Source organism: Centropristis striata, chromosome 18, assembly GCF_030273125.1.
Source record: "Centropristis striata isolate RG_2023a ecotype Rhode Island chromosome 18, C.striata_1.0, whole genome shotgun sequence".
Lineage (NCBI taxonomy): Eukaryota > Metazoa > Chordata > Actinopteri > Perciformes > Serranidae > Centropristis > Centropristis striata.
In genome coordinates this window covers 4,895,612-5,039,790 of record NC_081534.1, presented here as the reverse complement: position 1 = coordinate 5,039,790, position 144,179 = coordinate 4,895,612, and the positions used below count along the sequence as shown (strand labels likewise).

General features: G+C 39.6%; 5 protein-coding genes and 1 non-coding gene across 10 annotated transcripts in view; 2 read left to right on the top strand and 4 right to left on the bottom strand.

Moving 5' to 3' along the window:
• The first annotated feature begins 37,557 nt into the window (after positions 1-37,557).
• LOC131991567 (galectin-3-like) lies at positions 37,558-42,338 on the top strand. The gene is made up of 6 exons (XM_059357031.1): positions 37,558-37,590; positions 37,820-38,152; positions 38,354-38,584; positions 38,745-38,833; positions 40,234-40,405; positions 42,180-42,338. Exons 1-6 carry the CDS (start codon positions 37,558-37,560, stop codon positions 42,336-42,338), a joined length of 1,017 nt encoding a protein of 338 aa, XP_059213014.1.
• A 502-nt stretch (positions 42,339-42,840) lies between these two features.
• Positions 42,841-74,494, bottom strand: LOC131991059 (mitogen-activated protein kinase-binding protein 1-like). Its single transcript, XM_059356352.1, has 33 exons — positions 74,393-74,494; positions 71,971-72,062; positions 69,373-69,435; positions 69,202-69,259; positions 67,493-67,663; positions 66,378-66,515; positions 65,666-65,848; positions 63,621-63,781; positions 62,963-63,152; positions 61,915-62,052; positions 61,612-61,799; positions 61,435-61,526; positions 61,220-61,345; positions 60,365-60,435; positions 58,531-58,652; positions 58,362-58,437; positions 58,158-58,269; positions 57,944-58,007; positions 57,492-57,602; positions 57,204-57,361; positions 56,074-56,111; positions 55,005-55,196; positions 54,761-54,900; positions 54,469-54,608; positions 52,888-53,079; positions 51,770-51,836; positions 50,473-50,628; positions 49,804-49,973; positions 48,913-49,500; positions 48,180-48,267; positions 48,009-48,097; positions 46,411-46,496; positions 42,841-44,649 (listed from the first exon to the last, which is right to left on the bottom strand). The coding sequence occupies exons 1-33, from the start codon at positions 74,492-74,494 to the stop codon at positions 44,410-44,412; spliced, it is 4,602 nt and encodes a 1,533-aa protein (XP_059212335.1). The 3' UTR covers positions 42,841-44,409.
• Positions 74,495-75,973: 1,479 nt separating this feature from the next.
• On the bottom strand, positions 75,974-99,288 carry magl (MAX dimerization protein MGA-like). 5 transcript variants are annotated; one of them, XM_059356347.1, is made up of 22 exons: positions 99,176-99,288; positions 94,618-95,801; positions 91,859-92,309; positions 91,559-91,655; positions 91,294-91,407; positions 91,057-91,182; positions 88,224-88,337; positions 87,681-88,047; positions 86,280-86,472; positions 85,270-85,507; positions 84,951-85,129; positions 84,547-84,766; positions 84,129-84,358; positions 83,142-83,384; positions 82,742-83,003; positions 81,713-82,347; positions 81,084-81,181; positions 80,934-80,964; positions 80,656-80,817; positions 79,178-79,289; positions 78,234-78,830; positions 75,974-77,681 (listed from the first exon to the last, which is right to left on the bottom strand). In XM_059356347.1, the coding sequence occupies exons 2-22, from the start codon at positions 95,769-95,771 to the stop codon at positions 76,804-76,806; spliced, it is 6,501 nt and encodes a 2,166-aa protein (XP_059212330.1). In that variant the 5' UTR covers positions 95,772-95,801; positions 99,176-99,288; the 3' UTR covers positions 75,974-76,803. The 5 variants fall into 5 exon arrangements, with proteins under 5 accessions (XP_059212330.1, XP_059212334.1, XP_059212331.1 ...); XM_059356351.1 differs by having other exon boundaries at positions 84,129-84,355; XM_059356348.1 differs by lacking the exon at positions 99,176-99,288 and adding an exon at positions 98,769-98,980.
• Positions 99,289-105,132: 5,844 nt separating this feature from the next.
• On the bottom strand, positions 105,133-106,084 carry LOC131991457 (gonadotropin-releasing hormone receptor). The gene has a single exon (XM_059356913.1). It carries the CDS (start codon positions 106,082-106,084, stop codon positions 105,149-105,151), a length of 936 nt encoding a protein of 311 aa, XP_059212896.1. The 3' UTR covers positions 105,133-105,148.
• A 22,046-nt stretch (positions 106,085-128,130) lies between these two features.
• The window catches only part of LOC131991288 (bromo adjacent homology domain-containing 1 protein-like), a 16,932-nt gene continuing 883 nt past the window's right edge, over positions 128,131-144,179 (top strand). Inside the window, exons 1-7 of the mRNA XM_059356638.1 lie at positions 128,131-128,141; positions 134,667-136,448; positions 138,943-139,304; positions 139,616-139,775; positions 139,936-140,015; positions 141,627-141,718; positions 142,053-144,179. The exon at positions 142,053-144,179 is cut by the window's right edge and continues 883 nt beyond it. Coding sequence (XP_059212621.1) covers positions 134,687-136,448; positions 138,943-139,304; positions 139,616-139,775; positions 139,936-140,015; positions 141,627-141,718; positions 142,053-142,242 — 2,646 coding nt within the window. The 5' untranslated portion in view covers positions 128,131-128,141; positions 134,667-134,686 and the 3' untranslated portion in view covers positions 142,243-144,179. The remainder of the gene's footprint in view (positions 128,142-134,666; positions 136,449-138,942; positions 139,305-139,615; positions 139,776-139,935; positions 140,016-141,626; positions 141,719-142,052) is intronic.
• trnae-uuc (transfer RNA glutamic acid (anticodon UUC)) lies at positions 132,193-132,264 on the bottom strand. The gene has a single exon. It is a non-coding gene; the product is annotated as a tRNA-Glu (tRNA).

Below are 144,179 nucleotides of genomic sequence, written 5' to 3'. Positions count from 1 at the left end.
GGAGAGAATGTGTTTGATGGTTAAAAGACTTGAGCAGCAGACACACCCCTCCACAAGTACTGCTGGCTATAAATACACATGCCACCTTCAAGGGTCTTATCCAGGCAGTCAGCCTCTCTCGCTCTCCCTCTCTGCCAAACACAAACACACATGCAGAGGGAAATGTAAGAGCTCTGAAGGTGGGGAGCTGCAGGGGCAGCTGCAGACTAAATAGAGAGAGGGACAACTAGAATTATGGCAGTTGACGCTGATTTGGCTATGCTAAGTACCCCACTCTTTAAAAGCATCAATATGGCACCCTCCACATGGCTAATGGGTGGCTACATCATAACTGTCACAAGACGAATGCTTGTTACTGAGATAAATGTTAATTCCTGCAAAGTATTTTAGTGCAAAGTACAGGCTGTTATTTGTTGGTGGTGCAATGTTTAACAACATCAGAATCACTGCAAGAGACAGCCAAGAGAATTTGAGATATCCAGTTCAGACACCGTCTTCAAGTCTCTCGCTGATCTTTCACTATCGGGTGAAAGGATCAGCTAAAGTTGTTGCTATCTCCTCATGTGGTAACATAATGGATGAATACAGCAGGGAAGGGCGACTCTGGGAGGTACTGAGAGATCAGGAGAGTTATCTAAATGAGATCTCTGCAGTCCTGAGGACAGAAGAGAGTGTGTCACTGTCTGAGAAAGAGTGTGTGCACATGTGTGACCGTGTGTATCTGTGTGTCCCAACTTTAAAAGCACATTAAAAGCACACTCAAGCTTAATCTCTAATAGTGACTTCTATTCAATATGTGTATCTAAGATGAAATCTCAGTGAAAGTTCCTCAGTGTTTTAGTATTTCTACCCTACAAGGAACCATGCACGGCACAAAGCAGAGGCTGGTTTTTTCACATATCCTCTGAGAGACCAGGATTTTGTTAAATGGGGAATGGCTGACCAATGGTGTCTGTCCATTTTCCGCCACTTATTCTGGTCCTGGTCCTCTGCTGCTGGACACTTACTAGATTAGTTCAGACATCCTTTTCCCCAGCCACATCCTCCAGCTCCTCCTGAGGCGTTCCCAGGCTAGATGGAATATGTTATCCCTTCAGCATGTTCTGGGTCTGCTTCCAGTTAATAGTGCCTGAAATACCATCACAGGCCTCCCCGTCTCCTTTCAACTTGAAGGAGCAACATGTTCACTCCCAGATATCCCAGCTCCTAACCCTTTCACTATGGTTAAGCACCATCACATTTTTAGCTGCTTGTATGAAGAATCGTTCTCTACCATGTCCATAGGTAGGGTTGAAACATAGACTGCCAAGTCTATCAAGAATCTCACATTTGATAACCTACTTCACAACACAAATCCACCTCTTCATCTCACCCCTGAACAAGTTTAAAGTTTAAATCTCTTTTTCAATGTCAGTCAAAATCAAACTGATGGGGGGCAGCATGTGCAACCACATGCCCCGTCATTGAAGCAGCTGATTGGAGAGCTTAAATTTTAAGCTCTTTTTTCTGCTGAGTGAGTGAGTGGCTCTCACAACAAACTGCTGAACAGAGCTCACATTGAAGAGTTATGTGACCTATGCCACTATATTGATGGGGGCTGATGGTTTAAATCAGCTGTCCTACTAACACAGAATATGCTTTGCAGACACACAGCTGACAACCTCTCAGCTAAACTTGCCGTGATGACTTGGGGACGTTGCTGTCATCATCCAAATTATAATTTCCATTTAATTCTTTGCTGGAACTGCACAATTGAAATAACTCAAAATCAATAAAAAACATGACTTTGATACTGAAGAAAAGAAAAAAAAACTTGCTGGTGGTTTTTAGGTAAGTTCTGGAATCAAAACAAGCATTATTTATTTTCAATTTCAAAGCAGATTTATGGGCATTTATTTATGCATTATTGGGAAGTGTAAGTCACACTGAATATAGAAATATATGCATAGGGGCTCCCAATTAGCACAACGGCTGAGTCCTCTGCCATGGCGGTCCAAGTTTGATTCCGACCCACTGCCCTGTGTTGCATGTTCATCCTTAGTCTCTCCCACCTTTCCTCTCTATCTGGGCCATCTAATAAAGGCCTAAAACAAGATCTAGACATTTTACTGAAACACAACACAGCTGAAGGAATGTTTTAGTGAAAGATTGCGTTTTTCAATTCTTTCCCTGCACCCACCTCCTGGTCAGAGCCCAGGCTTTGAAAAATGCAGCTTTCCAAAACATTCATTCAGAAAGAATTTGCAGGGTTTGAGATGTGGAATAATAACACAATGTCAACACAGAAACAATAACCTCCACAGTGGACCAAAATATGGAAAAAGAAGAAAATAAAGAAAAAAGAACAGCAAGAAATATTTTTTATGAAAGGGAATGCAACCAGTGGTAGATGGTATGTACGGTGGTATATCTTGCCTGCTGTGCACCTGTCAGACCTGCTGTTTCAAGTTATTACTTGTTCACACACAGCATGCAAAATAATACTCTGGAAGTCCACCATTGTTTATGCCTTAGCCAACATGCAAAAGAAGACAAAGCCACGTTTCTATTCTGCACAAGAGAACCTTTAAACTGATAAAGCAGGCAGAAATAACCATTTGTCATTCCTGCTATCAACACTATTAAGCACGTGAATTGAAGTTTCTGCCATATGGTATTAGTTTCAGTGCTCCAGGGCTAACATCTGTATGCAGACAGCATCCACATCCAGACTGAAGAGACAAATGTTTCTTTTTTTCTTAAGTGAGAGCAGTCTTTTCATAGACTTGCCATTTCAATGAGAAGCAGTCAGACATAAAGAGAATGACTGGCAACGCTGCAGGGCCCTCTGTGACTATTTGTTTATGTTAGCATCTGCCTGTGTGTGTGTGTGTGTGTGTGTGTGTGTGTGTGTGTGTGTGTGTGTGTCTGTATGCAGATATTTGTAATGGTCAGCTATTGATGCCCAGTGAGCCACAGCTGTAGTACATAACTGTCTATAATGTCTAATAAATCTATTAGAATGTGTTAATAATGATGGAGCAGTCCCTGTTATTACCTGCCTGCAGTGTACATATTTACTCACGCTGCAAAAGTGTCCAGCACACTCTGTTACACACTCACTTTATTACCACTGCTGATTTGCTCCAGCGCTTATTGTTATGAAGTATTCAAATGGTGATAAGAGCAATAAACTACAGCCAGATACTGTATACACCTGTGATGGATGGATATTAATTTTATTTTATTTTTTTGCACTTTTGAGCCCATTCACACCTCCCTCACATACTCACAAGGTCCTTAAAGCTACTTTATGAATATATATATAAGTGATGCGTGGGTCAGGTTTTTTTACCATGCACCCACCTGATTCATTATGAGAGCCAATCTGCAAAAATATGCATTAATCAACCACAACAGCTGAACCACAAACCACCAGCAGCAACTGTAGTAGCCAGGTAGGAGTCAGGACTGAGGACTGAGACAGGGGGGCTTTTAAATCACAATGTTGGGCTCAGTGGTCGATGACTGTCAGCCACTGGCCCAACACTAGTTTCATCCTAGACACTTATAATGTAGAAATGACAAATCTTAACTCACTGGGTATCAAAAAGTGCATCCATAGTAGGAGAAAAGGAAGAAGAAAGGAGAGAAGGAATAAGGAAGATCTGAGGAAAAAAGGAAAGATGCCCTGGGCAGTTATGAGGCATAGAGGGGCTCTTTGTGCATACATTCCTTAATATGTACTGTACTTATTACCTGTAATCAATAAATAAATGATTATACATAAATATGATAGAGGGTACAAAATGTTTTTTTTATTTTATAGTATATAGTAATTTAAAAGAGTACTGTACATTAGCATTAATGATTACAATTTTAAATAAGCCATTAAACAATCAGCGGCAGACGATGCTTGAAAGGTCTAACCCACAGCCTGCAGGTTGTGACCATTAAAAACTGTGTTTCCTGCTGGTGGTTTTCTGTGCTAAAAGCACTCTGTTCTTTGAAAGCCTCCTCCCTCCTCCACCCCATTATCTACACAAGCATGTTAAACCCTCGACTTAATCGTTTATTATTGATAGCTCGGCATGAAGCCTTCCCTCCCGGTGTTATGGGAAAATGGTTAAGGCTGAGATGTAAAAGATGTAGGTTAAGGATTTGTGGAGCCAGCCACTGCACAGTGTGGCAGCCTTTCACTGGGAAGAGCTGCGTGAGTCTTTATGTTATGCGTGGGACGTATTGTTGTGTATGAATGTTCACCAGCTGAAAACTGCTGGGCAAAGGTCTGCATTAAAGTCAACGACCCAGCATGTTTCCTGCATGTATGCGAGTGAGTGGATAATGAAGTGTGTATATGTGTGTTTTACAGTAGTATGATAGTATGGTGCTTGTAGAGCAGGAGAAAGAAAGCTATGATGAGATCAAAACTAAATTAATATGAAAAGATCTTTTACAGTTGACTATTTAAGCCCCATCCCCCTTAGTTAACAGTGTTACAACTGTCTAGTATTCCATTCTCCCATAGCATGCTGTTTACAGTGGTAATAGTGGCATGTTTACCAATAGAAATAATTAATCTTTGATTTCAGGCAGTGGTGGACAACCAAAGGCTTCACGTTATATATGTTACATGCACAGTACATTTCTAACAGACTAAAGCTAGCAGCATGCCCCGGGCAAAAAGTCAGCATCCTCATCATGATCCATGAAGAAGACATAGAATAAAAAAACACATTCCAGCACTGCAGTGTAGCGCTAATTAGTCTTGGTACAAAAATAAGGGAAAAAATGTAATGCTGTGTTCAAATGCAGAGGGAATTTTCGCATTGTGTTTGATTGTGGGATCATTGTGTTCATTCACATTACTTGTGCAAGATGCACTGGTGCAGTTACCAATAACGTTTCTTTCCACCATTTCGTTCCGTTGTCAACAACAGTCAAATACCGCTATGGCACTTTTGTACCTGTTGTGGAGGTCCCACATACATTTAGTTGCAATAAACTGATCAATATTATCCCAAAAATAATTACAGATTTTGCCAGGATTTTTCAGGTCAAAATGTTTCAGAGTTCAGATCGATCAGAGCATTGCTATACAGGAGAATCTTTTTTTAATTTTTTTTTTAAGATTATTTTTTAGGCATTTTTATGCTTTATTGACAGTGACAGAGTGAAAGGGGGTGACAGAGGCTGGATTCGCAAGGCAGCAAGGCCTCAGCCTACATGGCAAGCGCTCTACCAGTGTGAGCCACCGGGACGCCGCATACAGGAGAATCTTAACGCTAATAGGCTTTTGCAGCACAGAATCACCACAATTTCACATGTGCATCATTCACGTTATGTTATTTGACTCATTCATGTCTAAAAATGTGGTGATGGTAAATGGACCTGCACTTACATAGCACTTTTCTTGTCACTTTGTGACCACTCAAAGCACTTTACACTACAGACTGAGCTCATTCACCCATTCACACACACATTCATACTGGTAGCTGAGGTGCCACCTGCCACCATTCATTCACACACCGATGAACGCAGCATCAGGAGCAATTTAGGGTTCAGTATCTTGCTCAAGGATACTTCGACATGTAGGCTGCCATGGTCAGGGATCGAACCACTGACCCTCCAATCAGTGGGTGACCACTCTGCCAACTGAGCCACAGCCGCCCATGTGCTTCTATTAACGTCTTTACATTGACTTTGTAAGGAACTGTTCCACACAAAGGGTTCGGTTTGCATTTAGTGTGAACACAGCATAAGCTCTGACTCGTGTTTCACTCTGACATAACACTGTTAACTTCTTAGCTTACTTGGACAAGTAAGACAAAGGTTATATGTTTGTCTTATATAAGTTTGGATAGGGCTGCTGAAAAATAAACTGAGCGAGTCACTATTACTCACATTCTGATACAGTAATATCTAGGACTGCCTTCCATACAGTGGTGAAATACTAAACATTCAATGTGCTATTGTGAATAAGGCTTTTTTTTTTTTTTTAATAACTCATAACCACACAAAATGTAGCAAGCTACTGAAATGTTCCTGGTCGCCTTAGAAGTGCAGCAAGGTTACAGTTGGTAGTAAGCTAATTGGCCATACATGCTAATGTTTACGGCTCAAAGAGCAGCCAAACACACTGTTTTTTGCTTTTCTGTTTTTGGTCTTTGAAAGGCTTTGAAAGACAGCACCTTCCAAACTCTTTAAGAGCAGAGTATTGCTTACACTACAGTCCAAGCACACACCACTTCAACATGTGAGGAAATCCAAAGCTTGACAGGCCTGCCATACATAGTTACAGTTGCTAAGCTATGATCTGAAAATTGGTATTCAGGAGAGGGGTGTAGCGAATGGTCAATTGATAAGCAAGACATCTCTTCATTCAACAAGCATTTGACAGCTTTTCTGTCAACTGAGACCTGTGAAGAAAGCAGGACAGGTTCTATGTGTGGGACTGGTATATTAGGGGTCATGCCTCTGTAAAAGCTGTGGCAAGGCCTGCTGTTTATGAGCTGGATAACATGGCTCTGACAGCGTATCAATCCCTCACATTCCAGCCAAGGACGCCAAGAAAAACGTCAGCTTTGACAGATGATGCAGCTTGGGATTTTCACCATAACAGCAGAGGACTATCCAGTTTACACCACTGCTTCGAGCCACTTCTAGTGTGACTATTAATCCTCAGAAAGCCGCACAAATGCAGCGGAGAGGCACCACTGTGACCTCGTTTTAAAGAGCGAAAGGTCATGTGACCGTGTACTTGTGGACAGAAAGGAGAAGATAAAGAACATGAGCAAACAGTGGAATAATGATGAGATAATGTGCAGCAACCAAGCGAGCGAATCATGACATCTTGATTTTGATTTTGCAACAGTGAACAGCTCCGTATGTTGTTTTTGAATTATTACACTTCTGCATTCAAAGTAAATCAACTAATAGTGTAAAATGTTGCAATAAAACAATCTACATAAGAGCTTCAGTTATTTGCAACCTTATGAGAAGAAACAGAAAGCATCAGTAAACACATCTGTTTCTGTGCTACACCACAGCACCACTGCAACCATAGCAACCTAAACAAATCTGGCAAGATTGCTGTTAAGCCTGAAATTTCATAAATTAAATGGTTTCATTCTCTCCAAATTAAACGTAATGTTGGTTAATTGTATTGCTGGATAATTGTATTGGAAAAACAACACACACACACACACACACACACACACACACACACACACACACACACACAATACATGGAGTTATCTCCACAACACAGCCCAGTATGACTCACATCTCCACCATTAGCCCACACATGGGAGAGGAAAGATAAGTCTAACCTACAAACAGAGAAGTGATACTTATATAAAACATTAATCAGACCACCACTACAGTCTGCAGACCAATCATTTGCCTTGAATCCCTCTCTATCTCTCCCCCCTCTGCTATCCATGCTCTCTGTATGATGCTTACATCCCACTGCCTCCTCTTCCACCCCACTTGTCTTTAGCTGCAAATGGTAAATGGGAGCGTATACCTGTTGACCTACATTACTGCTGTCTTTCCAGGCTTGAACGGAGGAGGAAGCTGCTTCTATCCTATCACGAGCACAGTAATGTATAGGAGACACTTTCACTGGACTACCTGGGTTCAATCAAGAACATGTTGTATGACAGCAAGCAGACAGTCCTGTTTTGTTCAGAGAGGCAGAAGCAATGAGAAATGAAAGAACAGCAGAATGTCAGGTGCTGCACATAGATTAGAAGCTTCTTAACAGTCGCTTATTGCATTTTTGTTTCTCCTGTTTTTCTTTCTGTTGCCATTTTTGAAGCAAGAGACATAAAACTGCACACACTCAAAGTTACAAGTGAGATTATCGTGATGGATAACTTTGCCAAAAACATTGACTCAGACCTGCTGGGTTCATTTTGTGGGTTCCCTTTTAAGATATTAAGCGCGTTTTGTTTTTTTGTTTTTTTTATCGTTTGAATTACGCTTGCTGACTGACTATCAAGACTGTGTTCAGTTGCTAGGGGCAAAATGCACCATTAAGTCCCTCTCATATAATATAACAAATCAAAGAGGAAAAGTGGTGTGTATAAACTATTAGCCTTCTTCAAGCAGGTACAATTGACACTGAAGGGGATGAATGAATTGAGAGTGAGAGTCAGGCAGGATTACTACATACTACTACTTCTAAAGAAGCTATTAAAGATTCATATAATCTTGCACACATGACCAGACTGAAAGGTAATGGACAGCCAGACCAGTTATTCACATGCTCATGTTATGCATTGTATAGTACTATGGATATAGGAATAAAAGAAGTGGAGGTAGCCCCTGGGGGCGACTTCAGTGGTTGCAAAAAAGATCTCAATTTCTACTTTAAATCTTCTTCAATAAAACAAAATGTTAATTTTCTAAATTACGACCCAATTTACAGTAAATTAGATGAGAGTATGGTTTAGGGCAAAGCTACCTTGTGATTGACAAGTTGCTACCACAGTGACCTGTGAATCAGTCTGGAATTATTCAATAATTATGGAAGCTAATTTTGTTAGGAACATTGTACAGTGATAAAACTAAGACGGCAAAATCAAGGCCTCAAAATGATAGCCTACAAACTAGGGGTGTGCCATATCTTTCATGATAATATCGGTATATTTTTTTTATGGTTAAATAAAATGCATATCATGATATTGGCAACATTCCTACTTCTTGATGTAGTTGTTTAAGTTGTTTTAATCACAAAAAGCTACTTACTCCCTGTCGCTAAACACATGCAGCTTTCAAAATAAAAGCACAGTGTGTTGACAGAATCCACCACAGAACTTACAAGAAGACTGTCAAAATAAGATGCCTTAAATAAAACATACAAGAACCTTTATTCTCCTTTACAAAATGTCATTAAAATATGCCCCCGTAACCCCTAAATGGTTATTTTTTATTATTTTCTCATACTCTAGAGTCAAGAGTACATTTTTTTTATTTGGCAACTGTTGAGATTTGCACTTCACACTACATTTCAGATTTTTATTTATTTATACAGACTAAAAGAAACATATTTTCTATATCATTTTAAGTATTTGGTACATATCGCCCAGCCCTAGTACAAACCAATGGCTGACACACAGTAGCTACATCCACTTTTTTTTGTACAGTCTGTGGTTGTAGGGCAGCGAACATTGATCAGCAGCCTAAAAATGTTGACCTACATTTCACTAACTTTCATAAGAATCATCAGAATGGTATTGCATTCTGCAAGATATTTCCCCTGTGTTGGCACTGTGTAAATACAGTGTAAATATACAGAATGCAGGTCTAGACATATAAAACTACTGACTACAGAGACTGTAATATGTACATTACATAGATACTGTGTATCAAACATATATTAAAGTGGATTTGGTGTGAGCAAATACTGAAAAAGCCAAAGAAGAAAATTTACATCAACACTGGAAAAAGTGGGACAGTGGCTAAAAGTATCAGCTCTATTGATCTAACAAGCAGTAATTCAATTCAGGCACCGGCCCAAAAATAATAATACACTCAGTGCAGAGTAACAACTAAGAAGCAAACGCAACCAGTTCCAAAAAACAGCACCCAATTCAGCAGCACTCAATAAGACACATCTGCATTGTCGTCTCCCTTTCATCTCAGAAAGGTAATGCTGATGTTCACTTTACTTTTGTCTTTGAAATATTCCCTTTCATTTCAGCAGCCTTGCTTTCCTCTAAAAGAGATACAGTCCTTTGTTATTTGAATTTTATGTTAATTCTGTTTCAGTTTACGTTGGCACTTTGATGAAATCTTGACACGTTATTAAGTTATTTAAAGTCACATTTTAGAATAGAAAGTCTAAAATGTTTTTGCATGATGTCACTGATTGATACTTATTGAAAAGATAAACCTGCATGAGATAACCAACATAAAGCACCATGGTTAAAAACCTCATCACAAACTACAATGCTGGAGCTTGTAGATCGTACACAGTGAGGCGTGATAGACAATGAGTTCAGATTGATCCATTGTGCCCCATGCTGAGCAATTAAACAATAAAACAAACTCTCAAATAATTCACTTAGTGTAAACTGAGCTGATGCAGCTGAATATCAATACCAGTGTGGAACACATCCCGGACCTCCTCCATTGATGGCAAAATGATCAATCAATATAGAGACAGGCTTGTTTTCTGGTTAGTGCCAACACATACTACAAAGAAATAAAGTGCAATAGTAAAATCTGTAACAAACATTTATGGATCCAAAAATATCTGGAAGATAAAACTGTCTATGACTACAATGAAACATCTAGTAGTCATGCAGCAGTCTGAACTTTATTGTCACTACATATAACGTTTTGACTGGTCTCCTGACTACAGAGTCCCTTGTCTACATGAATAAACTAAATACATGAATATATACTAAATAAAGCCAGTCCTCTCTCTCTACCAAACAGATTCTGAGCTAATGTGGGCTGCTAGGCAGTGGTGGGCCGGGGTGTGAAAGGATGATATGCGTCCAGTGGAGATGCTCTCATCAGCGGATCTCAGCTGCACAGAGTTTGAGGCTCAGCCCCTGACTCATACCAGTCCACATGACTTCACACACTGATGCTCACTGATAACGTGCCGGGATTAGGGCCACCGTGTGTCGATAGTCCATGAATGTGTGTGTTTGTGTGTGTGTGTGTGTGCGCGCGTGTGTATGCGCGTGTGTGTGCTGTTCCGAGGCCTAAGATCCGTGGAAAAGCCACAGATATGCACACCCCATATAGTCACTGATTCCTGCCAGAAGCACCCGCCAGCAACTATGTGACGTGTGTGATTTCAGTGGTTTCCAATCTGAGGGTTGGGAGACGCCTAAGGGGTTGCAACATGAATTAAATGGGTCACGAGATGTCTACCAGGGGCTGAAGAAAGAAAAACTAAATCCTTCCATCAAAAAATTAGGCTTATTACTTCTGCCAAGGAGGTCATGTTTTCGGCTCGGTTTGCCTGTCTGTCTGTTTGTTTGTTTGTCAGTATGATTACGGGAAAACTGCTGGCCCAATTTTCATGAAACTCTGTGGAAGGGTTTGTCATGGGCCAATAAAGAACCCATGAAGAGCGGATCCAAATAAATAAGGGCGATTGCACTAATTATTTTTCACTTTTGTTAGCATTGCAAGATGGAACATTTGTACTGCATTCATGTGGTGCTGAAAAAAACGAGTTTCCAACTGTGAAGATTCATGTGAATGCCACCTCAAGTCAGACCTCTTACTGTATTTGCTTCTTTGTACGTATTTGCAAGTGGACATTTTTTTATGTTTAGAAACCAGAGAGTAGGGGTGGACTTTTAAAAACAAGACTGTTGAATGACCAAAAGCTGTAAGTCACTGACGAGAATAACTAAAAATTAGATGAGATGCACATTTAGGTCACCGTTAAGTGCTAACACAAGATAAAGGAATAAGTGATGAAGGCCAGAAATAGAAATAATTTGTAAATATAGCTCTCGAGCACTCATTTGGTGTAAAAGGGGTCTCCAGACCTCATAATGGCAGTGCAAAAGGAGAAAAAGTTGTTTCAGTATGTGGCTGTATTTTCTCTTACTGCCCCTGCCTTACTCACTGTGTCCAGGAAGAAGGAGTAGGAGCAGATAATACTGACAGAGCATATTAAAATCAGATGTGCAACCCATACAAAGTGAGACTGGGCGTGTTCTTAGTCTCAGATATCACACAGTTTAACTAAGCTTATTTCCCCCCCATCTCTTTCTCCTTCCTCTCATTGTTTCATTATCTCCTGCCTTATCAGTTCATCTTAAAGTATAATCTGATGAAACCGTTCTGCCTTGAACTCTCTCAGTAATATCTGACTACAAAGTAAATACAATTTACATGAACAGGATTGCAAATGAATGAGCCCATCACATATTTCAACATAAATGCTATAAATACATTGTGGCACATCCACACACACTTCACACAGTACGACACAATGATTGGCATGTGCAAGATGAGATGTAGCAGGCATCATTCTTTTCTTTTTCAAGGACAGGCTAGAAGATAGCTAATAGCAATGTACTGAATTTTAATGTCAATAGCAAGTCATCAAAAGGCATCATTTAAGTGATATTTTTTCCTGTGAGATGTCAAATGATATGCTTAACTAATCCCTAAAATCCTTGATAGTATGAGAAATTCAAGAGATAACTAGGCACAGCAGGTCTGTCAAGCTTTTATTTCTTCACATTCTGTGGAAGCTTGCATGAAGCGTAAGGACAGTAGTGAATTTCCAGAACCAAAAATACAAGAATATAATGTAAGCAATGGATTAAATAATGTGTTTGTCCAATTCATGGAGCTAACATTAGCTTCATTAGTTAGCTTGCTACGGCTGATAAAGCTGTGTCATTTCAGTCAGCAGAAAAAAAACATGCAGAAACTATGCTGCTCATGAAGATATACAGCAATACCCCAAGCTACTGTGTGTAAACCATGACAGCTCTTAGATCCATTTCCTACTACTAGCAGAATAATACACACACACACACACACACACACATTCACACACACACTCTAGCTCACTTCAGGGGGATTGACTGGAGCTAGCTGAGAAAGTAGCAGCCATCATTACCTTGTCTGCTTGTAAACCACGAGGGCCAAAGCAATCATCACCCTTTAAACACAACGTTTCCTATTACTCAGCGCACGCACACATACACACCCACACACAAATACACACACTCACTCATGGTCCATTTCTGCAGATGGATAAATTACAGGGAGGGAAATGCACAGTGGCACAGCCATCCGAGGCAGAGGAAATGAAGAGGCTTAGCTAGAAGGATAATAGAACGACAGGGGAAAACAAAGCCAAATAATTCATAATGCATTGTAGCATGCTGCATAACTGCACAATCAGGAGAACTGCCTTTTTCCTGGAGCATTACAAAAGAGACGAGACAGCTGCTTACACGGCTGAAAGAGGTGAAAGACCCAGTTTCTTGTGCTCGCTTTTTAGGTGAAGGAGGTCATTCTATTTTTAACCAGAAACTGTAAACGGAAGCAACTGACCACTGTATGTGTTGCTGGATGAGGGATGTTAATGCCTCATCACATGAATACAAGGATAATCACTTCAGAATTACATGATCCCCTTGTCAGCCAATTAGCAATCTGAGCCTAACTGTTGCCATCAGAGGGGTCCACCATTTTGTTTGCTCAGTTGCAGTAAAACTCACAACAAACAAAGATGTGCAGCCCATTTATATTTCAGCAGCATGCGGCTTCCTCCTCCTCTTCCTGCATCTCCCGGCTGACTTAGGGAGTCGTCTTTTTTTTTCTCCTAAACACACGGGGGGGTTTAAAAGAAACTCGTGCCTGGCTTAATTAGAGCTACACTGGCAGCGCTGCAAATGCTGCACAACCAGAACCCTGCAAGGCTGCTGGAGCTCCTCCGAAAACAAACCAGCCCGGCAAGCAGGCGCACAACAGACCCCCATGGAGTACATACAGATAACAAGCCTATATGCTGCACATTTAGCCTCTCCTTACACTAATAGATAGCTACATTTAACCCAGCTAGGAATTAGCAAGTCAGTCCAGACACATGAGAATGTAACTGCTGCTTCCTGCACACATACAGTAGACACCAGTATCTCCACACAATCATGTTTTTAACGCTATTTCAAACAATACATGTATGATGCGCTTGTAAACTGTTGGCCAGTAATAACAATGTAACAAATAGTTCAAGATTTGATATTGTACACCACAAATAGACAAGTATATCAATCAATATAATGGGTGCACTAGATGAGCGTTGCCTGCAGCTGCTGCTCTGACAAGTTACACAGCGTTAACATGCCATACACGTCAGAGTGGATCTCTTTTTCTTTTTTATATCAGCTAAGTCTCTGCATCCCTCTTTTGTTGTAATTTCCTGCAGTTTCATGCCCAGGCATCAAAGAGAGCACAGCTGGGTCATTGGATGAATGCTTTAATCTATTCAGCCAGCGCATCTGTGTGCTCTGCGTTACGCTACGTCATTAGCCGCCGTGCGTGTGTGTGTGTGTGTGTGCATGTCTGTGACTGGTTATGCGAGCATTCATAGGAGTGCATATGCATTCAGTCATGCACACATACAGTATGCATGAGTCTGGCTGCATATGTGCTCTCACATGTCTGTGTGTGCTCTCATGCAGGAATTAGAGTAAAAATGCAACATGCACGCTGACAAACACACACAGAAGATGACATGTGAGGATAATGAGGGACTTTTTTTATGCCTGAAGTTGTGTTGGGTTCCCTGGCTAAAGGCCATATTAAGATATCACATCACAGACACTAATCTATGTGATGGTCAAGTTTCCAAGCAGTGCTAAATTTAGGCCTGATCGCTACTTTTGCTGACAAGGAGGAGAAATAATGTACCTAGTCAAAGAAAAGATGAGGGAAGGAGAGATGGTATGAGAAGAATTTGAGCTCAACTGGAGATCCCCCAAAAAGCCACCACATCCTCATCCCAGAACACCAGTATTAATACAGTCTCAACACTGTTGTCCAGTGAAACATGAATGTGTTTAGAACGCCACATCTGCTGACACATGAGCACATCCACTGTGTTGAATGAAAGCATGGCAGGAATCTTGATTGCAAAATTGACTGTGGGAACTGAATGGAGTCAATTTTTATAGAGCCACAAACCAAATGTTAGGATAGATTAGATTGTCTTGGCTCGTATAAATCATTGTCAACTGACTGCGTCCAATCAGAAAGTCATCTATCCTGTATAATTAGCTTAGAAACAGGATGCTATTTGTCTTCTGAGATGCTGATTGAATGAATTTCACTCATTTGGTCAGAACAAACGAGGATCGAGGTACTTGCTGGTCAATAGGAGGACACACTTGTTCAATTTTAGCTCAGTCACTTTGACTAATTACGGTGTGATGTTTATTTAAATCAGACCTTAACATTAGTGGACTAGTCCTATTGACTATTTGCTATGCAAATAGTAGCAACACTGAGCAACAACTGTCCATTCACCACTGCATAACTACATGTTGGCACATTGCATTAGGTGGTTAGTGCCTTAGAAATGTTAGCATGTTGGGCTAACAAGTTAAAAACCTAGAAACCTAGAGCCCCAGGAACAGTGTTGGGCTTTGAAGCCAATTTGGCATAGTGGTCAAACCGTGGAAATACAACTTCCAGGTCCGTCATGTGATGCCATGGGGCCCTAAAATACTTAAATTGGGAAGGAGATGTCTGAAAATCAGCTGATATTTTTTCTTCAACTTTGCAGTATGAACACTTGAATGGCCCTTATTTAAATCATTAAGTCCTAAAGGATGTAAAATTCACTAATGGCAAGATTCAGAGTTATTTTCCTCTGTTCATGTGAAACTGCCTAGCACTGGCTAGGAGGTGGGGTGAAAGGAAATGCAAGTGTGCTTGCTCTATGGGCCCTGCAGATGTGGAAGATCTGGGTGATTTTACACAGAGAAGTACAACTTTTTTAGCTTGATGTGTCACTGAGCAACTTGAAATATGGCCTGGCCTCCAACACTGTATGCATTTCTCTTTATACATCCATGAGGAAGCTTTACTTTTAATGCCAAGGAGTTGTGAACTGACTACATTTGTTTCTGTAAAGTACCACTGTGTGAAAGCTAATCCTACATGCTATCAGGGTTTAGGCTAATGTTGGCAGGTCTGTCCTGGTCATTACTGTATAACTAACCTAACTTATTATCTGAGCCAGCTTCAAATTTGCCAAAAACATAGTTACTCCTCTTAATCAAAGCCTTTTCTCCTGTAACAGTCAAAGCATACTAAAAAATGTATTTAGATTAAAAACTAGTGTATTTAGCAAAGCCTACATGCACTCTCCACACTGCAATACGAGAAAAAAGTTTATTTACATGTTTTCTATATGTATTGGAGCTACAACGATTAGTCGACTTATCAATTATTCAATCGACAGAGCCATCAAGATAGTGTTCAAGACCCCTTATAAGATTGTTGTTTTAAACCAGTCAGCTGGAAACATTATCAGCCAGAGTTGACAACCTACTAATGGAGCTAGCATTAGCCCTATTTTCTAGCTAGTTAGCTGGGTACAGCCGCTAAAATCCGATAGATACAGTCATCATTTCAGGCAACAAAATCAACGTTTGCCAGACATGAGTAGCCTGCTTTTGTTTACCATGTCTGAAATCAAGGACCAGTTGTTACAAAAATGACTATGAATTTTGGGTGATTGATATGACACCATAATCACTGTAAATTGCACGTGTGCACATTGTTACCCCTCAAGTGAAACTAGGGAAGGCAGAGCTTAGCCACTTAGCCTACAGTTTATCACACTCAAATGACACAACTGTATGTTGAGAAGGTGAGAAAAGGTCAGACTGAGGGATGCAGTTGGTTCAAATACATGACGGTCAAGTTTAGGCCACTGTTACACGGCGTCTCATAATTACCTCTCAGATGTTTGATACAATAAGGATGGTGGATGGGATGCTATGATGTAAGCCTCAGTGCGATAGCAGCCTGCATCTTCAACCTCTCAGCTTCCTTTGAAGTCTCCCCATGGGGGTGTGGGAGCTGGGGGTTGGTAATGAATCAAGCTGAGCCATAATGAATGTCCTTATTCAAGTCCGCTTTGATGAAATTCCACCTGACTGATCTCAAATCACAGAACAAAACAGCTAGAGCTTGCTGACAACTGTTATGAAAGCTATACTGGCTGGCAGTATGGAGAGCGTGGTGCGACTTCAAGGATCCCTTTAGGATACTTTACTCAGTTTCCTCCCTTCCCTCCTACTTCCTCTGTGATCACTGAGTAGGATGAAATCTGATGAGAGTGTCTACATTTGCACTAATGTTTAAATCCAAATCTTCACTCCTGGATGGTCCTCATACCTCGAAAATACAGCTCTTTGAATCTATAAGGAGAGAATACACCCAGAGGAGAAATTAAACAATGAGACATAATTTATGGTTGTAATCCTGAACTATGCACATGTGCAGCAATAAAGATGTTTATGAGCTCTATAGAGTGATTTACCCAGTGTGAGCCTTGTCCATTCAACGGTGCATTGTGTAAATACATCACACACATTAAGACATCATAAAACACGCTGAACTGATCTTCACTGTAGAACAATAACGCCGTTAACTAAGGTGACATAATGAATATGTTACAAGCTGCAATCGCACTTATCTCACAATTCATTGCAAAATCACTGTCAGCGGGCTGCAATACGCCATAGAAATGAGCAAAATGGCTTTTTCACATTTCATATGAGATGAGGTGCAGCGGCACTGTCGACATGCTTTGTGGAAGTCTGGGGCTCATCTGGAGGCCTGCGGTATTCAAGATAGGTAGAAAAGAGTGCCAGGAGTAACAAAAGCAGTAAGTAATTATATAGAGGGATCTCAAAGCATACAGTAGACTGCCAACGGCATTTAGTTGTGCGTAGCAGAAAGTGCTGCCGCTGCTTCAGGTTATGAGTCGTGTTTATGACAGTTTGCTTTGCAACTTTCAGCGTTTAACTGGACTCATAACACTTGCGGGAAAAAAATGCATTTTGAAGCAACAATCAGAATCAGGCCTGCGTGAGGATTACACTCATGCCTCTTTTCCACTGCATGCACGGCTTGACTCGACACTTGACTTGATAGATTTACTCTTTTTGGTGCTCCATTAACAAGAGTTGTGGATGGTAGTTGGTACTTATTTGGGTATCACCTCAGCCAAGGTTGAGTTAAAACAAAAGAAAAACCAGTGGCACATTGCCGTGTGTCCTGCACAAACACACTATTGATGTAAGCTTGATGCTGTGGCACCTTGGCCATCAGCAAACAATTTCTTCTACATTAAGCGAACACCTGCATGTCTTTGTGGGAGGAAGCCAGAGAACCTGAAGAAAACCCACTGACACTGACTCTATAAATCTTAAAAAAGCAAAAATAATCTATAAAGCAAGCTGAGGTCTATAAATGTCCGCTCATTCCTACTATAGTTATGTTTCTCTGGGTATAAGCCAAACAAAAAAAGTTTAGGGTCCAGTAAAATTTGTTTTGAAATAATCTTCTCGACTATAGCTCTTACCTCTTCCCAGAATATTTTAATCTTTCTGCATTGCCAAATGCAGTGAAACAAAGTTCCTCTGGATTCCATACATTTCGTGCATACATCTGGTATATTTTTATTATATCTATTTAAATCCATCGGTGTCACATATGTCCACATTAACCAGTTGTACTGTATAAGTTTAAGATGTGTACTTATGGACATAGTGTGAGCCTTAGCACAGGTTGCTTCCAAATCCCCATCAGAAACTTCTAATTGCAAGTCTTCCTTCCATGCACTCAATTTATACTGTGCATTTTCTGATGAATAAGATGTCAGCAACCTGTAAATTTCTGATATGATACCCTTTTTTAAACTGTTCTTTATCATAATTTTCTCCAAGGATGAATGTGGGGGTCTAGTAAGTGAATTATTTTGATTTACTTTAACAAAGTTTCTAAGCTGAAGGTACTTGAAAAAATGTTTCCTGTTGAGGCCAAATTTAAAGCACAACTCCTCGAATGACATCATATTATCTGAGTCTGTCAAGTAAAGATCTTGGACCACTTTAAGTCCCTTAGAGTGCAAACTTTGTAACATTAATGCGAGAGTTAATATGTTTTAGCGACCTCCTATTTCTTTCTTTATGGACCGTCCAGAAAGGGCAGAAGTGGCCTCTTTAATATGGCCCATTCATGGCCTTTAAAGCTCCCTGGGGGAAGGGCGCAGACACAGCAATTGGCTTTCTAAGGCTGCCTATTCTAAACAGGTATCACTTTAATAGTGATTAAACTGGAATTAAGCTCCAACTGGTTACTACAGCAGTTTACTTGTAGAATGTATGCACACACACATAAACAGGAAATAGTGGAAAACACACAAGTTTCCAACAGATTTAGTCCTCTTCTGCACATCGCCAGTACAACCATGCAGAATCCCTCTCCTTTTTGCCAACATGCAGGGATGCTAAGGCATGTTAACACTTCACAAACACACACATTCACCACCACGCTCACACAGAAATAGCGTAACTCCCTCAGCCCGGAGGGTGGGTGACAGGGCTGGAAGGGCCAGTGCTGTGTTGGGCAGCAACAGAGGCAGATGCAGCACTCAGTAGCCTGAGGGCCTCGCTGGGTATTCAAGCTTCACTGGGCCTCTTCATCAGTGCCCTCTGATGCCTTAGCCCCATGACCAACAGCACACACACACACATACACACACTTCCAGCAGAGAGCCAGTCAGGCCTTTCAAGCCTTTTCGGACAAGAGGGGAATTGGGAAAGAAGTAGAACAGCCTCATTGAGCGCAGACACACAAGTTAGACTGAGTAAATGGTAGAGGATGTAGGTTATGGTGGACTCTGTCTCCTCTACTAATTCTGATGCTATGGGTGTATCTAGGCTAACTGCTTCTGTGTGAGTGTGTGCCTGAGAAAGGGAACAGACATGACACAGCTCAAAGACAGGAAGCACAACATTTTAGATCCATGACAAACAGCAGTTTAACTGGGTTTCTGAATGTCAGATAACACTAGATGTTGTGCAGATTGACTTTGAAGCTCAATTGTAATTTCACCATCAGTTTACATTATAAAGACATGATGGAGCACATGTACCACTTACTATTACATGTAACATGTGAATTGTGATAGCGTATATATATAACACATGTAAAATAAATGTTCGATATAATTAAATCAAACACCATCAGGACTGCATTAGAGTGGTGCAAATGCACCTTAAATGCTATTTGCCAACAGAAGAAGAAAAAAGAGCAGCCTGTCATGTTTCAGACAGGCTTGTAGTTACAGCAGAAAAAGTAAAAAGTGAAACGAGCAACCGCGACAACGAAGAAAATGGAATGACCTGCCATGACCTCTCACTGACCAACTGGTGGTTAACCACATCAACATGCAGAATACTACAGACACCATAACAGTTATGCTCAGAGTCAATGAAGTCTTATTTTTGACCATAATAACAGCCTACATCATCATCTATTTGTCGATTGTATTTTGTAATATTAATGTGAATCTGTAAAGTGACTAAAGGTATCAAATACATGTAGCAGGGTGGAAAGGACAATTTTCCCGATAAATATTAGTGGAGTAAAAGTAAAGAGTAGCAGGTACCTCAAAATTACAATTAAATACCTTGCAATATTTGAGTAAATGTACATGTACAGTACATTGTAAGCATTTGTTAATTTCTACTTGTTATAAAACATTTAGTCATTTTAGCAGACGCTTTTATCCAAAGCGACTGACAGGAAAAAAAGGGGAACAATCAAAGTATAGTGCAATAAGAGCCATTAGTGCAGCAATAAGTGCTAGTGATGATTCTTTAAGGAGTAGAATTGTTGTGTGGTGCTGTAGGAGAAAAAAGGTCTTCAGGAGTTTTTTAAAGGTAGAGAGGGACGCCCCTGCTCTGGTAGGAACTGGTAGTGCAGTCCACTAGCAGGGAACAAGAAATGCAAAGAGTCTGGATTGCCTTGGACGAACGCGTGGCAGAGCCAGGTGCCGCTCATTGGAAGAGCGCAGCGGTTGTGAGGTAGCGTATGCCTGAATCAGGGCCCAAGTAGCTGGGTGCAGTACCGGAGTCAACTTTGTAGTCCAGCATTAGAGATCTATATTTGATGCGGGCTGCAACAGGTAGCCAGTGGAGCTCGATGAGCAGCGGTGTGACCTTTTTGGCTGGTTGTAGACCAGACGCACCGCATTCTGGATCATCTGAGGGGATTTTACTGTGCAGTCCGGCAGGCCCGTCAGGAGGGACGACAGCTTGTGTCAATAGTTGAGTGGCATGTTGAGTTAGGTATGATCTTATTTTTCTGATGTTGTAAAGTGCAAAGCGGCATGACCGGGTAACTGAGGCGACGTGAGTTGGTCATCAATCATCACCCCTAAGTTTCTCACCACCCTGGTGGGGGCAAGACACAGGGAGTCAATTTTGATGTTGATGTCGTGGTGTATTGTAGGTTTAGCAGGGAGGACCACACCATTAGATTTGTAAAAGTTTATGCTGTTTGACAAGTGTTTCTCATGTTTTCATAATAAAGAATAGTTTAAATCATAATCAAACATCTGGTTTCTTTACATTTCACAAAAAGCAAAAATCAGCCTTTGAACTAAATGATTTGACATTTATTGTGATAATTATCGACATTGACTGATTTTATCTTGATACAATTTTTCAGTGAAAAGTTTAGGCAGCAAAACTTCCATATTTAACTACTGGAAGTGGTTGCGTAGGTGCATGACGTAGACTGCAACGTTAACTTACAATAACGAGTTGATTTAAAGGGGACACCAACAGTCGTCTCCTGGATTAAAAGCAGGGGCTTGTATGAACCATCCACCCCCCTCCCATCTGAAAAGGATTTGATCTGTATTTATATCTACTATGCCGCCTCACTTCCTCACTGGTCGCCACACACACACACACACACACACACACACACAATATCTTCCTATATCTCTCTAAATTGCTTCATGTTCATCTCTCCTACTCTGTCACAATGTCTCTTTCATACGCTCAATCTCTCCCTGTCTTTCTCTCTCTCTCACACACACACACACACACACACGTATATGCACACTTCATTTTGTTACTGACATGCCAAGTCATGCAGAAAACACAAGGGAAGCTTTTTTTTAATCCCGGGACAAAAACAGCAAAATGCAATAACCTGGGACAAAAGTGCTGACATCTGAAGATGAGTCTGGCATTGAGACAGGCTGCTCGGTTGCAGCTGAAATGAGCAGAAGCGACAGACTGAGAGGAAGCAAGACCCCCTACGCAGACAGACAGATAGACAGGCACTGCTTCCATATACTCTTCTCTTTGTACTCGTCCCTGGCCTTCTGATCCTCTTATTCTCCCCCTTCATTTCCCTTCGTCTTTATTCCTCACTCCCATTTAACCCTCTTTTTTCTCCCAATACTTTACCCATCTGTATTTTCCTTCTGTTCAACCACCACCACCTATGGAGCTGCAGCTTATCTCTCCATCCTCATCCCCCTCTCCTATGGTCACCTATCCTGCCCTTCCTCTTTTCTGCCCACTTCTCATAACCTTTCTTCTCACGTCTCTATCTATTCCACCGTCTTCCTCCCCCTCTGTACTTCTCTCTTCATCTTTTCTATCCTCCCCTCCTCTTCTCTCCTCTATCCGAAACCTTGTTTGCATGCTCGCTCACTCTGCTCCTTGATTAGTGAGATCGACCAGCGCAAGTTCGCCAGACAGACACTCGGTTAAAATGGCCAATGAGTCTTTCGAGAGGCTCCTATATATAAATAGAGGGCTGAATCAGACGCTTCAATTACAGATAACACATTCCCATCCTTGCATTTCAAACACTATTTAACCAAAGAGAGAGATGCAGATGCTGGCCAGTGGCACATGAGGTCAATCTTGAAGGTTGAGGCAGTTGCAGCAATAGAGGGGACGTAATACAGTGCGCATAGCAAAGATTTTCTTCTTCTGGTCAAATTATTCAATGTATGACTCCCTCTGACTCTTATGTAATGTGTGCGAGCGAGGAAGGCTGCCTCCTCATAGACAGCAAGAGCAGTCTAGTGCAGAGCCATAGGGACTAAAATAGTTAGTCATGTGTTCATTATCGCTATCCGCTTTTAAGTACTCACCCCGTATCCAGAAACATTAAACAGGAGAGGACCTTCGAGTGGGTCCGTGCATGTGTGTGTAATGTGAGAGAGAATGAGAAACAGAAAGAGAGAAGCAGAATATGAAGAGAATGAGGTTGTGGGATTGTGATAACTTCAAAGGTTATTATTATTATTACTGCAGGCTGAAGCCATGCTCTGGCATCCCTCAAGCTTTGATCATTATGTAAAGCTGTTGTGCTCGGTGCTGGCACTGAATACATTACAGAGTGGATAACCAGGGAGTGTGCAAGCAAGCTAACACAGACCAACACATTGACTCAGCTTCGAAGTTTCTTCCGATTTTAAAATAACACACATCCCATCATCTCTTAAGGACAAACAAAGAGAACAGTTTATGTAATTCCACCTTGACGTGTGATCTGGAGATGGAGATGCAGATGGATTGAGAGCTCGTACAATGCCAACAAATTAACATTTAGAGGGTCGCTCCACTAGTTTTACACATGGAGACTAGAGTACTAGTCACAAAAAGTACTACACAGCCTGTGAAAACAGTTGTATAATATCTATTTTGGTTCTGGAGGAGTTTTGTGTTAAGTCTGAGAAAATAAAATCTTCAAGGTTATCTTGGCTTTTGTTTGAAGACAAATTTATAACAGAAAAACTAGAAAAAATGAGGGTATTAAGGTGTGTTCAGACCAAACGCTTGCTTTTTTAATGTGGCGCAATCTCATACAAAGTCAATGCAAACACGCATGAGTTGCGAGAGTTAAAATGTTCACCTTGAATGAAAAATTCATGTGACGCTGTGTGGCAAAAGCCTATCAGCATTGAGATTCTCCTGAGCTCTACAACTCAATGTCAGTACTGGACAGAGACAGAACAAAGAGGAGAGGGCTCGTGTCATTTTGTTACTTGTCCAGCTATCATTTGTACTTTACTACGAATGTACCATCTTCCAAAAACACTCCAGCTGCTGAAGTAATACAGGACAAAAATTCACTTTGCATTTGGCCTGAAAACACCTTAAGAGAGATCAAAGTGCAGCGATTTAGTAGAAGTTAACAGCTGTTAAGGTCAGTTAAGCCACCACTCAATAGTTTTCTGCTGAACAAAAATAATCATATTTATTGTATATAAACTATTCTAAGTTATAGTATGATAATAGAGTAATTAATCATTTGTTATGCTACACTACCATTTCATCTTCTTTGTTGCTGTTGCTACAATTGCCCAACTGATGCTTGCCACACCTGCTTGTTTGTTTGTTTAAAACTAAATGGAAAAAACAATTTAAAAATTTGATCACAAAAAAATAGAGTAATTAATCATAAAATGCCTTATATTTTTTGGTAATACCAGTCCGTAAGACAAAAATGTGAGAATTGCTTAAATACAGCAACGGATGATGATTATCCTGCCTAGAATTGATTAATAATTTGCAAAATGTCCATCATGATTTCCAAAAACACAATGTGACATCTTCAAATGTCTTCCATCAGCTAATATCACACAACAGTAGCAATCCTGTCTCTTCACATTAGAGAAGTAAGATCTAGGTTTATGTGCATTTTTGTTTGAAAAATGAATTAAACAATTGATCGGTTTTTTTTTAAATAGTTGTCTCATTTTCTGCTGAAGACTGTGGACTACTTATTTCAGCCTCAATTCTTTGCACTGGGATGCTTGTCGACTGGAAGTCATGGTTAGCTTCCACTGGGAAATACTGCAAACTGCATCCACTGTATATCCTGGGCACAGAGGCCTAACTCTGGAGTTAGCAGCATTGCTATATGATCCACATTCTAGGGCAAAATATAGTCTTCCTGGCAGCTTTAGAGGTTTGTGCTACATGTTATTATTACCCCTATTAATAGAGTGTTGCTGTTAGGGCGATTATGGGCTTAGGAGGGGAACCCCAGCTCAGAGGGCCTAGCCACCACTTTTAATTTTCGTCTACACATTCTAATCCGAAAGCCACATTGAACTTGAAAACAAGCCATCTGTTCCTGCCCTTACCTGGCCTACATTAGCTTGCCCTGAGCACACTCAAACTCTGGCTGGCTGCGAGCAGCAAACATGGGCAGTGCAAATAAATGTCTTGCACTGTCATCATCACTGTCATACAGTAGGTCGATAAATGAGGAGTAGTGCTACAATAAAAGGGATGCTGTCACGGTGAGAATAAAGAAATATATCATCATGAGAGCTAGAAGTCCATTAAGGCAATAAACTCTCCATCGAGCATCATAGCATATGCACACTGTGAGCCCTTGCTACATTATAAGGCTGCATTACACTGATTTTTTTTCTTCGACCACCAACAACCGACCACAATTCCTCCTCATTTGAGTAACAACGCCAGCATTTAAGAGAAGCAGGCCTTCAAAATCTATTTGCAACATGCATAGGTGTGATGCCCACCCAGTTCAATACCAAGGACAGCGGTCGACGCACGGAGAGCCTGACAGCCATGACAACACATGCACTACAAGATGACAGATTTATTTCTGCACGGATGCATCGTAAGCAGCGACACAAACCTGCCCCGAATGACACTGCTGTTTCAGTGTGAGCCATTAAACCCGCAGACATGGAAACAGAGACAAAAACTAAAGCCTTAGACAAGCATTTCGCCTTCCCAGAGCGGCTTTTTTGCCCCCTGCAAGAAGCAGCAGCAGCCACATTTTTTTTTTTTTTTACCAAATCGCATCTTCAAAGCGGGTTTGTCGAATGAAATCGTCCGTGCCTACCTGCTTGTCCTGGGGGTCGAAGAGCTCACATGTCCCGTCGCTTGTTTTGGTCTGTTATTGTGGAGATTATTATTATAGTGGGCAACGCTATGTGTCTGCCAGCGCCATGTTATTATCAGTGAGAGGAGGACTGTGCGGTCCTGTGCGCTACATCCGGGCTGTTGAGGAGAGCGAATGAGCGCAGTTTGTGGCGGCGGAGAGGGCGGAGAGCGCGGAGGAGATGTGGATGTAGAGCACCTGTGCAGCAGAGCAGGGACGACTTTCAGTCACGTCGACGTACCTAACGTTGCCTCAGTCAGGCTCACACCTACATTTACTATTAAGACGTTTTACTAGGGGACTCCCATCTGAGACGGTTTTAAATTCAGTGTACTGAGGGTAAAATGGTGAAAAACAGAAAATACAGCGTGATTCACAAATTATGGAGGCCCACATATTACCTTACCTACACCCAGGGCCGGTTCTAGCCCATTGGCTGCCCTAGGCGATATTGAGATTTTGCGCCCCCCCCTCCACCCCTCCCCCCGAACCACATCCATTCCACGTATTCATTCTGAAATACGTACACTATGTTATATGTATTATGCTGTACACTAATATTTGATACATGAACTACAAGCAAGGTAATGGTCTCAGAACATTTTTATTATGCATATTATACACCGTTAGCGTGATCTAGTTCTAGTGTTTTGTGACTTGCAACTGCATCGTCATGACGAGTGACGACACCCATGCACGTATCATATTTTATATAATATGATATTACATTTTCATTCGAAATATGGGTTGGGGCATGTTCATTTAATTCAATGAGGGTTTTATTGCCCATACTTTTTAAAAAATGTTTCGTTAATCAATGTTGTTAAAACAAAGATGTATGCTTAAGGGCGCCACAAGGGGGCGCCCCCTGCCAATTTGGCGCCCTAGGCAGCCGCCTTGGTGGCCTGTAGGAATAACCAGCCCTGACGTCGACATACCTAACGTTGCCTCAGTCAGGCTCACACCTACATTTACTATTAAGACGTTTTACTAGGGGACTCCCATCTGAGACGGTTTTAAATTCAGTGTACTGAGGGTAAAATGGTGAAAAACAGAAAATACAGCGTGATTCACAAATTATGGAGGCCCATATATTACCTAACCTACACCTGTTAGCACCTGTTAGTTAGCAAGCAAGTAGCTAAGTCTAAACAGACTGAGCAAGGGTAAAAGTAATGGATAGCTAAATGTTTGAAATAAAGAGTGGTTATATGGTTATTATAAACTGTTAAAACAGATAATACAAGATAAGAATGCGTGTAGCCCTGAATAGTTTAAAGAGCTAGCCTAGCTTAGCACCTTAAATAGATAGGCTCAACATTAGCTAAAAAAGTAATATGAATAATTGGTGAAAAAGCTAACTGCAGTGAATAAATTATTTAAATTGATAGTTAGCTATGGATAAACCATTGAAATAGTTAGCTAAAAAAAAATAGAGGCCACATTGTGAAAAAAAAACTATTTCAAATTGATAAATGTTTAAACTACAAGTGGTAAATAGCCTACATGGCTAAGCTAACACTTGTAAAAAAAAATAGCATAAGTAATATATAAATGATTGAAATAGTTCAATAAATGGTTCAGCTTCTGTCACACTGGTTGGTAGTTTAAAAGCAAACTTAAAGGAAGAATTCACCCCAAAATCAGAAATGCATATTGTTCATCTTACCTGTAGTGTTATTTATCAATCCAGATGTTTGAGTGTGAGTTGCCAAGTGGAGATATGGACCAGAGCAGGGGTTGGCAACCAGTGGCTCTAGAGCCACATGTGGCCTTTAGGCCATCTGGCTGTGACAAAAAATCATATGACATGAACAGTTATTTCTGTTTTCCCCATAAACAGTATTAAAACGTCCACAGCCCGGCACCTTAACATCTACATTTTGCCAACTTCAAGTCCAGTTTTGAGTTTCTCTAGCCAGATTATCTTTCGATTCCAGATCTCCTGAGATATTTCTTTGTTGTCAAGCCTCTCATTTGCACTTGGCTCCTCACAGCATTCTGACCAAATCATATTAATAAATGCTCATTATTGGCTAATTAATGGACTTAGTAGGCTGTTATATCCACATTGTGAGGCTCAAAATAAGGTTTGCGGTTCCGTTCCGACATTATTTCTAGATTGGTAAATATAACTACAGCTAAGAGGGAAAATAGGCTATGTGTTTTGATTTGGGTATAAATTGCCCTCAATTATGCAGGCCTAAATATTAACAGCTTATTGCATGACCGTGAACAGAGTTAAAGGTTTAGTCCAACCCACTAAACATAGCAAAAATGTTGTTCATGGGGATGGAGGAAAACGTGAACCTGCTTTGTCAGTAATTCCCAGCCTGGTGCTTGTGGATCCCCAGTGAACATCCAGGGGACTCTAGGGGTAGGGACAACAAGTGTGAGAACAATTCATATAGTTTTATAGTTTAAACCTAAAAGTAAGACTTAAGTTATACCGATACAGGATTGCATCATGATTTCAATTATTTGTATTTATTTGTACATGGTTGAAAAGACCTGCCAGGCAGCCCTGGGGCAGAAATAAAATCTGCACGACGCCTTAACCTGTTTTCTTCCAGTCTTTTTGCAACATGCACAGTTTTTTATGCTGTAATAGCATCTTGACAAGGAGAGTCTTCAAGGCAGGGTCTTAAGATTAGGTAATAAAGCATAATATTATTTGAGATATCGAGCTAATTTTGTTGCAAGGGCCTGATACTGAGCTGATCTGTTGCCTCACATCCTTTTCAGTGCGTTGCTGTATCAAGTTGTATCCTTTGTCTGCTTCTAAAGAATATGTTAGGCATGAGTGTACATGTAAGTGTTTCTCAAGTGAAGCCAGACACAGGCTGTAGCCCCAGAGCATTGGGGATACACGCAGTGTGACAGCCTCTGCCAGCTCTGACAGTGTCACAGCCCTCATTGATCTCCCATCTCTGTTTCTGACGTGCCGTTTGTAGCGCAGGGCTCTTCCCCAGACTACAGTAAGTGAATGTGCGAGGGCACGAGTCAATTCCTCCCGCTGTGACAGGAAAGTCCTTATGTCTGACTGTCTGGTTAACTGAGGGAGAGAATGAGAGAGGAGGCAGAGAGCAGCTGAGTATCCATTATCATGCCAAGGTCTAGCTCTTTGTGTTGTTGTTAAACATAGAGATCAATGAGGGAGCTGTTACCACATGTCCTTCCCTTTCACCATCTTCCCTTAGGCTCATCAGCCCGATAAATCTCACCAGTTGACTCGCTTGCAAGGATGCATCTTCCCTTCTCTCCTTTTACCAGCTGGTCACACAGGTGGAGTCTTTAAAACTCAGCACGTCTCACCTACAGAATGACTCAGAAAGCTGCACATATGTGCTACATATGTGTAACCACCATATATGGAGGCTTGCAAAAATAGGCATGAACTTTGCACACTGACACACTTTTCCTAGATCCCTTGTGCTCCAATGATTTGTCCTGTTGTGATGATACTGTCCTCGCCTGCTCTGTCTCCCATGCGGCCTCCCTACCACCCATAAATCCCCTTGGGAAATGTGAGCCAAGACTGTAAGCAGTGGGAACACCCCTTCAACTCAGGACTATTCCAGGCTGAGCAACACGTATTATGGGCTTTAAAGACAGCCACATCTATCCTTCTCATATGGCCGCATGAGGGGAAGGTGGAGGAGCACTGATGCATTTAAGCAAGTGGGCTCAATATACTACATATACGTTGTGAAATTTGGAATATATAAATGTCTAAATAAAGCATGTTACATTTTCAGAAATGTTTGTCGGATATAAAACAGGTGGAAAGTGATAGCCAAAATATATGAGAAACAAATTCACCGTCTTGAAAGGTGTCATTAAAATATCCCTTCAAAGTTTTTGTGGAGGCAGAAGCAGTGGAATTAGCCATATTTGGATGATAAATATGTTACATTATAGGGTGATTAAATTGATTGTTGATGAGGATTACGGTGCAAGAGTAGTTTAAAGAGTGAATGGATTTCTTAATACTTCTACTATTAAAACTAATAGACTATTGTCACGATTGAAGTCCACTGTAAAGCTGAACACACCAAGAAAACTTTTTACAAATATAATTCAGGCCTAACTAGGCAGCTCAAAAGAAATTTTGGGTGAAATATCATATCAACGATGGTTCGTTATGATGTATATGAAGGAGTCAGATGGCTATATATCCATAGATTGTGAACTCATATAATCATATTGCCGTTTATACAGAAAGTACATGAGCTTACCACATACCAGCATACCAAATTAATGGATTACTGGACAGGAAAACATATATCAACCACAAAGTGATGCAAACACGACCACAAAAAAAATCCGAAACAGTTACATAGAGACATAAAAAACTACAAAGATATACAAAATAGCTGCAAACACAACAGCTGTGAAAAGGGGGCAAAACAACCACAAAAAGAAAAAATTACTTTAATTAATTAATTAAAAGTTAATTAAAAGAAAAATTACTACAATGAGACAAAAGCCAACTACAAAGACAATGACAAAACAACAAAAAGGGGCAAAAACAGCCACAGACAAAAGTAACGACAGAGTGACACAAAATAAAATAAAAAAATTCTACACTATTATGTGTTTTGTGGTGGGGCCTTTTGCATGTCTGTACCCAGAGCCCTATTATCTCATAATCTGCCCATGGCTTCCCTGTAAGAATTTGACATCTCCATCTAGTGGACTGTAGAAGCACACAGGGCAGCCCAAATGTAAGTTGCATTAGTGGCTGCTGGTTTTGTCTGCAAAATAAGCCACAACATCCCGAGTGAATAATGTAATCCTTTGTGATATTAAATTGATCTCATAGTGGTCCAGATGTGAAGATGATTTTACACACACACATACACACACACACACACACACAGATACACACGTAAACATAAACTCAGGTCCCTTCAAAAACGTGCTGCTGTCCCCATGGCAACTGTAGCAATATCGCTTTCTTTGAAACCATCTCTCTCACTCTTACTCGCTCTTACACACTGTTTGATTTTATCTCTTTATCTCTTGTTCACTCATTCTTTGAAGGCACAAAAGCATCTTTAGACGCGCAGCCACAGGTTATTGGAAAACACTATGTCATTGAAAACCACTCTTGACTACAGCCAAGCAAATATGACCTATTACCTATTGTTGGGATTACCTCATAGAGCTGCCTCTTTTATACTCTGATCGACCTGTTATTGCACCTTTAATAGTAAAGAAGTGGTGAAGAGTAGGGGGACTGGGAAGAAAGGGAGGTAAGGAGGATGCAGTTTACAAGTATTGGAACCAGGCCCAGAGCTTATCAGAGGCTAATGCCACCACCGTCGCTTTGGAAAACCCTGCTCCTGCCAGAATGCTCTCTTCTGCCTAACAGCAGCACGTCTCACAGTTGCCTCCTTTTTCCTCAGCTCCCCCATTGGTTGAGACTACAAAAGGAGATCTCCTACAAGTGACATCATTACTCCCTCTCTGATCAGACAGCATATGTCATGACCACATGGTAACCATCTACTCAAATGAAGCTCTGTAATTTATTCCCCAATTTAAGCCACTACCTGAGCTATATTTGTTATGCAAAGTGTTTTTATTGCAACTTTTTGTCACAATATTCAGTAGGAGCAGATTGTGTTGAGTGCACTGAACGGTTATGGAAACAAGTGTTGCAACTTCCAGCTGTTGACAGGCTGATGGGCCAACCAGGAGACTAACCATGGACCAAATGTTCTGGATTGTTTCTTGGCAAGAACATGACAATATGCAGCCCCAGCAAAAACAATTCCTTGTCAACCCTTACATGAAGCTTCATTTTGTGTTTGTCTGAAGCCTGGTCACTGTGTTGGAGAGCATGACAATATGAAGAAGAACTTTTGTCAATATGGGATTCTGTGGCAAATAGCAAGTATGCCTGTCCTCATGGTGAGGCCTTGATTCTCCAATGTCACATGCTACATGCTACGAGCTACATTTTCAACAACAAATGCTCACACTGCTAAAGTGTCTATGAGACACAGTTTAGTTTTGGTACCATACCCAAGGTTGTTGTAGCTGATCTAGTGCCTTGCAAGCAGAAAGACAAATGTGTCGAGTAATGTGTTACCTTTGGGTCTTTGCAAGGCATGTGAGGTTTAGCTTTAAAACATTATATTAATATTAATTGCATATATTTAACTAGTAATACATCCAGGAGATATGGAGCAACATTAGCATTCAACTTGAGTCTCCTTTTATCTCAGTTTCAATCTCCACCATAAATTGTACTGTATAAAATCGTTGTGAACTGCGGTTTTGGAGCCTTGAGTTCGGCATTTTTGCCATCTGGTTTTTTTCAGCTATCCCTAGCTAGCTAGATTTGTTAGCAAGGTGCATCAATTATACACGTCAACTGTAATATTAATTGAGATGCTAATTTTGGCTAGAAGGCTTAAAACAAGACATTTTTAGTCTAGAGGTAATAAATGAAGTGGGAAGTAGGGTCATTTTCTCATAGACTTCTATACAACTAGGCTCTATTTGCAGCCAATAGACTCCCCCTGCTGGCCATTAGAAAGAATGCAGGTTTAAGGCACTTTTGCATTGGCTTAAAACCCAGAGGCTGCATCCATTCTTTTACATGGTTTATAGTCTCCACCAAACTCAAAAGGAAAATATCTGCATTTCAAGCTGATAATTGCTCCACTATGTTAACAAGGTAGCTGCTAACTTTTCCCATCTGGTGTTGTGCAGACAGTGAAAGATACGTTTTTTCAGAATGCCTGTTGGATTTGTCGGTACAAGTGTCGACCTCTTTCAAATATCATGTATTATAAAAAAATATGAATGAGTGCAGCTTTAAATTGTACTCAGCCAAAATGCCACGCTGCTTCAACTGTCAAGAGTGAAATGCCAGCCTTGATAAAATGGTAAGTATTACATTGAATCAATATACTGACAACTATATAATTATTTCTGCTAAATTTTCTATACCTCTCACTGTTCGCTGTAATACAGTGCAGTCCCTGTTGTGCACAGGCAAATGACAAGCATTCGTCTGGTTATCATTTAATTCTGGAAACACTTGAAAATCAGTTTAAAAAAAAGCAATAAAAGAGCGACACAATTTGCCTCGTAACGGCTTATAGGAGATGATGAGACATTAGGATCTAATCAGCGCAGATGCTCAGTTCAACAGATTTCGAGTGCAACCACACAAACACAAGCACGCACACACAAAGCCAGAGGCTTCAACTTCCCAAATTGTAAATTGTGGCCGCACCCTTCACTTGCCTAATGTGTGGCACTGCGAGCCACAGCTGGCCTCCTGAGGTCAGACTGCAGGGTGCTCATACACTCATGAAGAATTAATGAGTTTGAGTGTGTGTGTGTGTGTGTGTGCACATGTGCCTTTGTACTGTATTGTACATGAAGGTACAACACAGTCTGATACAATATTAGCCAGTTAGGATTAGGATTGAAAAATAGAGTAATACTTGATGGATTTTGACAACTGATTATGGTGTGTCAGACCCTTCCATACATCATCATGCAGATTAGATATCAGATATGATTTTTTTTTTTTTGCTTGTACCCTAAGACAGTAGTTCTCAACCTTTTTGAGTCGCAACCCCCAATTTAATATGCATGTTGTCTGCGACCCCCGCTCACTGAAAAGAATCTCACACGCACAGTTCAGATCACCCAAAAAAGAAACAAAATGACCAAAAAAAGACACAAAATGACTCAAAAAAGACACAAAATGACCAAAAAAAAGTCACAAAATGACCAAAGAAAGAAACAAATTCACCAAAAAAGACACAAAATGACCAAAAAAAGACACAAAATGACCAAAGAAAGAACAAATTGACCAAAAAAGACACAAAATTACGCCAAAAAGACACAAAATGACCAAAAAAGACACAAAATTACCAAAAAAAGACACAAATTGACCAAAAACTGCACTGTAAGTGCTAATGATGCAATCACTGAGATATAGTTGGTATAATATCTGAGAAAGGCAGTGGACAGACAAGGCACTTTGTGATGATTAAAACGTCACTAAAATGCACTAAATACAACACATTGATGCACTCTGACCCTAAGTGGCTACTTATGTGAAATTAATAGTATAGTTAGCTTTACAGCAAGGGCTACAGTGAGTTTTATACACAATATACTGTATAAAAGATGCTTTTCATTCTCTGTCTCCAGATAGAATTTAAAATTAAAGACCCAGTTGGATAAATGTCAGGCGCTGAATTCTTGGAGGATTAAGTCTTAGCATTCTAGAAAGTTCTGCAATTTCTGACATTTTTCAGCTCAGATGATTACTAATCTAATAACGGTGTGAGAACAAGCAGAGCAACTGTGTGAATCCACATATGTGAGTGTCATATGTTGTCAATGTTGTGGTTGTTGCCACAGAGATTTTTTGGATGAAGATTTATCTGGCTGAGATGGAACCTGACATCCCAATAATCAAAAAATCATTACAACCATAATAGGGAAAATAGGGAAAAGCAAAAGCAATGGGGGGAAAAGTAGGGAAAATAAAGGGATATAATTCATTAAATTACATGATACAAAATTCATTAATTATTTAAGAATATGCAGGGATAAAAACAAATGTATATGCAATAAATATATTAACAAATACATCTAAAATATATATTTTATTAACAATATATTAAAAAAATACAGTACATACAAAAAAGGTGAAAACAAATGCAAATGCTTACATTAACTTTTTATAATTTCAAATGTGTCTTTTTTTCACATTTTGTTTTTATTCTTTTATTTACTTCTGTTTGTGTTTCATTCATTTATATTTATACATTTATTTTGTTATCTTTTACAGATTTATTTTTGATGGCATGACTCAGACACCTCTCCTCTTTAATGTCAGACTGAAAGCTTTAACATCAGAAAGACATTTACCTCTGCCATTGCAAACTTATTCAACAATCACCCAGAGAGAAATATATTAAACTGAATGTATGAACTTCTCCACTGAAAAACAATGAAGTGACTTAACCTGAGAGTGAACCGGGCAGTAATATCTGACTATCCAGCTGTCAGTGTGTGACTCACTGAAACATACAGAAAACAGCAGTAAGTCCTGACTCCTTTGCTGTAATTGTGTTACTCTGTGTGGCCGGCAGATATGGCATGAGTGTTCCACAGTCCCATGACTGCTCCACAGTGAAGTGAACCACATCAGCACAACAACACATTGTTGTTCTTCCAGTGTAGGTAAACACAGTCTGTCATCTGGTGGAGAATATAATATTTTTTACATACATTTCAATGTTTAGATATTAGATTCACACACTCTCTTCCAGTTTTATGACCACTTTTATTACCCACGAGGTCTGAGGCAAGGTTATTATAGTTAACGAAAACTAACGAAATAATGAAAACTAGAATTGAAAAAAGATTTTCGTTAACTGAGATAAAAATAAAAACTAGAGTTTTAAAAAAAATGATAACTAACTGAAATTGTATTGCGTGGTTACAAAACTAACTAAAACTAACTAAAATTATAGTGAAAATGTCCTTAGTTTTCGTTTTTGTCAACTTTTTTCATTCATAATTCAGTGTTTCTATTTGAACATGCAACACATGGTGAATATATTACTGAGACTGGGATGTCGACACTAGAACCAAAATACAAAACACCTGGAACTCTAAGAGTTAATAACCTTATTGGGGCTGAGATGAATAAAATGGCAAAATTTATTATGACCTCTTTGAATCTGGCACCCAACACATAGCCCATTACAAAAAAACTAAAACTAACACTAAAACTAATAAAAACTAAACTAAAACTAAGCATTTTCAAAAAATAAAAACTAAACTAAAACTAGAAAACTCACTCTAAAAACTAACTAAAACTAACTGAATTTGAAAACAAAAATTCACAACAAAATTAAAACTAAAACTAATGAAAAAACCAAAACTATTATAACCTTGGTCTGAGGATGCTGTCTCCTGGTGGAATGACAATAAAGACAAAATCAACAAAATAAAGTGAGTTTGAGTTGCATATTTAAAACTTTAACATGTCAGCCATTATATCTTACGTTATGCTTTGCATATGTTATGTGTCATGTGAGGGTGTGGTGTCTTTCTCTGACAGTGGAGTGATGAGCTGAGGAGTGGCCAGCTGGTGAAAGAGTGTGTGGTTATCTATAAAAGAGTGTTTCGATGTGTTTGGCTACAAGCCGACTCAACAACATCACGGCCTGCAGCCTGCTCCTGTGTGCACCCGAGGAATAAAGAAAAGGTAACTTTTAGTCTCAATCTTATCTGTGGAAGCTTAAACATAATTCAGATTTCTATGGATCAGAGGCAAAAAGGTTGTTTGCATCCAAAACTAGAAAATGCATTTCTACCAGGGTTGGTGATAATAACCTAATCTGTCTGCTACAATTTTTTGCATGTAAGTTAATAATTAAAACATTTAGTGTTAATGAGAATCAATACATTATTGCAAAACATCTTATCAAGTTATTCAAGTGAATCAGTATTTTCTACCTGTATGTGGTATCAGGAAGCGTGTAAAGTGACAGTTGTAAACAGTGCAATGTTGCACTATACCAATACCAATACTCTGCAAGTAAACCATCTATATTAAAACATATTTTCTTACTTATATTTTCTGTGTTGAGTTGTATTTCTTAGGCAGTGGTGGAATATAACAACATTTATTCAAGTACTGTAATTACATTCAATCTTGAGGTACTTTTCTTGAGTATTTTCTACTACTTTAGATTTCACTACATTTCAGAGCGAAATATTGTGGTCTTTACTCCACTACTTTAAATTACATCACACATTTATGCCTCAATATTGTAGTTCAATAATTCTGTATCATGACTACATTTACTTTTTGTACTTTTTGTATATTTTGCTGCTAATACTTTTGTTCTTTTACTGAAGTAACATTTTAAAATGCAATACTTTTACTTGTAACAGAACAACAGAACAGTCATGGGAAAAAATATAATATAATATAATGATAACAACAAAAAATAGCTCATAAGAGATTTTGGTTATTATCAAGAGAAAATAGATATCTGCTCTAAAATTAAACTCTTATGAGCTATTTTTTGTTTTTTTCATTATATTTGTCCAAACAAATGTACCTTTAGTTGGACCAGGCATTAAAATGAACAAGAAATTGAAGAAAACAAGGATGGTCTAATAATTTTTTCTTTGACTGTATATACTGTGGTACTTGTAACAGGGTTGGTTTATGTCACACAGTAAAGCATGTTTACATCAAATTCCTGTTTTCACATGAGGATAAGAAGCAGAAAAAATACATATAAATAAATGATAAAAGTATTCACTTTATATACATTCGTGTAAACAAATTAGCTAATAATTATATGATAAAAATAGAAAGAAAACAGATTTCTACTTTAGCTAAGTAAAGCTCTGAGTTCTTCTTTCACCACTGTTGTTAGGTAATAATAACATTAAGAAGTATAATGAAATAGGTAGTCCAATCATTTTGTAGCAGTACATTGAATTTGCAGTCACAAGAACAACTACATATTAGTGGTAAGGTTCTCCACCAGAAAATCATTGTTACTACACATTCCTCTCTAAGTGCACAAGTCATTGATAAAACCCTGAATCAATATGTCATTATGTTTCTGCATGACTCAGGATGTTTGCTATGCTCATCATTCAATTAGTACATACCGTGACATCCAATAAGCTTCAGTTAACAATGTGTATGTATATGGAGACAGTCAATCATTCAGAGCACGCCTTGCTGATACTTTGACATCTTGAAAAGCTGTAGAGTCCTCTGGTGGTCACCTAGAGAACTATTTCCTCTCTGTGCAGCTCATTAAAGCTCACTCTGACTGCAGTGCATGTTTCTGTAGCTTGTAGAAAATAAATTAATGACTTATTTCTTAGTTTTAGTTTGGTATGCTGTTAGTTTCCATGTTATTTTCATTTTTCTTTGTGATTACAGACTATGATCTATTTTGGTTTTGTTCTTTCTTCAGTTTTCTCTGTCTATCAAGTCCTTTGAGACTTGTCTGTGATTTAAATAAAAGCTGTAAAATAAATAAAAGTGTACTTGATCTTGTTTCTGCAGGCAGCATGGATGTAAGTAACTCTCAGATCTCTACACCGGTAAGAATGATAAAAATCATTGCAACAATTTTCACATTTTCCATCTAAATATGAATGCTTGAATCTTTGCTTATGTCAATCGGCTATGTTTTGCAACTGCAAGTTGGTGTCCTCCATCCTGTCAACCCTCTCTCTTCCTCGTATGTCCGTTCTTGCCCCTGACCCTGACCCTGACCCTGACCCTGACCCTTCTCTCTCTCCAACTCCCCCCTCTCCACCTCCCTCCCAGCATTTTGACGCTCTGTGTGGCAACTGCCCGTCTGGTTCTGCCCCACAGACCAACAGCCTTTGGCCAAATCTGCCGCAGGCTGGAGCTGGGTTCCCTGCATGGACGGGACAGTCCACCCAGCCTGCACCGTGCTGGACTGGCCAGCCTAACACCCCCTGCTGGCCTGGGACTCAGCCAGCTCCCGTCTCTGTCCCTGCTCCAGTTTCATTTCCAACATCAGCTCAAGCCTTAACACCAGCCCCTGCAGCTGCCACAACTGTAGCTCCAACTCAAGTTCCAGGGCAGGCTCCAGGGCAGCCCTGCCAGCCTTGCTGGTCAGGCACCCAGTACCAGCTTCCTCAGTACCAGGCCCCTCAGTACCAGGCCCCTCAGTACCAGGCCCCTCAGTACCAAACCCCCCAGTACCAAACTCCCCAGTACCAAACTCCCCAGTACCAGCTTCCTCAGCCACCAGCTCCAATTCAAACTCAAGTTCCTGCTCAAGTTCCCACTCAAGTTCCTGCTCAAGTTCCTGCTCAAGTTCCTGTCCAAGTTCCTGCTCAAGTTCCTGCTCAAGTTCCTGCTCAAGTTCCTGCTCAAGTTTCACTTCCAGCTCCAACTCCTACTCCACACCCAGTCCCTGCACCAGCTCCTGGTTCCAGCGTCCGTCTGCCAGGCTGGCCTGCTCACCCTGGATGGCCTTATAACCCAGGACAGTCAGGATGGCCTGGACAGACCCCGACTATAATGCCTCCACACTGGCTTCCACCAACATCTGGCCCTCTCGTGAGTCAAATGCAAACAATCTGACCTGTGTGCACCTTAGAGTCTTCTTGTCTCATGTAAACAAAAGACAGAGACTTAAAGAGAATACTGATGGGTATACATACTGTGAGTTTAATCACTGGCTGCTTTAATTCAGTTTTTTCTCTCTCTTGTTGTTCAGAGTGTGCCATACAACTTGAACCTGGCCCGAGGGGTCTACGACAAGATGATGATGACCATCTTGGGCCATGTCAAACCTAATGCTAAAATGTAAGCTGAGTTACATAGATCACCTCCTGAACCATTCTTTTTACTAAATACATTTTTTTCATATTCTATAGGAAAAAAACAAAATAAAGAACATGTCACTTTAAAATTATGTCCCCATAAAATTAAACTGTATTACATTTCAAAGTAAAAGTATTTTGTCAATTACGGTCAGAACAGACAGAACTAGAGTCACTATATCCCGAGTCGGCCGGGTTTTTGGCTAATGTTCTTTCAAAATTTCACATTAACTACTAATATAAATGATCGTGTTATGTTTCCAAAATATTTAATTGGTGTGAAACTAGAGTTTAACTTCTTATCTTTCAAACCGTATATAGTTTTAACCATGTAGATTAACCTTGGGTTTACCAGAGTGAGCAAAAGGACTATAATGATGGTAAATAAGCCGTGTGCTATCTTTATCACAGATCGGTCACTTCCATCTTCTAGCAAAACAATGGGTTTGTGGTAAGCCAAATACATATCACCATAGCTATCAACCATAGTTATCAACACACCCAGACCATAAATCCGTCCTTCACAATAAAATACAGTACAGTGAAAATACAGACAGACTTTTTAAGATCGTCACCTAAAAGTTCTTACTGGTTTCTCTCATCAGACTTACTTTTGTATTGTAATTAGACATGAAAATCTCCAAGTACACAAATTAAATTTCACCCGTAGATTGTTAAATATGTCTAAAATCAATTCTACCTACACTGGTGGTGGTGATCTTTTCCAAAATGCGAGCGAAAGACTGGAAAGTGTGACATTGTGGATGGATGTGCCCGGCTATGGCAAATAATACCAGACGGAGGTCAACCGGTGAAATAGAACAAATAATTTAAGTATGTTTTTTTTTTTTATTCAAAGTTTTTATTATCTTTTCATTTTTACAACATACAAACGAACATCAAACAAACCAGACAGGATGGAGGTCATAAAATAATAATAATAATAATAATAATAATAAAATAAATAAATGAATAAATAAATAAATACAATAATAGTAAATAAATAAAATACAAAATCTGAAAATAAAGTAACTAAAAACAAGACAAATCTGCTTACCAAAACTATCCCATTTTTCTTTTATCATATCATTTTCACAATTTAATCTCCCCAACATCTTCTCACATGCCACAGTCTCCATCATCTGTGTTTTCCACAGACTCAGTGTGGGAGCTTGGGGTTCCTTCCAACACCTCAGAATAGTCCTTGCGCATGTTATAATTTAAGTATGTTATGTGTGTGGCATAAGTTTAGTAAGTAAAGTCATTTTTTTTAAATTCATAGAAATTATTCAAATCTTAGCAGTTGGTGAAGGACAGACAAGCTTTAGTCAAATGAGACCACACAGCGTCAGTGACCATCTAACCAGCTTCGGTCTTCTTCAGGTTCACAGTGAACTTTCTGAGAGGCAACGACATTGCCTTTCACATCAACCCCCGCTTCAGTGAGGGGGGCAAACAGGTGTTGGTCCGTAACCACAAACTGGCTGAGCGCTGGGGCCCAGAGGAGAGAGACCTGAAAGCACCCTTCCCCTTCGCTCTTGGAAGCCCATTTGAGGTGAGTCCACAACGTTGAACGATAGAGAGAGATCAGACGGGGCACCATAGACTGAAAAGTGGCGCTTAAAGTTGCTATGTGTAGCATGTTAGGGAGATAGTTTGGATGTTCTGAAGTGAAGGCTGTATGACGTACTTATCGATTGTCTGCGTATTACCTGCAGTAGATGATCAGTTTGTAGAAGCAGACAGGAATACTGCTACTGAAGCTAAGCAATGCAGTTGATGGATGCAGCATTGCTTACAGGGAAATGAAACTGTTACTTATACTTTCTTGAAAGCCACCAGAGTCCTTTGACAAAAACAGTAATTTAACCTCACAGAAAACAGGAGAACCACATTGTAAAAAATATCTGTAGAGTTTACGGTGAAAAACTGCTAAACCATGACAGTAAAAGACCGTAAAATGATAAATGATTTAATTCAGTTTCAGTAACAATGAAACACCGTAAATGTATATATCAGCCAAAACAGTATTTTTTACAGTTTTGTTTTGGGGAAAATACATTACTCAGTGTAAAATACACTGTAATATGTAATTAATATAATATATATACAAGCCGCCATTGTCATTTTTGCATTTATCTTTTGTAAAAAGTACTTTGTCTCACTGTTAAATGTACTAAACACCATATCGCTAACAAAAATATACTGTAATATTTAATGGTAAAATCTTTAATTTATGCATTTTCATTTATAAAGTATTTGCTTGTCAATTATATGGCAAAACAGTGTTTCTTTTGATGGAAAAACCTTTTATTTATACAGTAAAAAATGGAATAAAATGGCAATCTTAAACGTGAAATCAACAATGCCAATATCTTTTTACCGTAATATTAAAAAAAGTTCTACCATATTTATTACGGTAAAGTTCTGGCAACCACAGCTGCCGGTTTTTTACCGTAAAAACAACAGGGTTTTTTTTACAGTGCACTGTCTCTGCCACTGCCTCGAGTGGTTTGTTTTATTGTGTGACTTTGGGGTTTTAAAGGGTACTGTAGGTAATACACAGACTATGGGTAAGTATCTCATACAGCCCCACTTCAATAAATCCCAACTATCCCTTCTACATCAATAAATCATTACCACATTCTTTTGGAGACGTGTTTACCTATGTCAGTGTATCCCACTGCTACTAACCCATTTGCTTTCTTCAACACAAATAAATAACATGAACAGAAGCTACTAATCGTTTTAACCATGGTCTCATATGTTTGTGGTAATACTTTAACACTAATACTTTGGTGTTACATAATGCTACACATGGTGCCTTTAACTGACTCTAGGTCACTTTCTCATGGTTAACATCAGGCTAACGTTTGGAAAAGGTTGGAAAATCGTTTGTGCAAGAGGGTCCTAGATAAGGGAATTGCTGCACTGCAGGAAGACTCCTGGAGGTCAGTGGGGGTCTCATGTTGCTCAATAACATCAATAACAATTATGCTTTACAGGCATCGCCAAGACATTACTAACCTGAGGAGCTAATTCTGTCCATGTTTACTGACAGCAATACCAACTAAGCTCACAGACTTTTCCTTCAAGTTTAGTTTGTATTTTCCATTTAGTGAGGTTAAATTTTCTGGCATTAGATCATTCAAATTCTACTATTAATCTTTTTTTTTTCGTTTTGGGGCTCCAGTTAGAAGATTTGACCCTCCAGATTGACTCTTCCTAAAGGATTTGCGATGAAATTGTGTGTTTTTTCTTCACACTTTTATCAAAAGTGTAAAGAAAACATATTATAGGTGCATTATTGGTGTTGTTCTTTGTTCCAGATGAAGATCCTGTGCACTCAGGAGGCGTTCAGGGTGGCAGTGAACAACCTCCCGCTGTTCGAGTTCAAACACCGAATCAGAGAGCTCAACCAGATCGACAGAATCAACATCCTGCATGATGTCGTCCTCACCTGTGTCAATGTAGAGACACTGCCCTAGGAAACACACTGTTACTCACATACAGTAGTATATGAATCAACACACCAAGGATGCAGTGTGAGTCTGTTATAAATGCATAAAAAGACATATAGAAATTTACATTGGCACACACCATCTAAACGCTACATCTCTCTTTTTCTCCTAGAACTAAATCCTTCCATTTATTTATCATGATGCTAATAGATCAAACATATGTGTGTTAGTATGTGATGTAATTTTAATTATGACATGAGCTGAGCTCATTCTATAATATGAAACTTCCTCCACCACATAGCTAACCATTTAATACACACAAAGCTTTCTTCTCTATATAGATGCTACTGTATTTATTGTATGCCATATTCTCTATATTATTAAATTGTTTCTAACTGGGAATTATACATGTGCTTCTATGGTAAAAAAAAAAAAAAAGTAGTATGCTAACTGTGGTAATTCGTGAATAAAATCATTCAGAAAGCTGGTCTAATACTCTTCATTGTTTAATTTTTGAGAGCTTGAAGAATAACAGTACAAGAGTTTGAATTAGTATAAAATCCCATAAACATGAGAATCAGCATTATGAAAACTTGCACAAATGAACAAAAGAACATGATGTAACAGACTAGTTATGATATACATACATGAATTAGTTATAGCAACATTACTCTGTGATTAGGGAGACACCATTAGCACAAAAATATAGATTACACAGCCTAAACAAAACATCTGTCCAGGTCCTTCATCAGACTCTTACCTCATATCTCAATAAAACCATTTCTATCCTCACACCTCAACATCTTCAAACCTCTCACCTGAACATACTTTAACATTTCCATCTCTATGTGGTCCCTAACAGAAGCAGTTTAGCCTGAGGATGCAGATATTAGCTGCGTCCAACACTTTGGTTTGGTATGAAATGTCTTTATAACTGGAATGATTGAAAATTGCAACCCCAGCACATGATTAATCATGGGTGTCACAATAAGAACAACTCGTTTAACCCTTGTGCCTCACTTGTTGTTGCTCTGATGTCCTTCGAGACCAGAAACCAGAAGAATAGCATGTATTTGGCCCATAGGGCAAACATGAGGAAATGGCTGAATCTGGTGGAAAGTAATAAAAAACACAATTTTGAAGCCAGGGCTTTGGATAGAAAGTATAATATAAAAGAATGCATGGTTTTATGCTGTAACGGCTGACAAAAAATTGTGGTTTTATTGGGTTTAAATGGGGACATTTTTGTCCTTAAGGATCTGAGTGTCTGTATTTTGACTGCACAATTTATTATTATTATTATTTAAAATACAAAACACAAAACCTGTTAACTCTTGCAAAAATGCATGCCAAATAACACTGATTCAAAATTAAAAAGAAATAATTAAAAAGGCGAAAAATGTCCCTAGTGAAGCAGACGGGTTAATTATACAAGAACATCTACAGAAGCAAGATAGTCATACAATTTACATGTCCCAGTTCCCCAGAGGATGAACCCATTCATTACATTCTGGATGCTTTATGAACTTAAAATGTGTACTCATTTGGCCATGAATATGAATATTAAATGCGAGATAGAAGATACAGCAGTTCAATTGACATATTTCCATGAAAATTGCTGAGCACATTCATATCACCCACGAGCATAAACCTTTTAGATTTGAATGGCTCTGTGCTACTTGCTGTAATTCCACCCCAAGGACAAGTTTAACATTTTTATTCTTAGAGTCTTACTACTGCTAAGGCTCTGATTCATCTTCTGACTGCCTGTGCTCTCAATGTAACCTCATCATCTTTGTCCATTTGGTGTCTCCTTTCATAACCAGCATAATTCATTACACTTATGAAATTCGATTTTTTATTTTAGTAGAAAACAGAGAAAGAAAAGCTGTGGCAACTTGAAAAATAAGGCGATTTTTTTTCTTCTTCCATGCATTCATTCACTCATTCAGCACTCATCTCTTTCAGCCTATCTAAAAATAATGACATCTTTTCAGCATTCAGTCTATCAATAAAGTGTTCAGTGCAAATAACAAGTAGATTCACAGTGCTTTTATGTGTGCATGGACATACACATGTCAAACATCAGTCCGTCTCCTCATGTCTTGGTATCCAGTCTCCTCTCCACAGACTTCAGCAGCAGCTCAGCGTACTGCTCCAGCAGAGCCAAAGCCTTGTCTCCTTCACCTTTGACCCCCTGGTCCACTTGGGGCCTTTCACATTGTGAGGACGGTTGAGGCAGAGAGTCCAGCTCAGTCTTGACGGTGAACAGGGCCTCGGACAGGATGCTCCTCATTTCTTGGTGTTCTTCACTGGCCTGTTGGCCACACTGTAGCACCTGGTGTTAATGAAAACAAACAGTCTGTTAGTGTCTTTCACTGTTTGATGTGTTCATTATTAAGATTATAGATGAAACTCCATGTGTGGCCCAGAAGCTGATTACTGAATTTCATTACTGAAAAACTCAAGTAGGGTCACAACCAACACTTCTTTTAACCCATAAGAACCCACGGTGACATGGGTGTCACAAACATTTTTAATGTTCTAGTAATGTTCATGTATGTTTCCTCAAGTACATAAGTGTGTTTTTTAGTGTTCTACAGCTACAGTACCTTGTTGAGAAGCCGTCCAATAAGGCAGTGTTATTTATATTTATTTATTCTCGATTTATTATTTTGTTACTTAAAAACAAATCTGAAATGGAATTTGTTGTCTAACAGCACTATTAAAGTCACAACTTTGATATATGTGGTGGAGATGCAAAGAAAAAGGCAAATTTGTGTTTCTGTAAGCAGAAAAGGTGTCTAGTTTATTCATTTAAAAATAAGATATATCATAAGGTCCACTTGGTCTATGGTATATCCCCCATAATTTTCCTTTTTAAGGATTACTGGCTCTGGGTTCTTATGGGTTAATTATCGATTAATCTAAATCTATTCTCCATCTTAAACGTTTTGTCAATTGACAGAAATAAGTTGAAAACGATTTTAATATTCAGCATATTACTTTGGGTTTTGCACTGTTGAACAAAAGAAAACATTTATGAAAATATCACCTTGGACTCCTGGAACATGTGATGGTCATTTTTTACCAAACAATTACTACAGGCAATGATCAGTAAATTAATCTATTACCGTATTTAATAAGCTGTATCCCTAAGAAGCTGCTTTGAATCTTATCAGCAGATTAAATGGGCTTTGCTTTAACTAAAATATACGATATAAAAGTGGAACTAGCCAACGCATTGTCAGTCACTGATTTGTGCACTACTGTTTTGAAGTTACCAGTTCCACATTTTTCAAGTCAAGTAAGAAGTTGGGTCATTTTTTTATAGACTCCTACACAACAGACGTCTTTTTGCAACCAGTGGAGGCGCCCCCCGCTGGTCATTAGAGAGAATGCTAGTTTAAGACACATCTTGACTTGAGTTACCTGACAAACGTAGTTATTTTAGGTCAAACCATAATCTTGTCATTTTGTTACCTAAACTTTACCAAGGAGTTTTGTTTACATATTTTCCCCTTCTGAAGCATTATAATTGAATGATTTCAACTGAAATGATACTGGTTAAGGACTTCAAACTTCTTGTTTTGTCCTAGCAACAGTCAACAACCCCAAAATATTTATTTTACTATCATTTAAAACAAAGAGAAGCAGTACATTCTCACATTTGAGAAGCTGTAACCAGCCAGTGATTGGCACTGTTGCTTAATAAAACAACATTAAAAGTGTTATCAAAGTAGACACACCTTTCTGTGGATTGCCTTTAATAAAGTAAAAATGTAAAATGGCTTTCCACACAGATGAGATGTGCAAAGAGCAGCATCCATAAAGTACAATTATACAAAATGGTGCATTTAAAGAAGTCGTTGGATTTTGAAAATGACGAAAATAACAGTAATCTCTACAAATACCACTTACGACAATAAGAGGGACAAGCGTGGCAGCATTAACAGGCATGAAATAACTCTATCTTTCCTATCACTCTTCTCTATGTTTTCTATTTCAGCCTCATCTCGACTCTCATTTTCACACACACACACACACACACACACACACACACACACACACACACACACACACACACACACACACTGACCGTAGTGTAGAGCATGGCGGTTTTCCTCAGACTGTTGTGAAGCTCTTTAACAGCCTGCCTACAAGTTTCCAAGGTGATGGAGTGATCTGCAGAGAGAGAGGGAGGGACTCTTTCAAGCACAGCGCAGCATGTGGCAAATCCCAGTGTTCACAGAGACGCACATAGTGTACAGCGTATGCACACAAACACGGTGTTATCGAACCAAGTAGGCACACAGTAAATGTTGAGCAAAAGGTTCAAGAACATTAAAGAACAAGGAAAAACTTGGTAGCAGAAAAGAAAAAAAAAGCACACAAGGAGGCTGCTGTACAAAGGCAGAGAGCAAGAGCTGTGTGAGCGGTGGAACTGAGAAAAATGATTTCACAGTTTATATCCTTCGGCAAAAACGCAGTTGGAGGTACAAATGTGGACTGGATATCACTTAATGGCATTTATGGTTTCTGTGTTCTCAAATTGAAATGAAATGAAATCTGTTGCCTTTGTGAGGCAGTTATCATCCACAGAACAGCAGGCACACAAGCGTGAAGAACAGGATGAAGAAGTTATTTTAAGATTCATCTCAGCATTTGAACTCTATTAGATACATTTATTTACGGAGGAAGTGAGCTATGTGAGGGAAAACAATCTGCAGCAGCGCTTCACTTAACTGTGGCTCTATATATCAAAGCATGATGTTGAATAATAGGCAGTTATTGTTTTATCATAGAAAGGGACTCCGTTGCAGTCTTTCCATTAGATTATCAGGCCCAATATCCTGTGTGCAGACATGACAGGGATGATATGAGGAGCAATTTTTTTAGCCGTCAGCTGTTAAGATTTTCAAGTGTTCAAGGCTGCTGCAGTAAATCTTGGTGTCTCATTAACACATCTCAAAACAAACCTGAGAGTAGAACTGGTTTGATAATAACTGTGATATTTAAATATTTATTTCTTCTTTTTGTACACTTTTGTACAGGTGTGCTTACAGACTCTATATTCACCTCCCAGAACTCACATTTGGATTTTAAATAGTTCACGCTCCAGACATGTTTTATGTACGTAAAAATACTAAATATATTAATATTTGACATGGTTTTCCAACATAAAAAGTAAAGCGAAAACTCAAAAAGGGCTGGAACCACATCACTTATAATCAGCAATTATAAAGTATTATTATATTTGACCTTATAAGTCATTATAAATGCTTTATAATTTGTTATTATTATTATTATTATTAGTATCAAGCATTATGAATCATTATGAGTGTTTATTACTAATATTATGCAGTGCTGTAAAGAAATTACAATGCAAAATAAGTTTTTGATGCATTATATGGTGATGCCGTGATGACATGATGCCATAGAAGTTGTCACCAAAACTGGATATCCGGATAGCCCGAATCCAAAAAACTTCCTATGTCCCTTCATCTGCACAGTCACCCATGTAATCACAGTGTTGACAGCATGATTGCATAGAGACAGACGGGGGAACGTGAGACACACAAGCAGGATGACAGACAGGCCAGAAGGCAGAGGGCGAGGATTGTGAAGAGACGCTGGGATGGAGAGGAGCAACGGCAGCGACAGAAAGCTTGATAAAAGAGTTGTGGGAAGCCAGACCTGGCTGGGGAGCAGAGATCGATGTGTGGACCTGTTCCGGCACCAGAGGGCACTCTTTGGCCACGGCCACCTGTCCTTGCTCCTTGGCACTGAAAAGAAATGTCAAAAAATGTGTGTCAGTTCTGGAAGCTTCTCAATCAGAATACAGCTAAATGTTGAGAAGGGGTGTACCTGTCTGAGATGGAGTCTCTCTTCTGCCTCACTGGAAGGGAACTTGGCAAAGCAGGGTCCAAACTTAGAGTCTGATGCCTGCCCAGTACTGAAGACAACATGTACAAAAAAATCAAACACAAGAAATCTGCTTTTAACCCATAAGAACCCAGACCCAGTTATCCTTAAAGGAAAGTTATGGGGGATATACCACCATTTCTGATGTGTTTTCAAAAACACTATCCCTAAATGTCAAAGATCTGTGATGTGACATAAACATTACATTGGGCGCTTATAGTATTTATGTTTATAATATTTATGTTTATAATATTTCGTATTTTAAAATGTAAAAAAAATAGACACAAATTTGCCTTTTTCTCTGCATCTCCACAACATCTATCAAAATTGTGACATTATTAGTTCTGTTTAACAACAAATCATTTTTTAGATTTGTTTTTAAGTAGCATAATAATAATAAATCCATAATAAATAAATACAAATAACCATGTGTGTTTTTGTTTATCAAAATTGTGACTTTAATTTGTTCAGGAAATATGGTCATACAAGTTAAATGCAATACAGGACACCCTAGTAACGGATAAGAATTGTTAAATGGGTTTAAACTTAGCTTAGTAACAAAATATAGAAGACTCAACGTGTTTGTTACACGGGTGTCACCATGGGTTCTTATGGGTTAAGTTCCTCACTTGTGCATTTATGTGTCACATGTACAGCATATAGATGGCTGTCTTACCTCTCTTTCCTGTGACATCACACCCAGGGTCTGCAGACCGACTGAAGCTGGGCAGCACCTCCAGGCAGAGGCTGCGGCGAGGACTGAGAGGCTGTTTGGGAAGCGGGATGCGGGAGGGTGGGACATTCTGGGTAACAGGAGTGGGTGAGACTGTAGCTGTAAGATGAGGAGGAGTTGGGGAGCGGCTGTTTGGTAGAGGACACGGTAAGAGAGACAATGAGACTGTAGAAGGGAAAGCGGTGACGGGAGACGAGGTGGTCACGGGAGGTTCGAACTCCGGCTCCGCATAAGACCTCCTGTTCCTGGGGAAGGAGGGGGAGCTGGGTGGAGTTCCTGTCGGGATAACCTCTCCCAGCGAGGTGGAGCGGCTGCTTTTGGCCATGGAGCTGGCGGTGGGGTTCATGTAGGTGTGCTGGGGCTTGAGTTTGGGGCTGTCCCACGGTAGGGGGGACCGGGGAGACTGAGGGGACCCAGAGGAGGGTGAAGAAAAGTGGAAGGAAGGCTGAGGAGTGTCTTGATCCAGGAATAGCTGCTGAGGCCTCTTGCGCAACTCCCTTTGGTCACCAGAGGGCACAGGGGAGTGAGGAGCTGGAGAGAAAATGAAGAAGTGGAAGTCATGTTGTGTCAAATTGTTAGGAATTAACTGGATGACTTGAGTTTTACATCATATCAATGTATAATTGCCTATTCCAGGTAATTATCCAAAGTTAGAGTGACTTATTTTGGATATTTTACGAGAGGATCCCCATACAATTTAAGCTTAAATGCACTCGTGAGGCAGTTAAACTATCTCAAATTATGCATCTAATGGAGCTCATTAAATAATCTGATCCGAACAGTTAACAGAAATTACAGTAAATAATAAATCAACAAAATGGTGATGAAACGTACAGTCTGAGGCCAGGTTCTGGGCTGATTGAGATTTCTGTAGACATGTGGCTCTGTCCTGCAGCAGTGGTGCTCTGGATGGAGGGCTGGACAACCTCCACAGGTGGAACCCTGAGTTTTTCCTTTTCTTCTGGGGTCTGAGGACACAGTCGCTCTCTGAAGCATCAATTCTGCTGAGAGGCAACACAGCAGCTGTAAGATCACTTTGCACACAATAATTCAGTCACAAAAATAGCAAAAACACAACCACAGTAAATATCAGTTGCTTTTTTATTTTCTTTCGTGTCTGTCCTACATTTTGGCAACACTGTAGTGTATTAGTTAAGTTTGTTTGCATGTGCATAATTACTTTAGATGAGAGTTCAGTTTCTCCCACTTTTGTTTACCCTTATTCATAATTAATCTGTTAGTTACAGCACGATTTTCAAAATAAAATCTCTAAACATAGTAGCCTAGTGTGACCTCAGAAAAGTCCTGTTTTGTCAAAAGTATGTATTACATTGCATTCTTTCCATGTGGCTCTATTAATGTTTTAGAATCATTTATTTATGCAAACAGAGTACCTTTGGTGCTTTTTTTGATCTTTTGCATTTATGATTCATTAATCCAAGTCTGCCAAAGCAGCACTTATCTAAAAATAAACCCCATGCAGATCCTAGTTTGTGTTCTTACTTTGGCCCCTCCATCCTGCCAGGGGACACAGGGGTCTTGTCTTCCATGTTTCTGCTCTGGCTATCTTCCATCAAGGGCCGTACTTTTGACACAGGGGGCTTGGCAGAATGGCTCCCTTGTTCCTTTCCATGCACTTTGGCAAATGGAGGCATGCTCCTACACAGACAGAAGGCAGTAAAGGGTCAGGGGAGTCAAATACACAACGTATTTATATATGGGAAGCTAATGGTATATTTTAACATAAAAATTCATATTTGTTTTGTTCTTTTGCAGAGTGCAATTCCACTATCATGTCTCTGTAGTAAATTTGACCCCCAAAAGTCACTTAGCTTCGCTTAGCACGAAGACTAGCAGTGGTAATACATATAGGTGGACAGAGCCAGGCTCGCTGTTTGTGCTAAGCTAAGCTAAACTGATGCTAGTTGTAGCTACATTTCTAGCTGTACAGAGATTGTCATCTTATAAAATAACAAGTAATTATAACAACAAAAGACTATGCATCGGTCATAACAAAGTAGGTGTTGACTTTGGGAGATTAGCTAAGAGTTACATGAGAAGATTAATAGATTTATCATCAAATGTGTAGCTATTTCCAGCAGCCAGTTAAGCTTAGCTCAAAGACAGGAAACAGGGAAGCACATAGTCCGACTCCGTATACAAGTACTACAGCCTATCAGCACCTCTACAGCTTCTTCATAAACATGTTATATCATTCTGTAGAAAATCAGTGTAAAAACAATTTTTCGGGGAATTATGTGCTGAACTATTTCTTGGCCAGGAACAGTTGCCAGGCAACCAGAAGAGCCTCCATGAGGTTACTGGTCAAGAAATACCCTGACACATATCCCCTTGTAAAATTGTCGTATACACACTTTACATTTAACATGTTAATTAGTGAGCCAGCCTTAGTGCTAAGCTAAGCTAACCAGTTGCTGATTTAGGCTTTATCTTTAACATACAGACATGAGACAGATATCCATATGTCATGTTAGTTCTGCAAGCGAATAAGCATTTTTAACAAATGTCAAACTATTATTTAAATCACACAGTGTTTTACAGTCAAATATGTTGCTGCACATCCATAAATACAAAACAATAATGTAAAAGTTTCTAGGTAAAAAAACAATGTTGCTAGACAAAATTGCCCAAATATACGGTATAACAATGTCATTTTAAACTGACAGCTTGGCTAGATCGGGAATGTGCACAGATGGTTTAGCAGAGCAGTGTGCGTGATTCCACATGGGTTTGTAATTATAGCTGTGAATCCACACTGGTCTGAAGTGGTCAACAGTACCTGTTATTATGTCCTCTGGCCAGGAAGCGTGAAGACATACTGAGCCTAGGGACTCTGCTCTGCTCGGCTGTGGAGAGACATCAAGCATTAGAAACAAAAAACAAAAAGGAAACTGGAGACGCAGGCAGAGAGGGAAAAAAACAGTGACAAGGAAAAAAATAAAAGAGAAACAGAAAGTGGACAAGAAACTAAAAAGTGAATCAATATTGTTTGTGTGTCTGAATGCATGTGATGTCCTTTAAAGCAGCTATTCTCAACCTTGGGGTCAGGACCCCAATTGGGGTCGTGAAATGATTTATGGGGGTCGCCAAATCATTTTGAACACAACATTTTTGGTCATTTTTGTTTTTTTTTTGTTATTTTTTGTCATTTTGTGTCTTTTTTTTTGTCATTTTGTGTCTTTTTTTGTTGTCATTTTGTGTCTTTTTTTAAGTCATTTTGTTTCCTTTTTTTTGGTCATTTTGTTTCCTTTTTTGGTCATTTTGTGTCTTTTTTGGTAATTTTGTGTCTTTTTTTTGGTCATTTTGTGTCTTTTTTGGGTGATCTGAACTGTGCGTGTGAGATTGTGTTCAGTGAGCGGGGGTCGCAGACAACATGCATGTTAAATTGGGGGTCGCGACTCAAAAATGTTGAGAACTACTGCTTTAAAGGAAGAGTTCAACATTTTGGGAAATAACTGTTTTCATTTTCTTGCCCAGAGTGAAATAAAAAAGATAGATACCAGCGTCATATGTCTGTACAATTTGAAACTACTACAAGAAAGTTAGCTTAGCTTAGCATAGCTTAGCGTTAAGACTGGAAATACTAGTGTGTAAATGTTTCGTCATCCAAATTTTCGTCAGCCTTATGATCCCTCAACCTCAACCCGAGCTTCTGTAAGTTTCCCAGGTATTGGGTGGATTTTCTTCCTAGACAGATCCAGGTTCTGTTTGCTCATGCTTAAAGTCTTCATGATAGACTAAGCTAACCATCTCCTGGCTGTAGCTTCATATTTATCTGCAGAAATGGTACAGGTATAAATCTTTTCAACAATCCCGCAGCAAGAAAGAGAATCAGTCTTTTCCCCAAAATGTAAAAAGTCTCCTGTAAAGTTGCATGTGATTGTTGGGTTCTCCTACCCATAATGCAGCTCCCTTCTAGTGTCTCAAAGTCCTGCTTGTGGGAATCTTCTTGACCACAGTCAGCAGTGTCAGTCACGGTCCTCAGGGCCTCGTCCATACTCGTCACTTCCGTCTTTGGCTCCTCTTCCTCCCTCTCTTCATTCTCCTCGTCAGAGCTGTCTTGGCCCAGGGATTCCACATCTGCAGAATCTGAGAGCACAAAGGAGACAAAGATAAGAGAGAGAACTTTCCAAACACTCCATGACCTTGGAAAATCTACTGCATACAGCAGATAATCCTTAACAAATGACCAACCAGAACACTGAGGCTTATGTGGTCGTAGTATAAGACATGTTTCTATCAGGTCTGAAACTGGAAAAAAATCCCAGCCTCTGTGTGCTCAAATCCCTCTCGGCGGGTATCAGCTCCACTGTATGTTGAGAGATATCATGGCTTTCATGTACATTTTAGCTTTTCATTTTAAATCCAGCACTTGACACATTTCGCGAAGACATTTATGACTTGAAACAGAAAAATATGGAAATATAGCATACAAGTGTGACTTTGACACCTATTTGAAATTCCTTAGACATTAGTTTGTTTGATTCAAGTTCATTCTACTATTAAAGAAAGATATGATATAGGAGCGGGAAAAACCTTCACTGAAAACAGGTACGTGTACAAAATATTGTATGACTTTAGCATCTTAAATGAATAACTGATTTAAGTTTTAGACTTAATAAGTAAGTCTTAAATAAATGGTATAGCTAAAACACGCATGAAGCACTGGTCTCAAATTTGTACTATTTTCCCACCAGACTGAGCCATCAATTTTACTTGTTCATACTGAGTTATTGCTGCTGTACTGTGTCATGGAGCACTGCAGGATTTGGTTAAAATCTAACTCAGTTAAAGCTGAAAATAATAATATCTTGTATTTTATAGCAGTTTCAGGAAGGGGACATTGTTGTACACTAAGGTAAATAGTGGGATTTTTTAAAAACCTGACACTTAAAAAATAAATAAAAATGTTTGTATGTAAATAAATGTTAATCATTGACATATCCTCTGAAGAAAACACCCTAATGTTATAACAACATTGACCTTATGTAAACAAACTGGTACTTAAAGGGTTACAATTCTGAAAAATAAAAGTTTTGGAGTATGTTAAAAAAGTTAAATCAATGAAAGTAAAACAACAACAACAATATGCTGCAATATAATGGAGATTTTTTTTATATTGATAGTTTGTCCACTAAGGATATCAGAATAATGTTTTTAAAGTGAGTACAAAATTAGTTTCTTGATTTTTTGTTTGCAGAAAAATGGTCAATCAGTCTATAAAAGACAGCTGCATGTACTGTCTGTCACAGGGTGTTTTCTGATAGGACCACCGGGGGGTGCTAAAATCAGAATTGTTCAAATTGTTGACATGTAAAAATGCTAAAATTCACTTTTTATGCCCTTGGGTTTTCATTCAAGCAAAAGTTCATTATTAAATGGAATTCATCTAAATCCTTATTGTGTAGTCCTTTAATAGTTTTTTGTCTGTTTTAAGTTGTCATGTGTTTTATTGTTGTCACCAGAGTAAAACCTCACCATCCAGGACACGATCAGGACTGGAGTCCCTGCTGTCGTATCCCAGAGAGCAAGCGCTGTCCGGGCTGCGGCTTTCCTTAGTCTCACTGCGGATTCCTCGTCCTTGCATCCTGCAGTGCTGCTCCTTCACCATGTAATCACTGACGTATGAAAACACAGAGAGAGGCAGAAACAATGAGGAAACGGGGGGGCGGAGGGAAACATTAAACCAAGAATAGAAAAGCACTTTTGTTCTCTTTCAGTGTCATTGTGATCACTGGAGTGAAAGCATGTGTACTGAGTGGGGATTTACCTGCCCTGCAGACTTGCATCGCCCGCTTTTTCCTCGGGGTACAGCACGGCTCCATCAGCCCCCCTGATGCCCTTGGATGGGTGTGAGGACAGCCAGTCAGCATGTGGCCAGGGCCGATGCCTCTTGGCTCTCTCCTCCGACTGCAGCTGCAGAAAATGAGGTGACTTAGCAGTGCAATTACACACACATAGATCCATATAGACAGCTCCCTCTTTCTGTCTCTTAGAAACAGATCCATGCATACCACAGGCTCCTGGAGGCTGGACGAGCTTTGTCTCTCTCTGTCATGTGCAGGGATTTTCTTGGGAGCGAAGGTCTCCAGCTGCCTCAGGTCCAACATGGATTTCACCATCAGGTCCAGTGAGCCCATACGATGAGACCAGCGCCTCCGAGGACGTTTAGAGGAGTCAGGTGTGACCTGGCCGACGGCTCCATGCTAGAAAGGACGCACAGAAGATGTACAAGTTGGCACAGCGAACCATGATTTCTAGTGTAAAAAGACATGAATGAAAATATCACACAGCAGTTCCACATATTAAAGTTGACAGGTACTAAAAGTGTCAATTTTCCTCCAGATGTACACATCATAGATGAGGTTGAGTGATCTCATTTTTAGTAGCCACACTTTGGATTTCACATAGCTTTTTATCACTTTCAAGACTCAGCAGGGTATTTCCCCCCCGGTACATCACAGAGGATTTAATCTCATGTGTGGTAGAGTGAAGCCAAAGATCCTTAAGCCACTTCTTAAGAACTGACAGAAAACTAAAAGAGACAGCAGACTGGAGCTGCAGCCTAACTGTTCATCAGCTGTCTCTGCTGCATAGGTAGAGCCTGGACTGATTATTACACAGTGTTACTAAAAAGGAACTGAATAAAGGAAAAATATTGTGTATTGTTAGGTACTGCACTTTACTTCCCATAAATTGGATGTTTTTAAATAATAATACAAAAAAATAAAATACGGAAAAACACACACAAACACACTAAAAAAAATATTCCATACTGCAATATAAAGGGACCCACATGCAGGTAAAAGCAGCCCTTTGAAATGTGATAAAGAACATTTATTCATTCATCGCACTCTTCCTACTTTGTTGTCTATCATTCAATCATTATCGCTCTTTAGAAAATATGTTTCCTGCTCAGATTATTTCTATGTAAATAGAAAAGATGCAAAAACGATGGGATGGTGCTACGACAATGATCTTCACATTTAACATTTCCAATACAAAAGCATGACATAGCATTTCCACTATTTTCTATTTAATTTAAACTGAAAAAGTCTTTTCATATTAAACAAAACCACCAACCTTTGTCAGCTCCCAGTCCTGTCCTTCATCTGAGCCACCTGTTATATGAAAGAACACAATAATCAGAAGGTTCAAAATAATGAAACAATACTTGTTTGATGTCGACATTGTTTTTTTGTTTTGTTTTTATCAAAAGCTGCCTTCCACAGATAGGATAAAGGTCAGGACAGAGTAGATGTAGCCTCTGGGTCTAAAAAGGAGAGCCAATGAAGAAGTGCCTTAAACCTGCATTCTTTCTAATGGCCAGCAGAGGGCGACTCCAATGGCTGCAAAAAAAGGTTGGTCTCAATCACTATGTTCATTCTTTAAACATAAATGGTCCTCTTTAAGGTAAAACTGTGATTGACAAGTGGTTACCATGGCGAATAGTCAATCAGGATAGAGGCCTAGCAATGCATATTCATGGCATTGTCTACATTTAAAGCCAAGAACTTGTTTTTGAGTGTTGGTGTCCATGCTTTTGTTTGAGATGGTTGTCTCTTTCACAGTGTGTTTTCATTTCAGAAAAGCTAATTTGAACATTTTGGCCTTCTAAAAGTGTCGGTTGTACTAGACGACACTCTAGGAGTCAGCCTTTTCCAGAAAATACACTTTGTTTCAGCTTGTCCAGATGCACTTTGCAAGCAAATCTAACTAGCGGTGGCATTAGCTTGGAACTTAGCATTTTATTTCTGGCCGGTTACAAGGCTCGTGACCTGTGGAACCTCCAGAGCTCCACCCTCTCTTGTCCAAATATGGTCACTTCTGCCAAATTCAAGGCTTCAAAACCATAATCCACAAACTAATGGGTGATGTCACAGTGGCTGCATCAACTTCTGTTATACAGTCTTTGTCTCTAACACAAGTAGTTACACCTAATGGACATGTGAAGAGTTAATTTGCAAAAATAATATCATATAGGTAAGTTCCCTTGAGTGTACAATGAATAATAAATCATTTAGGAAAATAATAAAAGATTGAGATGTATTATCCAAACAACCCAACGGCAGTTTTAGGGATATTCCCTTGACCACACTAAAACAAAACACGATTTAGGAAAATAAATCAAAACTTAAAAACGTTTTTTAAAATAAACTATTAGAGTGAGAACTGTGTTTAATGTTCTCATTCAGCTCTCAATCAGACAGTACCTGTGTCCTCCTCTCCATTGCTGCTGTCTGAGGAAGTATTGGCTGCTGTGTCTTCTGGGTCATTGTGGTGGTCGTTCTCTGCTCCGTCCTCCTCCTCGTGCTCGTGGTCGCTGTCGGAGGACAGAACGCCCAGAGTGGGGGCACTATACACCTCTCGCCTGGAGTAAGAGAACATCAGAGAGTGGAAAAAAAAAAAAGAGCATTCTGTGAGCGTTCTGGCAGTCTATATACTTTATCATCAGGTTCTTGAAATGAGTGCAACTAATGGAAGGTGGTGTGTGTCATCACCTGAGACTGGAGGTCTTGCAGGGTGGTGCATTCGGGTTTTGTCTGAGCTGACAGAGCCTCTCTCTCATACTGATTGTCAGTTCGGGAGCCAGTCGCCACACAAAGATACAGCTGAGAGATAAAAGCATCCAGCCATTAAAAATTCAACGTTTCATTTCAGCTCGACTATTGAGGAAACTGTCTGCAAACACATTTCCCCGCTCATTTCCTCTGGCAGCAGAGGATGAAGATGATTTAATTTGCTGCTTCAATCCTGTTTTTATAAGGTAGTTTTATTCTTGTGCACTATTCATATTTGGATGTCTCCTTGCTATTAGTGCTCTAAATTTAAATATAGGACTAATGCTTGTTATATTTTTAGAAGTAGAACTGAATTGTTATATTCTAAGGGCTGATTGTTTCCACTATACTCTTGAGCCGCTAGTAGAACTACACACAGGACTGTTTCTCACCTGTCCCCTGACACAGAAATCAAATGCTTGCAGTCATTGGTAAACTTCAGCCCAGTGACAATCTCTGCAAAACAAAAAATATGACCAAGCAGGTTATTTTATGGTTCTTGACAGTTGTAGGTGATACATTTCCTGCTGCTGTAAAAGTGTAATTTACTCACAGCTCAGGTTGACAACATAAAATATGGGTATGTCAGGTGCAGGTGTGTGTTACCAGAGTGTCCATCCATAGTGGCGACACAATCCCCAGTGTAGAAGTCAAAGATGCAGATGTTTTTATCGGAGCAGCTGGTGGCCACGTATTGACCTGATGGATCGAGCTGAACCTGCCAGGACAGAGGACAAAAGAGTCAATACACTGTGTATATATAGAAGGGGGAGTGGCATTTGGAGCGTGGACTGTGGAGAAACAAGTTACCCTGAGCAGACTGCCGTCCTCACTCAGTGATCCCTTGTACAGTTTCTTCTGCTTGCCGCTGCTGATGTTGAAAATTCTGCAGTCAGGAGGGAAATCAGAGTTTTTGTTTCACGTTGGTAACCTCAGTTAAAAAGAAAATAAAACGTCTCACACATGCCCCCACACTCACCTTATATGGCGGTCCTGACAGCCGACAGCAGCGTACTTGCAGGTGGGGTCTACACCCATGTCGTACAGTGTGGTTTTCCTCACCATGTGGTGAGAACGCCTGAACTCTGTTCCTCTGTCAGTCTGTGAAACAGAAAGAAACACTGTCAGGTCTGTGCTGAGTAGGACGAAAAACGCACCATTCCAAACACAGCATATGATATTAAAGCCACATATGTTGAAAATGACGGCTTACAGCTTTCTATTTTAACTGGCATACAGTTAGTCTAGTGGGGGTTTCTTTTGGTTATGGCATCTCTATTGGATTCACATAGTGAAAATAGCTAAATGATGAACAATGTTTGGAAAGAAAGAAAACGGCAAACTTGATTAAAGCTTTCAGATATCTGGGCACAGACCTGCAAAAAGCCCCATAATCATATACTTTTTTTTGTTTTTAGCCTCTTTTTGTTATTGTTTAATGCCTTCTTGTAGTTGCTCTGTGTCTCTTTAGAGTGATTTTGTGTATCTCTGTATTGTTTTGGCTCTCTTTGCAGTCTGTCTGTGTGTCTTTGCTGTTTTTGTCCCTTTTCATGGTGGTCAATACATGTCTCTTTGAGTGATATTTTGCCAGTAAAGGCAAGAGGAGCCCTGTAGGCACATTCAGTAATTCATTCATAAATATCTAAAAGATGCAGAGGTCAGTTCAAATCAATACACATTTTGTATCTTAAAAATGGTTTATACACATAGTTGATATGTTAAAAATGCATGAAACACAGAAAATACAAGTCATTGCTTCAGTTAAAGTTTGGTGAAACAAATACTTTTTGAAGGTTGGGCCATAGAAAATCAGTGTTTGTGCATCCAATAATACTCAAAAAAGACGATTATGGTTCATTTAGAATCCTTTAAAACATGGAGCACGATAACAGACCACATAAAAGATACTCATTTATGTTCTGCTTGGAGCAGGAGCTGTCACAACAAGTTTCTAAAATAAACCATCCATAAACATCTGGATGCTGAGGAGAGGCTTTACTGAAGACTAACAAGCTATTGTTTATTGTGCTCTACAAAACTTAATGAGTCACTGCAGTGGCCTCAATCGTGTCTTAAGTTTACGAAGAATGTCGTAACTTATGCAACTCTGACCGAACAGCACATTGTCCCAGTGACCCAGAAGCAAATCTAGAGGAAAGTAAGCAGCAGGATGACTCCTTTGTCGCATTTAGTCAAACAACCTGCTTTTCGAATGCTTCTTTTGTGGAACATGTTGTATTCACGAGCAGCATCTGAATAAATTGTGTTGCTGTTGTGCTGCGCGGTGAGTCCTTAGTGTGAGGAATTAATTCATTAATAATTAATTTTAGTCAAAACCAATGAAGCAGCAAAGAATGTTGAACCAAGATTAACTTCTCATTGTGTCTCTTATGGCCGGAAATAATTACAAGATTTTTTTGGAAATTAATTTTGGCGTAGAGAGAAGCTCTGTTGTGTGATGAAAGTATTCCTCTGTGGCAAAAATGAAGCAGTTAGTCAGGAGATACCAGGCATTTTACAGTGGTGTTAAAATAGCTGCAGCATGCTTGTGTATTGCTTTTATAAAATGCTGGAAACGTGATGGAGTAAAAAAGCAATGAGAATTAATTTGTCATGTGAAAATAATTGTTTGACGATATGAGAAATACACATATTCGTTTTCTTCCTGAGAGTAAGATGAGAAGATCAATACTGCTTTCACGTCTGTATGGTAAATATGTTACTAGTGTACTTCCTGAAAATCCTGACCTAAAGCAGAACTGTATTACTTGTTGTGAGAGCTGATGGTTGAGTTTTGCACAGACAAGTCTTACCTTGTGTGCAGTGCGGAAGTAGATGCTCTTGTCTGCTCCGCAGCTGATCATCCTCACCTTGTTGTCATTGGCTGAAGAAAAGAGACAGATATGTAATTATGAGTTGTACTTTAACCCTTTGATGCACAACATATGGACATCCCTTCTAATGCAAAACATGGGTCAAAAATGACCCACATTCATTTCCCATGTTCTTTCATGCTTGCTGCGTGTTTCTTTGCTCTATCTTTGTAAATCAATTTATTTCATAATTGAATATTCAAAGTATTCTTTGAATATCTTGTTTTTTCATTACAACAGATCATTATTTCCATTTTTCCCTTCATACTTTTTTCTCAAGTCCATTTCGGAAAACCTGGAATACTCAATGATTAAATTAATTTATCGCAAAGATATAGAACATATAAAGTCAGTCGGGTCACTTTAGACCCATGTTGTGCATCAAAGGGTTAAAAGAAATATTGACGCATAAAGGCCTTTAGGCAATGCAAAAAGTATGCAAGTATTCATCAGTCAGCTTCTAATAGTATTTTTCTACAATCTAAGGCAAAGCCTGAGGACATGGAAGATTTTCAGAAAACATAGACTAAATTAATACAAATTAAAAATGAAGGGCGGTAATTGACCCAAGTATGCAGATTGAGAGAGAAAAAACAAAGTGCATAAGAATTAAAACAGCAGAAAAAGGCTTTGCCTATAACAAACAAAGCTGCACCTAACATGTGTATAGTTGTCATCTATTATCTAAACAAGCAGAGCTGCGAGCGAAATAAAAGCGTGGGACTGAATGGAGATGAAAGCGAGGATTAAGCAAAGATTAGCTGTCAGATGTTGACAGTGTCTCAAGTGGCTCACCAGCAAAGCGGACGGCTGTTATGGATGAAGAGTGCTCGTCGAGTGTCTGCACCAGACTGTAGTCGTCGTCAGCATCCAAGACATGGATCAGACGGTCCCTGCTAGATGTGGCCAGCAGTTTCAGACCTGACAGTAATAAGACAACTTAATCACATAATCGTATAAACAGCCAATACGCGCATGCCATCGTTATAATCACGCACACACACACTGACCTGTTTCTGGTTTACTGTATTCAAGACAGAGGATCTCAGCATCATGGGCCTCCACTTTCAGAATCTCCTCCATGCTGCTGAGGTCATGAACCCTGTAGAGAATAGATTAAAATATATTTTTATGGATGGAGGTCACCTCAGTCAGTCATCAGTGTCAGTTAAAGCTTTCTGTCCTACCTCAGCATCCCGTTGCGATCTCCAGATGCCAGGTGTTTGCCGTCTGGACTGACACAGATGGTCCTGATGCCGGTCCTGCTCTCTGCTGTCTGTCCATCTCCTGGTTTGTCTGCATTCATATTTGTCAAACATTCTGAGTCCAGCAAAGCACTGGTGTTTCCATCTATGTAGATTATATTCAGGAGATCCTGCAAAGCAATGATGGATAGAGAAAAAAAATCTGTCACAGAGAGAATGTGTGCTTCTGAAATGTCAACATTGTCTTTCGTCAGACATAGAGACTGTAATTGATGACAAACTCACATGGCTGAGGATGTTCTGAGAATGAGTATGTGTCGAATCATTCATGCGCCACAGTCTGATGGTGTTATCAGCTGAGCAACTAAGGAATGCACCTGATGACAGACCGGCATCACATTCCCCAGGAACATCTGGGAACATCTGAGGAAGGCAGAGAGAAAAGGTTGGGGGTTCAGGAAATATAACTTATGTAGAATTCAAGTGCTGTACTATAGAACTGTATGCAAGTTGGTTGTTGGGAAATTGCTTATCATGAATCATTAAGGCTGGACGAGCCTTCATATCCATAACTCATAACTACAGTCAGAATCACTGCTCAACAGCTGCAGAGTTCTATCCATCATATCATTTTAAAATAGAGTAGGCCTTTTATTGCCTATCATTCGCAAGTTAATATTTTATATATAATGCTCTTACAGGTGTCCATTATCAGCAAGGAAGGCCAGACACCTCTAATATTCACTTTTGTACCATGGTCCCTTTCAAAGATTTTTATAGAAATTAAGAACAATTAATAATTTATATTTTCATGCATTGTACAATTATAATAAAAAATGTTCACCAAACACAACTGCATTTACCTGGTAACCATCCCATAAGATCCTTGTGTAATGGAAAGGTTGTTCATTTAAATATGACAAACCTGAGATATGGATTGACAACAGGAGATATTTCTAGTTCGCTTTGCTCATAGCGCCCTTTGCGCCAGAAAGCTAACAAGCTAGTAAGATTCAAAGTCAATATAAGTTTGAAATAAGGTCTTGTCACTGTCCCCAAAATTAAAATAAAGATTTTCATGGACAAATGTAGCTTATTCAATGCAATTACCAACAGCAAAACATAATAATGACCATCAGTGCGTCTCAAAGTGGTCCTTCAGTAACAAACAGCCCAATTTTGTGACTGGAGTGTTACTGAAGAGCCCCCCAATGTTCCCCAAATCAGCAGCCCAGTCAATGCAACATTCAATGCACTTTATAATTATTAACGACACACTTAAAACACTGCATGTACCACAGTGATTAGAGGTGTGTATTGTTCATTTGTTTACCTCCAGATCTCCGATACAAGCAGCATGGAAGAGGGCCGAGTGCACCTTCCCCACCCTGTTGACATCTCTCACATCCCACACATACACACTGTGGTCATTATATACACAGCTGAGCCAGCGGCTGGCGGGGTCATAGGTCACAGCAATGGCGTCTGGGAAACGTGCGTCGGTCTTGGTGGAAAACAGGTGTCTGATGGGGAAAAAAAGAGATTGGGACATATTTCAAAGATAACAGAATAACAGCCACAGATGTTTTCCTAAAAATAGTAATGCATTTTGACTAGGGGCGGGGCAAGCCTGCTGAATAATTTAATCAGTAATACTGGTCATAAACACACAGAAATTGTAAAGTGAAGTATGCCTATTGAATCATAAAGAAATCTGAAGAGTTTATCATTTTAAGTTGTAATATCTGTCTGGCCTTGGATCTTCTATGGGATACTTTATTCACTTACAATGAGCTTAAAATACGACACTATTTAAAGTGCTACAAACCTGCTATTGATTTGGACTCTAACTCTTGCAAGAAACATTTAGGAGTTATTTAGGTTGTGAAATGGAGCCACTTGAGACAGGAGGCACTATAAACTGAGAGCATTTGATCCTGCAGTGGATCCCTGCCAAGGAAAGGCTGTGTTTCTGCTTAGCTCTTCCTCACCTGGCCTCCGTGATGGCCAAGACGTCAGAGCCGAGGCTGTGCGGTCGCGGCAACGTGCAGACGAATTGCAGGTCGACAGGGCTGAAGGCTCGCACTATTCCATCAGCACAGCCACAGAAGATCATATCCTCAGACAGAGACAGGGACTGGGCCACGCCCGTCTGCAAAGCCGGACAGAGTATAACAAGCACATCAGCATTTCATAGCTGTATCATTTACAGATGACCTTACTGGAGCAGAGAAATCTGTCCGCAATAATGTCATGGTTAACAATAAGGTGTGACCTCCTGTAACAAACACCGACAAAAAGAAATCAACTGCAGTTTCATAATTGAATTGCAGCTGAGTCCACAACAGTCCTGCGTGTCAGTAATGATAAAGGTTAGAGAAGGTTGCAGTGGGACATCAATGCGTCCTTATTGGACTACTTCCAAACACATCCTGTACTTGTCCTCGTCCCCGCTGTTAATCCCTCTTTGATCCCCTAACAGAAGGCAGGAGCAGGACTCACACACACATCTCCACCTTTTGATTAAACACAACAGCTGGACACTGACCAGCAGCACTATTGGTTGTACAGCACTCTGTAATTGATACTTCAATATTGATGTACCAATCTCACACTGATCTCTGATATTGAGCCGATACTGGTTCACATAACTGGATCTGGTATCAGTGACAAGGCTAATCTATACAATTACATTCTATGAAAATATACTGTATACACTATATCCATCATTTTAATTCCTGTTTAAATTATGACCAATTTGTTAAGGTTAATTTTGAAGATTTTTACCAAGTTGTTGGTGCATGATCTATTATATCAATAATAAATAATAATTCAGTAAATTTATATCTGTGTATTTATGTGTTAAATTTGGTTAAGAAAGCAAAATTCAAATCAAGCAAGATGTTGCCTTGCACATAAAATACTGATCCCAGTGACTTCCACACAGTGCAGCTTATTAATAAAACACTGGTACAGGATCAGTACTCAGTATCAAGTCCAAAGTAAACGAGGATTTGTTTCAAATGAATACAACATTTTATGCAATCTGAATCTCCCCCTCGACAGACCCTAGTCCTCATCTATAAATACATGTACAGCTAAATTAGATGAGTGAAGTATCCCATTAATTATGTACACACCTACTGAATCAATAAAGAAGAAAATGCATGTTTCTTAAGAACCACTTTCAATGGCCTATCAGAGTTACAAATCTGTAGTTACTGCCTCGATGCCACTTAACTTTCAAACCTCACTTATCAACATCAATCTTAAAAGAAACGTTGGCAGCAAAATGATTGTTCTGAAAGTAGAAAATGGACTTTAACTCCAAGTATTTCTAAAGCAAAGAGAGGATTTCAGCCTACATTATTAGCATTAAAAACTAGAATTACCACCCCATGGTTGTATGCCTACACCAGTAATTCTCAACCTTGGGGTCGGGACCCCAATTGGGGTCGCGAGATGATTTCTGGGGGTCGCCATATCATTTTGGAAGTCAGCTCTGTCTCCACTGTGTTAAAGTGTTCATGTGCTAATGTGTTTTAGTCTTTTTGGTCATTTAATGTCCTTTTTTTTGTCATTTTGTGAGGGTTTTTTTGTCATTTTGTGTCTTTTTTTGTCATTTTGTGTCTTTTTTAATCATTTTATGTCTTTTTTTGATAATTTTTTAGATAATTTGTGTCTTTTTTGGTAATTTTGTTTCTTTTTTGGTCAATTTGTGTCTTTTCTTTGGTCATTTTGTGTCTTTTTTGGGTGATCTGGACTGTGCGTGTGAGATTGTGTTCAGTGAGCGGGGGTCACGGACAACATGCATGTTAAATTCGGGGTTGCGACTCAAAAAGGTTGAGAACTACTGGCCTACACTACATCCATATCTGTCAGACTCGTGTAGGCCCTGACAGCAAGACAAGCAGCAATATCCCCTTTGTGGTTAACACGCAGTAATGAATGTTGGCACCCACATAAGGTGGAATGCCACAGCCCAGTCAATAACCCCTGCATCACTCAGATATGGGGTAAATAATTAAAAACTCACCCGCAGGTCCACCCACTTGTCCAGCATCCTCTTGCTGTTAAACTCACACAGCAGGCCGGAGGAGGTGATGCAGAAGGTGGAGTCAGAATTAGAGCCCCGCCCACACGCCACATCACTGAAGAAGTTGTTCCTCAGCTCGCCCAGCAGCCCAGAGCGGCCCAGCAGAGGGACAGGAGCGCTGGCCTAAATATCACAGAGGGGAGAAGGTTAGCCGAGGCTCAGGCTGAGCTGGTTAGAGCAGAATAATGTTTCATTTACACCCAAAACTTAGTCGACATTACATCCCCATCCAGGCTTTTTGAAACATGTGTAGTTGTGAGATTTTCCTTTTTAAAAGTGGAAATTCTTGGTGTGAAAAGTAACAAAGAAATGTCAAACGAGAGTATGTGTATTCCACTATAAAATGTGTGACTAGTATTGCTAAATAATTCTCTTGATCTGATTACACAGTGAGCAGTTGTGAAGTTGTGAAGACGACTGTGTGAAATGCACTGATGTGAATACACTCAGCTATGGAACAATAAAGCAAAAATTAAATAGCAACTGTGAAAAAAACAAACTCCCTCTTAACCGTGATAGCTTTTCAAGGCAATGAAGATTTTCTTACAGTTTCTTACAGTGTAACTGTAACCAAAACTCCAAAATCCAACCAATACTTAAACAATTTACATGGTTGACACAAACAACACCCCCCGAAATTCTCCTTTAGTACCTTGCTGGCCTTGCAGTGATCCAGATACCAGAACTTGACATGTCTGTTCCCCACAGTTACAAAGTAGGAGCTGTCCTCAGAGAAAGACACACCTGTCACTTTACTGGACACTTTGTTGGCAGCCACAACGACATCTTTCTGAAAGAGAACAACACAACAAAACATATTACAAACAGAGCATCCTGCGAGCTTAAAGCAGCTAGAATGGGGTTTTAACTGGTTATGAATCACTTTCAGTATAATACAGATACCTCTATATGACCTACAGAAGCAAACAAGACAAAAGACTGGCTATTTCTTTAAAGTTATTCTTAATGTCCCTAGGTATGATTCCCCACAAAATCAGATGAAACCATTTACGGCATGCAGACTGGGAGAACCTATGTTCACATCATCCAAGGGAAAGTTAAGGCCAGTTAAAGCAGTAAAGCGATATTTTTGTTTGTTATGGCTGATTCTGAAGAAATTGTGATAGAGCATTGGCAAAAAGACAAGTCAACCTTGGTTAGAGAGACAAAGAATTGTGGGATTTGAATGGATCATAAACTGATCCTGAATTGACCCTCTTCCTCCTAGACAGGTATGTGATGTGTCTATTTTATTCATGATATAAATTGTGAGACGTGTTTTATCATCAATTTATGAATTTAAGTTTGTGGGTTAAAAAGGGTTGACGTTTCACTATTGTTGACTAATGCAGTTTATAATGGATATATGACATAATCGCTCTGCATCCTGCAAACAGATGTGTTTAAAAAAGAATAAAAATAAGTTGCGTCTTCCAGCTAGGTCAAGATCTACAACACCTGGCAGTGGTGCCCATTAAAATAAACTGCTGCACTTTTTCAGGGGGGGCGCAAAAATCAACACAAAATGAAAGTTACTTGTTGTTGTTTAAAGCACATTTTGATTTGCTTCAGAAATCTTTGTACCAGCTACTGAGGGCAATGTGTTTTTTTAACAATTCCTTTAACATAACCAGGAGTGTGCAGGTGAAAGGTAAAAGCTAAATGCCTTCTGCCTTGCACCAAAATGACAAACACAATTGAGCGCTTTCATGGTGCGAAAACAACAGCTGTGGCTGTGAGGAGCTGGCTGTGGGCTGTGAGGCGTACCTTCCATGCCCAGACGTTGACCAACATGTCATGTTGGTTTCCCACACTGACAATGTATTTGCTGTTGGGAGAGAAAGCCACGCAGGAAACGCCATATTTGTGATTTTGGAGTTCGGCCACCTGTCTCCGTTCTGCCACGTCCCACAGTCTCACCGCTGGCAGGTGACCGCTCTGGTGGAAAGGAAAGAGTGATGTTGAGGGGGAGTAAAGAGTTGAAACAGAGAGAGATAATAGTTGACTGCTATCAAAGAAAGGGCTCATTCTTATAACTAAGTGCTGTATTGTGTTTGTTTTTGGTCTCCTGTCTTTCATCCACTGGGATCTCATAGAGGAGTCCCCTGTCATTCCAGTCTATCCAGCTCTCGAAGAGATTATCCCCTCTGTCCTCTGCTCGCTGCATACAGTAACTTTAACAGTCCCTTAACCTCTTCACATTATTCCCTTTCAGGGATCAGAAGGTCAGCAGGCTATTTGTGTGGCCTCTTAGTATAATACAGCAGTACAACCTTTCAAAGGTCAGAGTTAATAGGTGAGGGGACAGGCAGCCAGAACAACGTTGAAATGGATGACATTCAGTGGCAGACTGAGCTGAATACAAAGGAGTCAGAAAGAAAGACACAAAAAAAAGATATGCATGTCTGCTGCCCGCCTGTCCTTGATGTAAATTAGCTTCTGTTTGGTGAATGGGTGTCTTATCAGATCATTCACTCAGGAATATCTTCTCCTCTTTCAAGGCTTTTAGGAAATCCTCTCTCAGCTTTGGTTGCTGTCTATAATATTAATCATTTGCTTGTAAGATTGACTTGAATATTTGGAAGCTTCATAAAAAAATGTATTTAATTACTTTCAATAATTTGGTAACACTTTACAATAACCATCTAAGTGATGTTTATAGATGGTTTATAAACCAATTATTATTAACCATTTACAAAATTCTATACATATTTAATCTTTAAATGTTTTCAAGCAATTTCTTAAAGGCATAAGAATCATTTTGAAATTATTTACATACTTAATATGGTGTTAAAAATGTTATAATGAGTGTAAAGCTATTAATAAACTAATAATTATGCTTGTTTATGGTAAAGTAATCTATTTGGCATTTATAAATTATAGTTCAACATTATTACATTTTCTAGTCACCATTCTAAATGGCCTATATACGGTTTATAAATGATGATTAAACATTAATAAACTACCTGTTTACCATTTATAAATGGTCTATTTACCATCTATAAATGATGGTTATTGTAAAGTGTTACCAATAATTTAAATACAGCACAGTAATGGTCTACAAAATGTTGCATTTGGCTTCTTTAAAATGGCAGGAGAATCCTTGTCGCATTTTGTCTTTTGATCTTTGATCTCTTTCGTCATGGCAACTCTTGTGTGCTCATCCATTTACACACAGAAGTCTTTAATCGGCTTTGATTGGCTGGGTCAGATTAAGATAGTCTGTTGTATTGAGGTGCACAGGTGCTGCTACAGATGCTTGACTGGCACATGACAGTGGAACATAAAGGGGACTCAGTCTTGAGCACTTCCACAATAAGGTCTGCGAGATCACCACTGACAATAGCTGTAGGCCTATTTTCAACTCCTTACACTGTGGACAATTGCAGTGTGCAAGATGTTGAATTCTTGTGGAGAAAAAAAACCCCAGATAACTGCAGAGCCAAACAATGAAGCAGATTGACAGTAAGACTCACCTCTCCTGTGACCAGGTACTTGCCATCAGGGGAGAAGGACAGAGCTGTGATGGTCTTTCTGTGAAAAGTGACAAAAGTAGAGAAAGACAGCTCAGTAGGATTCCTTTTAGGTTGTTCTGACAGTTCAACAGGGTCCTGTGTAAATGCAGATTGTATTTGTGTTCAACTCACCTTGATGTGTTGATAATGTGGTGCTGTCTGGCCTTTTTGGGGTTCAGCAAAACTACCACACACCTACACAAGGAAAAATATAATCAGAATTCACCATACAAGTAAAGGTTTCTTAATGTATAATATAATATGATGATGTCATTGACTTGGAACAGATCTAGAAACTCATGTTTGGAAAGTATTCCTTATTCTGAAGTTGAAAATGTCCAATGTTCAAGTGTTTTTGAATGTTTTGAATGTATTTAGTCAAGGTGTTTGCAAGAAATGCAAACACTTGTCCATGGCTAAGTGGAAAATAACATTTTCAGGTAAATGAATAACTGCACTCTTTTCACAGTGCATATTTGACCCTAGAACATTTCAACTCTGATGTAACAGAGGAATCTATATAGAATTACTCTAATAGCAACTAATATGTGCAGCAGTAAGCCTAAGTGTACTAATCTCAGTTGATCCGTTTTTTAAGGTAGATTACAGCTAGAAATACAATAACACTGTACCCATTCATGCATAACTTTTATGCATAATACCCTTCTCTGCATAATTTTATTAATATGTTTAGACCTATTATTACATTATTATTATTATTTTTGTTCTGAAGCAAATTACAATTACATACACTGCTACAAAGTTGGGTCGTGGTTGAAGGCCAATAAAAAGGATTTCTGAATCAGTGGAATTTTCAAAATAATATTTCAAAGAATTTGTTTGATTTTTATATCGATAAAATTCTTAACTCTACGCTTTCTTGCCGATCGTTATCATAGGTGAGGAAGTTGACGCCACTTGAGTTGCGCTAAATATGAAGCTACAGGTGTTGTGTCGATATTTGCTCCCTGTCAAGATCATAGGTTGTTAACGGTTCTGCGCATGCGTGGAAGCATTGTTCGCTGGGGGATACTGGTAGATTAAAATATTCTACCCCCGAAATCTTCACTAAAGATATTAAAATAGTGTTTTGAGTTTCTCTTCATCTTCGTAAAGGACACCTACCCTTGTTTGTAATAACAAAAAACATATATACGGAAATACAAAACCGGAAATGGAAATAGCTAACGTGACATTTTTCGACAAGGTAGCATAAATCGTCAGAACCGGTTAGCTTAGCTAGCATTAAGACTGGAAACAGCTAACGCTAGCCTGGCTTTGTCTATATATAACAAAATCCCCCTAATACCGCATAATTAAAAATAAATAAATAAATAAAATAACCCTTCTGCCGCTAGCTTACAATGCACCTCACAGACATGACATCTGTATTTTCCCAAATGTTTTAAGGGCAACATTGTGGAAAATAGTTGGTGTAACCAGGTACTTTTTCCCCATAAAATCTGATTATATACAGGAAAATAAATGTGAACTAAAATGAGAAAAAAAAATACAATCCACATGTACACTGCAACACTATGATATAGCATAACAAATTTTACATAATTTGTCAAAACAAAAACAAAAAAATGTTTTTTTTAAATATGTTCTGCTCAATATTGACAAAATGTGTAAATGTAGAAATGGTCCTCTTAAATACACTGTAGGTGGATAAAGTACTTAATATAAATCATTATTTTGTGGTTACACTATTTACTATCACTGACCCATAAATGTAACATTAACTCATCTGTGTATGTGTGTAGCCTAACGTTTGAATCCTTCAAAGTAAAAGTCCTGTCTTGCTTGATAAGGTGTTTATGTAATCTTGCCTATCTCCTATGATTAACCCACTTTTTTTATGCCAGAATTATTTTCATATTATATTCAAATGATCCAGCCATAACAGTTATTTCCTGCTAATAATACTTCCTCTTTACATCCTGTTGGTGATCACCTTAGTGAGCTGCCAGGTCTTTAGCTAAGTGCCAGGAAACTGCATTCCTGGTACCACAGCTTGTGCAGATTTAAACTGAGATGGCAGGTGGATTGCCAGACTGTGCACAGTTTGGGAAGTATAAAGCTTGCTCAGATGATACACACATATGTGAACAGAAATGCCGATGCATCCCACACAAACTTTTCTCTCTCTCAGGCACATACCCTGGGTGACACAACAATACTGTAAACAGCCATTGACCTTCTTAGAATTAATACAGCTTTGTCAGATTTGAGAACAGCACAAAAGAGGCTCAGTGCACTGTAACTGTTTCAGCCTGGCAGGACCCAGTGTGCTTGTTTCTTCAGTCTGATTTCACCCTGGTGGTGCAGCAGCTCTGAGGCCCCAGGCATCAAAACTGTAGACCTAAATCCTCCAACCTGCAGCTCATTTCTCTTCTTCTGCACTGAGCAAGTTAACACAGACAGTGTCACTGTTTGCACAGAATTAATAATACTACACAAGACGCTTTACATCAGTGAAAAAGTCAAAGGAAGCCTCCCTGAGGATAGGATAAAGAGAAGCTTCAGAGTTTCTCTGATGAGAAAGCCCACAGAGCTCTCCTCCTCAGTTCCTCTGAGATACTGCAGAGATAACAAACACACACGCAGAAATTTGCACACTAAACGTCTGTGTGAGGTAGATATGATAAGGAAGCATGGATTGTTGATAAGTCAAAGGTCAGATGTTGAGATAAGGATGCAGAAATGGTCTCCCGTCTCTCTTCTTACCCTGCAGGATAGGCCACAAGTCCAGATCGGGGGTCACAGGCTAGACCACTGTTTCCTGAAGCAGTAATTCCAAGCACCTTCTCCAAAGTCACCTGGAGAGACAAAAAGAGGCTTTGTTTGTTTTTTTGTTTGAGGATTTATTCACAGAGAAAAGTGAAAGCAGATTTGGCTAATGGCGGGATAAACACCAAACACAGCAGTGTGATGTAACTACACACTGGTCAATGAATCAAAGACAGAAATAGATGTGTTTGGTTGCAACATGTGAGGCTAAGGCTTAACTAATGTGTCCACTAGAGTTCAAATACTTTAACGGAGTCCTGCTGTTATATCTCCCAGAGAACCCTGACTCTTATGTCACTTTTAAGATAAAAGAAAAATTCTCCCAGCAATGTGATAATTCCAACTTTCGCAGTGGCCAATTCTAAAATAATATTGATTTATATGTTGTTTGTGGACGCCTGCACAGACATTTTGGACTTTTTTTTATTATCTTCTTATATTCTCTGTGATAAGGCTGCTTGCATTGAGGAGGTTAATGTGCAGCAAAGGATAAGCTTGAAATCAAAATATATTTTATAATTTTTAGTGTGAGATGTGAAAAGGTAAAAAGGTTTAACCAGATTATTAAACAGAAGATGTGACAGAAGGCTCTGCAAGTCTGTCTGTCTGTCTGTCTGCCTGTCTGCCTGCCTGTCTGTCTGTCTGTCTGCCTGTCTGTCTGTCCGTCCGTCTGTCTGTCTGTCTGTCTGCCTGCCTGTCTGTCTGTCTGTCTGCCTGTCTGTCTGTCCGTCCGTCTGTCTGTCTGTCTGTTATGAAGCAGCTGTTGAGTGGCATTGATTAGTCTGGAGTTAAATGAATGTACCTGGGTCTATGGTGTCCTACTAACACATTGAAATATTAAAGGAATAGTTTGGATTATTTAAAGGTGAAGTTGGATTAGGTACTTATTCATAATTAGTGTTAAAGTAGAAACCTGTCAGTGCAGCAGGCGTGCTGTGGACAGGCAGCAGCAAAAATTAGTTTTAGCCACATTAAAACATGGTTCAGTTCAAGGGTATGCTAATTTTAGAATATTATCACTACTTTACTTCAGACAGCCCTATTTTAGTTTACGAGGGGGAACTGAAGCTGTTATGTATGCTCTAATCAAAGCCACCAGTCTCCAGTGTCAAAAACTGCAATTTTACCTTGCAGGATGTGGGAGTTACTGGTTTACCGCTGCATGGATCGGGTTAGTTTGTTTACATTATTGTGTGACTTTGGTGTTTTTAAAGAGTTAGTTTAGATTTCATACAGTAACAGAAACAAACAAACTAGCGAGGCAGTGGTAGACCAGAAACACATCTTATGGGAAGTAAAATAAATGTTTTTTTGTCAATGCAGTCTGGTGGCTTTGAACTGATATTAACTTTTTTTTAGTGGGCCTTTTTTCAAAACATGTTTTGCTTCTGCCCCTGTCCACAGCAGTGCATTGCTTAGCTTCCATGCCAATACTTCTGTCTGCTTATCATGAAACGACAGGCGGGCAATCAAAAACAGGGGAAGGTTTTATAGTTAGTCTCATCACCCTTTCTAATAAAGTCCATTTTATTAAAAAAGTTGGAACCAATGGCTTTAGTAGTGGTTAATTACTTTTTTTAGACTATTAAATAAGTTATAAAACCATTCATTGGAACAAATTGGGTTGGCAGGTTGTGAAAAATCAATTTTGCTGGTGATTATGATAATGCAGATATATCTTAATTAGCCATCAATAAAGTATTAATAAAGCTGTTAATCCAAACAATCAAAACACTCAAGACACTCAAAAAATATATATTTTTACGAAAGATCCAAAAGCTGTTATCACTGATAGTTTACAACTAAGCTATGAAATAGGGCCGCACAATATATAGCGTTTTCTTTTTTCTTCTTTCTATTATCATCTTTGTTATGTGAACTTGCACGATACACACACTATTACACTCTGGCATTTGTGTTTTGTAAAGTTATACTGTTTTTTTTTGATTGCACGTAATATAATTATTGCGACATTCAACAAGTTTATGGCTTATTTTCTTCATATTGTGCAGCCCTACTATAAAGCATTAGTAAACTATTCATGGCCATTAATAAAGCCATTAGTTACAACTTATAAACCATTTATATATATATTATTTATGCCTTATTAGAGGGTGGTAGACTTTATAGGAGATATTTAGAGTGTAGTAAAGTTGCTCAGGTTTATTGTTGATTACATGCAGACTTTTCTTATATTTTTCTTATTACATTTGGATCAATAATTACTGCAAAAGTATGTGTGATGTTGATCTACTACTCTACCAATAGAAGAGTAGCCTACAGCTCTACATGACTGCAATATTTTTTAGTTTGACACTAAATCTGTTCTGCTTTTAAAGAGGTATAAGTGGACAAATACCTTGCAGGTGAGACTCTCTTTGCTGTTCTTCTTGTGCTTGGCTGATGGAGAACGCAGTAAATTCCTGATACGACTTTGGATCGTGAAGCCATCGCTTGGCATTTTGTGGCATTAACTGCTCAGAGAGCTGCTGAGCATCCACAGTGACAGGCCACCAGCCAAGTGTGCATGCAGGGCTGGAGAAGTGAATGAGAAGCTTGTAATGGTCCTCCCACTGTGCAGACACCGACTATAGAGGTTTACAAAGTCGGACAGTGTCCCTGCTGCCGGGACATGTGGACGCTAATCTCTTGAGTGGGTTTACTGTTCTGCTCTGCTGTCTTCTGTCGCTTCACATCAACTTTCTGCTGCAGCTTCCCACCACTTCTGGACTGATGTCGCCTTGTCTTCGGCGCTGTGATTTGCACTGACGAGGCGAAAAAAGTGTCGCTGCTCGGCTCAGCTGTTTGCCTGTATGACATCAGGAGATTAATCTCAAGTTGCACCGGTCTCATGATTACATCAATGATTGCTTTTGTTGCTGTTGTACCTAATTGATTTAATAGGATTACAGAGGGAGAGACCGTGGGCTGTCTTAAAGCTGCATGGCGGATGTTTGGCTACCAAACAGCTCTTTGTTTAGCTGCTGATTGGACGATAACACTTTTCTATTATATGCATAATAGCCCATTTGTTCTTTTATATGCAAATTTGCCTTTAAAGTTAAAGCCTCAGTTTTCTTTCTTTTTATTTTCATTCACTTTGATGTTCAGATTGATTCAGAGCTTGTATTTGTGGCTAACCCTCACAAAGGGACATTTTTGATGATAATTTTGGCTGTTTGACAAGGGTATGAGTTTTTTAAAATTTTATTTTGGAAGTTGAAACTTAGCTCATATAATAACTCTATGATAAAATGTGTAGCCATAGTAGAAACATACTAATAAGTACAAAAATGCCCTCTTTGAAACTCATTAAAACCACCTTTTTGACCCAATAAGCTAAAAATTGTGCATCCTATATATAACAGGCTTTCAAACTGGGGTCCTGGCTTTAAATTTGTAATTTTTAAGATTTTCAGGGCAGTGTGAAGTGTTGCCATAACTACAACAGGCTACTCTTGTGTTTTATTTGAGACCTATATTTGGTCTGTTTTATCATTTTTCATTCAATTTACTTACCATGTGCAAAAATATTTATACTGTGGTCCCTTTGTTTTAGCACTTGTTGGTTAGTTGTTACTTGTCCGTGTTTATTGTATATGTTTAAGGACGTTTCTGCCTGTTCATTGTGTTTGACCTTTTATTTCTTAAAAAAAAATAAAATCTTTATATTCATACCTTTTGCTTCGGTCTGCGTGAGTGAATTTTCCCCATTGTGGGATCTACACAGTATAATCTAATCTATTGAGTGTGTTATTTTGGGCAGCAATTACCAGAGATTGGATTAATTTCAAATGCATTATTGTATTCCCTGAAACAAATTAAAAACGGTATTACAAAACACGTTAAATTCTGAAGAATGTTTTTCCCATTTACAGTTAAATTGAGTGTCAAAATCATAAGATACAAAATGCTTTGTTTGAGTAAGTGAAGAGTGCCATAACAAATGCATGTAGTTTTTATTGATTTTCAAGGCCACATGATTTTTCACATTTTCAATTGAACTGAAGTAACAGAACAACCAGTGTTTCAAAAATCATCCACAAAGTAAACTGCGATTAAAAAAGAAAGTGTCATATTTACAAAGGTTATTTTCATAGATACAACGTATGGCTAATAGCATTTATCTTGATTGCTTGTGCCACATTAGATTTAAATGCATATTACTGAGCAAACCCCCCCAGAATACAGGTCACTACTGCTACCATCCAACTACAGCAAAGACATCAGACATCGTGGCTGGTTTCTACCAAAAACATAAAGTGCTACATGAAGTTATAACGGAAAACAATAATTTCAAAAGGGGATAAATGCATCAGACTAGCGCTTTATAAAACTTGAGAAGAGATAAGTTAATGTACAGATAGTGAAGCAGTGTATTGTCTGATCCCCTTCAGGATGCAGATATTAAACTTACACTGTAAGGCTTAACGCATTGGAGTTACTGTAGAGTGTTATTTTGCATTAGATCATTAATGGATTAAACAAAAACAATATTAGAATAAATTCAATCTATTTCTTACAGGAATCAAAGAAACTAGAAAACACATCAAAAACTGAATGTGGGAGTTACCAGTAATTTCGTTCATACATTCAGCAGGTCAATTAATGCTTTCTCTTAAATTCTTTATAACAAAAGTTTCTCTTTATAGTATGTAAAAATCCACTGAGTTTTGTGCCACCACATACAGAAAAGAGCAGCATCCAGCTGTGAGACTAACTGAGGTCACATGACTGTGTGTGCGTCGCAGTAACAGGAAGAAGTGAGGACTATTCAGATTCAAGCTCTGGTTCCAGTTCCTTTTCTAAGTCTATCCAGGAGCGTTTCTTGGCACTTGGGAAGTCTTTTCCTAAAGAGCCTCTGGTTAACGGACGAGACGTGGAAGTCTCTCCCTGAAAGGTGTCGGGACTTTCTTTGGGTTTAATATCGCGGTACGGCAGTCTGAAAGGGCTGTCCTTTCCTGCTCTCACAGCAGGATTACCCAGCTGTGCCGACTTACTCCTCGGGGGTCTTCCTCTGCCGCGTTTGACTGGCACGGGATTATCACTGACCGTTCCTGCGCAGTCCTCAGCTTGTGTCTTCGTCTCCTCGAAAGTCCTTTTTTCACTTTGTTTCTCTTTAATCTGAATTAAGGTTTTCCTTTCAATGACACTCTTGTTGTATTCCACCACTTTGAGGCCTGCAGCAGCACTAACGGGGGTAATGGGGTTCTTTGGAGGTCTGCCTCTGCGACGCTGGCCTACAACAGGGTTCAGATTAGGCTCAACGGATTTAGGAGTTTGTTTCATATGCGTAAAACTCAAACGGGCAGTTGACGGTGTTTTCTTGACACCCACTGCTGTGCCCCCCACCTGGCTGCTCTCCACAGTTCGCACAACCACCGGAGGCACAAAGATTGATTTGTTAAGGAGGGCGAGCCCAGCCAGGGGCGCTGTTACACCTGAACGCTCTGAATTAGAGTTAAGGGATTTTACACTTTTGTCCTTCAAAGTAGAACTGCTTTCTGAATCTGAAGGGTGGTCACGGTCTGAAACGCTCTTGTCTTGGTTCTTGAACGAGCCCACTCCAGAAGTTTGCTTATTAATTTGATCCTCTTTTTCTTTCTGCTTTGCTTCCATAACCACCAGTGTGTAGAAGCCTTGACCAACTGTGAGAAAAAAGGGAAAAAAGTATGTCAGAATATCATAATACAAAGAAATGAACATAATAAAACTCAGGGATTAAGTCATGGCCAGAGCAGCATGTCTTATATGTGCAATATGGAAACTTCTGCCACTACAGGTCTCTCAATCAAACAATAAAAAACAGAACAATGCTGTGATTGCAACAAGTTTATCCCGTAAGGATTCCTTCATTTCACGTCCTCGCCCGTTTATTGTTCCGGAGGTTTTTCAAGGTGACGCGGCCATTAGAAGAGGAGTAGAAAAATTTAATACACTTCAGTGAAACTGGATAAAAAAATCTATTTCTGACAACTTTTGCCAAACAACAGCTGATATATGTGCAAAGGACCTGACATTTCTGACACGCGACCTTGTTTAAAATTACTTTTTTTAAAATGCTTTTTCTGGTTTTCAAAATTGTTCTATTTCTTTTAATTTACAATAATGTTAGTACAAAACGCAACAATATATATACCATAGGACTAGTCCCTCAGAGACATTTTACTGCAGAAATGTTACATATACTTTAAACTTACTTGGTTTAAGGGATGAGGGAAGTATGATTCTGCCGGTCTTGGAGCGAATCAGAGGAAGTGAGAAGGACTTTGCTGGTAGAGCCGGAGGGTTGCTGCTGGAGCTGGGTGCTGAGGATACAAGAGAGGCTTCATCCTGGGCTGCAGTGACTTGAGGCGTAGCTGCAACTGGCCCCTCTGTCTGGGGACTGGGCATACTGGCCTGGGCTGGGACATCCGGTATCTTCGGTTGGCCCTCAGGCTTAGTCTGAAGTTGAATGCCTTGTAGTGATGGGGCAGTGACCTGGACTTTAACCTGGGCTGGAGAGGACACCGACTGAGGCGTGGGTGTTTGTGGACTGGTTTGGGCTGGAGGGCTTTGTAAGTGAGCCTGTATCAGGGACAGAATTTTCCTTTCGGCTGCAGATTTGATGGGGTTATCCTGAGGCGGAGTCATGTGTGAGCCGGACCAGAACCTGGACTGGGGAGCATTGGCTTGCAGAAAAGCAGCTCTGGACTGGAGGAGACTGGAAAAGAAGGGCTTCCATTTCATCTTTTCTCTCATTTCTTGCTTCTTGCAGATCTCATTCAGCTTGGTTTTAATCATCGTGTCGGTCTTCCCTGAAACAGTAAAAATTTCACATGACACAACTGTCAGAAAAGGCAGTTACACATTATACAGCCTACACAGTCTGTTCATCCAGACATCAGCAAGAGAATTGCAGTTCAGAGCAACAGCTGTGTTATGCTGCTCATTATTCGTGATTTAAGACACTTTACAGTAGATTTAGTGTCAATCAAATGAACATGTCAACATAAGTGCAGGATGTTTAACAGGAGTACCTTTGCGTTGGATAACAAGCTCCAACAAATTCTCTATAACAGATTTCCAAGTGGTATATAAATATGCACAAAGTGAGACCAAGTAAAAGAATACAACAACATTCAGAAAGCTAAATTGTACATACCAGACAAAAGGGAAAGCTCCTTCACATAAATAGACTGCAGCCGAATAAGCCTCCTCTTCTTCTCCTCCAGATATTTGGAGGTCTCAGTCAGATTGCGGATTTCTTTAAGGGCCTGCAAACACATCAACACAGAACAGAGAATGAATGTGGCGTGGTGATGTAAACTATTTATCTTGTCAAACTTGAACAGCCGAGACTGAAAAATACAAGGATCTTGTGTCTCTGTTCTGTCTTCTGTGTAGCGGTGTCGTGAATACAGCACTTAATTTATGTGAAGTAAATTTACTTTACCCATAATTGCTTATTCAACCACAAGAAAAAAAAAACCCACAGTGGCAAAAAATTGAGTTGTGAACTGAACCGTGCATTTGTAGAATCATTAAATCTTTAACAACTAGTATACTTTAGTGGGGAAATTGTCTATCATAAAACAGATTGTGTGGGCAGGCATACAAAAATTTCATGCATATATTGATTTGAAATACAGCATATTTTCAGTAAACAATTACTCCTTTATTCTTCTTTGGAGTTAATTCATGAATAAGAACTTTGAAGTGTATATTAAAGGACATTAAATAGAGCAGTTTCTACTGTCAAACACAATAAAGTTACAGCAGTAATTATCCAAAGGCCCTGAAAACCTGTTTTTACAACATTCTTGTTATGAGCGAGGGGGCACTACACAAACACACACTTTCTGCCAAAGATTTGGGTTGATTCACATTAGATTTCTGTGTTTACTGATAGAAATATGATGTAATGCTTTTCTGTTAACCGATCATATTTGCATTTGGATACTTGTGGGGACATTGATTGCATGGTATTTTCTATGGTTTCTTGTAGTTTTTGTGTAGTTTGTAAATCACCATTGAATATGGAGGGGCCTCCGGTGGCCGCGAGGTTGAAGATGGCTGCGTGAAAAACCCCAGCTACCGACTCAACTGCCATAAATCCCCCTACAAACTAGGAGATTTAACTTAAAAGTACCTACAGCACCAGATAATGCAAGGGGGGAAAGAAAGGGGCCTCAGTATGTCACTAAGAAGCAGTAAAAAAGGAGAATTTTCGAAGGAAGACGCCAGCATGGACACGGAGGAAGCTAATGTTAGCTGCGAGGACCAGGCTATGCTAGGAGGAATGGCCTCCTTGAACTCCATCTGCAACGTCATAAAATGCTCCATGGCCGAGGCGTTGTCCGGGCTGGAAAACAACATTTCCAAGCAGTTATCAGACTTCCAGCGTAACTTTCAAGAAGACATCAAAAAGCAGCTTGGTGAAATGAGAGCAGATATCAACCAAAAGATGGAGATGACCGCGGGGAAAATAGCTGCGGCATCACAGAGACTCGACGAAGCCCAGGAGCGCATCGGAGAAGTGGAAACTTTCAGCGGGGAAGTGGAGGAGGTTTTAACCCGCGTTCAGAAAACTCAACCATTGAATCTGGAGGATGACTGAGATGTGTATCATGTCAAACTGACCTGTGAGAGGAGGGTGGACCTGGGGGCCCTGGGGTCGCTCTGGAGAACAGCCTGGAGTTTGTCAAAGAGGTGACGCTGCTCAGAGCGTCTTTGCCTTTCTAGCACCGTGTGGTTCTCTCGTCTCCGTCTGTCCTTACAGTCCTCGTCATTGACCACTTCCTCCTAGAGCAGAGACAGCGGAGATTATAACAAAAACACGTAATACTCACACTATACTGTACTAAAAACATTCTTATTAATGGAAAGAAGATGATGATGATGTGAGGTTGAAAAGGTACCTTGATGTTGAGTTCCCTCGCTGATAAATCTCTGCAGGTAGAGAAGAATGGAGCACATTTCAAAAATGTATTCAATAGCAGAAAATATGCACACTTTCACACACAGTTTATATCCTGTCATTCACAAGCACACACATCCACATGTCTTACCGTGACTCCTGTTGTGCCATGCTGATACACTCTTTCATTTTAGAGATGGCTATTCCTTGTCTTGCTTCTTCCACAGTCTCAATGTCCACTAGTCCATCCTGAAGAAAAAAAGGAAGCATCAAGTTTTTAAAGCTGTAAAAATAACCATAAGTACATCAATCACAGGATTAGATATGTACAGTACAGGCCAAAAGTTTGGACACACCTTCTCATTCAATGAGTTTCCTTTATTTCCATGACTATGACATTGTAAATTCATCAAAACTATTAATGAACACATGTGGAATTATGTACTTAACAAAAAAGTGTGAAATAACTGAAAACATGTCTTATATTCTAGTAAGCAAAGGGTGGCTACTTTGAGGAATCTAAAATAAAAGACATGTTTTCAGTTATTTCACACTTTTTTTGTTAAGTACATAATTCCATATGTGTTCATTCATAGTTTTGATGCCTTCAGTGAGAATCTACAATGTAAATAGTCATGAAAATAAAGAAAAACGCATTGAATGAGAAGGTGTGTCCAAACTTTTGGCCTGTACTGTACATTTTTTTTGCATTTTATATCTAAAACCATATTTCAGGGAAACAATGGTTCGACTGAAAAATGTCTTATTTCTCACACTTACATCTTCGTCTACACAGTAGTCTGAGGAGTCAGAGCTCAAGTCCTCTGAACCGATATCAAAGTTTGATTCCGAGTGCCTGTTGTTGGTTTCATCATTCTCATCTGACGGCATCTTCTTTTCACACGTCAGCTCAGAGGAGGGTCCAGGTTCCACTGGTCTGCTGCTGAATAGGTCCTTCAGTCTTGTAAAGGCATCCGAACCAAACAAACGTGGACCTGATTGAGCTGCTGCTAATTGGCCAAAATTTATCAAAGCATCTTTTTGTGGCGGAGTTTTATCCGCACCAGCTGTGTTTGTAGAGTTCACAGATTCTGATGCAGCTCCGTCAGCTCCAGGCTTCGGGAGTTGAATGAGGGTGAAGCCCCCGGGCAGGGTTACTCCTGGCAGCTTCTGGCCTGTGGTTCCCTGGTTAGCCGGAGGGCAGATCCTGAATGAGTATGTCCCGCTCTGTCCTAAGAAGCTGGGAGCTTTCAGTGATTGTGAGACAGTGAGAGAGACGGGCGAGGACGTGGAGCTTTTCTGGAAGGGGCTGACCGAGCTGAGTTGGCCCGAAACAAAAGGGTTGATGGTCGAGGAGGTTTGTGAAAGCAAGTTGAAGCATGTCTTTTTCCAAGAGTCTGACTGGAATAGTGGAACTGAAAAACAAGAATACAGAGAGCAGGGTGAGGACAAAATAAAACCAATTAGTCTAAAGTTACAAATAATTAAGCATGCATGTTGAAAAAGGATAGAGCCCAACTGATATGGGATTTAAGAGCCTGACGCGGCTACTGATTTTAGAGGGAGGGAAATGAATTGATAAACGATATGGTGGCAGATATCGTCATATTTAGAAGAAAATAGACCTAGTTTAGACATGAAAAGAATTGTAATCTGACTTATTTATGTGGTGGTGGTGGCTTTATTTCCTTGGATGACTTCAATATTCTGCAGTAGTTCTCCAGTTGATTACTTTTCCCTCCTTTGTGAAGCTATCAGTCTAAAGCTAAGTGCTTGTGCTGGGCTCCAGAAACAGAGAGATGATTTTACCTGGTGGTTGTGTCGGTGCCTTCAGATCAGTGGTTTTCCTTGCAGTTATAATTGGAGGGACTACTGTGCCGGAAGCTTTAATGCACAGATTACCAGGAGTAGTAGTTTTGTTTATAGGGTCGGATTTCTCAGAGTTTTTAAGAGAAGTGCCGCAAGGAGGATGTAGTCGTCCTGTGACAAATGCTGCAAGGCGGTTTGCTGGATGTAGAGATCCCATGTTCCCAAGCAACAGTCTGGCATGATTGTAGGATTTACCATTTACCTGTAACAGAAGAAATACAAGGATGTGTTGCAGATACGTATACAAATACATGATGCTTTCCTGAAGCATTATAAATGCAGTTTTTCCATTAAAAACATATTATTGGTGTCATCTAAATGGGATTTCCTGGAGCCTGACCTGTATAAGTCCAGATGCTTGGCAGCCAACAGGTTTGGTACTGGCTCTCAGTCTACCTGCAGGTAGCACGCCACTCAAAAAGGGTGTGACTCCATAGCGCATCTCTGACTCTTCATTTAGGCCGTCGTCCTCTTCTGCATCAAGGTCGCCATCAAAGCTTTCATTAGCAGGCTTTTCCTCGTCGCTGTCATCATATTCATCTTCATCATTATCACTGGCTTTTGATGGTTTACTGATGTGGATCTAGATTAAGTGGAGTAGAGGAGGATGTTTATTTCAAATTCAAACACTGCATTTGAATTAAGAGCTTATAATATTCTGAGGCTGTACTTTATAACTGGACATTCAAATAAATAAATAAATAAATGAATAACAACCCAAGGCAATGACATCAGTCAGTAAATTGGAGTTAAAAATATTCAGGAGGCAAGGACAATGCTGACTACACAGTATTTTCTGGAAACGACATGTTTTTATTCCAACCTGGTCTCACAGAAATCCGTGGAATAGCCACGGAATCGCTCACATTTCCGTGAAACTGACACGGATTTCGCTACAATGCAAGTTAATGACAGTCATATCCCGTGGCTATTGGTTTGTTCCAAGTCACGTGACTTTCAAGGTCCCAGCGGTCAGAACAAAAAACATGGCGGACAGTTCTCTCATTTTTAGTGAAAAATCAATATTTTGACTTATTTTCTGCATAAAAATGGATTTTGATCACATTTCTAGCGAGAAATATATGTTTTATTTTCTAAATATTCACTCAGTGAATGTACATAATCACTTTGTATGTTGGAATAGCCACGGGATATGACTGTCATTAACTTGCATTGTAGCGAAATCTGTGTCAGTTTCACGGAAATGTGAGCGATTCCGTGGCTATTCCACGGATTTTGAGTGAAGCGAAATCCGTGGCTATTTCACGGATTCCTGAGACCATGTTGTTTTATTCACACACAGATTCATGACTCCTCAGAGACTCACCCTGTAGGTGAGGACGGAGCCGCTGGGCTTCCTCATGAAGATCTTAGTGATGGGCCGGATGCTGTAAGGTCCGACCCAGAAGGGTTGAGACAGCTTATTCTGTTTCATGCGCCGACATAAAGCTTCCAAGACCGTGTTGCTGTCCTTGTCCCACTGGCACGCCGACTGGATCTCGATTTGCTTTTTCGCATTCATTTCATCGGGTGTGATCTTCTGAGAAGCCTTTTCTGCTGTGGGACATAACACATTATGGTTGTGTATAGCAACAAATATATTTAATAACACACAATGGGGCATGTCATCCAGGTGAAGTGAAGCAAAAAAGACAAGTACGAATAAAACGTTTAAAAAAGGATTTCAGTAGCTGGTGATAACTTAACAGCACAAACAGAACTATATTTTATCTTTGATTCCTCACCGGCTCCTTCGACACTCAGTGTAGTTCTGTCGTAGTTGTTCGGCTGGTTATCAGTGGTTGTCTTCTGTGTTTTTTCAGTGGTGTTTAGTGTAGAAGGATCAAGGATTTTGGGCTCGATGGTGAGTTCAGGAGGAGGCTTGCTGTTGAACTCTCTTACACGCGCGCATGTCATCATGCTCTCCAAGTATTTATACACTGGATCCTTATCCTCCTCTCGTATCTGCAATCATGATTTAGAATTCAGTTTGAAATAAAGTGACAAAAGGTATACAAACATATACATGTATAACAGATATTGACATTTAATAAACTTACTGTTCCAATACAATAAGAGCAAATAATTAGCAAAATATTTTAGTACAAGCAGGTGTATTAAATCCAATAAGAGATAAATGTTATTTTACCGGATATGTAGGACGAGTTACACTGCTGCGTTTCACGCTCTTTACAGGGGCCAAACACGGTGGAGAACTTTTTGGGGTGAAGACTGGCTCTGGATCTTCATCATCAATGTTGTGGTTCCACAGTTTTTTAGCATGGGAGCCTGGGCCTGGTTGGACCATGTGTTCCATAGTACTCATAGCTGGGGAGGGATAAAACCGACTCATTAACAATTGTGAGCTAGTGAGCTTTGTGACTAAATTATTTCACCATCTCTACAGTACGTATGAGAGTCCTGAAATAAAAATGTCAAACAGTGAAGACAAAATAACTTGATCTTACAGTAAACAGGTTGAATCGGAAGTTCACTCTCCCCTGCGCTCAGCTGCTTGGTGATCTTGCGTTTGAAGCAGGTACAGCCAAACATGCAGTCAGGCCGCCGGCAGTGGAGGGGACCCCTGTTCAGATGCTCAAGACTGGAACAGACGCAGCCCAGGGTGCAGAACTCCTGACCACAATCAGGTATTTCAGCTTCATGCCTCGGATTCTTGCATGTTTTAAACACCTGACTGGGCAGCATCTGAATAAAAGGAAAGAAGATTAATCAGAATCAGTTCTTTTCTTCATGTGTCAAATGTGTAATATTAATTCCTCTTAATCACCAATTATTTTTTTTGTCACGTAAGTTTTTATAAACAAAGTTTTGCAACAATTAAAGCAAATACAAGCAAACTCAACACAAATCTGCCTGGGAGGTGCACACTATCCTTACAATCTTGCAGAATGGTATATCTTTCAATTATTATTCAGTCCAGTATCAGCGTTTAGAGAAAAGTGAAAAGAAAAGAGAAAAGAAAAGAAAAGAGTTTTAGAGGAAAAATGGACCCTGTACAGGGTCCATTTTTCCCATTTCCTGTCCAGTTGTGCTTCCTGTAGCCTCAATATATGTGTCAATTTGTCCATTAAAAAGATTTCTTCCACAATTGTTATCCATTGTTCTTTCTTTGGTGGTGTTTCCTTTCCCCAGTTCCTAGTGATGGCTTTCTTGCCTGCCACTATCAATCTGTGAATTTACATAAATAAAGCACTAAACAAGTCTTAGGCACTCCATACCCTAATATTTGCTGTAACACCCTACATGCCATTTCCCAGAATACAGTTATTCTTTGACATTTCCAAAAGATGTGACAGTGATCTACATTTTGAAAGAGCCAAATCCTCGCCAACATTTCTCTTATTTACCAATTTAAATGTAAAATTAAAAGCAAGAGTTGATTTTAAAGTTTAATATGAAAACACTTTGTGACACTGTGCACAAACCCTGCATGAGTATGCATCAGAATGTTGCCTACCTGTTTTGTCAGCATTACAGACAGAGCCACTGACAGCCTGTCTGGAGTCAGCTGTGTTCTGCTCAGGCCCTGGCTCAGCGCTCCAAACTCCATCTGCAACAGTTTGAGCTGGACCTTAGTGAAACCCGATCTGTGTGTCACTTGGCTCTGCCCACAGCTCACTGCTGGTCTCTGGCTCCCTGAGTGGTTAAATCTGTAGACAGGATGAAGTGAACGCATTAATATTTGTTAACATTCAGAGCAAACAAGTACGTCAGTAAGCATAATGTATAGCGAACAGGCCAAACTATTGCAACATTAACTTCGGCAGGGTGATGCAGGACCCTGATGCGAAGCAGGGTTTAATGACCAGTCTTTAAACACTGCCACAGCCCATACTGTGTTCCAATTAGTGTTTACTTCACGTCTGTCTTCTTCAGTTCGGTCGATTTTTCTGTCATCCAGCTTTTAAGCTCTCTCGTTGTGCCTGGTTATACTATTCCCCTTCTCTTTTCTTTACTGGGGACAGTTCAGCCTGATGGAATAGGTGGTCACAGCAGCAGTCTGCTCTTCTGAATGCCATAATTGATCAGAATGGAGTATTGTAATAAGTGACAATGTGTATCATACTATACATATTTACATTATTCTGCAAACCATATGAAATAATGATGCAAGTTGCCAAAGTAAGCTCAAGCTCATTAGCTCAAGGCTAACCATTTTCCTAGAATAAGACAGCTGGAAGTTAGGAAATAAATGAATATCTCCAGTGAAACCAGCATTTTTATAAATAGACACAGCTAGAAGCAGCTGTGAAACTGTAAATGGGCAATACAAGATCAAAGGACAAGTGGAGACTTATCATAGAAACCTGATGTGTAAAATGTACTTCCCTAGCTATTGCATATTCATGCCATCAGCCAAAAACATGTAACATTTTAACAACATGGTGGTTGATTTATTCAAGAAAACACATTTTAAAGATTGATGGGTTCACTGAAAAAACAATCTGAAGCTTAAACAACTAGTTGCCGACCAAGTTTCAGGCAAAAACACCATTTGATGATACACAAAGGGAATATCTGATGCTTTTCTTGTCTTGTATCATGGTAAACTGAAAATCTCTTCACTGGTGGAGAGACAAAAAAAGCAATGTGAACATAATCCTTTGGGCTTGAAAATGTCACTTCAGGACCTTATGATGGAATCTTTTTCTGATGTTTCATACAAAGTTCATTGAGAGACTACTCATAATATTAATCGATAATGAAAATAACCATAAACTATGTGTTGCAGCCCAATACACATATTACATAAAAACAAGCAAAATTGAACCGAAAAAAATATGACTAAATGTTGAGAAATGTGTCCAAAAAATGTCGACACCCTAAAAATGAAGACAAATGACAAACACATCGTCACCTGTGTGCTCCTGACTGTGTATTTGAAGATGCAGACTGCTGTATGGACTCAGCTCCTGCTTGAACAGGGACCTCGGGGCTGGCCAGAGGAGGAGCAGGTGATGTCAGGGCAGAGTAGAGGAGCGGTTTGTGGGAAAGGGGACAGGGTCTGTTGGACCTCACAGGACTTTTGGAAGCAGCTTTTCGATGCTTGAGTGCGCTGTCCAAGGTCTTTACGTAGCTGGAGCTTTTAACAGGCAGCTGATAGGCCACCGAGCCCTCAGAGTTTGTAGAGAAGGCGGCAGCACGCTCACTGATATTCTGGGCTTCGCTTTCCAAGTACTCATCCAACATGTTGCTGCAGAAGGCAGATAGGTTCTTTTGTGATCCTTTAAGAGAGGAAGAATGAAGAGACTTTCATTTATCCACGAGGAATAATGAATCAGACACAAGTACATTTGGTTGGTTTCAGCACAGTTAATCTTTTGGTAATTAGAATGACTATACTAATCCCATTGCATGATAAAAGGGACACTGCAGCTACAACAAGATGAGCAAACCTTACCATCGCTGTTAGAATGAGACGTTTCTTTGCTTCTTAGGAACTTGTTTTTCCATCCCTTTATTTTTGTGATGTCACTTGTCTTTCCTGTCCGGGAGATGAATGAGAATCCCTCATCTGTGAGGGAAACAAACTGAATTAGCCGGCAGTTAAAGAATGTAGCGCAGTTGTATGACAGGCTTCTCTATATTTAAGTATTTATGGTTTGAGTGCCAAAATGTATTTTTTCATTGCTACTTTGTTGAAGAGAAAACCAGATTTATTCAATTAAACAGTATGTTGATTCATAGTAGGACTGTAAAAGCTATTCAAAAATGCAGAAAGAGGGTACTATAGAACGAGGGAAGCAATGTCATTACAGCTCTGGACATGGACACCATGATGAGTACAATCTACATGCGTAGTTTCCCTGGAGAACACTGTCTGATAAGTCACATGTTGTTAACATCACAGTGAATACCCAGAATGCTTTACAGTACGACCATAAGGAGGAGACTACTTAAATTGGAGGTCTTTCTGCTTTATACCTATAGACCATTGATCGTCGTTACTTTATTTCCATCATATATGAAAAACATAAAACAAAGACGTTTTCTAGAAACGTTTGCTGTTAATGTCTGGCTATGTGTTTAAAACACAATGATACATTTTCAAAACCATTAAGACCATGCCTCGTTTCCTGCACATCGAGATCATACAAGGCTTTAATTTGACCTGACTGACAAACTACAGATGAGGTTTGCAGGAAGAGCTAATTATCACTCAGTCTTTTGTAATTTATCCTACTAAATACATTAGGCTACCTTGGAAATGTGCTGTCTAAATTTAGAGGGAGGGAGATAATTCTTATGTGAGGGAAAAAGAGCAATACTTGACTTATATAAATATGTTAATATGTTTAACCATTCTTGAAATCACATCTCACTGCTGTAATATAGGGTGTAATTACATTGAGCCCTTATCACTTTCCCCTTATGTATCTATGGATACAGCATTGGCTCCTATCACTGCTGATCAGCGCTGTAGGTAAGACTGTTATCTGTTCACAACAGTAACATTTCATGTATTGAACAAACATGACAGCTTGAAAATATGGTAAAACATTTAACTTGCGATGGTTTACATGGAGTATCACACTGCTAGTTCCTACTCCATTACAACTGTTAAACTAAATTAAAAAAACAACACACATAAGCCCAGTTGAAACACATAAACAACGCACTACGAAACACCTAAAATGCTTTTTAAAAGACCTGCAGACGAAGTGCACTTTGCACAAATCATTGTTTTGCTTCTTCCCCCTTGCATGGAGATCAGCTTCTGATTGAAGTCCTGCACACCGGGGTGCAACCACTAGGTAGCTCTCCAACCCAAAAGGCGCGTTTCCATTAGGGTAAAAAGTGGCTGCTGGGAAAGCTTCAGGCCACGCCCTCTCAAATGTCCACTCACTCAGCATGTCTCCATTACAAAAAGGCCCCAGAGGGATTTATGAGACTCTGGAGGTGACGTATGATTTTCGATCGCCGCGTTATCGCCTAGTGACACTTTCGACCGTGACGTCACATACGCGACGGGAGACACACCATACATAAACAATAAGGAAGGAGACTGTGAGATGGAAGGAGCAGAGCTTGCTGTGATTCTTGTCGCTGTGTTCATGCACATGGCGGCGATGATTATGGACTAATTATTGTTGTGATTACTCGTTTCTTTGCCGGCTTTTAAAAATGGCACATGTTGTTGTGCTGTCCAGTGCTACGTGACATCCCGCTTATCACGTGACATCCCGTTTAGCGTTCTATCCAATCAGCAACCAGGTTTTTTTCAGGGGAGAATATGGCCCGGCTCTTCAACAGGGCCAAAAAACGGCCAGTCAAACGGGCGCTAGGGGCAGCTCACATTCAAATTAGGGGCGTTTCAGCGAGGGAGACCCGCCTCATCCCGGGTATTCGACTGTAGTGGAAACGCACCTAAAATTAAGAGTTAAGTCTGCTTCTCTTACAATTTACTCACATCTCCCCAGATAGCCAGATTCGGGCTGTCGCGATAACCACATTCTTGCAATAACTGCACTATCAACAAGCCAACCACACGAGATGGCAAGCAACCACCACAACCACTTCATGTTTTTTCTTTTTTTTCATGGGGGCTAGGCCCTCCTTTTTTCACACTGCAATGTGTATGTATTAAAAAAAGGCGTTATGAGTGTAATTTCTCCGGCCCCATGGTTGAAGATAAGCACCTGCCACCGGCCAAACAAGTGTATTTGATCAGCATGAACCTAGTAGCCACAACAGTGGGTAAACAAAGGGGGCATTTAACAGAAGATTGAATCACTGAATATAAATGCTGCTTAAAAGCAGCGGGATAAGGAGTTTGGCTGCCTTCTCCTGATGGTCAGCACATCAGGGGGATGCGGTCCAGTGTTTATTTGCATGTTGCATGTGATTTCACTCACATTCCATACAGCGCTGGAGTAAAGCGACACGCTGTCCTTGTCTCATACACGGCTCTCTCTCTCTGTTGTAACTGACTGGGACACCATATGCAGATCTACACTTTCGCCACATATCTGCACATGGCATGGGAAAATTCTTCCCCTCAACAGCCCTTAGGCCAGACCCTCTGAGACAATTAATTCCAAGTTATAACATATTAAGCCTTTTTGCTCATTTTCTTATTGTGGCAACACTGTCAAAACTATAAATACTGTATATGCATCACGGAGAAATCATTAAGCTCAGGACTAAACTGAAAAGATCACATTTTTGTGCCAAAACAGAAATAACTAAACGTCCCACAATAACCTCTATAAGCATGCCAAGTGTCAACTTACCACCAGGAGACAGGGCCGTGGCTGTGTCGTGTTCGGGGAGGTTCGGGGGAGGTATAGGCAGATGAACCCCAAGATACTGCATGTCGATGGACTTTGTTAGTTCAAGGGAGCTCAACTTCAAGCCCACTAGAAAGCAGACAATAAGGAGTCAACAAGAGACAAAAATCCACAGTTTATTATTACGATGTGTAACCTACTCAATCACTGGGAATTTTGTGTGTGGCCGAACAAACTCACCCTCCTGCAGCACAGGATGGATGACCTGTCTGTGTTTGAGAAGCCTGAGGTCCTGCAGCAGGAGAGCCTCCAAGCGTGCTATCTTCTCATCATCAGTCTCTTGAATCACCTCCACTGAAATGCCACAGAAATGTTTTCCAAAGATCGTTCACATGAGATTTCATTTTTTCTTAGTTAAATAAAGTCGAAAGAGGGGACAAGGGGTCAATGGAGATTTTTTGTAACACATAAGATACGCATAACCATTGACCTTTATATTGCTTACCTTTTATGTCAAACTGCATTGGTGTTGTTAGGGAAACAGGAGATGCTGATGCTGTCTTAGTGGCTGGATTGTCCCTGACATGAACATCAAGAGCTTCCTGTCACACAGAAGAAAAGTAAAGCTTAAACTCCGCACAGAGAAAGTACTTCTATGCAGCAAAAATCCTTCAGGTAAGCAACAACAAACCCCAGCTAATGAATGCAGAGACATCCGCATCCACATCTCAACTAAATAGAAAATACATCCTTTGAGACACGCAGATATGCAGAGCATTCTCTGCAGTAATATATAGTGTGTTACCTTTGAGGTAAATGAAACAAACAGCAGGCCTTCAACATCATCCAGCTCTGGTTGCATAGCGACAGTCAATGATGGGCAGTGGACTTCCAAGGGGGAGGCAGCCTCAGCCTTCCACTGTCTTCCCCGCGAATTCGCCCAGTGTTTGTTGATCCTCCTCCTCTTCTTCTTGCGGTACCCAGGTGATGAACCCGGGGTAGATTTTGAGAAAGTGGGAGTTTTAGGTTTTATTGTGAAGCCTCGCCTCACCTCAGGGGTTTTACTGACATCATGGGTTTCTTCATTGGGCTCCACAGGTGCAGGTTTTTGGACGAGGACAAGCTCACCAAGGGCATGCTTGCCTCTTATACAGGGGACATATGGTTCATCCTTAGAGGAAGACATTATGGGCTTCAGGACCACTCGGGTCTCTTGCTCCTTTGAGGGAGGAGCAGGGACAGTGAGATTCTTCGTGCTGTAAGACAGTAAAAGGGAGTGCTGTTTATGGACACTAAACAAATAAAAAGTGATAATGATGATGCCATTATAAAAATATATGCACTTGTGACGGCATGGCATGAGGCCATAGTATTATGATAGGGTAATTCCAGCAGTTTAGGTGATGAATTAACTCTTTCCCAGCATATGTCTATGTACGTGCTGTTGCATAACAAATGCTATTCCCAACATCCTGCATCTGAACCAGGACAGCATAGAACCATTTGGGCCCAAAGACCTCCAGGATATTTAGAGTGAGAAAACTACAGAGGATGTACAATATGTTGTATGTACATTTTATGCTGGCAACTATCATATGTAGTTGTCCAGAAGATGAAATTATCAACAGTCAAAATGTCAGTTGGGAAAGACTCGCACAATTCCTGTGTCCAGTGTAAATGCAGAGCATCAATTCTTGATCAAGAAGAGGATTAAAAAAGCGTTGAGAAGCTGCCTCGTTGTGGAAAAGGTGGCGAACTTGATGAGAACTGCAAGTTGTGCCAAAGAGCAGCTCCAGAGCACTCTCTGCAATGAAGCTGTGCTGCGAATAAAGGATTAACTAGCCTTTCTTCATTTCACTTATTTTTATTTATTTTATTTAACTGGCCTGGAATGCAACAAATTAATTGAGTTAATTCTGCTGACTACTTCTAAAAGAAAAAGAAACTCACTGTATTATGGTTGTATAATCTTTAATTCTGTTTGAGAATGCAAAACAGGTGTCAATTCAAATAGCTGGCAAATGTTGAGGTTGTGGTTTGTGATGTTGTTAAGCAGAGGTCCTCCAATTGTTCTCTATTCAATTTTGATGAAGGTCTGCGTGGTACCACAGTTCTGAGTGAGGCCTGTCATGATAATTACAATATCGACTTATTAATCAATATATAAAATAGACAAGATAGTTGTCTTTTAAATCGAGCCACGCCACTCTTAAAATGGACGCGTTGTGGTTGTAACGCAGACTTTTCGTGTCGTGTTTGAAGTAATGCTGCAAATGTTTGACAGGCAGTACAAATTGCCGAAAAAAAACCTATATTTCCAGCAGCAATTCCAGCTGTTTATTCGTTATTTATAATATAAAATAATATAATTAAAAAATATTTATCTCTGTGCACTTTTTAACAGAGCCTGAGTGTTATATCTATGTTTTATTTATCTAGCATATTTTAATATTTCTTTTCTACAATTCAATTCCAATGTTAAATATTCTTGAGATTTAAAAATGAATTACTGTTGAAAAGGATGTACTGGGATTATTATGCTCTTATATCATGATATGAGTGGCATAAAATGGTCTCAAACGACATCAACGATACTAATGTTTATCGTAATAGTTTCTGGGAAAATATACTGCAGTACATTTCCATATCTGAACAGTGCTTTCTGCCATGTTTTGCATAAAAAAATACTTAAATGATCAATTATCAAACAAATTTGGCGGTTGGTTGTCTGTTCATTGAATAAACATTCAGAAAACTATTCATTGCCGCTCTAAAAACATTAGAAACATCTCTAGCAGACGGCTGGCAAGAAGCTGTTGACTGTATCAACACAGTCTTTAGCTGCAGCAGGCTGAGGGAAACTCAATGCATATTCTCCACAGATTACATACAACATGCCCTATTTAAAACAAAATGGATCATTGCTTATCATCTCTCTGGGCTTTTTACTGCTGCTGGTCTACCCAATCAAGAATATCAAAGATGTCACTTCCCCTTTCCAGGAATTAATGGATCAAATATTGCTTTTGGCAAGAAAATTTACTTTGTTGAAATGGATCAGGGAAACCCCTACTATTTTTACTTTGTGGTATAAAGATATCTTTAATGTATTACCAAATGAGAAGATCACCTCTGTGCTTAAAAGTAAGGAACAGTCATTTCTGAACATTTGAAAACCACTTATTGTATTGACTGTCGCTCTTTTGTCAAAAGGACTTTTTTCAGGCTGGAATACTGGTGTTAGACACACTCATTCGGGCCAGGATGACACAGCAAACTGTGACTGGACCTGAACTATGTGAAAGATGAGACTATGTGTTGTTGTTTTACGTTGCCCTTTTCCCTGTGTATGTACTGTGTCATTAGGGTGTGCTAATTGTTGTACTTGTTTCATAAAATTGAAAAATGAATTTAACTGAACTATAAAAACCTGGACATTAGAAATTTAAAGGTAGAGGTATTGGATTACTTTACATTTTACAGGCGCACCTAACAAAGCGGCCAATTAGCACATATTGATGAGTTGCATACAGAACAAATACATAAAAACTATTACAAACGTACCTCAGATCCACAACCTCCTCCGCGTTTTCTTCAAGTTCAGCAGGTTGTAAAACAGAAGGCTGGGTGTCTGTTGTCTCCACAGGTTGAGCCACAGGTGTGAGCCGCTGCAAGCGAGGGTTGTTGCCGTCCTCCCTGAAGCCTTTGGCAAATGGATTATGATTAATTTTTAGCTGGGTTATCCGAAAGTTCTGATAAGTCGTCACCGCCATGAATTCGGTTTGTGGAAAAGTAAAGGTCATGCACTCTGGTCCCATTACCACAGGCTGGTCAGGTGTGGCTACGTCCCCATCCGGGACAGGTATCACATGTAACCGAGGAATGTAGCGATGCATAGAGTGGAGGACCATATGCCCTGCCTGGTCTTGGGAATAATTGGTCAGTTTGAGTTTATAGAAAGACACCAAGAAACTCATCCAGTCGGAGCCTTTACATGGTGAGTAATGGTGGGGAAACGCCCGGATCAGACCCTGGCCCTGGTGCTCTGCCAGTGCACTGACCTCCCATTTGGATGAGCTCCAGCGGTACCTGTACTGGTCCGATGGAACAATGGAAAGGACCAGACTGTACTGCCGCTCAGGATCTAGGCCAGCCAGGCGATAGCGACAGTACGGGAACATGCGGCGCCCCTGTTTGGTGAGAATCATCTCGGTTCCACAGCTGTTGAACTTCTTCCACACACTGTTATTCTCCAGAGTGACACTGACACCTTTGAAGGTCAGCACAGCAGGAAAGTCTTGTCCCGGGTCTGAACTGCCAAACGTGATAGATGGCAACGATAGTGGTGATTCTGATATGTCCACAAGACTTGTCCCTGTGCTTTTTAGAGAGTCTGATGCTGATGCGATACGTGAGGTAGCTGGGCTTGTTTCAAAACTCCCTTCGAGGGTAGTGGGTGATGTTGCAGCAGGTTTGGCAGGGCTAGCTTCAGCAGGTGAAGAGAGAGCCGAGCTACAATCGTTACTTGCCATAGAGACGGCTTTTTTCTCCATCATTGTCTCATTGGGGAAATTAGGTCCCGTAGTGGTTGGATCGAGAGGAGTTGGAGGGACGGTAGGAGCAGGGACAGAGGAGGGGACGTTAGCGGAGCTCCCCTCCTCATCCTCCAACGTATGAGAGTCCTCCATTGATGTGAATTCAGAGTCTGTGGCAGGCATCCTTAATGGCGGTCACACTTCATTTGATACCTGACAGAAAATGATACAATGATGTTAACTATGCAGCACAGCTATGTTCATAGGCTCAATATACAGTTCAGAGACAAATGAACCTAAGTGCTATAACCATACAAAACCATAAGACAGAAAAAAATAATGAGAGCCATATTCAACCCATCTGCTGAGAAATGTTAACAAAAGCAATAACAGGCCATTCAGGCAAAGCAAATACTAACAGGAAAGACATAAGTAGAAAATAATAAAAAAAATAAAAAAATATGCATCAATAAATGTAAACGACAAGAGCAATTCAACAGGTAATACATCTAAGAATGTGCGGTTATGTTTATGTACTGACTATTTGTTGTGGGCCATATGAACCACAACAACCTGCTGCTTAAAATGAATTGCCCCTTGTGGGATAAATGAAGTTTTTTGAATTGAATTGGATATTGCAAAAAGCTTGAAACAACTCTAGTAATTTTCTGTACTATTTATATTTGATCATTTTCACATAGCCTTGGCAAAATCACAACACACAGCTACAATATGCTGGTAAATATCCAGCTAACTGGAGCATCAGTGGTGTTGTAACATTATGCATAACCGGTAAAAGTCAAGGATATATTGCCAGCTGATAATTATGGTCTATTGTTAACATAAAGGTGCAGCCACATTTTCTTTTAAATCAAATGAAGAAATGAAATGATTATAGCCAATATCAAAGCACTATTTTCACATCATACAAAATTAAAGGACATTCATCCGTTGGTTTCTCATGTTGCTGGTTGTGTGAATGTTCTGAAGCCATCGAGCACCCAGACCAAATTTCAAGATATCTGATCTTCATGATTCATAGATCAGCTCATTGTGTTCAATAGGAATTCCAATAAGAATCAGACCGTTGCAACAAACCAGAGCAATTTTAGAATAGGTCGTACGCTCCTGAAAAATTAATTAGCTACTAATGGAGAAATTATCATTTATTTACAAGCATGGGCCATATGTGGTCCTTTAATGAGCTAATGGTGACTCATTTCACTGTCTAAGGACACGTAAGATATACATTTCTTAACTATATCTAACATGACAAGCAATATTAAAAGTCTGCTTTATTACTGAACATGTGTAAGTGTGGCTTCAAATTAGTTAGAGGTTGATTTGTTGTAGGAATGCACGGTACATATCCATACTGATGATTATCAGCCAATAATGCCATAATTGAAAATGTATTATATTATGTTTATTTTGGTAATTGAATTATAACAAATAAATGATTGTCTCATAATACAAAGCCATAGCCTGGAAACCAGTCATGAGATCATGTTTTACAATCACAACTGTTGACAACTCTCATATAAGGGTTTGAGAGAATAACCAAGATTCTGTGACTGCATCGCCTATTTCTCACCTTAAATGTTTTAGGAACACATTTTGGTGACTATTCTGTTGTAATATTTAAAAGTTTATGAGCAGGCCACCATGTTTTCCCAACTTACATGTGTCAGTGCTGCTTGTCAGTTAATTCAAAGGCATTTTGGTCTGCGCTTGTTGATAAAGCCCCTTGAAAATCAAAAATGAACAGGAAAGTTCCAGTCTAATTATATTGACTTAACAAGCACAGCATCTGCACACTCCCATACAAAGGGTGGCAGTAGGAGGTCAGCAAGTATTACATTTTTGGTTTGGTTAAGTCAAGAGTTACAGATTATCAGATTGTGATGAATATAATTTATTATATACTATCTATCTATATATTTTCAAAACGATATAAAAATGTATATATATATATATATATATATATATATACATACACACACATACACACATCTTTATTGTTTCCATTGCAATGTTGGAAAATTGCAGCCAAACTGCATTATGGGAATATTTGCATCATTTGGATGACACATTACATTCTTATCCCTTCATGTGGGAGCAAGCTGCTGATTTGCTTCCATAGAATAAGGACTATACAAAAATAGGCTTTTCTATGTGGTCATTTCATATAGAAATGATCTGTATCGGGATTGAATATTAGATATAAGCCCTACCTTCAGTTACACAAACTAGAAGTCATAAACTTATTTTTAGAAACACAAAAATGTGAAATTATCAGTTGTCTTGTCTGTATAAACAATGAGAAGCAAGTACTTATCTATCATCTGTATCACTTGACAAAAATCCATAATTTGTTGTGATGACTTTACACACCCTTATTTGGAAAACAGACTACAGAGTAAAATACACAACATGTTAAATGTAATCTAGCCCAGAGCTCAAAAACACAAAATACTGAGACATCAGGTTAAATGAATGAATAAAAGAAAAATAACAGAACGTCAAAACAAGTATGTCCTCATATCTCTGACTTGCATTCCTTAAATGCCACCACGTGACTGACAATATACACAACGAAGTCACAAATGTCTGAGTGATTTTTTTTTTAAAAGTTAAATATAGAATTTATCTTCGCAGTGCGAGAAAAGTGGACTTTGTCTCGGTGAGGTGTGCTGTGAGTGAGAGACCCCTCCGGTGTGACTGACCAATAGGCTGCCTGATAACACACAGGCCTGTTGTGAAGTAGGAGTAAGACTGAAAACGGACACTTGGTTAAACGTTTCTACCATTGAAGCTCCAACGAGATAATCACCGTCGACGACAGAGGACAGGAGACTACCGCTGCCTGTTGTGTTGTTGTCCTGCTGTCCTTCTCTACTGGCTCAATTTACTAATCACACCACCACACAGATGCTGTACTCCAAAGGTGTTAACCGGCCGAATTAGTCTATAAAAAACATTATTTACCGGCATGCTTACCACTCAAACTCTGAAAAAACCGTTCTCCGAGTCACCATTTTTCCTCCAAAAGATAAGAAAGCACGCTGAGCATTTAAGTTGTTTGCCAACAGCCCTTTCTTCCTCACACACCGCAGCGAGGCAGGCCGCCCGCCACCACTCACCAAGTTGGAAAAGTTGCAGGTTTCACCAACGCCTCACCTTTCATCTCCGGCTCAATGCCTCGTGTCTTACAGTGGCGACATATTGATAACGTTCACGGTGAAACTCCAACTGTTGCACGTCGTCGTCGCCGCTGAAACGGCCTCGGTGAATCCCTCGAACATAAACACAAACTGGCAAATGGAGGCCGAGAGCCACGCCACTGTGCTCGCATCGACCGACCCGAGCGTGCACACAGTGGAGCCAAAGCGCATGCACGGTATCACCCCTTCAATGGCGCGTGATTCCCGGGCCGAGGAGCGGGAGTCCGTCCACCATCCCGGAGGGTTTTTTTTTTCTCTCGCGTGCTCCCACCTCGAGTCAGTCCGCGCCGGTAATAAGGACAACTCTCAGCAAGTTTGCACGGAAAACGTTTAGTGTGTAATTCCTGAGCTGGGAGCACATACCTGACTTTATCTTCCTCCCTTTGTATTTCCTTCACTTCTTCTACCTTTTCGGTCACATTTCCATTCTCACCCCCTCACACACACACACACACACACACACTGTCCTCGCTGCTCCTCTCGCTCACACACACACATACACACACATCCGTGCTCTCGGGCTGTGACGTAACACGTTCACCATGGCGGTCGGGCTCCAGCAGCCAATGCGCAAGCTCCCACCGCAGGACTTTACCGGCCACTGGTCTCATCATGGTGTCGGTGTCCTGACCTAAACACAACCCCGACAATAAAAATTAAAAAAGTTATTTTGTTGCATGGAACATTAAATGCAATTTCCTTAATATTTTCCGTGACAATGTATCAACATTGGCCATTGCACAGTCAACAATAACATGTGGTCCATGTGTCTTAAAACTGCAGAAAAACACGCCGCGAAACAACGTTGTTTTGTTCTTCTATAAAGATGGCGGCTAATACAAACTATGATAAACACAGGCTAATTTAACTGGATGCGTGCCCCACTAAAAGTAAACCAGAGCAACCATATCGTCCGCAAAGCCATGGAGCATTTAATTTAATTATTTGGTCTTTATAATCCAGCAAATGATGTGTAAACGTGTGAGAAATTCCACAAATGGGCACCAAAACCAACTGTTGGTGACATTATTAATAAACAGAATAACGTTGGACTGACTGCAGCTCGCTGTTCACGTCGTGAGTCCGCGATGTGACGTATAAATAAATCATATTTTTGTAAAGAGAAATAAAGGAAGAGATATGGACGGAAGAAAGAGCTTTAATGTCCACCTCAGCTCAGTGGTCAGTAGAGGGGGAGGGTGGGCTATAATACTATAACCAATAATGGCTCGATGCTCAAAGTAAAAATATTACAATGAATGAAGTGAATAAATATGGCGAGTGTGCGTCACAACTGTTATAAATGCTTGCAGATATCAGTTTAACACCAAATTACATTTTCAGTTGATTAAATGAAATATCATCTGAGGCACCGCTTGGGAAATAAAACTGAACAAAAAACACCACTTCCTTTCTGAGATTATACGCTCAAATGTGGATTAATCATTCAGCCTACACAAGTATAACGACTGAAATATGACGTTATGAAGAGTAATATGTTATTACGCCCGCAGGGCGGGGTCTAACCAGGACTAGGAAGTGGGAAAGCAGCCCACATAAACCCACACGGCTTTTGTCATCCACGTGGGGATCTCGTGGCGACACTGTGCAGCCTGTGACTGTGAGTCCCCAGTCTGTCCTCACACACGTGCACTTATAAATGAAACAGAAAATATAGACGTGACATATTAAATCAATATGCCATTGATATGCACAATATAAAAAAAAAAGCTCCCATAAAATAATATCCATAGTCTCTAATAATTAAGTAATATCCGTAGTGTTTTACATAATTTCTCCAGTAACAGGAAGTTTAAATGTTTTCAGAGTAAGAGGCAAGATTTCTGTGTGTAGCATGGATGTATTTACTGTACAACCTAAATATTGTATTTAAAATATTTTCTTTATTCATGGCAGGAAAAAAACCCCACCTAAGAATTGTTAGAATAATCTGTTATTCTGTCTCTGTTGTCTGTCTCTGGGGACGTGGGTCACTATCTGATTGACGTAGGTCACTATCTATGCATGCGTAATTCACTGTGTATGTAACCTCTCTGTGCATTTATAGAATAATCATGCAAGATTTTTTGATACAATGATCATGTGCTAACATTGTTTTAAAACTATGATTACTCTAAATACATCCAAACTAAATACATTTACTCCATCTGCTTAAACTTCCTCTGTCCTACTTAGAGTAAGATTCTATCATCACAAAATTATATATTTTATGTTTTATATTTTATATGGACATTGCAAAATCTGTCTCCGATAATATCTCTGCAAGTCATACCAAGGCAGGAGTTTGTGTTTTGAAAGTTTTGTTAACAGGTCAGATCACGGACATGATGTGCTGAGCAGAAAGATAACTGTCTTCTCTGCTTGGTGACATGACGTGTCCACATATGCAATAAACTGACAAATCAGCGGATCGAGAGGGAGGCACCTTCTGGAGGAGGTCTACCTACATTCTTAGTAAACTTTGTTAGGATATAAAAAAGGGTTCAAGGGGAAGTATCGGGTCCAGACTTCATGAGCTGACCAGCCTACACTGTAAAAAAGGTTTGTAGAAAAAACAGTTAAACACTGTCAAATACATCAGAAATAGGGCATAAAATGAATTTCACTTTTAATAACCGTAAAACAAAGAATAGCACAAAACTTTTACTTTTTTCTGTCATAAACTGGAAGAAACACACAGTTTTGCTGGAAAATATAACATTTTCATGCTAAATTTATGGAGGAATACCATGATGTGTGAATGAATGACACAATTACCCTAAAAATAACAGGATTATTCAGACTAAATCACAGTTTTTGCTGACATTTACATTTAAATTTAGAATAGAAAATCCACTCACTGTAATTTTTACGGTGAAGTTCTGGCAACCACAGCTGCTGGTATTTTACCGTAAATTAAACAGATTATTTTTTACAGTGAATGTGTTGTCAGGGATGAGTAGTTTGAACCCAGAGACTCTGTAACTGCACATTTCTTGACTTATTGTATACATGCATATTTTATTTTGTGCGGGCAGTACATTTTACATTTTATTTAATTTATTTTTATCCCATTTTTAATTTATTTTATCCTATTACATCTTACTGTTCTATTGTTTACTACATCTCTTTGCATTGTTATCTATCTATTGTTTGTGCAGCACTTTGGAAACCTTGTGTTTTCTAAAATTGTGCTATATATAATAACAAACAAAATAAAGTGGATTGGATTGGATTGGATATTGTAATAAAGTGAAGTTAAACTGAGAACTCGGACCTCTCCTGCTCATCATTCCCCATCAAACAATCAGCTCAGAGAAACAGGTGAGGATTTTGTGTTGGAGTCAGTTAATTTAATTTTAAAGGTTTCCTCAATGCATTTCTCAACAATTTTCAATGAATAAACTAATTATCAAATCTAGAATCTGTTTTGAAGCTGCTATTACAATTGTTTGCCATTGCCATTTTTTGATTTTCTGTTTTCTATATTTTTATACATTGTGTTTTTATATGTTGATATTTATATATATTCTCCTTTTATCTAAATGCATGGATAGAAGCCATCCACAATTTCATTGTACTTGATAATGACAATAAAGATATTTCTGATTATTACTATTTAATCACCACACACTTTAAGTTATTGCCCACATCTTGTGGCACTGCAAACACACTGAAGTTTATCTTTTCCTTAAGATGTAGATCATGCAACCTGTTTTGAATATCTGCATAAAGTATAGAGTACACTGTAAGAACTTTTTAATAAGGGTGTCTTTGTTATTTTACTTTCATAACAAACAATACAGTGTGGATTGACAGCTACCAAATTGTGATGTCACTAATGTAAAATCAGCAGTGGCAGCACAGACAAAGAATAGTGCACAGTGTGTGTTTGGCCTTTGTGAGCGTCCGTCACAACTGTCAAACTAAATTTAAAATTACCATGAACGAGCTCAATATTTAGTCTATCATCACCGTGTTAGTGTTTATAAGGGATTGCGTTTGGGTTTGGACTGTGGAAATGATTTACAAAAGTGTTCAGAGTGCAGCCCAGCTCTTCTCAGAGTTTCATACCTCATGTAGTTATTGACTTGAAACAGCATTTTCTGTGCCACATCATGTCATTTGGGCCCCTTTGTGAGAGCTAAATCATTTTTCACAGTTGTTTTTTTTTTTGTTGGGGCTCAAATCACTTATATCTAAATCCATTTAGGTATATTGGTCACAATAAGACTCAGTAGTCCACCATTACTAATATGTGTGTGTGTAATAATGTCTCAAGAGGAGCCAGTGAGTGTTTTTCAGTCATATTACAAAGCCAGTACATTATTATTTATCCTGAACTTGACCAATCTCAAAGTCAAATAAATAGGATACATATATTCAAATTTTATTAAGCTGAGACACTACATGTGAATATGGTAAAAAGAAAAAGAAAAGACATCACCATAAAACTTCTCCAGTGGATTATTTACATGATTTGTTATGTAATTATTTCAGATTTTCTGAAATGTTCTGACTAGTTATGAGACATCATCTTACTACATAAGTTGCATTTATTTCCACAACAAAAATCTGAATATTGGATAAATACAGTCTTAAAAATCTTAATTTTGTTGAGTCAATGGTTTTTACTGAGGGAATTTTGATATCTATTTTAATCAATCCATCAGAAAATGCAGTGATCGGCAATAGATAGATTTATTTTTTCACATTTCATTTTTTGGGAAGAAAATATGAAATATAAATCAATCTATGAATGATATATGAGCAAACCCCATCTGTAAAAAAAACCCTCCTGAATATAGATGGGAATGAAACAGGAAAGTTTGGTGTATGTCAGTGCTACTGAAGTGGAGAATTATGGCTCAGACTTTGAGAAGGAAATACTCTTTTTAGGAAAAGACCTTCAAAGATTCCAGACATTTTGCAAGACACTACAGGTGAATGAATTAAAACAACAACAACAACAACAACAACAACAACAACAACAACAACAACAACAACAACAACAACAACAACAACAACACTATTGTTTGTATTACAAGTCTTTCTGGAAGTTCTATGTTAAGATATGTAAATAAGTCATTCTCTAATTCTAACTTTTGCTTTATCTAGGAGAAATCTGCAGATGCAAAAAGACAAAGTGAAGTAAAAAAACAACCTGAATGTATGTTTTTTGGATGTGTTCTTTCCATTGGTCAAAAGCAAGCTCTGTTATGGAAGCAAAATAGGCCAAAATCTCAAAATTGACCAGTGCATGAAAAACTTGAGAGACAGGTTATTGTACTGTAAACACAACTCATGTTGGTGTGTGTGGAGTTTATATACATGGATATACACAAGTACAGCTGTTATGTGTAGAATTTAATTGAAAAACAAGGTGTGAGAGAAGACATTTTTGGTGTTTATTTCACACTGCACTGCAAGAGATTTTCTAACCCCTGCCAGGCTTTAAGAGAACATCTCCATAAATCATCATTCACTACTTTTGTCATTTAAAAAAGGCATTTGCTATAAGGCTGATTAAACCATTTGTTTGTAGCAAAAACTTTGGGAGTGAAAACTAAGTTTGATTGAAAACAATTTGCAAAAAAACACCTTTATATTTTAAATTAGATTTGAATTAAGATGTAAAATTGCAACACAAAGCTGTAATCTGTCTGAAAGATCAGTCTTTCTTTCCCTGAACTTACTTTATAACCTGTAATGACAAAATAGCCTTTTTGGAAGGCAAAAACCTCATGTGATTAGTTTCTTCTTATTTTTAAAAAAATAATAATTTTCCAGATTACATTACAGATAAACATCAACAATACAACTCCACCCACCCACCCACCCACCCTTCACAAGGCCACCATGAAAGGAAGATAAATAAGTATCTAAATAAATAAATAAATAAATAAGATATTTAAAACGTGAAATAAAATAATAATAATAATAATAAAATAAAATGAATATAACATTAAGAATAATTTAACATGTAGCATGTGTTCAGACAATTCCTAATTCCTGAAGCAAACTATTACATACAAAATGCATGATAAGGATATTGCACAACAAAACATTATGAATCATTAAACAATCATCAGTCATCCACCTATGTAAAAACTGTTAAGACGATATCAAGTAAAAGATAGATTCTCATATTTTAGCAAATCTATCCACAGTAACACTTTAACCCAGCATTTAAAGAAGGTTTTACCAACTTCCACTGCAACAGACTTAGCCTCTGGGCTATCAGTGTTGTAATTATGTGATTTGTTTCTGCTTAATTAAATTTGATCACTAAAAACAAGAGCTCGTCATAATTACAACAACATGTACAGAAAGAAGCTACTTCTTTAGAAAGTTCTTGCAAGAGAACAGGTTATTCCCAATCCCGTATACATACGGACTGATGGATGTGTAGGAAGTTGAGATAAAGAATTCGGTTTCAGCCCACAATGGAAACTCAGAAGGGTCAACAGTCAGTTGCAAGATAAGGTAGAGAGTCCAGTCCACCTGGAACAAGCCCATAGCTGCCAGCACTGCTATGGTGCTCCTGTGCAGCCTCGGACCTTTAGTCTTCCTCCCAAACTGGCTCGACCCGCTCACGCTCAGCCCCGGTGCCACCGTCTGCCTCTGGTTCAGCAGCACGGTGATGATGAGGCAGCTGGCGACTGTAACGATGATCAGAGGCAGCAGGTTGCACATGACGATGAACAGGTATTTGAAAACCTTGTTGAGTAAGGGGCAATGATTACTACTGCACTGAAAGAAGTCTGGGGGGCAGCCGCTGCTGTTTGCTGTGCTGTTTCCTACAGCTCTTTCTGGGGTTATGATAAAAATGGGTAGACTCAGCAGGGCGGCGAGCATCACACAAAGCCCACTCACCATCCAGGCGGACCCGATTCTGTCCAGGTAGATTGGGAGGTTGACCCTCTTGTGGGCGTCTCTTAGCTTCTGCTGGCGGTAGATGCTGATGAGGACAGTGAAGAGGATGCTGGAAATTTCACCAAAAATTGTCAGGAACTTGAGCAAGTGGCACAACCGACGGTCGATGCTGGTGGCGGCAACCTGAAGGATGACAATATCATATATGTTCACAATGACAATTTCCTCCAAGTTGGCTGCAGCTAGTCCCAGGAGGAACAACTCAAAGGATTTAACTCGGGAGAGCTTCGTTTGGAAGATGGCGAGGATGAGGATAACATTCCCAACAAGTCCGACGGCAGAAACAGCAACTCTTAAACTCAGGACTTCAACAACTAAGTCCTGACTAGCGGTCATTATTGAAAGTAAGCTGGACCACACATAATAGGCTGTGTTGTTTCGAAGCTGTTCCGTCTCTCCCTGCTTTGCTGCATCATTGACCAAACGCTCTTGTTATCACTTTCTCAAAGGTGGCAAGAATCTTGATCTGTGATTGGCTGCTCTCATTATAAAGAAAGGGAGAGGATGCTGGAAACATTGAAGACTGGGAGTCATTAAAGTTTTACCTCTGAGCTTTTCAGAGCTCCATCTTGAGACCAGCACAGTGTCTGATTTAACGCCGTCACATGTTTTTCCACTGGCTGACATCACCAAATGCAATTCCTGCAAGAGCTCATTTACATCCTTTGACACTTGTTCTCCGGCTCATTTTTGTCATTTCATAGTTTAATTGGCATGCTATACTTCGACATACAATACACTACTATGACACACCAAAAAATCTACCTGATAACATCTTTCTTTCTTAACTCCTCCACTATTGCCCATTTGTAGGCAGTTAACTTGACTGATGTTTCTCCACCCATTAATTAGAGGTGTAAAAATGTTGAGTGACATGTCAAAACCCTTGTTAGCTCTTCTGGAAATTAAAAGACGTTGATATACTGAGACAGAAATACCATTTCTTGATCCCAGATAGAACGGTGATAATTGGCTGTAAAAAAGAAGTGGACGTAGCCTAAAGTGAAGCAACTGCAGACGTGCCTTAAACCTGCATTCCTTCTAATGGCCAGCAGGGGGCAGCTTCACTGGCTGCTAAAGGCCGTCCAATTGTATTGACATCAATGAGGAAATGACCCTACTTCTTGCTTGATTTATTACCTCAGTAAACATTATACTAATGACTTTATGGTTTCAAGGTCAAATTCTTTTTCAATACAACATAATGTTAATGTTGTATGTTATGGTACCATTTAGAGTAAATTAGACCAGCTGTTCTCAACCTTGGGGTCGGGACCCCAATTGGGGTCGCGAGATGATTTCTGGGGGTCACCAAATCATTTTGGAAGTCAGCTCTGTCTCCACTGTGTTAAAGTGTTCATGTGTTAATGTGTTTTAGTCTTTTTGGTCATTTAATGTCTTTTTTTTGGTCATTTTGTGTCTTCTGTGTGAGATTGTGTTCAGTGAGCGGGGGGTCGCGGACAACATGCATGTTAAATTTGGGGTCGCGACTCAAAAAGGTTGAGAACTACTGAATTAGACCATAAAGTAGGGTAGGCTTTAGGGTGTGGCTACTTTTGTTGACAATCTGGACCTGTCAATCAGGCTAGATCCATAGCAATGCATATCCGCAGCATTGTGTATTAGCAGCAACTTCACACAGCATAGCCAGCAGCCAGGTGCAGTTAGGACCCTCTTGTCCTAATTTGGTCACTTCTGGCTCCAAAAAAACAGGATGGCATTTTCCAAAATGCCAAACTGGAGGCTTTGCAAACCAAAGGCTTGCATCATGAAATCCAGTTCTTTTACACAGTCTATGGCAGTGATATAAATGGGTTGACCTTGAGAAACTCAGGAGTCGTATCATGACTGATAATATTCCCCCATATACTTTATATACCATATGTGAATAATTTAACAGAGAGAGAGAAAACAGAGTTTAGAGTGTCAGTCGTATCTGAAAAAATACAATGTGTCAGTGGGAACTTCCTCTTTCAAAGTAAGAGAATCACAACACAGAGGAGTATAAAGGGAAGAACTGGTCTGTACCGAAAACTAACTTTCTTGCAGACGTGTTTGGCAAACCAATATATTGAGGGTAGTTTTTTAATGTTAAGGATTAAAATAGTAACATGAAACAATAGTCTTTGTTTCTGTGTTCGTGTGGTGAACACATATGGGACAGAGGTCACATGACCTGGCTGTTCACACCGGACCAGTTCATGTCCCAGCTTGTCTCTTTTCCCTTTTTTAATGCACTGTCTAGTTAGCAGACGCTCTCTTCAATCAAGCCCTGCATCCTGATTCAGCTTAATTGTGAATCCCACTGTGTGTGTGTGTGTGTGTGTGTGTGTGTGTGTGTGTGTGTGTGTAATTAAGGATAAGCCCTACACTGGCAGTAAATGGGTAGACTAAGGGTTATGTAATGAGCCTGGACAGTTTAGGAAGGTGTAGTCCCACAGTTTATCACCATTCAACACTTATGGACCAAATAGAATTTCATTATATTAATGTTCAATGTAACTAACTGATTGCTTTCAAGCATTTTTACGTGCCACTGTTTTACATTTTAACAATTTAAATCCAATTCAATTAAAAAATGCTGTTTCAGTCTAATGTTTAGAGTAAGACAATTAGTTCCTTATTTTGTATACTCACCCACTGACTGTGTTTTTGTGGGAAACCCCAACTATAGGTCCCCCTTATTTGATGGAAATGGCACATATTTTTGTTTTAGGCTATGGACTGCACTTATGTAACGCTTTTTCTAGTTTTTGCAATGCTACCCCAAACGATGCCACCTGCCACCATTGGGAATTCATTTACACACACATTCACACTAATGTCAATTTGGGGTTCAGTATCTTGCCCAAAATACTTCAACAAAATACTTCAACATGTAGGCTGCCATGGTCAGGGATCGAACCACTGACCTTTCGATCAGTGGCACTACAAAAAATTGTTTAGCACATAAACAAGTCTACAGCCTCACTAACATCTATGTGAAGCTTTCCTCATACGAATGATAGTGCTTTAAAGCCAAATGATAATGTCAGTGAAGTAACATGCTAATGTTTAACAGCTTTTATTTTTTTTAAATACCATATTCAGAATCTTAGTTAAGTTTGTTAGCAGCTAAAATTTGATAATTAGTTTAGCAGGTCTTTGGTCATAAACCAAAATATGAAACACATTACAATTTGAATCTGAAGTTGTAGCTAGATGAATTGTAAGGTTGGTCAAAATTATCCTGAATTAATCAAATTAATGGCAATCCATACAATAGTTGTTCAGACTCAAAATCACAAAGATCAGCCTCATGGTTGTTAAAGAAGAAAAGTCAGGTGATCACCAAATGATTAGGATTCATCCTTTGAAGGACCATAAATGTGGGTACAGACCTATACCTGCAACCTGACGGCACCTTTCATAATTTGAGGTAAACCAAAAAACAACTTGACTGGTAATTAAAAGGTCACAGTGCCATGGATATGCATTGCTTCACCTCTATGGTGGCAACCTGTCAATCACAAGGTAGCATACCCTGCTGGAAAAATATAGATGTAGTCTCCGTTATGTCACCCAAAGGTTTTTGAAGAGCAACTGTGAGGCTCAGTGTGGTGACTCGGGCTGTCACAGCACTTGGTGATGCCTGACTCCCAACCCTAACTGCCTAACTCCCAGCTAATGCAAAAATGGGCAAAGGTGAGCTGAATGCTGAAAAAGGCATTTGTCACTGAAACAGACACATCTTTGTTTATGGATCACTTTAATTTAAACAGGTTATATAAAGTTGTTATGAACTTCAACTTGTAAGGCATTTTTACATGGAAGTATATGGGTATTGACTCACTTTGGAGCCAGCCTCAAGTGTTTGGACGAGGAAATTCATTTTTTCAAGTTTGATATGGATTATTTAAAGTAGAGTCGGGACTTGGTCTGCCAAGAACTAGCCTGCACATGATCTTCATAATTTGTCAGAACTGAGAACGTGGTATTTAGGACTAAACTAGGACTTGAGCAATAGCACCTGAACTACAGAGCTGCATAAAATGTCATCTAAATGTTAATACGCTGCAGCAATCAGAAAGAATCACTCGCCAATCACTCTGTTAAGCTGCTGTTTAGGAATTATAATGCTCAGTGGAAGAATTACATTTAATTACCAGTTCACCAAATTAAAATGTGTTTGACACTTGCAGTGAACTGTTAGCTGTTCAAAAATCACTTCTCTGTGGAGTTAATTAAGTGTGAAGGTGTGAAATAGAGTTTATAGAGGAGACTCAAAACTAAAAGGCATGGTTGATTTTGGGCATCCAAAAAAAGGAGCGTGAAAGAAAAGCATCTGTTCTTGTGGTTTCATATCTCTATTTTTTCACCACTCGGGTGCTATAAGTCAACAGAAATTTTTGTCACCAAAGTGCTCCAACTTCAGCAAGCATCTACACTAAAATGACCCGGAGCAGGACACTAAATCTCTACCCACTGCAGCGAGTCTGTGCTCTGACCACTCAACATTGCAGTTAATTTTCCATAGATCACATTTTTTTCTAGAACAAAACCTTTGATTGGCAAGAATCCAGCGATACTATACATAACACAATACAGGGGTTATAATTTTTATTTAATTTATAGGATAAAGTTCACAACACCATATGCATAAAACCTGAGTTAAAAAAGCGTACTTTTTATGAGAACTTTTTATCAGAACAGTGGGTTTCTGCATTTTGCATTTACCACAGTCCCAATACTGTGTTTTTGAGACTAAGTACAGTATCAAAAAATATAATATTGCAATACACAAAAGTGTAGCAATAATTTCTTACACCACTACCACCGACTGTGCTGAAAAACCAAAAATGATATGGTCCCAAGTTGACTGGGAGTCTGTTAGTTCTAGGCACCTCTTTTGGAAATATTTTCCATGAGCATTATATAAACTAGAATAAATTCTAAAAATCGATCTTAACACAGATCTTGCATAAAGAAACATGGAAAGTCAGTGTCTGTTTCTCGTCAAAATAAAGCCACAAATAAATCTCTGGTTCTTGCTTTTGGGTTATTGTATGATTATAAGGAAATTATACTAAAATGAATGGGAATATCATTTGGGTTGCAATCTGCATCATGTGACTTGCAGTCCTTGCAAGCACCACAGCAGAGGTTTTCCTGGCCTGAATCCTACTTGTACCACTTTTCCACCAACAAAGAACTGATTCACATTCCTAATTTTGAACCATTCAGAGCATTTTGACCAGAAATAAATGAGTTTGGAACCCAGAAAGTTGGCTCCCATCTGAAAAAATAAAAAAGAAGAAGCAGGTTTTGCTTGACCTGGAGTGAGAACTGAAGGTTGCATGTGAAATTCTACAGGTTGGAAAGAGGATGGAGTCGAATAGCCTTCTATGCCTTCCTATCATTAATAATTGGCCTATGCTTGTTTTTTTAGCAAAAAAAAACAACTATTACTGTAATAACCGAACTACAACTCAATGATAATCAATGCGATTCAGTCTTGCACTATTATTTACTTTGATTGTGCATTGTGCAACACCCTCCGTTGATGACACTGATTACAATGGTTCCATTCAAAACTGGTGGAAACATGTCGTTGTTTGCTATATTTAGCACTAAAGTTCCATGAATCCTGAGCAGAACTGGTTTAAGAAGAACCAGAGCTAATTTGGTGGAAAAGTGGTACTTGAGGCAAACTGGTTGGTATACAGGTGCTCCCAGGCTGCCTGACAGCCATCCCCGTGTCCAGTCCACGCCACAGCAACATCCCTCCAAGAAAGTTAACGGGGTGGGTCCAAAGAGGCAACCCCTGCCTGCAGTTACGCGTGGATACCCCTTTAAAAGGCTCACCATGTTGCCATCACATGCTTCAGCACAGAAGTAGGATGAGGATGTTCTTCTTGTTGTTGTTATGTAAAACACATTTGTTTCTTGTGTAGTCTTGAACGGGACTGGAGAGACTTTTTGCTGTGGATTTCTTCACTTTGTGTGTTAGAGGGGGGCCCAGCCCACCCCGTCTGTCAGCGCTGCAGTCAGTCAGTCATGTTGCTAGTTGTTGTTCAGTAGCAACACACCGACTGGTGCGCAAACTGAAAGCTGCGTACAGTGTTAATGCCAAGTGACGGATATAAGCGACGTGTGTGCGGGCTGCGGACTCTATCTCCAGCAGCAACACTCAAGGTTTGTTGGCGTCGGAAGAAACATCCTGAGCAAACCCCGCTCGCCTCGGAAAGGAGTGTTACCTCGTCTTGCGAGCGGAGAGTTGTTTGCTCCGTTTCTTCTCTCCTCTCGTCGATATTTAAAAGAGGTTCCCTCGAGTGGAGTGGCGAAACATCGGCGACATTCGTGTTTATTTCCTCTAGTTGAGCTGCATCGGTTAACCAGCCGGACGAGGCTCACTTGCCTTACCTAGCCATTTGGAAAACAAGGTGCCCTGACTGGCTCCTCGCACCATTGAAAATTAGACGAGATAGTGCCCGCCACAGAGCTACGTTACGGTAAGTAGCGACTGCTCCACATTATCTTTCCTCATTGCTTTCTTTTTTTATTCAGGCAGAGCAGGGCTTGCATGGGCAGCTTTCCTCTTTTGTGTATGCTTTTTAGTCATGTCTGGAGGACGTTGCAGAGGCAGATAATGGCCATGGTGATGAAGGAGATTCCCAGGGAGTGGTACTCAGTCGGACTGGCCGTGCAATGTGTGTTATCACAGCACCCCCACCTCCTCCTCCTCCTCCTCCTCCTCCTCCCCGTCACCTCCTCCGCCACCAGCACCACCACCAAAGTCTAATGTCAAAGCGATAATAGTGCTTTGTGTGCTGAATAGACTGAAACAAGGTCAATAATAGGGACACAGCAGCCTGTGAGCTGACTAATATTATGATTGGCTGGATGTGTTCACCTGGATTTCAGTGTGTGTGTGTGTGTGTGTGTGTGTAGGCTGTGTGCGCGCGCACGAGCAGGATACAAACTTTATGGCACATAAGCCTGTGGCATTTCATGGGGGTATAATTTGCTCCTCGTGCGTGACTCATATTGGGCCTTTAACGGGCTACTTTGGCTCGAGTGGAAATAAACACATCAGCTGAGCAGGAGGAGGAATGACAGTCAGAGGTGTCATTCAGCGTGTTGCTCTGCTCAGGTAAATGAAGAGGCGTCGCCAATGCCAAAGCAATTAGCCCACATCACAGTTTGCCAATTGGGTCATAAAGGCAATGAGCTCATAACGGATGATGCTATTATGACATCATAGATAAACTCCCGAGGCGTGGGTTGTCAGGGAATGATGTACAGGACATGCACTGTGGAGAGAGGTGTGAGGAGAAGGTGGTTTCACTGAGTGAAGTTCCTGTTTGCCAGATTAAAATGAAACAAAGGCTGAACACTTTTGTATGAAATCAGTCAGGTGTAAATATTCCAGCTCATTAAAAGAACATTTAAACTACACAGCTGATTGGGACGCCTGTGTGATGACAGTTTCCTGTTTGTGCAGATATTAAACTGACTGTATATTCTACTAACACCTCGTCATTGTTTAATTTACAATCATATGCATTGGATTATACTCTTTATTTGAAGTCAACACACTGGTTATACAATAGATGCACATGCCCTTTAATACTTGCAATTCATGCACTTCTTAAATCAAGTTAGAGCATCTCAAACCCATATTATATTGTAGTAAAAGAAGTATTCAGATGACTGAAGTAAAAGGAATTTTTCATGGATGGCATTTTGACTTCACAGTAGTAGTGTAAATAATTAAATGAATGATGGCGGAGTTCCATTTAGCCGCTTAATTTTAGTTCTGGTACTGTGCATGCTGGCTCACTGTCACTCACACTTGAATGGAACAGAGCCATTGTTAATCTTATTAGAAACATCTGTACTTTTCCTACTATGACACGTTGTGAGAAAGGCCTATTCAACAATGTAAAATGCTTTTATTTCAAGTAAAAGTCCTGCAATCAAACTTTTATGTAAGTACAGAAGTATTTACAGCGAAATTGACTTCAAGTCTCAAAAGTGAATGTACTTCTTCTGCATGAAATACTAATACTGGTGCACTTAATGTGTGTGTAGCATTTTACTGTGGGGCTAGCAGAAGTGGAGCTCTAAGGTGATACTTCTAAATGTATTTAAGTGCCAGGGAGGTCGACCAGCAACTCTGTTCTGCAATGCAAAATTAGTGTTTTAGTCGATGAAGTGTGGTGGCTTCTTCCCCCTTAGAAAACGCTTTCTGACAGCAAGGTAAAATAGTGAAATATTTTAAAATATATCCTTAACTTAACCTGATGGCCACCATCTTCTGTAGGTAATGCACAATAAGTACCTCATACGACCCCACTTCAATAAATCTGAACTATCCCTTTAACTACTTTACATACACCTAAGTAGTAAAGGTCACAAGATAAATCAGAGGGGTCATGATATAATTAATAAGGCAGGAATGAAGAAAAGCAGAACTCTTCTGCTATACAAATTCCTATTCAGTTTTTGGACTTCATGGACTGAATTTGTGCCTTTATGTGAAATGAATTGGGTAATTGGTTGCCTTTGTACTAACTCTGGTACAAAGAGGCTCCAACAGGAGCAGCTGCTGCTGTAAAGCCTTCATGTCAAATGAAGAACTGACTCTTGAAATAATGTTTGTCAGTGTGAATGAAGGCGGTGTGAATGATTCAATGTAATATATTTATTGAACTTGTTTCTCAAGTTCAGTGAACTTAACTCATTTCGACTCATACTTGTAACTCAGGAGACGGCTTTGAACTGATTCGTCAACCTATGTTAGTTTCGTTAAACAGCAACAGCGATGAGAGCGAGGGTTGTGTGAAGAGAGAAAGGTGTGTGGGCGTTGCTTCTACATTGTGGGGTGTGTGAATAGAAACACATCCAACACATTCAACGGTATTGTCCAGATGTGCAAGATACTGGGATGATAGATGTTTGGGAGCCTTTAATGTTGAAATGTAGCCATGGTAAAACTATTTTTCATTCCATTTTAATAGTATAACATAATAATCTCAGAGCTTATTGTGACATGTTTCTTTTTAAAAAGTGTGTGCTCAGTGTAATACAGAAATGCTTGAAATGTTCCTTATTTTTGTCATTTGCAAGTAGGCAAAATGTTACCCCAGTCTCCAACAGGAGATTTTTAACACTTGCACTACTGCCTTCTCAAAAGTAAATGAAAAGAAACTCATGAAACCTGCAAAGAATCATGAATTCAGAATGTGAACCGAACCTTGACTGTGTACCGCTGCTCCAGTTATTCAGGCCTTGTTCTTTCTATGTTTTCACAGTCACTCTTAACCACCTGCTATCCTTTGCAAGTCTTTCTCTTGTTCACTTTATCATAAATGACTTGCTTCTTTTTGTCTGCCTAGTTTTCCTTTCAGAGCGGCCATGAGACTGTCTCACATTGTGAATGAAGACACTGATCTGCCAGGCCACTCTTTGACACACTAGTTTATTGTAGTTGAACATTAATCTTTTGGAGTTTCCTCAGCAGACTTATACCTCACCATGCAGTACCTCGTTACCACAGTTTCCCTTTGATCCAACAGACCGCACCCCACCTCACTAAGCCATCATAAATGTCATAAAACTTAATATAGAAGTGTTTAAATGACTCACACCTAGACCCGTCATTAAATAGCCATGCAGGACTAATAACTGAGCCATTACTGTAAAGGCAATCCACTTCGAATTAGCAATGGATCCCTGCCAGCATACAAATCAAAGGATTAAATCATCAATGAAATATGGCAATTAAGAAAGGTTTTTGGATCAGTGCTATTTTTTTTTACAAACAAATGATTTATGCTTATTTTCATTGATTGTATTCCAGCACTTTGTATCATCACTCAGTTGTGCTAATCATTTACAGCGCTTTGGCCTTAATTTTTGCAGTTTGTGCAGTGTTCAACAGAAATACCACAGATGGATTTCTATAAGCCCAACATATCTGTCCCCAGTCCTGTAAGCTGGCCATAAGGCAGTGGTGGGAAGTACAACAGTAAAGTACAGTTTTGAGGTACTTTTATTTTACTTGTGTATTTCTATTTTATGCTACTGTATTGTATGATACGTTTTTCTTCACTTTGTTTATCTGAGAGCTGTACAAAATGACATACGATTAGCTTATAAAATACAATACAGAAAATCAGTGTCTAGTTTGGGCCCCTTGTCAAAAAATTCAGATGTCTATAGGCTTACAAAGGGGCAGTGGTGGAAAGTAACTAAGTACATTTACTCAAGTACTGTACTTAAGTACAAATTTGAGGTACTTGTACTTTCTAGTATTTCTATTTTCTGTAAATGTATACTTATACTCCACTACATTTTGAGGCAAATATTGTACTTTTTACTCCACTACATTTAGCTGACAGCTTTAGTTACTTTCAGGTCAAGATTCAACATAAAACATATGATCAATTTAAGGTGATTAGACTTTTTTATTTTATTAAATGTTATAACAATATATTAACTACTTAAATGAGCCATATCTTTACAAAATTAAAACCCTGCTTACATAAAATCATCAACACAAATAATGTAATAATATATTTAGAATATATAAAACAATCTGAGCGGGTCCATTCAGCACAACAAGTACTTTTACTTTTGGTACTTTAAGTACACTTTGATGCTGATACTTTTGTACTTTTACTTAAGTAAGTTTTGAATGCAGGACTTTTACTTGTAGTGGAGTCATTTCATTGTGTTGTATTAGTACTTTTACTTCAGTACAGGATCTGAATACTTCTCCCACCACTGCAAAGGTGTGGACAATTTCTGGTAAATTTCTACTAACTTCCCACTTCCCATGGGAAGTTAAGCTGGGGAATTTTGGAAATATTCCAAATAATAAGAAAACATGACTAACAACAGATCTATTTGCAAGTCGAACGATGATGTTTTAATTATTTTATTGAACAATCAATTATTTCATTTTGATATTTAATTCATATTGAACGATACAAACATGAATGTTGAGTTAAATATTACTCATCCCTCCTGACCATACCCATTGAAAAATGAAAATGTAAAATGACCTCCCCCCTCCAAAAATCCCCAAAAGTCTCATTCAAAATGTTAAATGAAAAGAGCACCTCTCCCTCCAAAAAAAGTTCCATTCAACATGTAAATGAATTGAACATGTGATGGAGGAGTGCACAGTGCATGTAGGGGGCGTGGCCTCCATAGCCCTGCAGTAAGCAGTGTGCTATGTGCATGTGATTGAGAAATAGCAAATATTCAAGCTGACTTGCATGAAATCTGGTTATTTTAGTCAAGATTGTGCTAAAATATGAGTCAATTTTGTGAATTCCCTGTTTATTCCTATGAATTCCCGTTATTTCCATGGAAAGTTTCCAACTTTGCAAATTCTTTTATTAGTTCTTCTTATTAGTTGTCAGCAAATCAACCAAAGAGACGTCCTGCTAAACCTTTCAGATGGTTTAATAAGTAATTGAATATTATTATTGGTCAGAGAGAAAAAAAATAGTCTTGCTGAACTTTTATTTTCTTCTATTCTCCAGATCTGGAGGCAGAGTTAACAACCTAAGTGTATTTAAAGGAGTTAAAAGTAGCTCCAACAAAAGTAGCAGCTACAACAAGAAAATGTAAGTCATGCACTGAGGCATTACTAGTAACAATTTAATAACAGAATACTAGAAAAGTATTTTCAGAGCAAAATTAGATCAGGAAACTTATTTGTCTGGTTATTCTCATGTCATATGAATGTCCTGTAGTACAATAACCTTACTTTGCAAAAGTGAAATATAGTTTGTGTCTGCCCCGTGACTCAAATCTGTTCCAAAATATAATTTGCTCTTCCTTGGCCCATGCTACAGCCTGCCACAAAATGTCATGAAAACTGCATCAGAAGTTTTTCTGTAATTCTGCTGACAAACAGACAAACTGAACCAAAAACAACCTCCTTGGGGGAGGTAATAAGATAATTGAGGGTGGTCCCTGGTTTGAAATGTCAGTCGTAAATATAGGATAAAATTCATGTTACATTCATGAATATAATGTAAGGCCCATGTCTTGATGGTTTGGTTTTCTATGTTTATTGTTATGAGTTGATTGAGGTAATAATCAATAATCAAAGACAAATTTGGCCAATGTAGACAGACCGACACAGCAGACATTGCAAATGTGATCTCTGTATCTCTTTAAATTTACCTTGTTAGTCAAATGATATATTTTTGAATATAAAGTTGACTTTGGTGAACTGCTTGATAGGGAAAAGACAGGCTGGTGATAGTCATGATAAAGCTGATAAAATGAAAGAGGAGGAGCTTTATAGGTCGACACTGTCCTACAATTTTACACCAGTCAGCTAGATGAGACAGTTCAGGAGGAAAGTTATGCCCATAACCAGAGAAGGATGAGTGATTCATTCATATTTAACAGAGAGCACAGAGCAAGTGGCTTCGACCAAGTATGGCCCAACAATCATCGCTGGCTCATGAACACATCTGATGGGATGTTTTGTAGAGAAAACACACTCTCTCGCATCATGTTTATTGTGTCAAGAAGACAATCTGAAACTGTGTACACAGTTTTTGTATGTATGCTGCACATGCAACACACGTTTTTTAGCCTTCTAGCCAACTTTTGTCTCAAAAATGACGGGGATAATGGTTCTGATTTATTGAAGTGGCAGGGCCATAGACCAGAAACTCTGTTCTCTAATGTAAAATGAATGAATGAATGAATGTTTTTGTCAATGGAGTCTGGTGGCCATGACGAGAGCACAGATAACAGCCTCAGTTCCCCCTTAGTAAGTGCTGTCTGACGGCAAGGTAAAGTGGTGAAACTATTCTTAACATATTGTTACACATTTTCTAGCCTTCTAGCCACCTGTGCCTCAAAAAAGATGAGAATAATAACAATATATAGATAACATATTCATTTGTATTCTATATGTATGTTTAGCTGATGATACTATTGCACTTCTACATAATTTCTATTTTGAAAGCAGGACTTTAACCTTGTTGTACTGGTACTTTTACTTCAGTAAATGTTTGTAATTAGGTGTTCTGCAGCTGTTTTTGAACAAAACTGTCCTGAATTAAGCCTTCTATTGAATATGCCATACAATGAATAATCATTTACTGATAACTGACCTGGCCTTTTCCTTCACATGTAATGGCACAAAGAATCATTGCTGGCTCATGAACACATCTGATGGGATGTTTTGTAGAGAAAACACACTCCCTCGCATCATCTTTATTGTGTCAAGAAGACACTCTGAAACTGTGTACACAGTTTATGTATGTATTTTTGTCAATGGAGTCTGGTGGCCATGACGAGAGCACAGATAACAGCCTCAGTTCCCCCTTAGTAAGTGCTGTATGACGGCAAGGTAAAGTGGTGAAACTATTCTTAACATATTGTTGCACATTTTCCAGCCTTCTAGCCACCTGTGCCTCAAAAATGATGAGAATAATAACAATATATACAGTACAGGCCAAAAGTTTGGACACACACCTTCTCATTCAATGCGTTTTTCTTTATTTTCATGACTATTTACATTGTAGATTCTCACTGAAGGCATCAAAAGTATATATGAACACATATGGAATTATGTACTTGACAAAAAAAAAGTGAAATAACTGAAAACATGTCTTGTATTTTAGATTCCTCAAAGTAGCCACCCTTTGCTTACTAGAATATAAGACATGTTTTCAGTTATTTCACACTTTTTTGTTAAGTACATAATTCCACATGTGTTCATTAATAGTTTTGATGAATTTACAATGTCAATAGTCATGAAAATAGAGGAAACGCATTGAATGAGAAGGTGTGTCCAAACTTTTGGCCTGTACTGTATATAACATATTCATTTGTATTCTATATGTATGTTTAGCTGATGATACTATTGCACGTTTTCACTAATTTGCACTAATTTCTATTTTGAAAGCAGGACGTTAACCTTGTTGTATTGGTACTTTTACTTCAGTAAATGTTTGTAATTAGGTGTTCTGCAGCTGTTTTTGAACAAAACTGTCCTGAATTAAGCCTTCTATTGAAGATGCCATACAATGAATAATCACTTACTGATAACTGACCTGGCCTTTTCCTTCACATGTAATGGCACAAAGATATACAGCACAACTCCATTTGAAGTCTTATGTTCTGTTTGACTGACTGTACATTTAATACCATTTGAGCGCAACACCCATCACATATTGTGTGCATCCATGTGTGTTTACACTGGTTGTCATTTGAGCAGCCCCATACAGGAGCACCTTCTGATGAGAGGCGCGATTAGTGTCATGGTTGCTTGGTTTCACTGGATGAGGCTTGTTTATGTTCATTCCCTGTCATTGTCCCAAAGAAGCCCGGTACATACACACCAGCTTTCTATTCTCTCCTCTGAAATGAACTACATCTGCTGCTGTTTTCCATCAACGCCTGACACATTTCCAAAAGAAAATATACCCAGAGCCGACCTTGTGGATAACACGAAGTCTTAATATGCGTACCACTGTCCTTCCATGGTGATATATGTTTAATTTCATAATTAACCCATGGCGACCCTTCAAGTATAGAAGCTCTGCCCTGATTATTGAATTAATTTTCAATGCCCTACTACGCTCCTTGTCCACCGAAACTGTGACGCTTTCATGTCTGCTCTCAGTTCAAAGCAGGCGATGAGATGTAGGACAACCCAATGAAGAATGTTAGTTACTGAACGAGTAGGACTGAGGCTAAGTGTGTGTGTGTAGTCCTTTGGGGCAGCCAGCACTCAGAGCCATGTATGAATGTGTGGACAGAGGTTGGATCGCCTCTGTGTGTCACTTTTAGTCATCCATCTCTGCTTTTCTTTGGAAGAAACCAAGCAAATAAACCGTTACCACACACTTTTCTTCCAGTATGTTCTCAGTGGAAAGCTGTTTATTGATCCATCAATATATACTAATGAATCTAATAGAATACGAATGGCCAGGAATTAATAATCAGTGCCTGTCTTAATACAGAGAAGCAAATAATCTTGTGCTTTTGACTTTTAACTCTAAATTTGAAGGCCCCGAGGCTGTAAATAACACGGTGAATGATCCTTAATCTCTCTCATTAACGCCAAATAAATGCTTTTGTAAATGGATTCTTTTTCAAAATGTTTTCCCAAAAGCATTCGCCTACTTGCAGTGAAATTGAAGTTCAGTTGTAACGGCTGCAGGTAGTGAAGCTCAGTTTGTCTCTGTTAGCGTCTCTGACTGTTAGAAAACATGTTGAAGTGAATCACTGAAATAGAAAAATGAAACTCTCACTTTTTCACCGTATCACTTTAAAGTTAGTTTCTTCACACAGAATTAAGGATCCACAGTTATTAAGTTAAATATAAAAAAACACCCACACGAACTTCTACAACAGCTCCAGCAGTGTAATCAGTTATGTTCCAGTCATGCCGTATTTATGCTGTCTCGTTAGTCTAGTCTGACTTCTTATTGTACATTGTACAGCTCCTGTCACTCAAACAGTAATTTATTCTATAAGGAAACACTGAAGGCAGCGCGGTGAGGCTTAACACAGGATGACATTATTGTTTTCCTCTCATTACCATCACAAATTAGGTCAAAATAAGCTATTAAACTTAATTAAATCATGCTCTGTTTTATAGAGCAATGCTTCTGAACTCGTCTTGAATAAAGTGTTGATTTTTTAATCAGCCTGCAAAATACGTTTGATTTCTTTTAATCAATTTTTTTTAGTAATTCAAAAATTCATTAAATAGACCTACAACTACAGTAAATGTATCACAAGGTAACATTTAGGAAACCAGGTTTACTTGGTTTAAATTTAGGGAAATTGCATCATTGTGGTTAAATCAGCAGTGTGTGTGTAAATTTGAATTTAACCACCTTGGCAACAGTGGCGTGTCCATATTTTTTAGACTGGGGTGGCCCGAATGGGACACTGACTGGGGGGCATGAAGTATGTGCATACATTCACATGTTGCTGTCAGAAATTTCCAATTTAAAAAACAGACTTGCGGTACAAACAGAAAGATATGACATGATCATAGACTGTATAAAAGAAAACCATCGTTAAACATGCATTCAAATGGCCAGCAGGGGGCACTTGTTCCAAAAAACATCCAATTGTATAGAAGTCTATAAGAAAATTACCCTAACTTTGACTTGATTTGTTACCTTAGTAAACATTTTCCTCATGCTTTTATGGTCTTAATCACAGTCCTCAAGTCTTCTTCAATACAGTGGAATGTTAATTTAAAAAAAAAAATGTTTTATTGCATTTTCCAACATAGACAAAACCAACAAACAACACACTGTGGCCACAAAAAGCAAATAGCCAATTACTTATTATGTAATACAGACAATACAATGAAAATGCTCTGTCCCATTATGATTGACAGTGATGTAGCAAATACACATCTGGAAAGAAGTGAAGAGTCGTTAAAAAACAAAAAAACAACAACAATATTTTCAAAAATCTACATTTCCATTCTGAGAGAAAATGCTATATTTTTTTGATAATTAAAAATAATAATTATAAGTAAATTAATGTCCTGCCTTATAACCCAAAAGCATCAGTTAGCCAGTTTCCCTCATTGCCACCTGTCATCCCTTTTAATACAATAGTTGTGAGTCATTTTCCAGCGTATTTAAAGAAGGTGCCCAGATCTTTAAAAAGTCATCCATCTTACATTTAAATCTGTGTGTTAGATATTCCATTGGTATTAGGTCAAATATCACTTTGTGCCAACCCCCAATTGTTGCATTATCAATCCATCTGAGCAACATATTCTTTCGAGCAGCAAATGTGAGAATACTGAGCAGCCTTCTTTGATGAGTCCCTTTTAATATGAGGACTGGGTAAACTGAGAAGCAGAACCTGTGGATCAGCACCAAGCTGGACATTAAAAATCAAATTAAGTTTGCTAACAATTTTTGCCCAGTACTTCGGAATGTTAATTTTGTCAAATATGGTCCCATTTAGAGTAAAATAGATGATAAGCAGAGTATGCATTAGGACAGGGATTCCCAAAGTGTGGTGCATGCACCCCTGGGGTGTGTGCGAGATGAAAAATGTAATGGCGGTCTGACAATTACACAATGACATTTTTCCCCCACACAATAAATAAGTGTAAATAAACATTTCCTTTGTAAATTGTAAAATCAAAAACTGTAATATTAATCAATAAATAAATGCAGGCTATTCAAAATGCACTTCATCTTAAAATGAAGCGTAGAAGAAGTTATCTTCTTCCATTTTTCCAGCCTGTGTTATGACGGGGTTGTTTAGCTCCACGCTCATTTAAACTTGCTGCAATTTTTGTTCAACGCGGCTCAAAATATTATAACATTTTCCCAAACTTATGTGCTTTCTACCTCTGATCCTGAGCCTGTCATCATCCTCTTTGCTCTTAAAAGTGGAAACTTGCGCATAACTTTGTTGCATTATATTGAAACTGTGTTCAGGTTAATTCAAATGCGAGACCGCATTGTTGTGATGGTGATTATTTAATTATATGTGTGTTCTGGTCATTTGAGCATGATTAAACATGCCACCTTTAATATGGCTATAAAAAAGCTTATTGCATTTTGTTTTTTTTGAAGGTGTGGGGGATTGGGGGTGCATCAACACGGTTGGGACATAGAAGGGCAACATGATCTCACAGAAATCCGTGAAATAGCCACGGATTTCGCTTAACTCAAAATCCGTGGAATAGCCACGGATTCGCTCAAATTTCCGTGAAACTGACACAGATTTCGCTACAATGCAAGTTAATGTCATATCCCGTGGCTATTCCAACATACAAAGTGATTATGTACATTCACTGAGTGAATATTTAGAAAATAAAACATATATTTCTTGCTAGAAATGTGATCAAAATCCATTTTTATGCAGAAACTAAGCCAAAATATAGATTTTTCACTAAAAATGAGAGAACTGTCCGCCATGTTTTTTGTTCTGACCGCCGGGACCTTGAAAGTCACGTGACTTGGAACAAACCAATAGGAAAAAATATCCATGGAATAGCCACGGGATATGACTGTCATTAACTTGCATTGTAGCGAAATCCGTGTCAGTTTCACGGAAATTTGAGCGATTCCGTGGCTATTCCACGGATTTTGAGTTAAGCGAATCCGTGGCTATTTCACGGATTTCTGTGAGACCAGGTTGAGAAGGGGGTGCACGGCTTAAAAAGTTTGGGAACCGCTGCATTAGGACATCGCTACATTGTTATTTACAAGGCGCTACCATGGTGACCTGTTAATCAGGATACAGGTGCACGTGTACATTCAAATAACTGTGCACTTGTTTTCCCGCTCAGATTATGGAAGCGTCACTTAGATGGCGACGGCCAAAATGCCAAACTCACTCACTGTCCACAAACCAATGGGTGATGTCACAGTAGTAGCATCACCACTTGATGAATGACCAGTACTGTTTTAGCTCTGTTTTGGCATTCGCCAGCTCCTGACTTGTTTATTATTTATTAGATAGATTTTTAGAGTTGAGTTACTAAACAATACCAAGCAGTTTATTTGACTGTTTGCAGAGATATTTTCTCAGATCTATTCTTCATGGCATCCACAGGTGGAGGTTAGGAATGCAAATTGTTTTCTAAGACAAATTACAAGTGATTGGATCTTAATGAAACAATGGAACTGATTGGATCAGCTTCTCTAAAAAGGAGAGGTATTGATTATTTGTCACAATGTGACAATCACTTGAATTTCTTTCCCACAGCACAAGGAGGCTTGTCCTGTAACAAGCACCTTTTGGAAGCGTTTGAATTGATGTAATACCAGTGTATTCAACTGTATAATTCAGCCCTTTCAGCTCCTCTGACTTTCATCAGCATTTCTTGCCATTAAAGAGAATTTTTGCGCAAAGTGGCTGCATTGATGACAGGTTGTGATTCTTAATCTGACAAAAAAAAAAAGCCTTTTAAACTTCTCTTGAGCTGGAAAACCCCCCACTAAGAAATGCTCTTTACATGTCAGATGCAATTAAAACCTAATATTCTGTATAGTAACTGAGAGTTTTTAAGTGGTGGTGTGCAAGAAATGTTACGGCTGGGTAAACTACACCCCACTATTTTCAGATGCCTGCTCTGTGGTGCCATGTTTGTTGGTATAATGACAGGCAACATAAAAGAAATGGGTAACTGCTGAGTTTCAGATGTTAGTAATTTATTTCTTTTAATTTACACATCTAGTAAATGATTCATCAGATCAATGTCAAACTCAGTCGACAGCCGGGATCTGAGTGAAGTCTCAATCACGCAGATCTACTCCGAGCTTTTTAATCCAGACTTTCTTTATTGGTTTTTTCTTTCTTTACAAACAGTCAGGATCACAGTTCTTACAAAAGACAATGGTTCCAAAACAAGCTTAAGATCCAGTTATTATGGACATATCAGCCCAGATGTAACCACCCACCCACCCACCCACCCTGAACTACACACATTCAATCCATTCATACTCACGGCATACATGTGCAAGGCACAGGTTACAAACAAGGGAACAGAAAGTGAAGAGACATAATACTAAGGAAAGATACAGATACATAGCCATTAAAAATAATTAAATAAATAAAAATAAATAAATAAAAACATACATACACATATGAATATTGAAAATAAAGTAATAAGGAATAAATAAGTAAAAAAAAAAAAAATTAAATCAGTAAATTAAATTAAAAATAAATTAAATAAATAGTAATAGGGGGGGGGGGGCTCAGGTTTCTGCTACAATATTCAGAGATTCAATGTATGTGGTACTCCGAGCTTTTTAATAAGGTGGAGCAACTGGTGTTGTGACATAAAGCATGTCTTATGTTCATTGGCTCATCTCAAACAACGCCCAGAAACCTGTCCTCCCTGTGAAGAAACACCTATTAGCAAGCTGCAGGTAATCTAAAGGACTAGAGCACCAGACTCTTCTCACTCAAATGAAGACATGCTTTTAGCTCTTGCACCTTATTGCACTAAATATTGCATTACCATGTGCTCAGAGCCTCATCACCCCACTCGTATCTATACCTCAGTCACCCTGTCTGTTTAGGAATTTAGCTCTGAGGTGGCTGATGCACCAAGATCTCCTCATCCTTCTATAGGCGCTATATAACATGAAAGGGATTATATTTTCACAAACCTGAATATTCCTTCCAATATGGCTTCATCCATATGAGAGCATTATTTCATTGTCTTATACTTTACAACACTTACCAGTGAAAATTTGTCCTTTTCACTGAACTACTTTTACTTGACAGCTGTAGTTACGTTGTATATTATGACACATACAAATTATAGGGAGGGCTGTAGCTGTAATTGAGGACACTGAGGTCATGTCCTTGGTATTCACTCTGGAAAGCCTGAGGGAGTGAGTTTACATTTTTACAATAAGAAATGCAGACATGTTGTAGGGAGACTAAGCTGAATATAATTTGCAACATCATTTTGCAATCGACAAAAAAAAAGAAAAAAAAAGGAAGAAAAACTATAAAACAAACAAACTATGAAGCAAGGGGTGTGTGTGTGTGTCATTTGCATAGCTAGAGAAGTGTTCATCTGATCTGCTCCACACCTGGCAGGTGTGTTGCTAGGCACCCAAGGGAGTGCAGTGTAGAATATGGTGTCATTTGACCAGACGGTGGCGCTATAAGAACAAACTTCCAAGTTTTGGTCTGTTTCTGTTACTAACAGTTCAAAAGTTGCGTAGTTACTTTTTTCCTGGATTCTCTGGGTCCAGATAAGTTTATCCATACAGCAAATTAGCATCTAGTTTGATTTTCATTATTTAAAATTATTTTCAAATCAGTTATTTCGCTACTCATCCTACAAATTTGGTCAATAACCTCTCTCCCCCAAGCTGGGAAAAGGTACATTTTTGGATTTTTGGTGTAAGAGTAGTTAAAATTACATTGACGTCCACTAGCTACAATACTAAACTGCTATTTAATAAAAGGCATGATGAATTCTTTATTTTTTTAATACTTTTTTGCTTTTCCTGAACCTTTTTCTTATGCATTTGTGTCAAGTATTTTTATAGCATGTGGTACTACTTTTATTTATGTAAAGAGGCTAAATACTTTCTCTGTCATGGTCAGTATGTGTATTATAGTTGGACAACAAACCCAACAATGCACAATGGAGTTATCTCGAAGTTTGTAGGACAGTTAGGCTCTTATCTGCACATTTTGGTGGGGATGTGTAGTCTGAGCTAAGGCTTCGGTGTTTGGGAAAAATTCCAGTGGATTAAACTAGTCACTGTCCTTCAATAGGCGGTGGGCTACAAAATCATAAAAGCTGTAGCTTTCCATTCATCCATCACTGCTTTAAGTCCCTATTAAGATTTTTGTAAAACCTCAAAGTAATGATGAATCTAACAATAAATACATATGTAAAAGGTTATTTCTTAACTCTTTAAAGTAAAGCTGCAAAGATGAATTGATTAGTTGTCAAATATTAGATGGATTTGCCAGCTGATGATCATAAAATAGGTTTGAGTAACTGAAAAAAGGTCAAATTTCTTTGATTCCAGCTTCTTAAATGCGAATATATTTCTGGTATGTTTACTCATTAAAAAAACAACTGAATTTCTTGGAGTTGAGGACCAAACAAGACATTTAAGGATGTGATCTTGGACTTTGGGAAACACAGATTGACAATTTTCTGACATTTGGAATATTTCTGAATAATCGTTAGTTGCAGCACTACTTTAAAGCACATTAGAAAGATGAATTTTTACACCACCTGGCACACAGTTCAGGGTCATAAATGGCAGTTTTAATGACTCGTAGCTTTCCTTTACATCCCACAAGTCATCAGAACTTTGTTAAATGGGAAGCATTTAAAAACCATATCTCCCACGCACCACATGGGCCACTGTTGATATGGTTTTTAAAGCCTTCCTGCTTCATGTGAATTTCTCTGGACGTGTTTGAACAGTGTGGTGGTTGACTGGTCGTGGTTTGGTCACGACAAATGACAGGGTGAGGCTGTCTGTCGCCGTAGCGGGGGGCAGTAACATCCATCGGCCGTGATGTAGCGCCGCGTTTTAATGGAGTGGAAGCAAGTTAGCTCGGATCCTGCAAATATTTAGTTTCTTATCCCCCTTTCACAATAAACAGCTGTTTGTCCGTCATTGGAGGACGGGGGTGTCAAGCGAGGCTGGTCCGTATGGCAATTGGTTCAGATTAAGTTTTGTGCAAATCGGTGGAAGCCCAACCAGGAAGAGCACACACATCTCGCAGGCAGCGCCACCGACCGTCCTCTCTCCACTCCTCCCCAGCTCTCCCAGTTACGGAGCTCTGCCATCGCACCAGTCCGGCGGCTTCCTCCCCCCTCCTTCACCCGCAGATTTGTTCGACGGTTCCCGACTGGCAGGAGGAAGCGTGTCGGAGAGCCGTAAGTTACCAGCTCGATTTTTTTTGCCCTGAATGTTTGAAGTTGTTCCGACTGCCCAGCCGTCCAGAGAGGAGCGCAGAACCCATTTTTCGCTTCGTGCACCAGAAGCGATACACAGGGCTGCTGCTACGTGCCAGATCCTCCCAGGTCTCAACTAAGGACCGGGATCACAACAGCCACCGTGTCGGTAGAACACAATCCGGTTAGAAAATGTGATCAAGAGGGGTGACTGCCCTTTATTTTTGCTTGGTGTGTATGTGTGTGTGTGTGTGTGTGTGTGTGTGTGTGTATTCGGGTAGCCCCCCTCCCCTCTCCAGCCCATATTTAGAGCCTGGCTGGCTACTTCAGATGGGCAAGCTACGTCAAGCTGTACTGTATCCCATCCTACTGTATCGCTCGGCCACTGTCTCTATATATTTACGCATGTTGTCTAAATGTGTGCATTAAGGGAGGCATGTGTGATTCTTCCTCCACATCCCAGCGGATGGTGTTGTGGATCAAGCTCAAGGCTGCGGTGCAAGTCTGTGAAGAAAACAAACAAAAAAACACAGACAGTGACCTAATGTTTGAAATTCTTGTCGTCTTTTATCTCGTCCTGGTGACGCTCAACATGCCAGCACCTCGTGTGTGCCCGCTCGTGGCGTGGAAAAGGTAAAATAAGAGCCTCCTCAATCCGATCCCAATGGGCTACATTACCCAGCTGGTTATTTATTTTTGATGTGTGTTTCGGCTCTACCTGAAAGTTGAAAGGAGAAACATTGAAAAAACAAGTGGATGAGGTGTTTATTACAGGTGTAATATTTGTTGATGTGGTGGTTATGGTTGCATCATGCACAGGTAGTGTTATCTAGTGATCTGGAGCTGAGTTGGAGTTGTTTTCGGTAAGGTGTATTACATGTTGCTTACCGGTTGGCTCATGTTGTGGTTTATGAAGATTTTTTTGTTGCCTTGTGAGACCTTAAAATGAAGCCGATTCTTTATTTGTGAACTCCTGTGATAAATTATAGGATTAAGGCGGACTTAAGTTGTGAGCAATTGCACGAAAAAGTGTTTTTTTCCCCCATCTCAGATTTGTCTTTGACTAATTTAAGAGGCTTTAGAGGTATTCAGTATTTCACGGGGAAAATCAACAATTAGGGATAGTATGAAAATTATTAGAGGTGGTATGGGGTAGAAAAAGGGGAAGGTGTGAATTTAAAAATAATTAAACAAAGGTACATTTCAGATAAGGCTGCATTTATTTGATTTATTGTAAAGCAAAAAATATTGCAGTGTTAATGTCAACCAAGAGCAACATAAAAAGACAGTGGCTGTCCTCTCACTGTAATTTTCCCAATATTGAGGGGATGGTATTGGAGTTTTTTGTAAGTCAGGGTTAGGGTTCAAAGAAAAAAAGAAATACACTGTGGTGGGCCTTGCTTATGTTAAACTTCTGTACAATCCCTTAGAGAAAAGAGTTTATAACACACTACAGTATAGTTGTAAACAGATATAAGGACAATTTTAAAGCATTTATGAATGTTAACAAATATGTACAATCAGTCACCACTGGTCCTAAATAGATTATAAACCATTTTAAATCCTGAACTTCACCCCTAAAGCATTATTTATCAAAAAAAGGGACCTTAAATAAAGTGAAACTATCAAGTGAAATCATTCGCAGGTGATGCATTTAAAATGACTGAAGACATATGATTATGTATGTATTTGATCAAAAAACATGTTAGATTGTGTAATCAGACATTCGGTAACTGTTTATATAGTTCTGGACCATTTATATAAGGAGGTTTTAGTTACTAATAAAGATAAACACCTGCCATGTCTTCATATCTGTTTACAACAACATGATGGCGTGTTATACCAAATAGTGAGGAGCTTTTGACCTGTTGATACAAACATGTCTATGTAATGTTCTTAAAATGACTCTTAATTTATGTTGTTTATGTTTATGATAACTGCTTTATGATGACTGACATAATTTAGAATCTCATTTTTTGTCACTAATAGTAACTTATTGTTTGTCTTATTTGTGACACACTGTTGGATTTTACTTTTGAATTCCCTATTGTTTTATTAATATTTATAGCATGCTTATAGTCGAATTTGGAGGCTAGTGCATGAAATATTTACCTGCAATTTCGCAGTGTGCAAAAAAGATTAATGGAGGAGATAATTATTGAATTCCATCAGTCAGTTTGTGTTTCCTGATGATTCTGTTGAATTATTATTTAAATCCACTCTGGTGTTCTGTTTTACACACATGGTCTCCAGAGCCTGTGGAGATCTTGCAAGCCTTATCATAAATATAGAAAAGTATCCTGGTGTGCCCGGTGTTCTGAAAGGAGCTCATGATCTGTTTTCTAACCAATTAGAGATGGAGCGCAGGGTCATTGATCTTCCCATAAATGTGAGATTACTTCCTGAGGATCACCAGGCCTAACTGTGTTTAAAGAGCTAAATTGCTGTTCGTCCAGAACGCCACCACATGAGATAATATCTCTCAGGTTATTCCCTCCAGTTTTCCCCCCACCTACACTTCTCAGCACCGCTGTTAGTGGAAAATGATTTGTTGATTGTGATTTAAAAACAACTGTGATAAAAGCAACATGCAGGTTATTGGTTAGATGTCACAGTTGCATTTAGTCATCATACAAATAGAGGCTTTTTCGCTGATTGCTGAGGTGATTTCAATCATTAATTTGTTGGATTCTTTGGCAGAGTTTTTCTGGAATTAAGAAGAGAAAGACCTCAGAGTTTTGGGATTGTAGTGTCATTCTGGTATTGAATTTCAGTCTCAGCGGGCAAGGTCACACTGCAAAATGGATTACATCTTGTCTGAGAAGCACAGCCTAGAGTTAGAGTCCTATGACAGGGCAGAGACGGAGGACAAAGATGAGAGAATCACACACTACCTAATGATGACCTCATTAAAATACTTCCTTTTTTTTGTTCAAGGTATTAAAAACTTTTTCTTGCATTTAAATCACAAGTGTTTTCTGAGGTTGAGGATGTTATTTCCCTTTGGAAACACTAAAGAATGGGAAGTGTAGTTCAGGAAGTTGTACTTTACTTTCATTACCCCTGGAGCTACACTTGTATTGGCTACGGCCAGGATCACTCTGACATTTCAGTCTTGGGCCGCCTTCACGCTGCACAAGCACAGTCAGACAAAATCAAACATGTTTGAAAAGTCTTGACGGGCTTCGATTGTTTATGAGTCGACAGTTGGGCCAAAATCTCCCGTCGTGAATGAATTCACTCTGCAGAGGAATCTGCATCGAGCATCAGAGCCGCACACAGACGTGCTAGTCTGAACAGAAGCCTCTGGCCTGTAACTCTCAAAGTACAGCTCCACACAGAATTAAAAAGCTTACTGTGATGAGACCTGGGATGGCTGCTTTTCCTGCTGATAAACTGATAGCTCTACCATTACCATGATACAGAGCCGTAGCCGGAGTCCGGCCTTGGTTTTGAGTGTGGTTCTCAAGTTTGGTCTTGTTGGACTGGGAGTTGTCTTGGTCTCAGGTTCGGCTACTGGTCAAGTTGATCTGGGATCAGCTGTCCAGAACGCTGCGTGGTTGGCTGATTCTACCAACATGAAACGCTAGATTAGTTTGATGTTAGAAGATAGATCAATCATGTTCATGGACAGATTATTCTGTCCATTCTAAATCCTTTACTGCAAAGATACTATTACCTATAATGGTCTTGAGCAGGTCTCGATTAGCTCTGGATTCTCGTCTTGACTTGTTCATGCCTTTAGGCTTAGTCTTGACTCTGGCTCGACTGGACCTGGTCTTGACTTTAGCGTTGCTATGATGAAGAAGAAGATAGAAGATTACTTTATTAATCCCACAATGGGGAAATTCAACCTCTGCATTAAACCCATCCTTTTTTTTTTTTTTTTACACACAAGTGAACACACCATGCAAGGAGCAGTGGGCAGCACATTACTGCGCCCGGGGAGCTGTGCAAGGGGGTTAGGTGCCTTGCTCAAGGGCACTTCAGCCCGATTCCTAACCTCTAGGCCACGGACTGCCCCAAAAGGTAGTTCCCATACCGGGAGTCGAACCCGGGCCGCCTGGGTGAAAACCAGGAATCCTAACCGCTAGACCATATGGGACTATGATATTAAGTTTTTTAGGGAAATGTTAGAACCACATACAACATCATACATATAGGAGTCTTGCCTGTTTCACCAGGGACAGGAAGAGGCCACAAATGCATCTTTTGAAATCCCAGCAGAGACGAGCTGGTTTTGAGCCAAAAAAAATCATTTTATTGCACCCGATTTTATTGGAAAAAATCACCTGTATTAACATATGCTAACAAGAATCTATGTGATTATGTGTTCAGTGAAGAAATAATAATTTAGTTCCTCTTTAAGAGGGGATTTCATTAACCGATTATAGCTAATTAAGGGAAGTAATGAGGTAGGACAAGAAGCTCTTGTGAGTTGGAAAAAACCCTCCATTCAGTATATAAAAGGAAAGTTGAATGGCGGGACATTTATTATTGTATTTGCTGTAGGGAGTTTTCTCTGTGGTGCAGATTGTACAGTTTTTAAATGCACATCTTTACAAGTTTACCCATCTTGTTAGGCAGACTATAAATCTTTATGACTCAAGCTCCAGTGTAAAAATACACTGTGTTGCCATTCCCCTAAATACTTAAGTAAAGTCAGTCTCTGTATGGACATTATTTAAAGAACAATGGCTATAACATACACATACTGTAAGTCATTTATTGGTTGTTTATGTTGCAGTTTAACATGAGCTCAGGGAGCAGTTTTTTCAAATACTCCCAAGCTAATTATTTTTGCCAATCGCTTTTAATTGCAAAATGATTTCACAGTGAGCTCAGGGAGTTTTCACAGTATGTTGTGTCAGAGCTGTATGCATGAGATCCCCTTTCTCTGCATTATTATGGATATCTTGATTTTTGCTAATAAGTATGCTTTGTTTGATTAGGCATTAAGCAGTCTTGTTTATTTTTCACATTTTCCTCAGTTGAACTTGTAGCTTTTGAGATTTTCCCCAGACTAAACAATTGGCCTTAACAAGCTGTTATTTGCATGCTGTGTGCACACTAGGTGATAAGGCAGTGAATGAATGACAAAGTGCATCAGTTTCCTCTATGCTACATAAAACACACACACACACACACACAGAGGATGTGAGAGGATCACAAGCAACAGTATGATATCTGAGTGCTCGTCTTATGATCAAATCAATTCAGGCTGATCACAAAACCATTCGTCTGAATTTACTCATCATTAAACTTCTTTATGTATCGCATCAGACGTTGTTGTGTTTATATCTAAACCGAAGGCTTATGTAAGATAGTCGATATCTTTGTTATGCTTGTGTCTCGTTGCTCGCTTTCATTTTCTTTGTGCCTCAGCGTTTCCACACCACAAAAGCCCTCCCAGCTTTGTCTCTTTTTTAGTCATGACAATAAAAAATGTTTCAAGTAATGTTAACGGTCCCTACTTGGTCCATAATACACCTTTTACCACTCCCTGAGTGTCTCCCCTGACCATCAATCTGTTAGGAAATGGCGAGACTGTGGTGCCTGCTGATCTTAACGTCCTCTCTGTGATTATAATAAAACAAAAGCTGTAAAGATGGTGCAATATGTTCAACATGTTTCGGGCTGGCTCTCTATGGGTACAATTAAAAGCTTTGTTTTTAAGTAACGTGTTCTACTGTTTAGATCCCTGCTCGTTATTTTGTCACTTATGAACATTGTAAGTAGGGCTGGGCGATATGACAATGTATGACAATGATATGTAATCAAAACGATTGTTAGAAAATTATTATTCTCTTTATTTTTCTATAATGTTTCTAGTGCAATGTTGACAACCCAGCAGCCAAACTGCGATTTACATCTATTAGACAAAATTCTGATCCTTGGCAAAGGAAAGTAGGCTTTACCATGTGGTTATTTCATATAGACTAATTATTTACTGAATTACCAGAAAGCAGGGCATCCTGATGGCTCACTGGTAGAGCATATGCCACTAAGGCTGAGTCCTTGTAGCAGCGGACCTGCCCCAGGTCCCTTTGCCATTCATAAAGCATGAAAATGGCCAAAAATGTTTCCTTAAAAACAAAATAACCAGAAAACAAACCATAGTGTGATGTGTCATGATTGTATTTCTGAAAATGAATTACCATATACAGTATATGGCCATATGTGGTAAATGTATATGTGGTACATTCCAGAAAAATCTGGTAGTTTTATCACAGTTATATCACATGATACCGTGTATCTATCTCTTTTGAAGTTGTAAAACCATTTTTTTATCCTTATGTATCATCACTCAACAGTCTAACAATGGCATAGCATTCAGAATGTAAAAAAAAGGAGGTTTAAATTGAAAATGAATCATCTTAAAATTGAAAGTGTAATTGTGTTAAATTACCTTTTATCGAGATTGAAGATTTTGGCCATGTCGCCCAGCCCTATTTGTAGCACATGGTGAAACAAAGTTTTGACCACTTGTCGGTCTTTTATCTCTAGGCCCTGTGGAGAAGCATGTGATGACTCACGCAAGGCAGAAGGGTTCCCTCAGGCAGAGCGTCCGTACTGCTGAGTGGTGGGACAACTGTCCTCTTTGGCCACATGGTGGAACTATGGGTGACGCCTGGCCCGAGCGCTCACTTCGATTTGGGAGGACGAAGAAGATAAGTGAGATCCCCCAACAAAGAAAAGTCATGGCCAAGAAGGTGAATGACAAGAGAGGGAGGACAGAAAAATCAGATCAGAACAGAAAACTCGACCGAAGGCGCGACAAGAAACGGGACAGGAAGTCGTATCCTTTGCGTGGGAGGGCTGGTAGTTCTGATGGAGAGGGGCTCAGCTGTCACGTCCTCCTCACCCGATTGGAGGAAAGCATTCGAGAACAGGAGAGAAATAATGAAGAAAGAGTGCGAAAGGATCCACGCCGACATTTATCTCTCAAACCCAAAAAAGGGAAAAGCAGTGACAGAAAAGGGGCAAAGTCGTTACCAAAAACCAAATCAAAGTCAAGCAGCCCAAGTCATAGCGAGTGTGTTCATGTCCCACAACCTCGCAAGCGCAGACTGGCTTCCCTCAATGCTGAGGCAGTGAACAGTCTACTGCTTGAAAGAGCTACTGACCCTCAGGCTGCAGCTAAACAGGCCAGGAGACAGGAAGAGCCCATGAATGGAGGGATGTCTCTGGATGCAAATCCAACCAGGAGCGTTGTCCCTGGAGGTCTGAAGGCCTCACGAGGAAACGTCAGTAAAGCCTCTACGTCTCACAAACTTGAACTGTGCCAAAGCTCTAAACAGGTCAAGAAGGCCAAAGCCAAGCGAGCAGAGAGCTGGGGAATGAGTCCTGAGAGTCTGGATGCCCCCGCCCCCAGAAGATTGGCGGGACTCAACGCAGCAGCGTTGCTGAAGTTAACCAGCTCCTCTGCTACCAGTAAACAGAGAGTAAAGACTGCACCCACAGCTACTGTCACATCAGACTGCAAGGCTCCTGCAGCGGTCTCAACCCCAAAGCAGCACTCCAGGGTCAAACTCAAACCCAAGGGGCGCTCACAAAAGCAGAAGGGGAAGAAGGTCTCGCCTCCGCACAGTGGCTGCACAGCCTGTAAGAAGAAGGCGGACTTTGAGCCCAACGTGGATTGGGAGACCTGCACACATCGACTGACCAAACCAGGCTACCAGTCCCGCAGCATGCTAGCGTACCCGCTAAAGCAAGTGAAGGAAGAGCAGCTGGAGACCGAACTGAGCCCATACTACTGCTGTCCCCCCGAGGGCTCAGTGGAATACTGCCACCGCTTGGCCTTCTTCCTGGGCCAGCAGCCCTACGGAGAGTCGGACGATCAGCCCCTTAACTCAGCCATGACCCCTGTGAAGCGCGAGTGCCTCGTAACCTCACCGTCCCTGACGCATTCCCACCCGCACACGGCTCTGACCCTCAGCCCCCACCCCTGCCTCTGCACGGCCGACCACTGCTTCTCCAGCTACTACGTTCACATCGCCCACCCGACACACACTGGAACAACGTCAGCGAACCTGGCCCCGCGACCTCTGAACTTTGCCCCCTCCAGTCTATGCCCTAATCGGATGACTGGATCCAAGCTGCTGGATTCACGGGTGTCCCACGGCTCGGGGCTGGCCCACCCCGCCTTCTGCAACTCGGTGACTTCACCCTGCTATGGTGACGCCTGCGGGATCAGTGGCTACACCTACAGAGCCATGCCTCCTGTCACCAGCAGGGGTTGTTCTTTCAGTACTGGATGCACTGGATGCACACACAGCATCAAAACAGGTGAGTGGAAATGGAGATAGTTGAAAGTAATTTTGGGCATTCAAAACCTGAAACAACAACATTTAGCATTTTCGATCTGGAGCAGGTATTTACCCCAGTGCTCATCTTAAGCTCTTATTACTGAGAGAAACCCATATCCCAATGTTGTCGAAGTGTTACTAAAGAACTAAAGCGTCCTTTGTTGTTAAATGCTTGCCTCAGGCTAGCTGTGTGGCCCAACAAGTGGGAACATTTCTGTTTTTTGTTGTCTCTTTTTTTTGTGGATATGAGCTTTGAAAGTATCCATAGCTTGAGGCTCTGACTTAGATATTCCATGATAAGGAGCTCATGGCTCATATGTAATATTTTCCATAACAATTGTGTTATATATAGTTGGACTGATGAATAAGATAAAGGTTGCAGGTTGTTTTTTAAGTTGATAATACAGGGGAACCATGCAGTATGCTGATTTTATGTAACTTTTGCTTAAAGCTATACTATGCAGGATTTCACTAAATAACAATATATGGTATTTCTTTATAGAAAGCCTGTATCGATAAGGCGTTATTAACCTGGTTTAATGCATTATAATATGCTTATAGTTCTGTATAATTATGGTTAGAGGCACTATTCACAATGATTCATAAAAATAATCAGAATCCATTATAAAGCATTTTGTAATGATGTGAGGTCAAGTATCATAATATTTCATAATTGTTGTTCACTTACAGACCTTTTCTGCAAGGATCTTACAATATTATAGTTCTCAATGTAGCACATTATAATATTTTTTAATGTACTATAATCAGTGTTATAATACAGTATAATGTGATTATTGGGCTAATTAAGGGATAAGGCAAATAAACATTTATAATTCATTATAGACCTGGCCTTTCAAAAACAATGTCAGCAAGTGAGCAGCAGTTATAAAGTATTATTATTAATTATTATTATTATTATTATTATTATTATTAAGGCTGTATAAGTCATTATAAAATGTTTTAATTTGTTATCAATTATTGTTATAGCATTGTGAATATTTAAAAGTGCCTATAATTGTAATTAAAAAGTGCTATAAGCATATTATAATGCATTATAAGTATGTTTATATTACATTATAGACTGTAATGACTTTTTGAAATTGTTACCCACAATTTAGATTCGAAAAGTAATCCCTCTCAATAATCAGTTATGAGTTGTGTGTGGTAGTTCCTGTATCTGCAGAGTTCATGTATTGCCTGCATTTTCTCTTAACATTTCGCTGCTCTTGGGATGTTTCTGGGCATCATCCTTTGGGCACTGAGCTACAAAAAAATCAGACACAGCGCAGAGAAAACACAATGATAGTGAGGTGAAACACCAAACAGATAAAGCTTGTTTCAAAACGAGAGTTAAGCCAGGTTTTACTTCTACTTTTGTTGAGCTTTTTAGGACCAGGGGCCAAGTTTGAGTGTTGTTTATAAACAGTGAGCAACAAATCCTGCATAGTGTGCCTTTAACAGCAGCAACTGCTAGCTAACATGAGAAAAGCAAAAAAATTTTTGCGGTAACGCTTTATAATAAGGTCCTTAATAACCATTAATTAACAAGTAATAAGGCATTGTTCTCGCTTTAGATCCGGTAGTTGCAAAAAGCATAGTTAACTTATAATAGATGAGCAATAAAGTATATTTTAATATCAATAAGCAAACAAAATAAGATTAATAAAGTCATGGCAAAGACATAGTGGGTGGTTCAAGGGTGTTTGTAATGCCATTATTAACACTTATATCAGCTTATAAACACACAATAATGTTAATAAGCATCTTGTAAGGACTTACAAGGGTCTCATTACTTGTTAATTAATGGTTATTACAAGAACCTTAATATAAAGCGTTACCAATTTTGCTTATGAATTGAAGTTATCGTCTGTAAGAAAAGATTGTTTCATTTAGTATTCCAGCTTTAAATGCACATTTTTTTTTCAACAATATATTTATTAGAGTTTTTACATAGATATACAAAGTACATAGACAAACATATTCAAACGCTATACAAACATTGGGTACATTCAATAAGAGCACTTGAGTCCATGAGAGTTCTTACAGATGATATAAAGCAATCTTCAGGATGCAGCATATGATTCTGGTCCTGTACAGGGAAAAATTATGCTGTCGCTGTTTCACACAGTACATCAGATAAATCTTTGTTCTTAATATACTGGATGTAGCACCCCCATATTTTCTGAAATATTTCTTGTTTATCTTTTAGAGTATATGTAATTTTTTCTAATGGTAAACATAAAGACATTTCTTTGAACCAATGCGTAATACTTGGTTTGCCAATATTTTTCCACGTTAGAGCTATCACTCTCTTTGCTTGTAGTACTCCCATATTTATGAAAATTTTTTCAGAGCCATTTATGTGATGTCCTACAGGATATAAGCCCAGTAGGAAAAAATTGGGTTTTTAAATGCACATTTAATCTTTATTTCTGTCTTATTAAAAGTGTGACTTCCACTCTTTCCTCTTCCAGAGGGCTACTCCTCCCCTCAGGGTGACCACAGCCCCTCCCTTCTGGTTCCCCCCTCCCTGCCCATCTCCAGCTGCCCTCTATCCAGCGTGCCCTCTTCCACCCAGACTAAACCCCACCTGCTGACCCCCCTGTCTGGGCGAGACCAGCCCCAGGCCAGGTTAAAACTGGCCACAGAATGCCCGCAGAGCAACGAGCCCTCCAACGGCTCCCTGTCCATGGGTCGCACACGGCTGCAGCCCCAGAAACAGCCGGCGCCCTTGCCAACCCTCAGCAGCACCAAACAAAAGAGAGTCAGCCGCAGACGTGCCACCAACGGTTGGCGGCCTGTTGGAATGCCCACGGAGAGGGAAGTCTTTATTGCGGTAGGTTATTTGTGAGGGTGTTTCTGAGTAGAAAAGATGAGCAAGAGATTAGAGAACTTCTTGTCTTGTTGTCTCTCTAGTGAGGCTTTTTTCTCTTCTATTTCTCCACCTGATAATATCCTGCTTGTAGAAACTGTAGCATCCACGCAGCTGCCTGGCAGAAGGAAAAAAAAAAATCAGCTCTAAGGGGAAAAGATAATTGTGTTTTGACCACACAGCTTCGTGTGACAGATTCCTTTTTTGTCTTTATAATGAGAATTATATCTGTCCTTGTCGGTGTGTATACCTACATGTGGATGTGTCTGTCTCAGGGAGAGGATGAGACGGCCCTGCGGCAGTGTTATGAAGGAGTGGAGAGGGACGGGGAAGTGATACATGTCAGAGACACTGTGCTGCTACGATCGGGCCCCAGGAAGAAATCTCTCCCATATGTTGCCAAGATATCCGCGCTGTGGGAGGACCCCAAAACAGGTATAGGAGGCGAGGAGATCATGGATAGATATGGAGGATGGAAGAAGGGACATATGGGACATATGGCCAAGATTGTTTACTTGTGTGCATGTTTGTGTGTGTGTGTGTGTGTGTGTGTGTGTGTGTGTGTGTGTGTGTGTGTCTCAATTTGCCTCCTCAGGAGAGCTGATGATGAGTCTTTTCTGGTACTACCGACCTGAGCACACACAGGGAGGCCGAGATCCCAGCACCCACTGTGAGGTGAGGCTCACTGGTCAAATGACAGTTTTGCATGAATACAGTAACAGCACACTAATAGACTGTGTGTGTTCTGTTAAAAACAAAAAAATAGGTACATTAATGTATGATGTGGAGATCTGGACAGGTAATTTACATTTACATCAACCTAAAATTATGAACATACTTTTTATGTGATTATTTTAATGAACATGCAATGATGTAATTAGTATTGTCACATTTTTGTTAAGCCCCAAAATAAAATAAAAACATTAATGACTTAATTGAATCATATGAAAAGATGCAGACAAAATGCGTAATATAACCATGAAGGTGTGAAATAATAAATAATAAAAATGTTATTTCATCCTATTTTTCTTTTCTTGAGGTTCATTTTATTTCATTCCAGCTATTTTAAAACAGCATTTTTAGTTCACAATGCTATTTGCATCTCAAAGACTGTCTGCCAAGTCAAACAGGGCAGAGCCAGTGTGACTGACAGTTGCTTCTGTTTGCATGTAAAATAAAAACAAAACAGCTGGAATTAAATAAAAATGACAAAATTAAAAAAAAAGTTTTATTAAGCCTTAAAAATGCTTTATAATGTCTTAAAGATGTGCTTACAATGCACATGAGCTTTAAAGAAAGTGTGAGCTGACTTTTAACAATTTAATATAGTCATGGTTCATTACATGTTTTTACTGTAAATATTCAAATGATTTCTCATTTCATAGTGTCATTGATTTATTGAATATTGAACAATTTGGAGCACCGTAGGGTTTTTTCGCAGAAAACATTTGGATTAAAAATGTTACGCAGACAAAGCCGATATAGTGATTAACTGTACAATAGATCACACTGTAATATATTTCTAATGGCATAAAGGAACTAAAGAATTTTCAGTTAATTTTCTTAATACTGTGGTGACATTTATTGTTAGTGCTGCTTATATAATGCTAAAGCGACAATTAAAAGTTGTAGCAAGTGAAATTATGAACAGAAAAGACATTAAGTTCTTCATAGCTTGCTGGTGCAGCCTTGTGCTTTCACATTATCTGTTAAAATTTGGTATAATGTGTGTGCATGTGGGTGGTAAGATTTCCATTGCATTACTTCCATCACATGTATTGGTGTGCTCTAAAAGAAATTCTGTAATTGTCTATTATTTGTTAATTATAAGTAAGAGATAATGCATAACGAGGTTTCCTTATATAGGTTAGAAAAGAATGTGCAAGGAGGTGAACAAACAGTCAGTGCTGGCGGAGACATTATTATCTTCCCCTCAGCAGCCCTGAAACTGTTGAAAGTTGGGTAGCACTTTAATGTAACCACAATGCCAAATGATGATATCTCTGCCACCCCAGCGCTGCACAAACAAAGAGTAAGAGAGGACAGAAATTTCACTGTTAGAAAGTGAAACGCTACTCATGTTTCTATTCACAACGGATATCTCCGCCATGTGTTGAGCAGAGCAGGGTGGCGGCATGTAACGAGGAAACAAAGATTCACTGATCCATTGCACACGAACAATTACACTCTCCTCTGTGCACACAGTTGAAAAGTGCTGTCATTTCTTCAGCCCTCAGCCGGCACTAGAGTGTTGATGTGACATTGTACACCCACTGTTGGTTTCAGAATGAGATTTTCGCCTCTCGGCATCAGGATGAAAATAGTGTGGCCTGCATAGAAGACAGATGCTATGTTCTCCCACTAGCCCAGTACTGTAGGTAAGTACACACACACACACACACACACACACAGAGGAATACACCCCAGTGATAGACATTAGAAAGTCTTTTTTAAGAGTTGTTCCTTTTTAATCACTACGGCTTCTGCGATATATGAAAGCCTGTTTTTCTTATCTTATCGCACATCGGTGACACTGCAGCTGTTAATGAATCGAGGGAACACCAGGTCAGGAGCGTTTTCTGAGACAACATTTGCAAATCCTAGTTCAGTTGCTGGTTATTTTCAAAGAAAGGTACACTAGCATGCAGATAAAACAGATTTTGGGTTTGATTTCTCACACTCAGAGTGTCACCTTTGTTTTGTTTCTTTTAGATATTGTGCCTTGGTGAAGCGGCGTGCCGAAAACGCCCCACCTGGCAGCGCCAGCATGGTGCCCTGCCGACCCGACTTCGCCCCCCCCTCCCACCGCTGTGTGCCCACAGACGTCGACCCCGAGCTGGTGTATCTCTGCCGGCACGTCTACGACTTCCGCTTCGGACGCATCCTGAAGAACCTGCAGTAGAGGGTAGAAGGGTGGTGGCACCCATGAATTAATCATAACACAGCCCCCCACCACTCCTGCACAGAGGCGGCGGGGTGCTGAAGGACTGAACACCCCTGTCTTTTCTGCTGGGGGCGCTCAAGATCAGGGAGGGGGGATTGGGTGGGGCTGGTGTGTGGAGAGGGACAGATGAAGCAAAAAGTGTTTGACACATTAAGAAGCACAGATCCCTTTAGTCGACTACAGAGGGGTTACAATGTGATAGGTGAATTTTATTTCCTGCTTTGGAAGAGCGAGGAAGGGAGAATTCATTCATCAGCTTGGATTTTTCAGCTTCCACGACACTCTGAGGTGACGTGGAGGCTTGTGTGCACCCCCCCCACCCCCTTCCTCCCCTCGCCTGCCAGGAATGCTGAACACCAGGCTGAACTGGGCTACTGTCAGGACCGCGTTTCCCCCAAAGCATCTTAGCACAACAATCATGTTTGTTCCATTTGTAAGCCAATGGCTCAGGAATGGTCCGGAGCTAAGGTGCTTCCGGGGAACACAAGCGCTGCACTGTCAGCTCAATGTTAACGGTGTTCAACCAGCCGGGGTGAAGGAGCAGCTAATGGAGAGTGTCGTCTTATTTCTCCTGATTTGAGTTTGTCTCAGTTGTGTGTGTGTGTGTGTGTGTGTGCGTGTGTTTCCGTGTGTGTGAGAGAGAGAATGGGAGAGCGAGTGTTGTCAGTGTGGATAAATGGATAAATGTGGGTATGTGTGATGGTTTTTTAGGAGGCTTTCAGGCAATCAAACCAAACAAGCAGCTTTAGAGGAAGCGGAGCTCTCTTTGCCCGTCCTCTCTCCTGTGTGCCACAGCGCACTGACACTGACAGAAACATTTTCATCTCGAGTGATGCTCTGCGCAAACTAAAATACTGTACCTGAAGGGGGTTTGTGAGAGATTTTTCCTTACCAAACTCCACTCTAGAACAGGGCTTTTTAAAGCTTTGGTCAGATTTTATTGATGTATTTCACTGATCTTATTAGTGAAAAGACACATTGTCAAACTAACCTTCATCTCCACAACAGTCCTGGCTTGAAGAAGCCTTGTTCTAGAGAGGCTCTTCTGACGGTCCAGCGGAGAGAGCCCTTACTGGGGAGTTGAGACGCTCCTGAGCCCTGTAGGCTTATCAAGACGAGGGACATCCATCATTGTTTTTTTATTGTTTTCCTCATTTTTTTAGCGGTTCCCTGTGACTTGCCTTATGACTTGCAGGTAGAGCTTTAGGCAGAGAGTGTCACCTCAAACAGCTACACAGTGATAGAACAGGTGTGCTGTAATCTTAAGAAAAAAACCTACTGACAGCTATGACATGATCACTGGACAATACACCAGTTAAGGGCTGCAACTAATGAGTATTTTCATAACTGTTTAGCCATTTTTCATCAGATCATTGAATGCACAAAAGCAAGGTTAGTGATGTTTCAAAGTGGCATAGGATCATGGGAGTTTCTGTCTTAACCACCATTTCTGTCATCAGCAGTTAGGGTTCATTAGTGGTAATCATTCAGGAAGTTCTTACCAGGAACCTCCTCCTCTCCAAAACAAACATACCAGCTGATTTTAACCGGTAAAACACTGAAAAAATCTGTTTTACATTTAAAAATCAGTGCTTCTCCAATGTTGTTCAGCAGACGGCTGCTGCTCAGTTTGCTCAGCTTGTGGCTAAAATCCCTCATCTTTCAATATATAGTTATAACTACCGAAATCCAAATATGTATCTTAAAATGATGATTTGAAATTAGATAAAAAGTCAATTTTTGATGTTCTGGCTGAAATATGATGTCACTCACCTTGATTAAAATGACAAAATGGGATAATGACCATACACTAGTCAACCAAATAAAATACGTAGGTCTAGTCATTTTAACACATTGTATGCAGAAATGTTCCAGAAATTGCTGATGTATTACAT

Coding starts and splice junctions, on each gene's coding strand:
- magl (XM_059356347.1), bottom strand. CDS start 95,771: ATGCCTGCCACAGACTCTGAATTCACATCAATGGAGGACTCTCATACG. Junction 80,965..81,083: donor ATGGCACAACAGGAGTCACG/GTAAGACATGTG, acceptor CTCTACCTGCAG/AGATTTATCAGCGAGGGAAC. Junction 77,682..78,233: donor TCCCTCATCCCTTAAACCAA/GTAAGTTTAAAG, acceptor TTTTTCTCACAG/TTGGTCAAGGCTTCTACACA.
- LOC131991457 (XM_059356913.1), bottom strand. CDS start 106,084: ATGACCGCTAGTCAGGACTTAGTTGTTGAAGTCCTGAGTTTAAGAGTT.
- LOC131991059 (XM_059356352.1), bottom strand. CDS start 74,494: ATGCCAAGCGATGGCTTCACGATCCAAAGTCGTATCAGGAATTTACTG. Junction 61,527..61,611: donor GATCGCAACGGGATGCTGAG/GTAGGACAGAAA, acceptor TATTCTCTACAG/GGTTCATGACCTCAGCAGCA. Junction 53,080..54,468: donor TCCTGATCGTGTCCTGGATG/GTGAGGTTTTAC, acceptor TTGTGCTCTCAG/ATTCTGCAGATGTGGAATCC.
- LOC131991567 (XM_059357031.1), top strand. CDS start 37,558: ATGGATGTAAGTAACTCTCAGATCTCTACACCG. Junction 38,153..38,353: donor GGTCAGGCACCCAGTACCAG/CTTCCTCAGTAC, acceptor CCTGTCCAAGTT/CCTGCTCAAGTTCCTGCTCA. Junction 40,406..42,179: donor CTCTTGGAAGCCCATTTGAG/GTGAGTCCACAA, acceptor TCTTTGTTCCAG/ATGAAGATCCTGTGCACTCA.